Source organism: Mobula birostris, chromosome 11 (genome assembly GCF_030028105.1).
Source record: "Mobula birostris isolate sMobBir1 chromosome 11, sMobBir1.hap1, whole genome shotgun sequence".
NCBI lineage: Eukaryota > Metazoa > Chordata > Chondrichthyes > Myliobatiformes > Myliobatidae > Mobula > Mobula birostris.
Window position 1 is genome coordinate 116,145,330 of NC_092380.1, and position 144,179 is coordinate 116,289,508.

Below are 144,179 nucleotides of genomic sequence, written 5' to 3' on the forward strand. Positions count from 1 at the left end.
TACCTGCAAAGTATCAACCGGTGTTCCCCCCGCAACCTAAGTGTTGTGTCATCTGTGGATCCACATCCTGAGTGTGCAGTGACTCAGAACAGACACTTTGTCAATGACACCCATTAATGGCTGTCCTTCCCATTGATGACTGAATTGCCATTGATGGCTGAATTCCTATTGATGGCCATCCATCCCATTGATGAAGGAATTCCCATTGATGGCTGAATTCTCATTGACGACCGTCCTTCCCATTGACAACGGAATTCCCATTGATGGCTGAATTCCCATTGATGACAGAATCCTCATTGATGACTGCCCTTCTCATTGATGGCCATCCTTCCCATTGAAGACCGTCTTTTCCATTCCAGGTGCTTTTCTCTTTTGCTGGACACCATTTTTCGTGGTCCACGTAATGAGAGCGAGCTGTGAGACCTGCAACATCTCTCCTCAACTGATCAGTATAGTGACGTGGCTCGGATATGTGAATAGTGCACTCAATCCCATCATCTACACCATCTTCAATGAGGAATTTCGGAACTTCTTTCGAAGGATCTTGCACCCTTGCTGCTGAACTGAAGTGGCCAGAACTGAAACAATAAATCTGATTCCATTTTGTACAGAAAATTCAAGTTGCTTCGTGTGTGACTCCCTGACCTTGGAGAAAGGTGCAGTCAGATACAACCACACGTTTATGAGACATCTAGACAGGCACTTGTATAGGCAGAGAGGGATATGGTTCCAATACAGGCCAGCTGAATTGGTGTAGACAGAGATCACAGTTGGCATGGATGTGGATGACCATTTCTCTGTTATACATCTATGTGACTCTACATGGTAAAGGATGGGGCTTTGACCTCCTTGGGGATTAATAGGGCAAGTGAATCAGCCCAAATAGGTCAATTAGCCATAACAATCTACTGCCAGACTGTGGGTACCTGCGGTATTTCAGAGCAGGGGCCATCTACCAAAACATGTTCATGGGGGCAGAAATGGGCCATTTGGCCCTTCTAGCCTGTTACAACAGTATAAATCATGGACACAGGCCCTTTGGCCAACTTGTCTGTGTCAGCCAAGGTGGCTTCCTGAGGTGGTCCTATTTACCCACATTTGACTCGAATCCTCGGTGTACCTGTCCAAATGTCTTTTAAATGCTGCAAGTGTACCTGTCTCTACTAATTCCTCTGGCACTTTCTGCACTCCAAGTGAGGTCCTGGAGGACTGGCAAGTAGCTAATATTGTTCTTTTTTTCAAGAAGGAATAGGGATAATCCTGGGAATGATAGAGTGGTGAGGCTCACATTGGTAGTAGGGAGGTTACTGATTGTGCAGGGAAGCTCATGTCTTACAAACTTGATTGAGTTATTCAAGGAGGTGACAAAGGAGGGGCCATGGAAGAGTCACTGAGTACTACAGCACAGAAAAGGGCCCTTTGGCCATCTAGCCAATGCTGAATCCATCTGCCAGGTCACACCTACCTGCACCCAGACCAGGTTACAGTGCATTAGATGGGCTGAAGGGCCTGCTGCTGCACCTTAGTACTCTGTGGCTCTACAATTCCAACCGATATTTTATGCTCTCACTTAGGAAGAAAAACATGTCACGTGCCTTCTTCACCACCCAGTGTTGTCACTTTCAGGGGACCCCAGAGTTCAGTCCCCAAAGTCCCTCCGTGCATTCATATTCTTTTACAGTTTATGGCCCTCACCTGGCACTTGTTGTGTGCTGCTGTGGTTGTACTGGAGAGAGTGCAGCAGAGATTCACCACCATGTTCCTCGGATTGGTGGATTTCAATTACAGGAGCGATTGAACAAGTTAGGCTTGTTCTCTCTGGAGCAGAGAGGACTGAGGGGACACCTGACAGCGGGATTACGATCTTATAAAAATTATGACGGGCAGAAATAGGATAGATAGTTAAGAGTCTTTTATGGTAGCGCTCTAAAAAAGAAGAGGGCGGGTGTCGAAGATAAGAGCTCTTCAAACTGTCCCTTACAATGGATGCCATTTCTCCTTCACCCTTGGTCCTCAGCGGAGTGGGACCATGGTGTTCATCTCAGCCTCAACAACACTGTTCAGTCTGTACACTGCATTCATCAGCAAGTCAGTGGTACTCCGCTGTTCTTATTTATTTATTTAGAGATATAGAGGCCCTTCAAGCCACACCAGCCCGATTTAACCCTAACCTAATCACAAGACAATTTACAATTAACCTCCCTGTTATGTTTTTGGACTGTGGGAGGAAACTGGAGTATGCAGGGAACACTTACACATTCCATGGGAAAGATGTACAAAGACTCCTTACAGCGGACACCAGGATTGAAATCTGAACTCCGATGCCCAAAGCTGTATTAGCATTGCACCCTACACCCCATCTGCTCAAAGGCTTTCCCGTTGGATCTCAGCTTTCAGGTACCTACAGAAATTGGCCTTGCTTTTAGGCATTTGATGTTCTGATGAGTGCTTGATGGCCTGGGTCTATATGCACTGGAGTTTGGAAGGGGGTGGGGGGGGGGTAGCTCATTGAAAGGCCTTGGTAGAATGGAAGTGGAGAGGATGTTCCCTATAGTGGGTGAGTCAAGCACCAGAAGGCTTAGCCTCAGAAAACAAGAATTTCCTTTTAGAACAGAGGTGAGGAGGAACTTCTTCAGCCAGATGGTGGAATTCATTGCCACTTACAGCTATGGAGGCCAAGTCATTGGGTATATTTAAAGTGGAAGTTAATAGGTTCTTGATTAGTAAGTGTGTCTAAGGTTATGGGGAGAAGGCAGGAGAATGGGATTGAGAGGAATAATAAATCAGCCATGATGGAATGACAGAGCCTCATCCTGCTCCTGTGTCTAATGGTCTTATGTCATCGTGAGACTTTCAGTCCAAGAGCACTGAGCATGTGGCCAATTAGCTGCTGGATCTCCTGTTCAGCACATTGGTCAAGTGCTCACAGGTAAAGAGGCCGAATCTCACCACAAGCAGTCATTATGGTAGACGTTCAGCAGAGTTGATAATTTTATTTTGTACAGCACAGAACAAGCCCTTCCAGACCTTCGAGCCATGCTACCAGTAACCCCCCCCCCCCCGATTTAATCCTAGCATAATCACTGGACAATTTACAATGACCAACTGACCTACAAACTAGTACACCACTGGACTTTGGGAGAAAACCGAAGCACCTGCAATCACAGGGAGAAGGTATAAATTTCTATGAACAGCATTGAGAATTAAACCAGGCTCACTGGTACTGCAAAGTGTTGTGCCAACAACTACGCTACCATGCCACCCCAATAATGGGTCACTCTGCAGCTACCCTTGCTTACGAGTTTTCATGTTTTCTATTAGTCACTGATTTTGGAAGAAATAATCTTTGCCAATTCCTTGATCCAGTATTGAGTTTCTTGGATGAGGGTGGACCTACAGAATGTGTAACTAACCACTTCATTCGCAGTCCAATAAAAATCATCTCTCTTCCCTCGTCAATATAACCGATCTCTCTGGACAAGGGTGGACCTGCAGAATGTGTAACTGACCACCCCATTCACAGTCTAGTAAAACTGATCTCTCCCAGGTTGCTAATATAACTGACCTCTCTGGACCTGTGGAATATGTAACCGACCACCCCATTCACAGTCTAGAAAAACTGATCTCCCTCCATTCACCAATATACCAACTTCCCAGGTTATAGGACAATCAATTAAACTTGAATCTTGAGTAAATCTTGTAGACTTCACATCCATTTAATTAAGATTAACTGGTGAAAACTATAGAGCTCAACGAAGGAAGAGCAGTGAATGTGGTGTATGGGAATTTCAATGGATGTGGTGTTTCAGGATTTTAGTAAGGCATTAGACAAGGTTCCCCATAGTAGGCTCATTCAGAAAGTCAGGAGGCAAGGGATCCAGGGAAGTTTGTCTGTGTGGAAACAGAATTAGCTTACCCATAGAAGGGAAGAGGATGGTTGTAGATGGAGTGTGTTCTCCCTGGAGGTCAGTGACCAGTGGAGTTCTGCGAGAATCTGTTCTGGGACCCATGCTCAATTTTGTGGCTGTGCCATCTAATTCTGGATACCCCCACCAAAGGAAACATACTTTCCATATCCACCCTATCTAGTCTTCTCTAGACACACAACGAGTCTACATCAATGGGACATGAGACCACTAGGTCATGTGAGACCCTGTGCATCATGTCAGGGCAAAAACATGACAGTGGTCATGCTCCATTCCTAAACAGAATCACAGAGTTATAGAGTGCCAGAGCACAGACACAGGCCCTACAGCCCATCTAACAGATAGGTAAGTAGATACTTTATTGATCCCAAAGGAAATTACAGTGTCAAGTAGCATTACAAGTGCACAGATATAAATATTAGAAGAGAAGTAGAAAGAGTGAAAAATAAGTTACTGTACCTCAAACAGTCTAACAGGAGGGGGTCATCACTTCTCCAGCTGTAGATTGACTCATTCTAGAGCCTAATGGCCGAGAGTAAGAATGACCTCATTTTGTGGTCTTTGGAGCAGCGCAGTTGTCCTAGTCTACTACTGAAAATGCTCCTCTGTTCAGACAAGGTGGCATGCAGAGGGTGAGAAACGTTGTCCAGAATTGCCAGGATTTTCTGTGGTGTCGTTTGTTCTACCACAGCCTCCAGTGTGTCCATTTTGACTCCAATAACAGAGCCAGCCTTTCTAATCAGTTTACTGAGCCTGTTGGCATCACCCGTGTTGATGTCATTGTCCCAGCACACCACCACATAGAAGACTGTACTGGAAACAACAGACTAGCAGAACATGTGAGGGGGAGGCCTACATACTCCAAAGGACCTCAGTCTCCTCAGGAAGTAGAGGTGACTCTGGCCCTTCTTGTACACAGCCTCTGTGTTGGTGCTCCACTCAAGTCTGTCATCCAGCTGCATCCTCAAGTACTTGCAGGACCTCATCACATCCACATCCTCACCATCAATAGTAACAGGGAGCAGTGCAGGCTTAGTCTTTCTAAAGTCCATCACCATCTCCTTTGTCTGACTGACGTTGAGCTGCAGATGATTCAGCTTGCACCATTTGGCAAAGTCACCAAGATCCTGTATTCATCCTACCATCCTCCCTTTATAAACCCAACTATTACTGAGTCATTAGAGAATTTCTGCAGATGACATGCTCTACAGCAAATTAATAAACTGCTTAGTCCTATTGACCTGCACTCAGACCAGAGCTCTCCATACCCCTCTCATTCATGTACCTATCAAAATTTCTCTTAAATGTTGAAATCTGCAGGCAGCTTTTTCCACACTCCCACACCTGCTGAACGATGACTATCCCCCTCATGTTCCCCTTAAACATTCCACCTTTCACCCTAAGCCCATGACCTCTAGGCATAGTCTCACCCAACCTCAGTGGAAAAAAGGCTGCTTGCATTAACCCTCATAATTCTGTACACCTCTGTCAAATCTCCCCTCATTCTCCTGTGCTCCAGGGAATGAAGTCTGAACCTATTCAACAATTCCCCATAACTCAGGTCTTCAAGTCCCAGCAACATCCTTGTAAATTTTCTCTGCACTCTTTCAATCTTACTGACATTTTTCCTGTAGGTAGGTGATCAAAACTGCACACGATACTCCATACTGGGCCTCACTAATGTCTTGTACAGCTTCAACATAACATTCCAACTCCTATACTCAATACTTCGATTTATAAAGGCAGATATGCCAAAAGCTTTCTCTATGACCTTATCTACCTGTGACACTACTTTCAAGGAATTATGGTTCTGTATTCCTAGATCCTACTGCTCACAGAGTAAGACGCACCCTTGGTTTGTCCCCTCTGTATCACCCCACCAGCAGCTTGTGCTATGGTTTCCGTGCTCATGTCCTCAGATAAAAACATGTCGAATACACTAAACCTCAGCAAGTTCCACAATCCCTCCGTTCTCCTCAGCCACTTTGTGACCTTCTCCAGCTGGTTGTACAGGTGGCTTCTCTCTACAGTAGTCTTGTGAAAGATTCACACCTGGGGTGTAGGAGCAAGATCATTTGGTAACTCAATCTGTTAGACCACTGCTAGTCTGTGCTCCAGCTCCACTCTCCTGCCCTGGCTCTATAATGCTAAAACCTTTAGACAAAAATCCATCAATCTTCCTTCTTACCTCAGCTCGAACAACCGTCTGGAAGCAGTCAGAATACAAGGTTTTGAACCAAAACCTTAATACTTCCTTTTGCCTCGCAGAAACTGCTTGACCAGCTGAGTTTTTCCAGCAGATTATTTGTTTCACCAGATTCCCACTGCTGTGTGGGGATGTGCTGATGGTCAAATTTTAAACTGATGCCCCTCTTGTTTTTGTTTCTTTCCAAGTAGAGGAAACAGCCTCTTCTCCCCCAAATCATGTTAAACACCCAATGAACCTCCCCCTGTATGAATGGCAACTCAATCCCTGTTAGAGTGATAGGTTATCAAAGAGGCTTCTACAGAACAACTTCATTTGCTGATCAGCTCTGCAAGAAGAAAACACAGATAACTTAAATTCAAGAATATTTTGATAACAGTACAACAAGGAACTGTAAAAAGTTCTTCAAGAACCCTATTCTTATCAAAAGTAACAGTGATGGGAGGGGACATTACAACAGGCTGGGTTTAATTCAGGATTCACCCCCATCCCACCAAAAGTCACCCTTATTTACAAGTACAGGTACTGAGAAAAACAGCTCTGGTCTCCAGGAAAGGAGGAATTTTGTTCAATCTCTCAGAGATGCGCTACTCGAAGTGAAGTTCTCAGCTCCTCACACGAAGCATTAGAAAATCTTAAGTTTAAAAAAAAATCAATTCAAACTAATCCTGCTAAGCATAAAGATTTAATCGGTAGTGAGCAAATTCCCCTAAATCCGCTCCTGACAGAGTGAGTTTCGACTCATTCAGAAACACTGCGTTCCTCCGCTCCTGGTAGAGAGTCTCAACCCATTCAGAAACACTGCGTTCCTCCGCTCCTGACAGAGTGAGTCTCGACCATTCAGAAACACTGCGTTCCTCCGCTCCTGATTTGTTTTCCACAAGCAGCTTTTTGAATTTAAATGTAATTTGCTACAGGATTCAATTTCTTCCAATAAATACAAAAATGGAGAATTTAGATTATAATGCGTTTGAAAATCACAGCTCTTCAGCTTGACTTTGGGCTTGGACACTCAGCTAGTCTGGAAGACACCATGTACCTGCTGGCAGTGTGCTCTCACCTGCATGAGTCTGCTCACCATATCGGACACAGAACCTGCTTCACTCCACGTAATTTTTGAGCTCAATCACAAAACACACACAACAACGTGGTCTAACTGTGCCTCTTGCCTCCTCTCCATGGCTCCCACCCAGCAACAATCCCCTCACCCCAATACCAGTGATCAGAACAGACCCTGTCCTTTGCACAAACACACCCTCCCCACCATCTGTCCAAGTTTAATGTGTGCAGCTGTAAGTCAATGCAGGCTCCATGCGGAGCCCACACGTGCTGGTGTCTATTAGCGAGCAGCAACATGTCCTTTTCAAGACCAGGGCCTGGATTAAGATAGGGAAACAGGGCTCCGGGCTCACATCTCTCCCAGAGCATTTTCTGCCTTTTAAGTGTGTTTTTCCGACGTTGAAGCTAATCTGCACCACATAGTTCACAGACGTTTTCCGATTCCAGAGCTTGGTCCAAGCACCCTGGATCAACTTCACCAACGGATAAACTTGTGGGTGCTCAAACTTTCACCTTGTCCACATCCACTTCCGCCACCTGCACATCTTCTGCCTGCCCACACACATGCTGGTGGTCCTTCCAATCCTGAAACAAGAATCATTTAATCAGATACAAACCAATCTCTAACCAGCAGAAGCTTGAAAATCATGTAATTCAGTCATATTCAAATGGAAATAAATGCCTCTGATCAAGTGGACAGTCAGGAACTTTTTTCCTAGGGCAGAAATGGCTGATACAAGAGGGCATCATCAAGTTCAAATTCACTTTATTGTCATTCAACCGTACACATGTACACTGCCAAAAGAAACAACATTCTTCCAGACCAAGATGCACAACACTGTACATATAACTCATACACAAAACACAAAGTAATATTGCCACAAATACATTAACAAATATTAAGATGCATTTTTGACACAAGTTAAAAAGTAAATTTAAGTTATCTTAAGTAAAGATAAGTTACCTTAAACAGTATAATGCTACTGACGCTTCATATGGGATAACACCTGGGTGGTGGCAGGGAGTTCAGTAGTCTCACGGCCTGAGGAAAGGAGTTGTTTCCCATCCTAGCAGCCATTGTCCTAATGGTAGGGGTTCAAAGAGATTGTTGGATGGATGGGAGGGATCACTTACGATGCCAAAGGCCCTGCAAACACAGCGCTCCTGATAAATATCTCCGATGGGTAGAAGAGAGACCTTGATGACTACAATGAATTTTAAGGGATTGGACAAAAGTATACAGGGGATATCAGAGTTTTTTTTTACACAGAAGGAAGATGAGATGCTGTGCCTTAAACTTAAGTTGACCATCACTGAAGCAATGTAGTGAGGGCAGAGTGGGAGTGGAGAGGAGAGTTGAAGTGAATGGAGGTTCCAGGTTGTATTGTGGATTGAATTTGGGAGCTGTGCAAAGCAGTTACTCAATCTGCATTTAGTTTCTGTAATGCAGAGGAACTCAGGTCATGCCAGTGCCAGGCAATTGCTACTGCCCGGGAAGGCCTGTATGGCTTGCTGGACAATGGAGAGTGAAGATGTAAGAGGAAAGTGGAGTCTCTCACATTGCAAGGGATGGTGCCACGAGAAGAGGAGTAGATGTTAAAGAATGGACCTGCGGATCATAGAGTGAACAGTCTACGCAGGAACACTGAGAGGGAAGGGATATCCTAAAGGAAGTGGAAATTATGGAGGAAGATCTGTTGAAGGAGAAGGGTGGTCAAGTAAAGGGGAAGGGAAGGGGAAAACCTTGTTCCGCTTGTGATTAGAAAATTGAGTCTATGTGGAAGAGAAGCCACAGTTAGGAAAAAGGAAGGCATCTTAAAGGCAATCTGTGGAAAATTTCTTCATGACAGCAGATATTGTGGAGACTGAGATGCAGAGAAATGGAACATTTTTTTTACAGGAAGCAGTATAACAGGAAGTGTAATCACAATAACTATGGGAGGGTAGTCAATGATCTCATAATGGGCTTCAGTCACTGAAATGGAGGCAGAGATGCCAAGAAAGCAGAAAGGCAAATAGTTTCCATGTGTAAGTGAGAGCAGGGTGTAAGGGGGTAACAAAGTGAGAGTTCTGGGTGATTGCAGGAAGCAGCAATAATGCTGCCCTAAAGTAAAGGAGACAGAAGGGAGAGTCATGAATAGGAGTGAAACAGGGAATGCTCCACACATCCATTGAAGGGGGCAGGCAGAACGTGGGTCCATGCGTGATATGAAGTCACCAGACTGAGTGGTACGGAGTATAGCTGAAGGCAAGTTGTTCAATGTAAGAACAAGCTGAACCCAGGCAGGAGAGAGACGCTCTGGCCTGTTCAAGACAGAGGAGATAAGCTTCCAGATCATAAATACAAGAGATTCTGCCGATGACAGAAATCCAGAACAACACATACAAAATGCAGGAGGAACTCAGCAGGTCAGGCAGCATCTATGGAAATGAATAAACAGTCAATGCTTCGGGCCAAGACTCTTCACCAGGACTGGAAAGGAATGGTGAAGATGCCAGAACAAAAAGCTGGGAGGGGAATGGAAGAGCAGAAGCTAGGAGGGGGTGGGTGAAGCCAGGTGTGTGTGGGTGGGGTTGGGGGGGGTGAAGTAAGAAGCTGGGAGGATAAGTGAAAATGTAAAGGGCTAGAGAAGAAAGAATCTGATAGGAGGGGAGAGTGGACCATGGGAGTTACGGAAGGTGCAGGCCACTAGAGGTGCTAGGAGAAGAGCTAAGGGGGTTGCCAGAGTGGGTAATTGTATATGGAAGGGGGCGGGGGGGAATTACTAGAAGCTGGAGAAGCAATGTTTATGCCATCAGGGTGGAGGCTACCTGGACAGAATATGAGCTGTTGTTCCTCCAATCTGTGGGGCTCCCGGATTACTAATGTGGATAGAGCTACAAAAACTGGACATCCGGAGTAAATGATGGGGCGAAGATACTTTCAGAGCAAGTCAAAGGTACCAGGTATGTCAGTGGAAACGGACAGGCCGAGAGGAGGCTCAGTGGGTCTGCCAGCCTGTGGATCAGGGGAGGAGGTAGAACTAGGCTGTTTTGGGTTGCCCATCCATGAGAATGGGCGTCTGTGGAGGGAAGATTTCCCCAAAAAATGTCCAAGATAACAGCCAGGTGTAAGGTTCAGAACGAAGCACCAGGAAATGCCTGAGCAGATATTCAGATCGATTTTGCCAAACCACAATGGTTAACATTGGCATTGGCCCTCATTGGGTGGGTGTTACACCCTCAAAGGGGGTGCAGTTTCCAATGGTCATTGTTGGCGTTGGTCCACACTGGGCAGGGTGCTACACCCTCAGAGGGGGAGCAGTATCCAGTGGTCAATGTTGGCCCTCACTGGGCAGGGTGCTACACCCTCAGAGGAGTGCTTTCTTGTCAGGCACAGCAGTGGGAAACTGAAACACCTGAGGAAACTGTTGGTAATTCTGGTGAACTGTGAGCAGTTTCAAACTCACACACAAATTCTCATGGTCACACACAAGCTCTCATGGTCCCAGGCATATCCTACACAGTTAAAAAAGCTCACCAATGCCTCTATTTTCTGAGGAGGCTGAAGGGAGCTAGGCTTTGTACATCTGTACTCGTGTCATTCTACAGATGTACAGTACAGAGCATCCCAACAAGCCACATCACTGCATGGTACGGAAACTGCATTGCGACAGACGGGCTCTACAACGGGTAGTCAAAACTGCCCAAAGCATCATTGGCACCAGCCTACCTACCATCAGGGACATATATACAGAAAGGTGCCAGAAAAGGGCCAGTAACATCATGAAGGATCCCACCCACTCTGCTCATGGACTGTTTGTCCCACTCCCATCAGGGAGAAAGCCACTTAGCACCACACCAGGACCACCAGACTCAAAAATAGTTCCTTTCCCCAAGCAGTAAGGCTGATCAATACCTCCACCCATTAACTTCACCACTAGCAACATACACAAAATGCTGGAGGAACTCAACAGACCAGTCAGCATCTGTGGTAAAAAGCACAGTCAACGTTTCAAGCTGAAACCCTTCAGCAGGACTGGTGAGAAAAAGCTGAGGAGAAGATTTGAAAGGTGGGGGGAGGGGGGAGGAGAGAGAGAGGCACCAGGCGATAGGTGAAACTTGGAGGGGCAGGGATGAAGCAAAGAACTGGGAAGTTGATTGGTAAAAGAAGGCCATGGGGGGGTGGGGGGGGAGGTGGAGAAGCGCCAGAGGGAGGTGATGGGCGGGCAAGGAGATAACATGACAGAGAGACAAGGCGATGGGAAATGGTGAAGCGGGGTGGGGCATTAGCGGAAGTTAGAGAAGTCGATGTTCATGCCATCAGGTTGGAGGCTACCCAAACGGAATATAAGGTGTTGTTCTTCCAACCTAAGTGTGGCCTTATCCCAACAGTGGAGGAGGCCATGGATGAACATATTGGAATGAGAATGGGAAGTGGAATTAAAATGGGTGACCACTGGGAGATCCAGCTTGTTCTGGCGGATGGAGCGTAGATGTTCAGCGAAGCGGTCTCGCAATCTACTTCGCGTTTCACCGATATACAGGAGACCACACTGGGAGCACCGAACACAGTATATGACCCCAACAGACTCACAGGTGAAGTGTCGCCTCACTACTTTATTATTTCCCGTCAGTCACCTTATGTACAGCCCAGTGTCACTTTATGGACACACAATCAATCTATGTATATAAGCCATCTTATGTATTTGTATTTATGTGTGCTGTATTATTATTATTATTGCATTCTTTATCTTTTGCCAGGTTTTTTTGTTACATCAGATCCGGAGCCTGTGTCTGTTCCCTGAGCTCAGGGCCATCATCCCCATTCCCTGGCCCTTTCCCCAGAACAATGCAAAGCATTCCCTCTTTGAACGGCTATGGCAGGGAGAGGCTCTGGAGTCTTCTGGCTCACCTTTCGCTGGCAGAACGTTGAGCAGTAATGGACCTTGTGACATCCGGTACATTCATTCATTGCTTCACGGCCACAGTTCACACATGTTCGCTGTAAATAACCCACAGGGAAAATGACAGGTTACACACACTCCTGGGAAACTTCTGCTTTCTACGTTTGGTCCAAATTGATATATTTCAAAACTATTTATGTTATCAAGGATATAAATAGGCAGAGAGTAAGACCATAAGATACAGGAGCAGAATTAGGCCGTCTGGCCCACTGAGTTTACTCCGCCATTTCATCAAGGTTGATCAAATTTTCCTCTTAACCCCAATCTCCTGCCTTCTCCCTGTGTCCCTGCATGTCCTGACCAATCAAGAACCTGTCAACTTCTACATTGAATATACATAAAGACTTGGCCTACACAGCTGCCTGTGGCAAAGAATTCCACAGATTCACCACCCCCTGGCTGAAGAATTTCCTCCTCACCTCTGTTCTAAATGGACCTCTGAGGCTGCAAACTCTGGTCTTAGACTCTCCTACTATTGGAAACATCCTTTCCACAGCCACTCGATCAAGGCCTTTCAACATTAAACAGGTTTCAATTAGGTCACCCCTCATTCTTCTAAATTCTAGCGAACATAGGCCCAGAGCCATCAGATACGCTTCATATGACAAGCCATTCAATCCTGGAATCATTTTCGTGAATGTCCTTTGAATCCTCTTTAGTTTCAGTACATCCTTTCTAAGATAAGGGGCCAAACCTGCTCACAATACTCCAAGTGAGGCCTCACCTGTGCTTTATAAATTTTCAACATTCCATCCTTACTTTTATATTCTAGTCCTCTTGAAATGAATGCTAACATTGCACTTGCTTTCCTCACCAAAGATTCAACCTGCAAATTAATCTTTAGGGAATCTGCACAAGGACTCCCAAGTCCCTTTGTACCACAGTTTATTGTATTTTCTCCCTATTTAGAAAATAGTCAACCCTTTCATTTTTCTACCAAAGTGCATGACCATACACTGTATTCCATCTGCCATTTCTTTGCCAATTCTCCTAATCAGTCTAAGTTCTTCTGTAGCCTCTCTACTTCCTCAAAACGACCTGCCCCTCCACTGATCTTCATATTGTTTGCAAACTTTGTAACAAAGCCATCAATTCCATCATCCAAATCATTGAGATATAATGTAAAATAAATCAGTCCCAACACAGACCCCTGTGGAACACCACTAGTCATTGGCAGCCAGAATAAAATGGCTCGCTTTACTCTCGCTCTTTGCCTCCTGCCAATCAGCCACAGCTTTATCCACGCTACAATCTTTCCTGTAATAACATGAGCTTGCAGCTTGTTAAGCAGCCAGCCTTATGTGTGGCACCTTGTCAAAGGCCTTCCAAAAATCCAAATATACAACATCAATCGATTCTCCTTTCTCTATCCTGCTTGTTATTTCTTCAAAGAATTCCAGCAGATTTGTCAGGTAACTACACTGAATACAGTCTGTCTTATCATGTGTCTCCAAGTACCCTGACACCTCACCTTTAATAACTGACTCCAATATCTGCCCAATTACTCAGGTCAGACTAACTGGCCTATAGTTTTCCTTCTTCTGCTTTTCTCCCATCTTGAAGAATTTCTCCCTGTTTAGAAAAGAGTCTGTACATTTATTTATACTACTAAAATGCATAATTATGTATTCTCCAACATTATATTTCATTTGCCATTTTCTTGCCCATTCTCCGAATCTAAGTCCTTCCGCAGCCTACCTGTTTCCTCAACACTACCTGCCCCTCCACCAATCTTCGTATCATCTGCAAACTTGGCAACAAAGCAATCTATTCCATCATCTAAATCATTGATATACAGCATAAAAAGAAACGGTACTAACACCGACCCCTGTGGAACTCCACTACTCACTGGCAGCCAACCAGAAAAGGATCCTTATATTCCCACTCGCTGCCTCCTACCAATCAGCCAATGCTCTAACTATGCCAGTAACTTTCTTGCAATACCATGGGCTCTTAACTTGGTAAGCAGCCTCATGCGTGGCACCTTGTCAAAGGCCTTCTGAAAGTCCAAACATACAACATCCACCGCATCCCCTTTGTCTATCCTACTTGTAATCTCTTCAAAGAATTCCAACAGGTTCGTCAGGCAAGATTTTCCCAGATTGAAACCATGCCAACTTTGTCCTATCTTGTCCTGTGTCTCCAAGTACTCAATAATCTCATCCTTAACAACTGATTCCCAACATCTCCCCAACCACTGAGGTCAGGCTAACTGGTCTATAATTTATTTTCTGCTGCCTCCCTCCTTTCTTAAAGAGTGGAGCGACATTTGCAATTTTCCAGTCCTCTGGCGCCATGCCAGAGTCCAATGATTCTTGGAAGTTCATTACTCTACTGCTACCTCTTTCAGAACCCTAGGTGCAGTTCATCTGGTCTGAGTGACTTATGTACCCTTAGGTCTTTCAGCTTTTGAGCACCTTCTCCCTTGTAATAGTAACTGCACTCACTTCTCTTCCCTCACACCCTTCAACATCTGGCACACTGCTAGTGTCTTTCACAGTGAAAACTGATGCAAAATACTCATTTAGCTCATCTGCCATCTCCTTGGCCCGTGTAATTATTTCTCTGGTATTTTCTAGCATTCCTATATTCACTCTCATCTCTCTTTTATTTTTTACATACTTGAAAAAGCTTTATTACCCACTTTGATATTGTTTGCTAGCTTACTTTCATATTTCTTCTTTTCCCTCCTAATGATTCTTTTAGTTGCTCTCTATAGGGTTTTAAAACCTTCCCAGTCCTCTATCTTCCCACTAATTTTTGCTTTGTTATATGCCCTCTCTTTTGCTTTTACATTAGGTTTGACTTCGCTTAACGGCCGTGGTTGTGCTATTTTGGCATTTGAGTATTTCTTCATTTTTGGATTACTTTTATCCTGCACTTTACTCATTTTTCCCAGAAAATCACACTATTGCTGCTCTGCTGTCATCCCTGCCAGTATCTCCTTCCAATATACTTCGGCCAACTCCTCTCTCATACCACTGTAATTTCCTTTACTCCACTGAAATACTGCTACATCAGACTTTACTCTCTCCCTATCAAATTTAAAGTTGAACTCAATCATATTGTGATCACTGGCTCCTAAGGGTTCTCTTACCTTAAGCTCCCAAATCACCCCCGGTTCATTATATAACACCCAATCCAGCATAGCTGATGCCCTAGAAAGCACAATGACAAACTGCTCTAAGAAGCAACCTCTTAGGCATTCAACAAACTCACTTTCTTGAGATCCATTTCCAGCCTCATTTTTCCAGTCAACCTGCATGTTGAAATCTCCCATGACAATCATAACATTGCTCTTTTGACATGCCTTTTCTATTTTCTCTTGTAATCTGTAGTCCACATCCCAACTACTGTTGGGAGACCTGTATATAACTGCCATCAGGGTCCTTTTACCCTTGCAGTTTTTTAATTCAACCCACAAGGATTCAACATCTTCCGATCCTATGTCACATCTATCTATTGATTTGATTCCATTCTTTACCAGCAGAGCTACACAACCCCCTCTGCCTACTGTCCTATCCCTCCGATAGAATGTGTAACCCTGGACATATTGCTCCCAATCACAACCATCCTGCAGCCACGATTCAGTGATGGCTACAACATCATACCTGGCAATCTGTAATATTGCAACAAGATCATCCACCTTATTTCTTATGCTCCATGCATTGAGACATGACTCTTTGAGTACTGTATTTGCTACCCTTTTTGATTCTGCATCCCTAATGCACTGATACTCACCCTGCTGGCTGCAATGATGTCCTATCATCTGCCTGCCCTTCCTGACAGTCTGACTGTATGCTATCTTTGTTTTTCCACTATCTGTCTATCCTCTCCCTTCACTCTGTTTCCCACCCCCCTACCAAATTAGCTTAAACACTCTCCAACAGCTCTAACAAACCTGCCTGTGAGAATATTGGTCCCCTTCGGGTTCAGGTTCAACCCGTCACTTTTGAACAGGTCATACCTCCCCCAGAAGAGATCCCAATGATCCAAGAACCTGAAGCCCTGCCCCCTGCACCAGCTTCTCAGCCACACATTTATCTGCCAAATCATCCTGTTTCTACCCTCACTGACACATGGCACTGGCAGCAATCCAGAAATTACTGCCCAGGAGGTCCTGCTTCTCAGCTTTCTACCCAGCTCTCTAAATTCTCCTTTCAGGATCTCATTGCTTTTCCTTCCTATGTAATTTGTACCAATATGTACCAAGACATCTGGCTGCTCTCTCTCCCTCTCCAAAATGTTGTGGATGCGATCTGAGACGTCCATGACCCTGGGAAGTAACATACCATTCGGGTGTCCTGTTGGCATCTACAGAATCTCCTGTCTGTTCCTCTGACTATTAAGCCCCTATCACTACCACTCCCCTCTTCTCCCTCTTTCCCTTCTGCATCACGGACCCACGCTCAGTGCCAGTACACCGGTCTCCGTGGTATTCCCTGGGAGATCATCCTCCCACAGCAGTATCCAAAACGGTATACTTATTTTTGAGGGGAATGGCCACAGGGGTGCTCTGCACTACCTGCCTATTCACATTTCCATTTCTCCTGACAGCCACCCAGCTACTCGTCTCCTGCAGCTTCGGGGTGACTAGTTCCCTGCAACTCTGATCAATTACCTCCTCACTCTCCAGATCCCTAACATGGTTTTCATGGAGTTGCAGCCGGATGCACTTCATGCAGATGTAGTTCCCTGGTTCTCCCAGCACTCCAACCTCCAGCATGAAGAACACACAACTGCCATTTGCTGCATTACGTACGTTAACAGAAAAAAAAAGAACCTTAACAGAAGCCTACCCAGAGCCAATGCCCCCTTTGAGCCAAAGTCTAACACTCTACTCTCACCACTGGCCTACTCCCTACAATGGCTGCCCTGCCTCTCCCTCCTGTACTTTTAAACAAGCATCACTGACCTGCGAGAAACGTCATTGCTGTGGCCTGCTCCCGCCGATTGGGTCATCGGAATCCTTTTAGTATCCTCTTTAATATTATTGGCTAGCTTACTTTCATATGCCATCTTTACTTTCTTAATGACGTTTCTGGTTGCCTTCTATTGGCTTTTAAAAGCTTCCCAATCCTCTAAATTCCCACTAATCTCTGCTCTATTATATGCCCTCTCTTTGGCTTTTATGTTGGCTCTGACTTCTCTTGTTAGCAACAGTTGTGTCGTCTTTCCTTTAGAATACTTCTTCCTCTTTGGGATGTACAGTGGCATGCAAAAGTTTGGGCACCCCTAGTCAAAATTTCTGTTACTGTGAATAGCTAAGCAAATAAAAGATGACCTGATTTCCAAAAGGCATAAAGATAAAGATGACACATTTCTTTAATATTTTAAGCAAGATTACTTTTATATTTCCATCTTTTACAGTTTCAAAATAACAAACAAGGAAAAGAGCCTGAAGCAAAAGTTTGGGCACCCTGCATGGTCAGTACTTAGTAACACCCCCTTTGGCAAGTATCACAGCTTGTAAACGCTTTCTGTAGCCAGCTAAGAGTCTTTCAATTCTTGTTTGGAGGATTTTCGCCCATTCTTCCTTGCAAAAAGCTTCTCGTCCTGTGAGGTTCTTGGGCCGTCTTGCATGCACTGCTCTTTTGAGGTCTATCCACAGATTTTCGATGATGTTTAGGTCGGGAGACTGTGAGGGCCATGGTAAAACCTTCAGCTTGTGCCTCATGAGGTAGTCCATTGTGGATTTTGAGGTGTGTTTAGGATCATTATCCTGTTGTAGAAGCCATCTTCTTTTCATCTTCGGCTTTTTTACAGATGGTGTGATGTTTGCTTCCAGAATTTGCTGGTATTTAATTGAACTCATTCTTCCATCTATCAGTGAAGTGTTCCCCGTGCTGCTGGCTGCAACACAAGCCCAAAGCATGATCGATCCACCCCCGTGCTTAACAGTTGGAGAGGTGTTCTTTTCATGAAATTCTGCATCCTTTTTTCTCCAAACAGACCTTTGCTTATTGCGATCAAAAAGTTCTATTTTAACTTCATCAGTCCACAGGACTTGTTTCCAAAATGCATCAGGCTTGTTTAGATGTTCCTCTGCAAACTTCTGACGCTGAATTTTGTGGTGAGGACGCAAGAAGGTTTCCTTCTGATGACTCTTCCATGAAGGTCATATTTGTGCAGGTGTCGCTGCACAGTAGAACAGTGCACCACTACTCCAGAGTCTACTAAATCTTCATGAAGGTCTTCTGCAGTCAAACGGGGATCTTGATTTGCCTTTCTAGCAATCCTATGAGCAGTTCTCTTGAAAAGTTTTCTTAGTCTTCTAGACCTCAACTTGACCTCCACCGTTCCTGTTAACTGCCATTTCATAATTTTTAGATTATGAGGACACTCAGTCCTCGTTTATTGTCATTTAGAAATGCATGCATGCATGCATTAAGAAATGATACAATGTTCCTCCAGAGTGATATCACAAAAAAAAAGGACAAACCAAAGACTAACACTGACAAGACCACATAATTATAACATATAGTTACAGCAGTGCAAAGCAATACCATAATTTGATAAAGAACAGACCATGGGAACGGTTAAAAAGAAGTCTCAAAGTTCCGATCGACTCCCGATAGTCCCCGATAGCAAGCGGCAGAAGGGAGAAACTCTCTCTGCCATAAACCTCCAGGCACCGACAACTGTCGATGCATTGGAAGCATCCAACCCCAGCCAACTCTGAGTCCATCCGTCCAGGTCGAGCCTCCGACCAGCCCTTCGACACCGAGCACCGAGCACCATCTCTGCCCAGCGCTTCGACCCCATCCCGGCCACCGAGCAACAAGCAAAGTCAAGGATTCGGGGCCTTCAGGATCACACAGTAACAGGGGCAGCGAAAAAGGCATTTCAGAAGTTTCTCCAGATGTTCCTCCGTTCTCTCACGTCTGTCTCAGTCAAATCAGAATTGTGCACAGCACCCTACTTGAAAGATTACAGATATCTTTCACCGGCGTGGCCGTGCAAACTGCGTCGTGCCGCCATCTTCTCTAATTACATTACCAACTGAGGAAACGGCTACCTGAAAACGCTTTGCTATCTTCTTACAGCCTTCTCCTGCTTTGTGGGCATCAATTATTTTAATTTTCAGAGTGCTAGGCAGCTGCTTAGAGGAGCCCATGGCTGCTGATTGTTGGAACAATGTTTGAGGAGTCAGGGTATTTATAAAGCTTTGAAATTTGCATATCCTGGCCTTTCCTAATGATGACTGTGAACAAGCCATAGCCCTAACAAGCCAATTAAGGTCTGAGACCTTGGTAAAAGTTATCTGAGAGCTCAAATCTCTTCGGGTGCCCAAACTTTTCCATGGTGCTCCTTTCCTTTTTTTCACTGTAAAATTGTACAAAACAAAAATAATACACTAATCTTGCTTAAAAATGTTGAAAAGAATGTTTCATCTTTAACTTTATAACTTTTGCAGATCATTTCATCTTCTACTCACTTAACTATGCACAGTAACAGAAATTTTGACCAGGGTGCTCAAACCTTTGCATGCACTGTAAATATCCTGTGCCTTCGGAATTGCCTCCAGAAATTCTAGCCATTGCTACTCTACCATCATCTCTGCCAGTGTTATTTTCTGATTAATTCTGGCCAACTTTTCTCTCATGTCTCTGTAATTCCCTTTACTCTGACTTTAGCTTCTCCTTCTCAAATTTCAGGGTGAATTTGACCATTTTATAATCACTTTCCCCTCAGAGTTCTTTTACCTTAAACTCTCTAATCAATTCTGGTTCATTGCACAACACCCAATCCAGAATAGCTGATCCTCTAGTGGGCTCAACCACGAGCTGCTCTAAAAAGCTATCTTGTAGGCAATCTAGAATTTCCCCCTCCTTTAATCCAGCACCAACCCAATTTTCCCATCTACCTGCATATTGAAGTACCCCATGACTGCTGTAACATGCACTTTTGTCATGCATTTTCTATCTCCTGTTGCAATTTGTAGGCCACATCCTTACTACTGCTTGAGGGTCTGTACACTACTACCATCAAGATCTCTTTATCCTTGTAGTTCCTTAGCTCTATCCATAATGACTCAACCTCTTCCAACCCTATGTCACCTCTTTCTGATGATTTGATTTCATATTTTACCAACAGAGAAACCTGGCCCCGTCTGCCTTCCTCCCTGTCCTTTCAATACAATGAGAGCAGGCGTCGGAGGAGCAGGCGACAGAGTAGGAAGGCTTTGGCTCAATGGGGCTTCAGCAATAATGGGTCGACGAGAGGTACGTTGCCTATGTGGAATACACACAAGAAGAATGCATGTGAGGCCAGTGTTCTGTGCTCAGTGTCAGATGTGGGACATCTGGGAGACTCCCAGCCTCCCAGACAGCCACATCTGCGCCAGGTGCCTCCAGCTGCAGCTCTCTAGGGAGCACGTTAGGGAACTGGAGATGCAGCTCGATGACCTTCATCTAGTCAGGGAAAGTGAGGAGGTAACGGAGAAGAGCTACAGGCAAGTAGACACACCGGGGCCTGGGGAGACAGAGAAGTGGGTAACAGTCAGGAGAGGGAAGGGCAGGAGTCAGATACTACAGAGTACTCCTGTGGCTGTCCCCCTGAACAATAAGTACTCCTGACTGAGTACTGTTGGGGGGGGGGGGGGGGGGAAATGGCCTACCTGGGGGAAGCAACAGTGGCTGTGCCTCCAGCACAGAGTCTGGCCCTGTGGCTCAGAAGGGTAGGGATAGGAAGAGGATGGCAGCAGTAATAGGGGACTCTAGAGTTAGGGGGGTCAGACAGGCGATTCTGTGGACACAGGAAAGAAGCACAGATGGTAGTTTGCCTCCCAGGTGCCAGGGTCCGGGATGTTTTTGATCGTGTCCACAATATCCTGAAGTGGGAAGCAGAACAGCCAGAGGTCGTGGTACATATTGGTACCAACAACACAGGTAGGAAAAGGGAGGAGGTCCTGAAAGCAGACTACAGGGAGTTAGGAAGGAAGTTGAGAAGCAGGACCACAAAGGTAGTCACCTTGGGATTACTGCCTGTGCCACGTGACAGTGAGTCTAGGAATAGAATGAGGTGGGGGATAAATACGTGGCTGAGGGATTGGAGCAGGGGTCAGGGGTTCAGATTTGTGGATCATTGGGACCTCTTTTGGGGCAGAAGTGCCCTATACAAAAAGGACGGGTTGCACTTGAATCCCAAAAGGACCAATATCCTGGCGGGAAGGTTGGGGAGAGTTTAAACTAGGATTGCTGGGGGGGGGGGGGGGGGAGCAAACTGAAGAGACAGAGGAAAGGCAGGTGATAGAGAAGGGATACGCTTAGACTTCTGGCTGTTCACCCTCCCACCTAAGAATGCTGAAGACTCTATCTGAGATATCCCAGACTCTGGCACCCAGGAGGCAACATGCAGGAATCTCATTCTCACTCACAGAACTTCCTGTCCGTTCCCCTAACTAATGAATCCCCTATCACCACAGCATGTTCCTTCTCTTCCTTTCCCTTCTGAGTCACAGCGGCAGACTCAGTGCCAGGGACCTGACCACTGTAACTCCTCCCAAGATTTCTGGGAGCGGTGGGCACCCCCCAGGAAATTGATTGTCTTATAGAAACATAGAAAATAGGTGCAGGAGTAGGCCATTCAGCCCTTCAAGCCTGCACCGCCATTCAGTATGATCATGGTTGATCATCCAACTCAGAACCCTGTACCAGCCTTCCCTCCATACCCCCTGATCCCTTTAGCCACAAGGGCCATATCTAACTCCCTCTTAAATATAGCCAATGAACTGGCCTCAACTGTTTCCTGTGGCAGAGAATTCCACAGATTCACCACTCTCTGTGTGAAGAAGTTTTTCCTAATCTCGGTCTTAAAAGGCTTCCTCTTTATCCTCAAACTGTGACCCCTCATTCTGGACTTCCCCAACATAGGGAACAATCTTCCTGCATCTAGCCTGTCCAATCACTTTAGGATTTTATACGTTTCAATAAGATCTCCCCTCAATCTTCTAAATTCCAATGAGTATAAGCCCAGTTCATCCAGTCTTTCATCATATGAAAGTCCTGCCATCCCAGGAATCAATCTGGTGAACCTTCTTTGTACTCCCTCTATGGCAAGGATGTCTTTCCTCAGATTAGGGGACCAAAACCGCACACAATTCTCTAGCTGTGGTCTCACCGAGGCCTTATAGACTGTAGTAATCATATTTTAATTTGAATTTATTCACTGTCTTGTAAATACTATATGTTTGTACTTTGTGCAGGAAGAGGATTTCTTGGAATGTATGCGGGATGGTTTTCTGAACCAACATGTCGAGGAACCAACTGGAGACCAGGCCATTCTAGACTGGGTATTGAGCAATGAGGAAGGGTTAGTTAGCAATCTTGTCATGCGAGGCCCCTTGGGTAAGAGTGACCATAATATGGTGGAATTCTTCATTAAGATGGAGAGTGACATAGTTAATTCAGAAACAAAGGTTCTGAACTTAAAGGGGGGTAACTTTGAAGGTATGAGACGTGAATTAGCTAAGATAGACTGGCAAATGACACTTAAAGGATTGACGGTGGATATGCAATGGCAAGCATTTAAAGATCGCATGGATGAACTACAACAATTGTTCATCCCAGTTTGGCAAAAGAATAAACCAGGGAAGGTAGTGCACCCGTGGCTGACAAGGGAAATTAGGGATGGTATCAATTCCAAAGAAGAAGCATACAAATTAGCCAGAAAAAGCAGCACACCTGAGGACTGGGAGAAATTCAGAGTCCAGCAGAGGAGGACAAAGGGCTTAATTAGGAAAGGGAAAAAAGATTATGAGAGAAAGCTGGCAGGGAACATAAAAACTGATTGTAAAAATTTTTACAGATATGTGGAAAGAAAAAGATTGGTTAAGACAAATGTAGGTCCCTTACAGTCAGAAACAGGTGAATTGATCATGGGGAACAAGGACACGGCAGACCGATTGAATAACTACTTTGGTTCTGTCTTCACTAAGGAGGACATAAATAATCTTCCGGAAATAGTAGGGGACAGAGGGTCCAGTGAGATGGAGGAACTGAGGGAAATACATATTAGTAGGGAAGTGGTGTTAGGTAAATTAGAGGGATTAAAGGCAGTTAAATCCCCAGGGCCAGATGGTCTGCATCCCAGGGTGCTTAAGGAAGTAGCCCAAGAAATAGTGGATGCATTAGTGATAATTTTTCAAAACTCGTTAGATTCTGGACTAGTTCCTGAGGATTGGAGGGTGGCTAATGTAACTCCACTTTTTAAAAAAGGAGGGAGAGAGAAACCGGGGAATTATAGACCGGTTAGCCTAACGTCGGTGGTGGGGAAACTGCTGGAGTCAGTTATCAAGGATGTGATAACAGCACATTTGGAAAGCGGTGAAATGATCGGACAAAGTCAGCATGGATTTGTGAAAGGAAAATCATGTCTGACGAATCTCACAGAATTTTTTGAGGATGTAACTAGTAGAGTGGATAGGGGATAACCAGTGGATGTGGTATATTTGGATTTTCAAAAGGCTTCTGACAAGGTCCCACACAGGAGATTAGTTTGCAAACTTAAAGCACACGGTACTGGGGTATGGTATTGATGTGGATAAATAATTGGTTGGCAGACAGGAAGCAAAGAGTGGGAATAAACGGGACCTTTTCAGAATGGCAGGCAGTGACTAGTGGGGTACCGCAAGGCTCAGTGCTGGGACCCCAGTTGTTTACAATATATATTAATGACTTAGACAAGGGAATTAAATGCAGCATCTCCAAGTTTGCGGATGACACGAAGCTGGGCGGCAGTGTCAGCTGTGAGGAGGATGCTAAGAGGATGCAGGGTGACTTGGATAGGTTAGGTGAGTGGGCAAATACATGGCAGATGCAATTTAATGTGGATAAATTTGAGGTTATCCACTTTGGTGGCAAAAACAGGAAAACAGATTATTATCTGAATGGTGGCCGATTAGGAAAAGGGGAGGTGCAATGAGACCTGGGTGTCATTGTACACCAGTCATTGAAAGTGGGCATGCAGGTACAGCAGGCGGTGAAAAAGGCAAATGGTATGCTGGCATTTATAGCAAGAGGATTCGAGTACAGGAGCAGGGAGGTACTATTGCAGTCATACAAAGCCCTGGTGAGACCACACCTGGAGTATTGTGTGCAGTTTTGGTCCCCTACTCCGAGGAAAGACATCTTTGCCATAGAGGGAGTACAAAGAAGGTTCACCAGATTGATTCCTGGGATGGCAGGACTTTCATATAATGAAAGACTGGATCGACTAGGCTTATACTCATTGGAATTTAGAAGATTGAGGGGGGATCTTATTGAAACGTATAAAATCCTAAAGGGATTGGACAGGCTAGATGCAGGAAGATTGCTCCCGATGTTGGGGAAGTCCAGAATGAGGGGTCATAGTTTAAGGATAAAGGGGAACCCTTTTAGGGCCGAGATGAGGAAAAACTTCTTCACACAGAGAGTGGTGAATCTGTGGAATTCTCTGCCACAGGAAACAGTTGAGGCCAGTTCATTGGCTATATTTAAGAGGGAGTTAGATATGATCCTTGTGGCTAAAGGGATCGGGGGTACGGAGAGAAGGCAGGTACAAGGTTCTGAGTTGGATGATCAGCCATGATCATACTGAATGGCGGTGCAGGCTCGAAGGGCCGAATGGCCTACTCCTGCACCTATTTTCTATGTTTCTATGTGTATTTGTTGTGTAAATAAACTTTTATAGTTTTGTTAAAAATAAACATTCTCCAAAGTGATATACCTGTTGTTGAGGGGGATGGCCTCAGGTACTCTGCACTGGCTCCCTAACCCCTTTCCCCTTCTTGACTATCACCCAGTTTCCTGTGTCCTGCACCCTGGTGTAACTACCCCTCTGTATGTCCTATCTGTCACCCCCTCAGCCTCCTGACTGATCCGGAGTTCATCCAGGTCCAGCTCCCACTCCTTAACCTGGTTTGTTAGAAGCTGCAGCTGGATGCACTTCTCGCGTTGTAATGGTCAGGTGGCAAACACGAAGAGCAGCACAGCCTCTTGAAAATGACGAAGCAGTCAGTTTGAGATTTTTACACATTGGGCATGGCTAGGGGCTCACACAGGTCAAAGTACCAACCTTTGATTACTTTGATTTGGTCATTTGGTTACTAATTTAATTGGTTCAGCACAACATTGTGAGCCAAAGGACCCATGCCTGTGCTGTGCTTTTCTATGTTCTATGTTCTTTGCAGGTCACTGGACTCACAGAAAGATGCCTTCAGCCTAGGTTCGGCATTAGTGATTTGCAGGAGAATGGATAGTTCTCCTCAGTTTTATCCAACTACACGGACGTAAGCAAAGATTATTTTATCATTGAACTCATCACATCTGTGTCTTACACATTTCAACAGAGATTAGCTGTGAAACCATCTGGGAACAGCTGGGGTAAGTGAAACTCTGTAAAAACATACATTTTTGCTTTCTGCCTGATGGATAAGCTCAGAAATAAATATCAGCCTTTGCGTGTTGACAGTAGGCATGTGCCAGATTACTGTTTGTGGCTAATTTTAATTCTGGTTTCAAGGTACACCAGTGAATGAGGGGAACAGGGCGGTTGGCAGCAAACAAGTTAATAGACAGCCAGAGGGTTCCAGTTCCAAACAGCCAATGGAGGCTCAACACTTGATCAAACTGCTCTCCCAGACACTTACAGCACATTGGACTTAACTCTATCATTGTCATGTAATAGATTCAGAGAATTTCATAGTTACTGTGTCACTGATAAAGTAACATGTTCACATCAGACCGTATAGCAGCACAATTAGGCCATTCAGCCTATAAGGTCTGCTAAGTCATTCCAACATGGCTGATTTATTTTCCCATTCTTCTGCCTTCTCCATGTAACCTTTGACGCCCTGACTAATCAAGAACTTATCAACCTCTACTTTAAGCATGGCCTCTACAACCATCTGAGGTAATGAATTCCATAGATTCACCAACTTCTGGCTAAATAAATTCCTTCTCATCTCTGTTCTATATGGAGTCCCTCTATTCTGAAGTTGTGCCCTCTGATCCTAAACTCCCCCACTATTGGAAACAACCTCTCTACATCCACTCAAGGGCTTTCACCAGGTTTCAGTGAGACCCCCCTTCATTCTTCTGAACCTCAGTGAGTACAGGCCCAGAGCCATCAAACACTCCTCAAATATTAACTCTTAAGTTCTTGGGAACATTCTCTGGACCCTCTCCAAAACCAGCACACCATTTTCTTAGAAAAGGGGACCAAAACTGCTCATAATACTCCAAAGGCAGTCTAACAATAACGTCACAATCCTTGATAGGAAATATACTGATGTTAGAACCACATAAAGGTCATTCGGCCCAGCTGGTCCATGCCCACCTATCCATATTAATTCCATCTCCCTAATCTTGGTCTATAACCTTCTTCACCTCAGTGATTTAAGTGTTTGTCCAGGCACCTCCAGCCTGCTGTCACTGACTCTGCCTGTACCACTCCCTCAGGCAGTGTGTTTCACTGATTCAGTACTCTCTGAGGAAGACGTTCCTCTAAATCTTACCCTAAATCTGTGTCCTCCTGTTTCATCTACTGTATCTCTGATATGGGTAAAAGTTTTCTGCAGTTGACCCTAAAATTATATCCCCCAGTTTTATGTACCACGGCCTCTGCAACCACAGATGTCATGACCACCAGGCACAGGACATCACTACCTCCTGCAGACTCCCCTCCAAGTCGCCTGGACATATATTTTGGTCTGTTATTGTGGTTGATTCTGAATCCTGGACCTCCCTCTTCAGCAGCACTGTGTGAGCGCCTTGACACAAACGACACCGGTCTCCAGGACCTTCTCAAGGGATACTGGCATCGGGATTGATGCCAACACCTATGCAGAATCACACTTGTTCTGTTTGGAGTTATGTGTCACATTAGTTAGCTTCCGCTCACTCACCTTGATGATCAGCTCAGCTTTCCCATCCACGTCGTCAGCTGAGTGGAATGGTATCTGGTTCTGGTACTGCGTCAGGGTCTACAGGACACAAGAAACAAAAAAAAGGAAACATTCAACTTCCTCAACTCTCATTCTATTCCTGTGAAATGATTAAAACAAACACAACTTTTGCCTCATTGTTTATATATGGTCTTGAGGATTACGTGACATGCACACTCCTTGTGACAGTACAATCCTCATTACCACCAGGCTCAAGGACAGCTTCTATTCCACTGTTATGGGACTCGTGAATGGACCCCTGAGATTAACTCTTGAGCTCACAACCCATCTTATTTTGATCTCCCATGGTCCACTCTTCTCCATCAGATTCCATCTTCTCCAGCCCTTTGCCTTTTCCCTCGACCACTTCCCAGTTTATTGCTTCATCACCCTTCCCCACCAACCTGACTACACCTATCACCTTCTAGCATGTCTTCCTTCCCCTCCCCAACCTTCTTATTGTGGCTTCCTCCCCGTCCTTTCCGGTGCTGATAAAGGGTCTTGGCCCGAAACATAAATTGTTCATTTCCGTAGATGCAGACTGACATGCTAAGTTCCTTCAGCATTTTGTGTATGTGTTGCTCTGGATTTCCAGCATCTGCAGAATCTCTTGTGTTTATGATTTCGTTAAGATCTTGCACTTTATCATTTATCTGCACTGCACTTTATCTGTAATTGTAGCACTTTATTCTGTATTCTGTCATTGTTTTCCCTTGCTCTACCTCAATACACTATGTAATGGCCTGATCTGTGTGACAGTATGCAAGACAAGCTTTTCACTGATCAACACATAAGCACACATCCTCCATTTCAATTGCACCTTCACTAATCTCAGCCTTATCCCTTGTAGTCAGCCAGCCAGAGAGAAAGGCAGTCAGAGATATGCCTGTGGAAGGTTTTAACTCAGCTTGGGTTACAGCACAAACTGGGTCAATGCTTTGGCTGGGCTTGGAGATGGATTGGGATTTGCTGGATCAAGTTGAGATCCAGGCCTCCTCTTTCCTAGGTTCATCATTCACACAAATTAACACTACAATCAGCGCTCACTGAGATTAACAATCCAAAGTGTACCTGGTCTGAGTTCCACTCACCCCTTTCCTCTCAGTGTCTGCCTGCAGCTTGGCCTGAGCAATGGCACCGTCCTTCGAAGCGATGCTAGCTTGTTTTGCCTGCTCAATCAGCGTCTTCAGCTGCTGAGCTGTAGCCAGCAGCGAATTGACCATCTCCTCCAAGTAGAGCCAGCTACGCTGCTCAGCAACCTCCAGGCCGTTCAGGGCAGTGGGCGAGATCACTTTGCTCGGCGTGGGAGGAGTCGGTACAGCGAGCGCAGGGAGCGAGGCCAATACTATGGAAAGAAACGAAGATGGAGGTGGCTACAACAAACTGCTCACAGACACTGTTATGTAGAAATACTCTCTCAAGGAGAGTTACATTGTGAATGCCACATTGCAGCTTCAAATTGGTAATCACTGAAATTCATCATATTTGAAGAGTTTTTGGCTCAATTCCCTCCTTACTTGTCCCAGAATTGCAGGTCGTTCTGGGATATGCTCCATCGTTGATACAGCCCTCATTGCTGGGGGAAAATCTCCATTCAATGCAGGTTGGCACTTCCATTTTGTCCTTAATAATGGACTGCCTGACTGGCAGACCACAGTATGTGCGGCTTCAGAGCCGTGTGTCTGACATGGCTATAAGCAGCACTGGGGCCCCACAGGGGACTGTATCGGTTCCCTTCCTGTTTACCCTGTATACCTCGGACTTTAGATACAAAACTGAGTCATGTCATCTGCAGAAATTCTCTGATGACTCAGCAATAGTTGGGTGTATAAAGGGAGGACGGGAGGATGAATACAGGGTCCTAGTGGAGAACTTTGCCAAATGGTGCAAGCTGAATCATCTGCAGCTCAACATCAGTAAGGCAAAGGAGATGGTGATGCACTTTAGGCAGACTAAGCCTGCACTGCTCACTGTTACCTCTGATGGTGAGGATGTGGATGTGGTGAGATCCTACAAGTACCTGGGGTGCACTTGGATGACAGACTTGAGTGGAGCACCAACGTAGAGCTGTGTACAAGAAGGGCCAGAGCCGCCTCTACTTCCTGAGGAAACTGAGGTCCTTTGCAATATGTAGGCCTCTCCTTCACATGTTCTGCTAGTCTGTTGTTTCCAGTACAATTTTCTATGCAGTGGTGTCCTGGGACAATGACATCAATACAGGTGGTGTTAACAGGCTTAATAAACTGATTAGAAAGGCAGGCTCTGTTATAGGAGTCAAATTGGACACACTGGAGGCTGTAGTAGAACAAAGGACCCCACAGAAAATTCTAGCAATTCTGGACAATATTTCTCACCCTCTGCATGACACCTTGGCTGAACAGAGGAGCACTTTGAGTAATAGACTAAGACAACTGCGCTGCTCCAAAAAGACGCTATACAAGGTAATTCTTACCCTCGGCCATTAGGCTTTATAATGAACCAACTTATAGCCGGGGAAGTGATGACCCCCTCCTGTTAGACTGTTTGAGGTAACTTACTTTTTATTCTTTCTATTTCTCTTCTAATATTTACATCTGTGCATTTGTAATGATACTGTGACATTGTAATTTCCTTTGGGATCAATAAAGTATCAATCTATCCATGCAATTAGTCTCAATACACCCTATTAATGAACTCCATATTAGGCAAACTTATGGAGAGAAGTCAAGGCATTGAGCCAAGTATATAAATGATGAGGTACACCCTGGCAGCGACTAGCAATGGCCCTCAATAGGTCTGGTGTAATTAGATCTACAGCCCACAATGAAATATCGTCCGCGTGGTCCACTGTCTAACCAGAGTTACAGGTCACAATGACCAAGGTGCCAGGGTGAGAATGATCCTGGGACCTGGGACCTGGGGCCTGACATCACGGTTTTGTCCTGGAGTCACTGAGAACCATCAGATTGCTTGCAAGATCGGGGCAGCATGGTAGAATGGAGGTTAGTGTAACACCAGTACTGCGCCAACGACCCAGGTTCAATTCCGCCATTGTTGGTAAGGAGTTTGTGCGTTCTCCCCATGACTGCCTGGGTTTCCTCTTGCTCTTTGGTTTCCTCCCACATTCCAAAGACATACGGATCAGTAGGTTAGTAGGTCACATGAGAAGAAGCTGGGTGGCACTGGGTGTTGGTTATTGTGATGTATCTCTGAACAAAAATGACCACTGACTGCCCTGGCTGAGACCAATGCAAACAAGGGATTACTCCATACACCTAGAGCTGCAATGCCATATGGTGTACATTGTCCACGGTCAAACCAGGGCTACAGCCCACAAAGCCACATGGTCCACAGTCTAATCAGATCTACAGTCCACAATGACACACTGTCCACAGTCTAATCAGATCTACAGTCCACAATGACACACTGTCCACAGTCTAATCAGATCTACAGCCCACAATGACACACTGTCCACGGTCTAACCAGATCTACAGCCCACAATGACACACTGTCCACAGTCTAACCAGGGCTACAGCCCACAATGACACACTGTCCACAGTCTAACCAGAGCTACAGCCCACAATGACACACTGTCCACAGTCTAACCAGATCTACAGCCCACAATGACACACTGTCCACAGTCTAACCAGGGCTACAGCCCACAATGCCATGTGGTCCAGTTGGTCAGTTGGTCAGAGCAGTGGAAATGGAAAGCCCCATTCACCGTAGTACTGAGAACCTCATTCCTTCACCCATCGCCTCTGCCCCTCTCTCACCCTGACTCACCCTGTGTTCCCTCCTCAAACTCACTGATACTCTTCGACGTGTGCGTGTCGGGACTGGCACCGGCTCCCAGTGACGCTGGTGAAGCAGAGTGTGGAGGTGAGCGGGAGGGAGCTGATGTGACACCTTCCACCTGGTCCTGCGGCCGTCCTGTCAACAAAAGGCACAGTTTTGAGCATGTTCGTTACATTAGCCTTGCCACTGAGCGTGTAAAACAGCAGCACACCCAGACTGATGTATACTTTGAACATATCAACACAGACAGTGGTCACACTATGTCTGTGGGTGCATTTCACTGTGATTTTGTGTTGGTCCAAAGCCAATGAGTACACCAATAATCGCTGTACTTACCCTGAGTGGCATCATCTCCACAGACATGAGGAACCCCGAGGCCTGCGCGGCTGCCTTGTCTGTGACCCTCATGCCCCTGTAGAGGGTACGGGGTTTTATTTGCTGTATCCCACCACCAGTCGCGACAGGTCTGACCCTGGTGGATGCCATCCTCTGCGGGAAAGAGCATGAGAAAAATGAGTGTGTTTTCTGAGTAAGCTCAACATGAACACGCTGGAGGAACTCCTGGATCCAGATTTCTGCTCCCTCTCAGCTGGCGGTCAAAAGGGTCGCCGCTCCTGAAAATACAAAATTCTACAGAGGCTAGAAACCCAATGGCAACAATTAGCAGTTTAGTCAGCATTGACTTACTAGCTCAAAACCCGGAACATTACAGCAAAGTACAGGCCCTTCAGCCCATGATTCTGTGCCAGCTTTTGACCCTCCCTAAGATCAATCTAACCCTTGTACTCTACATATTTCTATCATCCATATGCCTATCTAAGATTTTCTTAAATGCCCTTAATGTACCTGCCTCTACTACCACCCCTGACAATGTGTTCCACACTCTCACCACTCTCCGCGTAAAGAACTTACCCCAGACACCCCCCACTCACCTTAAAATTATGCCGCTTGTATTAGCCATTTCTGTGCTGGGTAAAAGTCTCTGGCTGTCTAACCCCCAGTGCCCATAGAGGAAAAACAAAAAACGCAAAACTAATCACGTGAACAATGGAAGCCAGGAACAACACCATCCCGAACCAAATTGAGTCCTTAAATCCAAATTTCCAGAGTAGGCCCATAGCCTCGACATTCGGTTCATATTAGTCAGGCAAATTGCTGCAAAGTTCGCAGATACCACACACAACAGCTGGGGGCAGTCTCAGAGTCTCAGCATTGCAGAGAGAAGCGCCCCCCAGACTTTCTGGGTCATCTCATCTTCTCAATACTTATTGCATATTTATTATTATTATTATTTTGCTTGTTAATGTTTTTGTTTCTTTGTATTTACTGTGAATGTCCACAAGAAAATAAATCTCAAGGTTGCATATGGTGACATATATGTACTTCGATAATAAATTTACTTTGAACTTTGAGATTGGCAGCGTTGGATCCAAAGCATCATTGAGCAGATGGGAGGCTGGAAATTGCAACAGAATTCAATGATAGTAAGGTCCATAGACAGGACAGGTAGCAGGGTGGCAGGGAGTGCAGGAGAATGAGGGGTGAGTTATCAGAGGCGTATGATATCTGGAGTGTAGGAGAAGGAGGGGCAAGATATCAGTGGTGTATGATATCTGGAGTGTAGGAAGAATGAGGGGTGAAATATCAGAGGTGTATGATATCTGGAGTGCAGGAGAAGGAGGGGCAAGATATCAGAGGTGTATGATATCTGGAGTGTCGGAAGAATGAGGGGTGAGATATCAGAGGTGTATGATAGCTGGAGGGTTGATGCACTCACTTGTTTTCCCAGGATTAGGAAAGCAAGAACTAGAGGGCACAGATTTGAGTGAGAGATGAGAGATTTAAAAGGAACCTGAGGGGCAACTTTTTCATCCAAAGGGTGGTGAGTATATGGAATGGGCTGCTACAGGAAGTGGTTGAGGCAGGTAAAAGACTAACTGGGGTTTAGACCCAAGTTATCTAAATAAACCAGCAGTGAATAAGTCTGTACTGGAGAATGGGCAGGGTACCAGAGGACAGGAAGGGTAACGTATGAGAAAAGTTGGATGGCTCTGGACCTGTACTTGCTGAAGTTTAGAAGAATGATGGGGAATCTGATTGAAACCTATCGAATAATGAAAGGCCTATACAGAGTGGATGTAGAGAGGATATTTCCTATAGTGGGGGAGTCTAAGTCCAGAGGTCACAGCCTCAGAATAGAGAGACATCCATTTAGAATAGAGACGAGAAGAAATTCCTTTAGCCAGAGGGTAGTGAATCTGTGGAATTCATTGCCACAGACTGCTGCGGAGGCTAAGTCATTGGGTATATTTAAAGTGGAATTGATTAGTCAGGGCATAAAGGTAATGGGGAGGAGGCAGGAGAATGGGGTTGAGAGGGCTAGTAAATCAGCTATGATAGAAAGGTGGAATATACCTGATGGGCTGAACGGCCTGATTCGGCACCTATGTCTTATGGTACTGGGGAACTGGCAGAGTATTGGAGAATTTAGCATTTGGGCTCTCACAGACTTAGCACAGTGTGACAGACAACACAAGCGAGTTTACACACTGCAAAGACTCTTCACTGGTTTATTTATAGATCAACTAGATCTGGAAACACATTGAGTTTTGTTGCTATCAAGTTGATGGAAGCATGTGAAGGAACTGTTTGTTCTCAAATTTATGTTCTCAGCGATGATGTGCTTTGGAGCCTCTGAGATCTTACACAGATACCTCAGGTATAACGTGATCCTCGATAACCTATTCCTAATCTAACTCACCATTATCATTTCCAAAGCTTCCTCTGTTGAGAAAGTATCTTCTTCCCTTTTGGATTTGTAGATGTGTGAAAGGGTGTGTTTTAGTGACCCTGAATGTAAGCTACGTTTCAGAGAGCTGAAGGAGAGTACAAGCTAAAACACACAGCTCTGTCTTTATCTAACATAAGTGAGTTCATTTACAATGTTTGTACTAGATGGAGTTTCTCTCTTGACACTTGGAGTTATTTATTTTAAACCAGTAACGGCTGCATACATGGTGAACAGTATTTCCAGATAAATTTACACAATTAATACTGCCGTCACCCCTCCTATACCCCTCTGCCCCCAATCTCTTCAACCTCTCTCCAATTATATCATTCAGCTACTTTACTGCTGCCTATTAACTGACATTTCTATTTTCTACATGGAGAGAAAATTTTAAAATCTGAGGTGCAAAGGGACTTGGGAGTCCTTGTGCAGAATTCCCTAAAGCTTAACTTGCAGGTCGAGTTTGTGTTGGGAAGGCAAATACAACGCTAGCATTAATTTCAAGAGGACCAGAATATAAAAGCAAGGATGAAATGTATAGGCTTTATAAGGCATTGGTCAGTCCGCAGTTGGAGTACTATAAGCCAGCGGTCCCCAACCACCAGGCCACAAAGCATGTGCTACCGGGCCACGAGGAAACGATATGATTTGGCGATATGAGTCAGCTGCACCTTTCCTCATTCCCTGTCACGCACTGTTGAGCTTGAACGCACGCGAGGTCATTACACATGCGTCATCCACGTCAGCACGAGAGGAAGATCAACTCCTCGAGCTTGCAAATGACGGCGGGCTGAAAAGTATGTTTGACATAACATCTCTGCCGGCATTCTGGATCAAAGTCAAGGCTGCATATCCTGAGATAGACACGAAAGCACTGAAAACGTTGCTTCCATTTCCAACATATCTCTGCAATGAATACAGAAAACTAAATTGCGGAATAGACTGGACATAAGGAACCCCCTTCGAGTATCGCTGTCTCCCATCAGCCCGTGATAGGACCGTGTTGTTGCAGGGAAACAAGCCCAGGACTCCCACTGATTCAGCGATATTGGTGCGTTACAATGATTTTATATGTTCATACGGGGAAAATATGTGCTGAGTGTTTAATATCCAAACGTTACTTAAAATGTTATGATGCTATTGACTTATAAGTGACTTATATAATATAACAATTACAGCACAGAAACAGGCCATCTCTGCCCTTCTAGTCCATGCCGAACGCTACTCTCACCTCGTCCCACCGACCTACACTCAACCCATAACCCTCCATTCCTTTCCTGTCCATATAGCTATCCAATTTTTCTTTAAATGGTAATATCGAACCTGCCTCTACCACCTCAGCTGGAAGTTCGTTCAACACGTACTTCAAGCTCCCCTGATAATTGACTTGTCACTATATTCATGCGAGGAAAATATGCCCTGTGTGTTTAATATTAAATTTGTTAGATAAACCCTTTTGGAAACGAAATTGAGCGTATTAACCACTTATCACCGATATTCCGGTTGTGATAAACACCACCCCCCCCCCGCCGAACAGAATCGCCAAAAACGATTTGTAGTAAAAAATCGGCACATACATGCATGCGCAACGCTTCATGGTCATTGTAGTCTTTCTTGGGGTAAACACAACATATTTGACTGCTACTCTTCTCTGTTGGCAACCCTACACCCCCCCCCCCCGGGTTGGCCAGCCCGCAAGAATATTGTCAATAATAAACCGGTCCACGGTGCAAAAAAGGTTGGGGACCCCTGCTTAAGCAATATTGGGCCTCTTATCGAAGAAAAGATGTACTGGCATTAGAGATGCTCCAAAGAAGGTTCACAAGAGTGATTCTGGAAATGAAAAGGTTAACATATGAGGAGCATTTGATCACTCTGGAGTTTATAAGAATGAGGGGGAATCTCAGTGAAACCTATTTCAATATATTTAATTCAGAAATTTAAAGTTTCTTGATTACTCAGGGCATTTAATTTGATTGGATGGGTTGCACCTGAACTCGAGGGGGAGCAATATCCTTGCAGGTAGGCTTGCTAGCGTGGTTTGGGAGGGTTTAAACTAATTTTCAAGGTGGATGGGACCCGGAGCAATAGAGCAGTGGAAGAAGTGCATGGAGTAAAGCCAGATCTAACATATAGAGAGGCTTTGAGGAAAGAGAAGCAGAATAAAGGGTGTAAGGGTAGAAAGGTAGAAGAGCTGAAGTGTGTGTACTTCAATGCAGGAAGCATCAAGAACAAAGGTGATGAACTGAGAGCTTGGATACATACATGGAATTATGATGTAGCGGCCATTACAGAGACTTGGCTGGCACCAGGGCAGGAATGGATTCTCAATATTCCTGGATTTCAGTGCTTTAAAAGGGATAGAGAGGGGGGAAAAGGGGAGGGGGGGTGGCATTACTGGTCAGGGATACTAATAAAGCTACAGAAAGGGTGGGTAATGTAGCAGGATCCTCTTTTGAGTCAGTATGGGTGGAAGTCAGGAACAGGAAGGGAGCAGTTACTCTACTGGGGGTATTCTATAGGCCCCCTAGTAGCAGCAGAGATACAGAGGAGCAGATTGGGAGGCAGATTTTGGAAAGGTGCAAAAATAACAGGTTTGTTATCATGGGTGACTTTAACTTCCCTAATATTGATGGCACCTGATTAGTTCCAAGGGTTTAGATGGGGCAGAGTTTGTTAAGTGTGTCTAGGACAGACTCCTGTCACAGTATGTTGACAGGCCGACCAGGGGGAATGCCATACTAGATCTAGTACTAGGTAATGAACTGGGTCAGGTCACAGATCTCTCAGTGGGTGAGCATCTGGGGGACAGTGACCACCACTCCCTGGCCTTTAGCATTATCATGGAAAAGGATAGAATCAGAAAGGACAGGAAAATTTTTAATTGGGGAAGGGCAAATTATGAGGCTATAAGGCTAGAACTTGCGGGTGTAAATTGGGATGATGTTTTTGCAGGAAAATATACTATGGACATGTGGTTGATGTTTAGAGATCTCTTGCAGGATGTTAGGAATAAATTTGTCCCGGTGAGGAAGATAAAGAATAGTAGGGTGAAGGAACCATGGGTGACAAGTGAGGTGGAAAATCTAGTCAGGTGGAAGAAGGCAGCATACATGAGGTTTAGGAAGCAAGGATCAGATGGGGCTATTGAGGAATACAGGGAAGCAAGAAGGGAGCTTAAGAAGGGGCTGAGAAGAGCAAGAAGAGGGCATGAGAAGGCCTTGGTGAGTAAGGTAAAGGAAAACCCCAAGGCATTCTTCAATTATGTGAAGAACAAAAGGATGACAGGAGTGAAGGTAGGACCGATTAGAGATAAAGGTGGGAAGATGTGCCTGGAGGCTGTGGAAGTGAGTGAGGTCCTCAATGAATACTTTTCTTCAGTATTCACCAATGAGAGGGAACTTGATGACAGTGAGGACAATGAGTGAGGTTGATGTTCTGGAGCATGTTGATATTAAGGGAGAGGAGGTGTTGGAATTGTTAAAATACATTAGGACAGATAAGTCCCCAGGCTGCTCCACGAGGCGAGGGAAGAGATTGCTGAGCCTCTGGCTAGGATCTTTATGTCCCCGTTATCCACTGGAATGGTACCAGAGGACTGGAGGGAGGCGAATGTTGTCCCCTTGTTCAAAAAAGGTAGTAGGGATAGTCCGGGTAATTATAGACCAGTGAGCCTTACATCTGTGGTGGGAAAGCTGTTGGAAAAGATTCTTAGAGATAGGATCTATGGGCATTTAGAGAATCATGGTCTGATCAGGGACAGTCAGCATGGCTTTGTGAAGGGCAGATCGTATCTTTCAAGCCTGATAGAGTTCTTTCAAGAGGTGACCAGGCATATAGATGAGGGTAGTGCAGTGGATGTGATCTACATGGATTTTAGTAAGGCATTTGACAAGGTTCCACACGGTAGGCTTATTCAGAAAGTCAGAAGGCTTGTGATCCAGGGAAGTTTGGCCAGGTGGATTCAGAATTGGCTTGCCTGCAGAAGGCAGAGGGTGGTGGTGGAGGGAGTACATTCAGATTGGAGGGTTGTGACTAGTGGTGTCCCACAAGGTTCTGTTCTGGGACCTCTACTTTTCATGATTTTTATTAACGACCTGGATGTCGGGGTAGAAGGGTGGGTTAGCAAGTTTGCAGATGACACAAAGGTTGGTGGTGTTGTAGATAGTGTAGAGGATTGTCGAAGACTGCAGACAGACATTGATAGGATGCAGAAGTGGGCTGAGAAGTGGCAGATGGAGTTCAACCCGGAGAAGTGTGAGGTGGTACAGTTTGGAAGGACAAACTTCAAGGCAGAGTACAAAGTAAATGACAGGATACTTGGTAGTGTGGAGGAGCAGAGGGATCTGGGGGTACATGTCCACAGATCCCTGAAAGTTGCCTCACAAGTAGATAGGGTAGTTAAGAAAGCTTAATGGGTGTTAGCTTTCATAAGTCGAGGGATAGAGTTTAAGAGTCGCGATGTAATGATGTAGCTCTATAAAACTGTGGTTAGGCCACACTTGGGAGTACTGTGTCCAGTTCTGGTCGCCTCAGTATAGGAAGGATGTGGAAGCATTGGAAAGGGTACAGAGGAGATTTACCAGGATGCTGCCTGGTTTAGAAAGTATGCATTATGATCAGAGATTAAGGGAGCTAGGGCTTTACTCTTTGGAGAGTAGGAGGATGAGAGGAGATGTGATTGAGGTGTATAAGATATTAAGAGGAATAGATAGAGTGGATAGCCAGCGCCTCTTCTCCAGGGCACCACTGCTCAATACAAGAGGACATGGCTTTAAGGTAAGGAGTGGGAAGTTCAAGGGGGATATTAGAGGAAGGTTTTTTTTTACTCAGAGAGTGGTTGGTGCATGGAATGCACTGCCTGAGTCAGTGGTGGAGGCAGATACACTAGTGAAGTTTAAGAGACTACTAGACAGGTATATGGAGGAATTTAAGGTGGGGTGTTATATGGGAGGCAGGGTTTGAGGGTCGGCACAACATTGTGGGCCAAAGGGCCTGTAATGTGCTGTACTATTCTATGTTCAATATTCTATTTAAGGTTATGAGGAGAAGGCAGAAAAATGGGGTTGAGAGAGATAATAAATCAGCCAGGAGAGAATGGTGACTGAGTGGGGTCACTCTCCGCACTGGAGGAAGGGTGTGACTGAGTGGTCACACACTACACTGGAGGAAAGGTTTGACTGAGTTAGAAAGTTGCTGGAAAGATTCACCAGGGTGTCGTCAGGACCTGTGGACTTGAATTACAAAAAGAGATTGGATAAGCTGGAATTGCTTTACCCAGGGTGACGGACGCTAAGGAGAGGGGAGACCATATAGAGGTTTATTAACTCATGGGGTACATAGGCAGTGGAGTTTAAAGCTCGAGGGTTTCAGTTGAAAGGGGAAAGAATATTTAAAGGTGAGCTGTTCACACAGTGTGTGGGGGTGATGTAGAATAAGCTGCCATTGGAAGTGGTGGAGATGGGTTCAATTACATTTAAATTGTTTGTACGGATACATGGGTAGGAAAGGTTTAGAACAGCCTTTCTCAACTTTTTTGCCCTGGAGGAAACCTTGAAATAATCTTCAGGTCTCAGAGAACCACTGCATAAAAATTATTATATATACAGCCCATGCTACATTAGCGTGATCAGTAAGTTGTAGATATAATAATCCATAAATAATTGTCAATGCTCTTTTGAATACAGAATTAATTTTTAGCTTACCTTTCTTGAAATTAATCTCTTTCTTTCTCTTTCAAAATTTTTAAAACTCATAAGGCAAACATAATACATTTCCCAATTCTGGGTTGAACTTGAGATAAGCACACAAGGATTTCACCTTCAACTGAAATGGGACGAGTTTTATCATTGCTCTTGATGCTTGTTAAACAATAAAAAGCTTGCTCACACATGTCAGAGGTTGAAATCTGCAGCAAAATGTTCATTGCTTTCTTATGAATGGCAGGATACTCTTCTTTCACAGAAATCCAGAACTTGTCCAGGCACAGGTCAGTAAATCTCATCCTGAGTGCATGATCAATCAGAGTGCAGCTCACAAAGTTCTTCCTCTTCCCTCAAAGTCAAGTTATCAGGCTAAGCAAAAGATTCAGAGCAAGGTTCCCTCACTCAGTCATACACTTGTGTTGAAAAGGAAGAAAAATAAGACAATAAGACCATAAGACATAGGAGCAGAATTAGGCCATTTGGCCCATCGAGTCTGCTCCACCATTCAATCATGGCTGATCCTTTTTCCCTTCCTCAGTTTTCTCCCCATAATCTTTGATGCTGTGTCCAATCAATAACCTATCAAGCTCTGCCCTAAGTACACCCAATAACCTGGCCTCCACAGCTGCCTGTGGTAATCAATTCCACAAAGTCACTACACTCTGGCTAAAGAAATTTCTCCGCATCTCTGTTGTAAATGATGTGAGAAGATGGCGGCGTGACACAGCTTGCGCGGCCACTCCGGTGATGATGTCTGTTATCTGTCAAGTAGGGTGCCGTGCACAATCCTGATTTGATGGAGACAGACATAAGAGCTCGGAGGAACATCTGGTGAAACTTCTGAAACACCTGTTTCGCTGCTGCTGCTACTGTGTGATCCGGAACCTCCGGAGGAGAAGGCCCCGAGTCCTCGGCTTTGCTTGTTGCTCAGTGGCCGGGGCGGGGTCGAAGCGCTTGGCAGAGATGGTGTTCGGTGTCAGAGGGCTGGTCGGAGGCTCGAAGTTTTCGGACGGACTCAGAGTCGGCTGTGGTTGGGTACTTCCAGGGTGCTGCATCGGCAAGTTTGCAGGACTGGAGGTTCATGGCAGGGAGAGTTTCTCCCTTCTACCGTCTGCGTGAGATGATGGGGCTATCGGGACTTGAGACTTTTTTTTACCGTGCCCATGGTCTGCTCGTCATCAAATTACAGTATTGCTTTGCACTGTTGTAACTATATGTTATAATTATGTGGTTTTTGTCAGTTTTAGTCTTGGTCTGTCCTGTGTTTTTGTGATATCATACTGGAGGAACATTGTATCATTTCTTAATGCATGCATTACTAAATGACAATAAACGAGGACTGAGTGTCCTCATAATCTAATCTAAAATGGAAGCCCCTCTATCCTGAGGCTATGCCCTCTTGTCTTAGACTCCCCCACCATGGGAAACATCCTTCCACATCTACTCTGTCTTGGCTTTTCAACATTCGGAAATTTTCAATGGGATTTCCCCCCCCCATCCTTCTAAATTCCAGTGAGTGCAGACCCAGAGCCATCAAACATTCCTCTTAAGATAACCCTTTCATTCCTGGAATTATCCTTGTGAACCTCCTCTGGACCCTCTCTCCAATGCCAGCACATCTTTTCTAAGATGAGGGGCCCAAAACTGTTCACAATACTCAAGGTGAGGCCTCACTGGTGCCTTATAAAGTCTCAACATCACATCCCTGCTCTTGTATTCTAGACCTCTTGAAATGAATGCTAACATTGCATTTGCCTTCCTCACCACTGACTTAACCTGCAAGTTAATCTTCAAGGTGTTCTGCATTTTCTCCCCGTTTAGAAAATAGTCTGCACATTTATTTCTTCTACCAAAGTGCATGACTGCATTTTCCAACATTGTATTCCATTTGCTAGTCTCATGCCCATTCTCTTAATCTGTCTGCCCTTCTGCAGCCTACCTGTTTCCTCAACACTACCTGCCCCTCCACCAACTTCATATCATCTGCAAACTTGGCAACAAAGCCATCTATTCCATCATCTAAATCATTGACATACAGCATAAAAACAAGCAGCCCCAACACCAACACCTGCTGAACACCACTAGTCACCGGCAGCCAACCAGAAAGGGATCCTTTTATAGCCACACGCTGCCTCCTACCAATCAGCCAATGCTCTAACCATGTCAGTAACTTTTCTGTAACACCATAGTCTCTTAACTAGATAAGCAGCCTCATGTGTGTCACCTTATCAAAGGCCTTCTGAAAGTCCAAATATACAACATCCACTGTATCCACTTTATCTGTCCTACATGTGATCTCAAAGACTTCCAACAGGCTCGGCAGGCAAGATTTTCCCTTAAGGAAACCATGCTGATTTTGTCCTAACTTGGCCTGTGTCTCCTGGTACTCTGTAACCTCTTCTTTAACAATTGACTCCAACATCTCCCCAAACACACAGGTCAGGCTAACTGATCTATAATTTCCTTTCTGCTGCCTTCCTCCTTTCTTAAAGAGCCGAGCAACATTTGCAATTTTCCAGTTCTCTGGCACCATGCCAGAGTCCAATGATTTTTGAAAGACCATTACTAATGCCTCCACAATTTCTAACCCTGCCTCTTTCAGAACCCTAGGGTGCAGTTCATTTGGTCTGGGTGACTTAGGTCTTTCAGCTTTGGAGCACCTTCTCCCTTGTAATAGTAACTGCACTCACACCCTTCAACATCTGGCACACTGCTAGTGTCTTCCTCAGTGAAGACTGATACAAAGTACTCAGTTAGCTCATCTGCCATCTCCTTGTCCCCCATTATTATTTCTCCGGCTTCATTTTCTAGCGGTCCTATATCCACTTTCATCTCTCTCTTATTTTTCACATACTTGAAAAAGTTTTTACTATCCACCTCGATATTGTTTGCTAGCCTACTTTCATATTTCATTTTTTCCCTCCTAATGATTCTTTTAGTTGGTTTCTGTAGGGTTTTGAAAGCTTCCCAATCCTCCATCTTCCCACTAATTTTTGCTTTGTTGTATGCCCGTTCTTTTGCTTTTACATTAGCTTTAACTTCCCTTGTCAGCCATGGTTGTACTATTTTGCCATTTGAGTATTTCTTTGCTTTTGGAATATACTTATCCTGCACCTTCCTCATATTTCCCATTGCTGCTCTGCTGCCATCCCTGCCAGCATCTCCTTCCAATTTACTTTGGCCAATTCCTCTCTCATACCACTGTAATTTCCTTTACTCCACTGAAATACTACTACATCACACTTTACTTTCTCCCTACCAAATTTCAAGTTGAACTCAATCATACTGTGATCACTGCCTTCTCAGTATTCTTTTACTTTCAGCTCCCTAATCACCTCCAGTTCATTACATAGCACACAAGCCAGTATAGCTGATCCCCTAGCAGTCTCAAAGACAAACTGCTCTAAAAAACCATCTCGTAGGCATTCAACAATACTGTTCAATTTTGTTCTGCAGTTCTTCCAGGGGCTTTTCAAAAAGATTCAAGACTTTCTAATATCCTTCCTCACTCTCAAGCCCAAATAGCAGTGAAAACATTTCAAGATTTCCTTTTGCAACACGATTTTTTTCCAAAGATTCAGTTTCCTTTCAAATCCAAGAATCTTCTCACTTGAAGTCAAAACATTTTTTTCCAGGGCCGTGCAGAAACTTGTTCAACAATCATGAGTAGGCTAGTTTCTTCACCTTCAAAGCACTCAACAAAATCTGGCCTACTACTTTCTTGAAAGTACTCCTGCAATTCACCTTTTATCTCAAACACCCTGTTGAGAACTCTTCTTCTACTAAGCCACCAAGATTTCGGTATGTAGCAGGAGATTTGTGTGCTGTTTGTCCACATTGTCACAGTTTTTTAAACATTCTCTAGTGAACTGGTCTTAAAGCTACTAAATAACTTGTTTCCTGATTCTTTTTACTTACCCCCATAATGTAGACTAGAAGGGCCGAGATGGCCTGTTTCTGTGCTGTAATTTTTATATGGTTATATGATTATATTAGCATAGCTAATGTTATTTAAACTAGCTGGCTGGCTGCTAAAGAGCTATGCTATTGATGTCTTATGTGATAAGGTCAAACTCCCTGTAGACTTGCATAAAGTTGTAATAGAATAAACATGATAATATAAGCACATATTTTAATGTCACATTTTCTGCATTAACCAACTTGGTTTACAGATTAGATAAAATCACTAAACAAAGTATTACATACACCCTTGGAGGTCGACGGGGGTGGGTGAGATTTGGGGTTGTGGGGGTCGGGGATGCTACCTCCCTGAAATGAGTTTTTGCAGGCTGGGATGTCTGTATAATGTAGAGAATTGGTCCCGACACCAACTCCTGCGGTACACCACTAGTCACCCGCAGCCAACCAGAAAAGGCTCCTTTATTTCCACTCTGCTTGCTACCAATCAGCAATCTTCTATCCATGCTAGTGTCTGTCCTGTAATACCATGGGCTCTTATCTCGTTATCCACTCACACATTGTGATTTGCTTTCTAAAACCAGATGTGCAGCATCAGCTCTTCCAATTACCAACTTTAGAAAGAACATTAGCAACGATAAGAATAATTAACACCACAGATGGTGCTAGCAAATGGTTTAGACATATTCAGTGTACTACTTCAGGGACAGATTTTGCAGGATTTCTGGAAAGATTATATTCTTTATAACTCTGCGTAACTGCTGATATTATCTCATTTCTCACCAGAAAGGAGAGTCAAGGTCAATGATCAAAGATTGTCAAGGAAACACTGGTGAAATTGACCATTAGTTCAGTTCAGCTCCAGTCGTTTCAGTGAAGTAAGGATGTGGAAGCTTTAGAGAGGGTCGTGAGGAGCCTTAACAGGATGTTGCCTGGATTAGGGAGCATGTCTTATGAGGAAAAGTAGAGTGATTTAGAGCTTTTCTCTTTAGAGTGAATGAGAATAAGAGGCAACTTGATAGAGGTGTATAAGATTATAAAAGACATACATAGTGTTTACAGCCAGTGCCATATTCCCATTGTGGAACGGCCAGTTCCAGAGTATATCCTTTTGAGGTAAGTGGAGGAACGTATAGGGAGGTTTTTTACACTGGGAGCACTGGGTGCATGGAACACCCTACCAAGGGTGGTGGTAGATAGAGGCTGATATAATGCGGAGATTTAAGAGACTCTTAGATAGGCACATGGATGATACAGAAATGGAGGGTTATGTACGGTATTGGAGAGAAGGTTTATTTGGTCAATACAACATCATAAGCTGAAAGGTCCATACAGTGCTGTGTTCCATAAACTGAAACTTCACCACGTAACGAGCAATTGTAAGCAGCAGCTTCCTCGGTCCAGGAAACATAGCCACTTATTTCAATCCAACAGATGTAAAGTATCACACACAAAAAATGCTGGTGAACGCAGCAGGCCAGGCAGCATCCATACGAAGAGATACAGTCGACGTTTCGGGCCAAGACCCTTCGTTAGGACTAACTGAAAGAAGAGATAGTAAGAGATTTGAAAGTGGGAGGGGGAGGAGAGAGCTGAAAAGATAGGAGAAGACAGGAGGGGAAGGGATGGAGCCAAGAGCTGGAAAGTTGATTGGCAAAAGGGATATGAGGCTGGAGAAGGGAGAGGATCATGGGATGGGAGGCCTAGGGAGAAAGAAAGGGGGAGGGAAGCACAGAGGATGGAGAGCAGGCAAGGAGTTATAGTGAGAGGGACAGAGAGAGAGAGACAGAGAGAGACAGAGAGAGAGAGAGATAAATAAATAAGGGATGGGGTGTGAAGGGGAGGAGGGGCATTAACGGAAGTTAGAAAAGTCAATGTTCATGCCATCAGGTTGGAGGCTACCCAGATGGAATATAAGGTGTTGTTCCTCCAACCTGAGTGTGGCTTCATCTTGACAGTAGAGGAGGCCATGGATAGACATATCAGAATGGGAATGGGTGGTGACCATTCAGGGCCCTAGACAGTCCTTCCAAGTGAGGTGACACTTCACCTGTGAGTCGGCTGGGGTGACATACTGCATCCCGTGCTCCCGGTGCGACCTTCTATATATTGGCGAGACCCGACGCAGGTTGGGAAACCATTTCGCTGAACACCTACATGCTATCCGCCAGAGAAAGCAGGATCTCCCAGTGGCCACACATTTTAATTCCACATCCCATTCCCATTCTGACATGTCTATCCACGGCCTCCTCTACTGTAAAGATGAAGCCACACTCAGGTTGGAGGAACAACACCTTCTATTCCGTCTGGGTAGTCTCCAACCTGATGGCATGAACATTGACTTCTCTCATTTCCGCTAATGCCCCACCTCCCCGTTGTACCCCATCCGTTATTTATTTATGTATTTATCTCTCTTTCCCCCTCCCCTTTTTCTCTCTCTCTTTTTTCTCCCTCTGTCCCTCTCACTATAACCCCTTGCCTCTTCTCCATCCTCTGGGCTCCCCTCCCCTTCTCCTTTCTCCCTGGGCCTCCTGTCCCATGATCCTCTCATATCCCCTTTGCCAATCACCTGTCCAGTTCTTGGCTCCATCCCTCCCCCTCCTGTCTTCTCCTATCGTTTCAGATCTCCCCCTCCCACTCCCACTTTCAAATCTCTTTCTATCTCTTCTTTCAGTTAGTCCTGACGAAGGGTCTCGGCCCGAAACGTCAACGGTACCTCTTCCTATAGATGCTGCCTAGCCTGCTGTGTTCACCAGCATTTTTTGTGTGTTGCTTAAATTTCCAGCATCTGCACATTTCCTCATGTTTGCAGATGTAAAGTATAATTTCATCGTGATTATTATTTTGAGTATATTTAAATGTTGAAGTGTTTTGAATGTTTCAGGGTCTATCTGTTTCTGGTCTTGGGTACTCCCTGTCACACTGGGGCATGAGCTAGCTGTCTGTCATAGCTACGCCTTTTTCTGGGAGTGAGCTTACTCTGAACTGACATAACTCCAATATAGGGCCACTGAGCATTTCAGGAGAAATCAAGCAGCTCTCCTGCAAAGACTGGCTTTGTTCAGATCGTGGATAGTTGTGGCTAACCACCAACTCCATCCTAACAGCCCTGGCTTTCCCTTGAACAATTTTTGACCTGCATTACAGCTCAGGTCAAGAGTGTCACAGCGGGTCACAACTTCATTCAGTATGCTACAGCTAGGATGAACCTTCCTTGTCTGATGTACCCAGTCTGCTGGAAATGACATGGGGATTCTCTTTGGTCAATGAACCCAGTCTGTTGGAAATGACATGGGGATGACAATCTCTATCAGGCAGATCACTACATGAGTCTGTGACTTCACTACCAAGTTAGTGAATGAGACCATCACCAAGAACATGCTAGTGAGACAGGAAAAAAAAGCAAAGCAGACCGGGACAGACATATGGTATTAACACCCACAAGCATCCACGCAATAGGTGATGAACAATCTGCTGATCCCAAGAAAAATGGCAAATATTGGGCTTTACCAACCCCACTGCCCCTGCGATGTATTTTACATTGCCATTGTAACCCATACCCACAGAACACATGGGAAGTATAAACACAAGAAATTCTGCAGATGCTGGAAATTCTGAGTGTAACACCCTAGTAAAGATTTTACTGCTAGGGTATCTATGTAATGGGTTTTGTGTAGAAGTAGTGTGTTCTGCTGGCAGTGTTTGGGTTACCGTTAAAGATAAGGGGTGCTTAGGAATGTATGTGACATCCAGTCAGGAGAGTGGAACTTAGAGAACACTGGGGGGGTTAGCAGTTTTTGTGAAGGACACCGGTGTGAGTCGAGGTCTTTTTCAGTAGGAGATGGAGAGAGAAAGGACTGAAGAGAATCAGATGTAGGATTCGATCAGGTGGGAATGTGTGGTCTAATGGAGTCCAAGACTGGAACTTCTACTGGGGAGCAGTGAATAGAAGTTGGTGCAGTGAGTACGTCGAAACCAACGGCTTCTGGAAGATTTGAGCTCCACCTGTGTACATGTGACTGTTTAATTATAATGGGCCTTTTTGTTTTTTTTCTTTCTTTTCTTTAATAACTGTTTGGTTAAGTTAACATTCTTAAATATAATTTCTTTATAACAGTATGCAGTGTACAATCTATTATTTCTTGCCGAGGGCAATTGCAGGGGGCAGTAAATCACACAAACCCGGGTTTGGGAGGACGAAACATCCCAACCTCACAGATTTGGCGGAACAAAAGTCCTAGACACCCTAGACGTAAGGAGCCTGAGAAAGGTGGTTTCCTTGCCACGGAGTCCAGAGGCTGTTGGCAAGAGGGTAACAAGCCGAATTCCCAGAGAGGGGGTTTCATGAGTGACACATCCAAAATGCTGGAGGAAATCAGCAGGTCAGGTAACATCTATGGGCAGGAATAAAGAGTCAGTGTTTCAGGCCAAGACCCTTCATCAGGAAAGGAAGGGAGCTGAAACCTGAAACATTGACAGTTTATTCCTGTCTATAGATGATGCCTGACTTGGCGAGTTCCTCCAGCACTTTGTGAGTGTGAATACGTAAGAGGCTTCAGGTTACAGTTGTGCCTCAAACAGCTGAGTGTGAGGATGGAGGCCTGGTGTGGGTAAGGAAGTCAAGGTACCACGCCTTTGCTCTCTAAACCACATCTGTGTGAAACAGCGGTGTGATTTACCTGTGCTACCAGTGAAGACATCTCCCTGTGTCGTACCATCTGATATAATGGCTGTGGCATCCGCCGTGGGTGTTCGCTCAAAGGCCAATGTTCCAGATGGAGTGATCTGACCAGCTGGAGTCATTGTAACTGAAATAAATCATCGACTAGTTTAAACCTTCACTGCAGACCACTGGCATTCACTACTTTCATCATCAGTTTCGGCTATCTTATTTATGTACCTATTTATCTATTAATTTCTTTCAAAATGATGTAAAAAGCTGAGAGGTCCGGATGAAGAGTCTTGGCCTGAAACATCAACTGTTTATTCCCCCCCATAGATATTGCCTGATCTGCTGAGTTCCTCCAGCATTTTGTGTGTGTTGTTCCAGATTGATTTATTTATTTTTATTTGAAGATATCGCGCAGAACAGGCATTCCATCCCAATGAGCTACACTGTCCAACAACCCACAGTATCTAATAGTATTTAACACCAGCCTAATCACAGGACAATTTACAATGACCAATAAGCCTACTAACCGGTACGTATTTGGACTGCAGGAGGAAACCGGAACACCAGGAGGTCATGGGGAGCATGTGCAATCTCCTTACAGACAGGTGCCAGAATTGAACTCCAAATTCCAGAACATCTCGAGCTGCAGTAGCGTCATGCTAACTGTTACACTACCATGGTGTGCTTATCAACCCTTGCAAGGCTCATCAAATCAAACAGCTGGTATAAACTCCCCCTGCCCCTTCAGCAATTCTTCCTGGTAAAGGCATATCCTATCTATTGGCACACCTCAACAGCTCTCGAATATGCCTTTTTGTTTGGTTAAGGGTTAGCTAAAACAGGAGATGGCCCAGTACCAAGAGAGGAACAGCAAAGTGTCTACAGAGAGGTTGTTTCGCAGTTAGACATTTGGGAAATAGGAAGATTAATGCAGTCCACTCATCAGGGTGTGAGATCAGGCCACTAACCAATTGGGAATTCACATGGCTCAGTGAGTGAGGGCCGATGTTAGAATGTGCATTGTCTGGGGTATTGTGTGCACAGCTTGGGAAATGGTACAACACTGCTTTCTCAGCAGAACCTGGAGCTGAGCTACAAGGAACATGCACATCACAGGCCACACCATTGGAAAACAGAGCAGAGAGCACAAAGGAGCACTGCAGTAAAACACTTGTCGATGTGTTCTGAAAAAACGTTCTTTTTTATCTCTACAGAATATTTCACATCACTATCTATAAATCGAGCTCAATCCAAAACCACAAGCTATAGCTCATCGGGAGTGGGTACTGTAGGTCATCCTACAGATAGTGCCACTTCACAAATCTCTACAGACCGTTGAGATCATTCTGAAGAGTCTGGCAAGGCCATTGCACAGGATCAGAAAAAGCTGCAGAGAATTCTAAACTCAGCCTGCTCCATCAATGCCCTCCCTCGCCCCCAGCATCCAAGACATCTTCAAAGAGCGATGCCTCAAAAAGGTGGCATCCATCATTAGGGACCCCCACCACCCAGGACATGCCTTCTTCTCATTGCTACCATCGGGGAAGAGGTACAGGAGCCTGAAGACTCACATACAATAGCTTCTTCTCCTCCACCATCAGATTTCTGAATGTATAATGAATCCATGTACAGTACCTCAATATTTTTTGCACACTTTTTGCACTACTTGTTTAATTAAAGGTTTTAAAATATATCTCTTATTGTAATTTTTAGTTTTTTATGATTATATATTGCAATGTACTACTACCAAAAGACAACAAATTTCACGATCTATGTCGGTGATATAAAACATGATTCTGATTCTCCTTGCAACGGTCACTCTGCATTGCACCATAGTCAATGGCCTTGCCAGACTCTTCAGAATGCTCTCCACGGTCTGTAGAGATTTGTGAAGTGGCACTATCTGTAGGATGTCCTACAGTACCCACTCCCGATGACCTATAGCTTGTGGTTTCGGATTGAGTCAAGCTATAGCTGTCTCTTCTTCATCAGTTAGTCAGACACACCCCACATTCACCACCTCACCCAATGAGTGACAGGAAGATACATACAGGCTGTCCCAGTTGCTGCAGGCAGTAAAGTGATGTTCTTGGAAGATTCCTTCTTAACTGGGGCAGTAGTTGGTTCATTTTCCTTTTTGCGTCTTTTGTAGGGAACGAACAGCCTGACCGGGCCAGTCTGTGAGCAAGGAACAAGAATTATTGTCACCAGTCACCTCTCTGGCATAACCCACACATACTCTTCATAGCACAGCAAGTTCCAACCCTTCCACAAGCATTAACTGGTCACCGTCATCGTCGGGTGGTCATGTACACCATTGCCCATCAACAAGGAACCCCATCATCCTGGCCATGCTCTCATCAGGAAGAAGGTACAGGAACTCACACCACCAGGTTCAGGAACAGTGGTTACCCCTCAGCCATAAGACTCTTGAACCAGAGGAGATAACTTCACTTACCCCACACTGAACTGTTCCCACAATATACACTCACTTTCAAGGAATCCTCATCCCATGTTCTTGATACTTATTCCTTATTTATTTATTATGATGATAATCTGGAGATTCTGCAGATGTTGGAAATCCAGAGCAACGCACACAAAATGCTGAAGGAACTCAGCAGGTATATATGTAATTGATAGAGTATAATACCATAAGACCATAAAGTATAGGAGCAGAAGTAGGCCATTCAGCCCATTGAGTCTGCTCCACCATTCAATCATAGACTGATCCAATTCTTCCAGTCATCTCCACTCCCGTTCTTTCACCCCATACCCTTTGATGCCCTGGCTAATCAAGAACCTATCTATCTCTGCTTTAAATACACCCAATGACTTGGCCCCACAGCCACTTGTAGCAACAAATCCCACAGATTTACCACCCTCTGACTAAAGTAATTTCTCCGCATCTCTGTTCTAAATGGACGTCCTTCAATCCTGAAGTCATGCCCTCTTGTCCTAGACTCCCCTACCATACGAAATAACTTTGCCATATCTAATCTGTCCAGGCCTTTTAACAGTCCGAATGTTTCTATGAGATCTCCCTTCATTCTCCTGAACTCCAGGGAATACTGCCCTAGAGCTGCCAGACGGTCCTCATACAGTAACCCTTTCATTCCTGGAATCATTCTCATGAATCTTCTCTGAATGCTCTCCAATGTCAGTATGTCCTTTCTAAAATAAGGAGCCCAAAACTGCACACAAGTATATTCTCACGAGTGCCTTATAGAGCCTCAACATCACATTCCTCCTCTTATATTCTATACCTCTAGAAATGAATGCCAACATTGCATTTGCCTTCTTCACCACTGACTCAGCCTGGAGGTTAACCTTTAGGGTATCTTGCACAAGGACTCCCAAGTCCCTTTGCATCTCTGTGTCTTGAAGTCTCTACCCATCTAAATACAGGTGGCCCCCGTTTTCCGAACGTTTGCTTTACGACACCTCGCTGTTACGAAAATCCTACATTAGTTACCTATTTTCGCTAACAGAAGGTGTTTTCACTGTTATGAGAAAAGGCAGCGTGTGAAAAAAGACAGCACGTGAAAAAAAGCAGTGCGCGGTAAAAGGCAGCACGCGTCCAAACAGCCAGGCTCCTCCCCTGGAAATGCACTCTAGCCGGCATTGCTTTATCTCGATTTATTTTGTGCATCTGTTAGCAAGGTGAGTTCTGAGGTATCAGAAAAGCCTAAAAGGGCTCGTAAGGGCGTTACACTTAGCGTAAAACTAGACATAATTAAGCGTTTCAATCGTGGTGAATGAAGTAAGGACACTGTCCACACGTTGAGCTTGCCTGCGTCCACCGTTCAAACTATTTATACGCAGAGAGAAAGAATTTTGAAAGCTGCCGATGTTACTGCTGGTTTTGCTCGTAGCAAAGTGGTCTCTCTTAGCCCGCATCCAATAATGGATAAAATAGAAAGTCCATTGCTTGAGTGGATTGATGGGCGTAAAAAGCGTGGTGTTCCGTTAAGTTTTCTTATACTTAAGGAAAAATCAATCAGTCTTTTTGATAAGCTGAAACAGAAAGCACTGGACTCTGGTGATGAAAGTGGAATTTAAAGGTAGTCGTGGGTGGTTTGATCGGTTTCTGAGGTGAGGGCAGCTTCATAGTTTAAGCAATGGTCCCCAACCTCCGGGCCGCCGACCGATACCGGGCCACGAAGGACGCAGTGGTGCAGCGGTAGTCGGGACGCACCCAGCACATCTTTATGAAAAAAGCCAAATTAAACAAGCTAATTAATTAGGTACCGCCCGGCACGTAAATGTCGGCCCAGATCAGAGGCAATTGCCGATTGCGTCAGGTGGTTATTCATATAAGCAAGTGTTTAACTGTGACAAAACTGCAATTTATTGGAGCCTTCCCAATTCCGGTAAGTGAAACTACACTGCACGTACATTATTTCTACTTTATATAGGCTGTGTATTTTTATGTGTTATTTGGTATGATTTGGCAGCTTCATAGCTTAAAGGTTACTGAAGAGAGTGTTTCTGCCGAGAGCGCTTGCGCCGTGTTTTTGCCGAGAGCGCTTCCGTGGGATTTTCGCTGCACTGGACAGTGCTGCAGAAAAGTATTTCTACTTTATATAGGCTGTGTATTTAACATATCATTCCTGCTTTTACTATATGTACTGTTATTTTAGGTTTTATGTGTTATTTGGCATGATTTTGTGGGGGTTTTTTTGGGTCTGGGAACGCTCAAAAATTTTTCCCATATTAATAAATGGTAATTGCTTATTCACTTTACGACATTCCGGCTTACGAATCCTTTCATAGGAACGTTCTACCTTCGGATAGTGGGGGAAACCTGTAATAGTCTACCCGTTTATTTCTTCCAGCAAAGTGCATGACCATACACTTTCCAACATTGTATTTCATTTGTCACTTCTTTGCCAATTACCCTTAACTATCCAAGTCTCTCTGCGGGCTCTCTGTTCCCTCAACACCAGCTGCTCCTCCGTAAGTATGATGTTGTGGGAATAACAGAGACATGGCTTCAAGTGGACAGGGCCTGGGAAATGAATATTCAAGGTATACGTCCTATCGAAAGGACAGACTGATGGGCACAGGGGGTGGGGTGGCTCTATTGGTGAGAAGTGATATTCAGTCCCTTGCGAGGGGGGACATAGAATCAGGAGATGTAGAGTCAGTATGGATAGAACTGAGAAATTCTAAGGGTAGTAAGACCCTAATGGGAGTTATCTACAGGCCCCCAAACAATAGTCTGGATGGAGGGTGTAAGTTGAATCAAGAGTTAAAATTGGCATGTCGCAAAGGTAATGCTACAGTTGTTATGGGGGACTTCAACATGCAGGTAGACTGGAGCAATGGTTGGTACTGGACCCCAAGAAAGGGAGTTTGTGGAGTCCCTCCGAGATGGATTCTTAGAACAGTTTGTACTGGAGCCTACCGGAGAGAACACAATTCTAGATTTAGTGTTGTGCAATGAATTGGATTTGATCAGGGACCTCGAGGTAAAGGAGCCATTAGGAGGTAGTGACCATAATATGACAAGTTTTAATCTACAATTTGAGAGGGAGAAGGGAAACTCGGAAATGTCAGTATTACAGTTGAACAAAGGGAACTATGGTGCTATGAGGGAGGAGCTGGCCAAAGTTCAATGGAACAATACCCTAGCAGGGATGACAGTGGAACAGCAATGGCAAGTGTTTCTGGGAATAATGCGGAAGGTGCAGGATCAGTTCGTTCCAAAGAGGAAGAAGGATCCTAAGGGGAGTAAGGGGAGGCCGTGGCTGACAAGGGAAGTAATCGACAGTATAAAAATAAAAGAGAAGAAGTATAACATAACAAAGATGAGTGGGAAGCCGGAGGATTGGGAAACTTTTAAAGAGCAACAGAAGGTAACTAAAAAGGCAATACGTGGAGAAAAAATGAGGTACGAAGGTAAACTAGCCAAGAATATAAAGGAAGATAGTAAAAGCTTCTTTAGGTATGTGAAAAAGAAAAAAATAGTTAAGACCAAAATTGGGCCCTTGAAGACAGAAGCGGGTGAATTTATTATGGGCAACAAGGAAATGGCAGACGAGTTGAACAGGTACTTTGGATCTGTCTTCACTAGGGAAGACACAAACAATCTCCCAGATGTAATAGTGGCCAAAGGACCTAGGGTAATGGATGAATTGAAGGAAATTTATATTAGGCAGGAAATGGTGTTGGATAGGCTGTTGGGTCTGAAGGCTGATAAGTCCCCGGGACCTGATGGTCTGCATGCCAGGGTACTTAAGGAGGTGGCTTTAGAAATCGTGGACGCATTGGTAATCATTTTCCAATGTTCTATAGATTCAGGATCAGTTCCTGTGGATTGGAGGGTGGCTAATGTTGTCCCTCTCTTCAAGAAGGGAGAAAGAGAGAAAACAGGGAATTATAGACCAGTTAGCCTGACGTCGGTGGTGAGAAAGATGCTGGAGTCAATTATAAAAGATGAAATTACGACACATGGGGATAGTAGTAACAGGATTGGTCCGAGTCAGCATGGATTTATGAAGGGGAAATCGTGCTTGACTAATCTTCTGGAACTTTTTGAGGATGTAACTATGAAAATGGACAAGGGAGAGCCAGTGGATATAGTGTACCTGGACTTTCAGAAAGCCTTTGATAAAGTCCCACATAGGAGATTAGTGGGCAAAATTAGGGCACATGGTATTGGGGGCAGAGTACTAACATGGATTGAAAATTGGCTGGCTGACAGAAAACAAAGAGTAGCAATTAACGGGTTCCTTTCGGAATGGCAGGCAGTGACCAGTGGGGTACCGCAGGGTTCGGTGCTGGGACCGCAGCTGTTTACAATATATATTAATGATTTACATGTGGGAATTAAAAGTAACATTAGCAAATTTGCCAATGACACAAAGCTGGGTGGCAGTGTGAAATGTGAGGAGGATGTTATGAGAATGCAGGGTGACTTGGACAGGCTGGGTGAGTGGGCAGATGCATGGCAGATGCAGGTTAAAGTGGATAAATGTGAGGTTATCCACTTTGGTGGTAAGAATGAGAAGGCAGATTATTATCTAAATGGAGTCAAGTTAGGAAAAGGGGAAGCACAACGAGATCTAGGTGTTCTTGTACATCAGTCACTGAAAGCAAGCATGCAAGTACAGCAGGCAGTGAAGAAAGCTAACGGCATGCTGGCCTTCATAACAGGGGGAATTGAGTATCAGAGCAAAGAGGTCCTTCTGCAGCTGTACAGGGCCCTGGTGAAACCACACCTGGAGTACTGTGTTTAAACGCAAACAACAGGAATTCTGCAGATGCTGGAAATTCAAGCAACACACATCAAAGTTGCTGGTGAACGCAGCAGGCCAGGCAGCATCCTGATGAAGGGTCTCGGCCTGAAACGTCGACTGCACCTCTTCCTAGAGATGCTGCCTGGCCTGCTGCGTTCACCAGCAACTTTGATGTGTGTTGCTGGAGTACTGTTTGCAGTTTTGGTCTCCAAATTCGAGGAAGGACATTCTTGCTATTGAGGGAGTGCAGCGTAGGTTCACAAGGTTAATTCCCGGGATGGTGGGACTGTCATATGTCGAAAGATTGGAGCGACTGGGCTTGTATACTCTGGAATTTAGAAGGCTGAGAGGGGATCTTATTGAAACATATAAGATTATTAAGGGATTGGACACGCTGCAGGCAGGAAGCATGTTCCCGCTGATGGGTGAGTCCAGAACCAGAAGCCACAGTTTAAGAATTAGGGGTAGGCCACTTAGAACGGAGTTGAGGAAAACCTTTCTCACCCAGAGAGTGGTGGATATATGGAATGCTCTGCCCCAGAAGGCTGTGGAGGCCAAGTCTCTGGATGCTTTCAAAAAAGAGATGGATAGAGATCTTAAAGATAGTGGAATCAAAGGTTAAGGGGATAAGGCAGGAACTGGATACTGATAATGGATACTCCTGCACCTATTGTCTATTGTATATCTTTGTATCACTGGAAAATTTAGCCACAAATCCATTAATCCCATATTCCAAATCATTGACATGCATCGTAAAAAGCAGCGGTCCCAACACCAACCCCTGTGGAACTCCACTGGTAACCAGCAGCCAGCCAGAATAGGATACTTTTATTCCCACTCTCTGCTTTCTGCTGATCAACCAATGCTCCACCCATGCTAGTAACTTCCCTGTAATTCCCTGGGCTCTTATCTTGCTAAGCAGCCTCTTGTGTGGCACCTTATCAAAGGCCTTCTGAAAATCCAAGTACATCATGTCTACTGCATCTCCTTGAAACTGCAGTAGGTTAGTCAGGCAGAATTCTCCTTTAAGAAAACCATGCTGGCTTTGGCCTATCTTGTCATGTGCCTCCAGGTACTCCGTAATCTCATCCCTAACTATCGATTCCAACAACTTTCCAACCACTGACGTCAGGCTAATAGGTTTATAGTTTCCTTTCTGCTGCTGCCACCCACCCTTCTTAAATAGAGGAGTAACATTTGTGATTTTCCAATCATCCAGTACAATGCTAGAATCTAGCAATTCTTGAAAGGTCATCGTTAATGCCTCTGCAATCTCTCCAGCTACTTCCTTCAGAACCTGAGGGTGCATTCCATCAGGTCCAGGAGATTTATCCACCCTCAGACCATTAATCTTCCTGAGCACCTTCTCAGTTGTAATTTTCACTGCACAAACTTCACTTCCCTGACACTCTTAAATGTCTGGTATACTCCACTGTGAAGACTGATGCAAAATAAGCATTCAGTTCCTCTGCCATCTCTGCGCCTCTCATTACAATATTTCCAGTGTAATTTTCTATTGGTCCTATATCTACACTCAACTCTCTTTTACCCCTTATATACTTAAAAAAGCTTTGAGTATCTTCTTTGATATTAGTCGCCAGCTTCCTTTCACAATTCATCTTTTCCTTCCTAACGAGATTCCTAGTTTCCTTCTGCAAGTTTTTAAAAGCTTCCCAATCCCCTGTCTTCCCACTAGCTCTGGCTTCTTTGTATGCCCACTCCTTTGCTTTTACGTTGGCTCTGAATTCATTTGCCAGCCATGGTAATGTCCTTCCATTCGAAAATGTCTTCTTATTTGGAATATATGTGTCTTGCACTTCCCTCATTTCTCGCAGAAACTCCAGCCATTTCTACTCTGTTGTCCTTCCTGCTAGTGTCCCTTTCCAGTCAACCTTGGTCAGTTCCCCTCTCATGCCATTGTAATTTCCTTTATTCCACTGAAATACCGACACATTGGAATTTAGCTTCTCCCTCTCAAATTTCAAAGTGAACTCGATCATATGGTGATCACTGTTCCCTGAGGGTTCCTTAACCTTAAGCTCTCTTATCACCTCCGGATCATTGCACAACACCCAATCCAGCACAGCCAATCCCCTAGTGGGCTCAACAACAAGCTGTTCTAAAAAGCCATCCCATAGACATTCTACAAATTCTCTCTCTTGAGGTCCTTAGACGTTCAGCTCCCAATGGCAGCCATCGTTTAGCCAAGTTTGTCATACTTTATCATACCAAGACAATGTCATACTTGCTAATCTGTAGCTGAATTTCAAGATCATCCGTATTTCTATGCTGTGTACATTCAAATATAACACTTTCAGTCCAGTATTTGTTGCTTTCTGTTTTAACTGCACCATTTCTCTATTGCCCTGTAACTCATCCCACTGGCTGTGATTATGCCTCATCTCCTGCCTGTCTTTTCTATCATCTCTGTTGCACGCTATCTTTGATTTATTTCTGTTTTCCCCTTCCTCAGCCCTATCACTCCAGTTCCCATCCCCCTGCCATATATATTTTATGCTTTGCACTGTACTGCTGCCCCAAAACAACATATGTCAGTGATAATAAACCTGATTCTGGTTCTATACACTTTTGAGTCTCACTGGGAAGCATCTACTCAGACTGACTGGGTGGGAACTGTGGAGAGGAGTGCCAGGCTGTCCAGTGAGGGAACCCCACCCCACTTTAAAACCGTCCCAACCAGCATCTTACCAGAGACATATCATCACAGCAGGCAGCGCAGGTGCAAGAGGCTGCATGGGGATTTAGGATGCCATCCTGGAAAACAGAAGCAGAGAAATCACAGAGTTACAGCTGATTCTGAGCACAGCAGAGAGCAGCAGCTGGCTACCCATCTCATCACCGAATGGAATATCTAACCCATCATACAAAGAGAGCTGGGAATCCTCAACAGGTCAGCAAACAGCTGTGACCTTCTCACTATTTCACTACCAGGTCACGTAAGATTAGATTATTTATTACATGTACAACCAAATGCATCATTTGTATTGAATCAAATCAGAGGATTGTGCTGGCTGGACAGTCACCGCACTTCTGAGCACACGTTGTATGCCCACAACTCATCAACCCTCTTTGTAATAAACTTTGATCAAATTATATTACTCTTGCTTTTCTGCCTTGGTGTTCTATTTTGTTAAAACTCTGGTTAAACACGCTCAGATTTTTCTGATGTGAAACTAACATCGGTAAATTAGTTTATTGTTGATCCATGTGTGAAAATACAGTGAAAAACATCTTGTATATCGTTCATACACCTTTTTATTTAGTTATTTTATTAGAGATACAGCACAGAACAGGCCCTTCTGGCCCAACAAGCCAGCAACAAACCGATTTAACTCCTGGCCTAATCACAGGACAATTTATAATGACAATTAACCTACTAACCAGTACGTTTTTGTCTGCAGGAGGAAATTCATGCACGCACAGGAAGAAAGTACAAACTTACTTAAAGAGGATGCCGGATTTGAACTCTGAACATCAACGCCCTGAGTTGCTACACTACCATGGTTCCCGATGACCTTTCATTGAGGTAGAGTCATAGAAAACTACAGCACAGAAACATAGAAAACCTACAGCACAATACAGGCCCTTCGGCCCACAAAGCTGTGCTGAACATGTCCCTACCTTAGAAATTACCTAGGGTTACCCATAGCCCTCTATTTTTCTGAGCTCCATGTACCTGTCTAGGAGTCTCTTTAAAGACCCTATGGTATCCACCTCCACCACCGTCGCCGGCAGCCCATTCCACGCACTCACCACTCTCTGCGTAAAAAACTTACCCCTGGCATCTCCTCTGTACCTACTAGAAACAGAACCTTTGGCCAATCTAGTCCATTCCAAAACCATTTAATCTGCCTACGCCCATCAACTTACCCTGCCATCCCTATACATATCCAAACCTCTCTAACACTGGAATGCAGCTTACATGCTCTTGTGCTGGCAGCTCATTCCACACTCTCATCACCGTCAGAGTGAAGAAGTTTCTCCTCATGTTCCCCTTAAACTTTTCATCTCTCACCCTCAAGCCATGGTTGTAGTCCCACCCAACCTCAGTGGAAAAAGCTTGCATTTACCCTACCAATACCTCTCATATTTTATACAGCTCCATCAAATCCCCTCTCAATCTTCTACCTTCTAACCTATTCAATCTTTCCTTACAACTCAGGTCCAATCCCAGCAACATACTTGTAAATTTTCTCTGTACACTTTCGACCCTAGCTGTAGGTAGGTGACCAAAACTACACATAATACTCCAAATTAGGCCTCGCCAATAAGACCGTAAGACACAGGAGCAGAATTAGGCCATTCAGCACATCAAGTCTGCTCCGCCATTCCATCATGGCTGATCCCAGATCCCACTCATCCCCATTCACCTGCCGTCTCACCACATCCTTTAATGCCAGGACTCATCAGGAAACTCTCAACTTCAGCCTTAAATATACCCACGGACTTCGCCTCCACCGCAGTCTGTGGCTGAGCATTCCACAGATTCACCACTCTCTGGCTAAAAAAAATTCTTCCTTATTTCCACTCTAAAAGGTCACCCTTCAATTTTGAGGCTGTGTTCTCTAGTTCTGGATATGCCCACCATAGGAAACATCCTCTGCAGATCCCCCTACCCAGTCCTTCAACATTCAGTAGGTTCCAATGAGATCCCCATGCACTCATCTAAATTCCAGAGAGTACAGGCCCAAAGCTACCGAACGCTCCTCATATGTTAATCCCTTCATTCCCAAATCATCCTCATGAAACTCCTATGGACTCTCTCCAATAACAACACATCCTTTCTGAGAAATGGGGCCCAAAACTGTTGACAATACTCCAAGTGCAGCCTGACTAGTGTCTTATAAAGGCTCAGCATTATCTCCTTGTCTTTATATTCTATTCTCTTCTTTCTTTCCTCTGTTTGATGAACTTTAATAAAAAATAAATTACAAAAAAAAAAAGAAAGAAATGCCAACCTTGCATTTGGCTTCTTTACCACAGACTCAACCTGTAAATTAATCTTCTGGGAGTCTTGCACGAGGACTCCAAGTCCCTCTGCACAAATTATGGAGACATATTCCCAGACTCCTTTGTTCTACCACACCCCTCAGTGCCCTGCTGTTCACTGTGTTAGACCTACCCTGGATGGTCCCACCAAAGTGCAACATCTCACAACCGTCTACATTAAATTCCATCTGCCATTTTACAGCTCATTTTCCAGCTGATCCAGATCCCTCTGCAAATCATGACAGCCTTCCTCGCTGCACATGACACCTCCGATCTTGGAGTCATCTGCAAATTTGCTGATCCAGTTAACCACATTATCATCCAGATCACTGATATAGATGACAAATAACAATGGACCCAGCACAGATTCCTGCAGCACACCACTAGTCACAGGACTCCAGTCAGAGAGGCAACCATTTACTACACTCTCTGGCTTCTCCCACAAAGCCAATGCCTAATCCAATTTACTAACTCATCTTAAATGCTGAGTGACTGAACCTTGACCAGCCTCCCATGTGGGACCTTGTCAGATTCCTTGCTAAACACCATGCAGACAACGTCCACTGCCTTGCCTTTATCCACTTTCCTGGTAAATTCCTTGAAAACGCCATAAGATTAGTTGGACATGATCTACCATGCATGAAGCCACACTGACTATCCTTAAACAATCTGTGTCTACCCAAATACTTATATATCTGGTCCCTGCCCTATCTCTAAGGATGTTCTAAATATCTCTGCTAGGGCCCTGGCAATTTCTGCACTTGCCTCCTGTGGGGTCTGAGGGAACACCTTGTCGGGCTCTGGGGATTTATCTACCCTAATTTGCCTCAGGACAGCAAACACCTCCTCCTCTGTAATAAGACCATAAGATATAGGAGCAGAATTAACATTTTGCCCAATGAGTCTGCTCCAATATTTCATCGTGGCTGATCCAATTTTCCTCTCAACTCCAATCTCCTGCCTTCTCCCCGTATCCCTTCATGCCCTGACCAATCAAGAATCTATCAACCTCTGCCTTAAACAGACATAAAGACTTGGCATCCCCAGCTGCCTATGGCAAAGAATTCCACAGATTCACAACTCTCTGGCTAAAGAAATTCCTCCTCATCTCTGTTCTGAAAGGACGCCCACTTTTCTGAAGCTGTGAACTCTGGTCTTAGACTCTCCCACCATTGAAAACATCCTCTCCACATCCACTCTATCAAGGCCTTTCTCCATTCAATACATTTCAATGAAGTCACCCCTCATGTGTTGGGCACGTGGCCAAGTGGTTAAGACGTTCGTCAGTGATCTGCAGGTCGCTAGTTCAAGCCTCAGCTGTGGCAGCGTGTTTGTGCCCTTGAGCAAGGTGCTTAATCACACATTGCTCTAGTGTCTGTGTGAGGAGTGGCGCCCCACACAGACCTCCAATCTGCGCCTTGTAAGGCATGAAAATGTCCAACGCAGGCCTCTCATGGTCTGAGTCAACGTTCCCTCCCTCCCACCCCTCATTCTTCTGAATTCTAGTAAATATGGGCCCAGAGCCATCAAACGCTCTTCAAAGAATTCCAACAAATTTGTCAGGTAAGATTTTCCCCTGAGGGAACCACGCTGACTATGGCCTATTTTATCATGTGCCTCCGAGTAGTACCCTGAGACCTCATCCTTAACAAATCAACTCCAACATCTTCCCAACCACTGAGATCAGACTAACTGAGCCTATAGTTTCCTTTCCCCTGCTTCTCTCCCTTCTTGAAAAGTGGAATTACATTTGCAATTTTCCAGTCTTCTGGAACCATTCCAGAATGTAGTGATTCTTGAAAGATCATTACTAACTCAGAACTCTTGGGTGTACACCATCCGGTCCAGGCGACTTATCTACCTTCAGATTTTTCAGTTTCCCAAGAACCTTCTCTCTAGTCATGGTAACTTCACACACTTCATGCCCCCAGACACCTGGAACCTCCACCATATTGCTAGTGTCTTCCACAGTGAAGACTGATGCAAAGTACATTTTCAGTTCATCTACCATTTTGTTGTCCCCTATTACTGCCTCTCCAGCATTGTTTTCCAGCAGTCCAATATTCACTCTCACGTCTCTTTTACACTTTATGTATCTGGAGAAACTTTTAGTATAGAAACTTCATTAATATTATTGGCTAGCTTACCTTTGTATTCCAACTTTACCTTTTTAATGACATTTTAGTTGCCATGGTTGCACCATCTTTCCTTTAGATTACTTCTTCCCCTTTGGGATGTGTATATCCTGCATCTTCCAAATTGCTTCCAAAAATTCCAGCCATTGCTGCTTTGCTGTCATCCCTACCAGTGTTCTTTTCCAATCAATTCTGTACTCCTTTCTCATGCCTCTGAAATTCCCTTTTCTCCACTGTAATACTGATACACCTGACTTTAGTTTCTCCTTCTCAGATTTCAGGGTGAATTTGATCATATTATAATCACTTTCCCTTAGAGTTCTTTCACCATACGCTCTCTAATCATTTCCGGTTCATGGCACACATCCAATCTTAGTGGGCTCAACCACAAGCTGCTATAAAAGCCAGCAATATGCAGGCAATCTAGTAATTCCACCTCCTGGAATCCAGCACCAACCTGATTTTCCCAATCTACCTGCATATTGGTCCCCCATGACTATTATAACATTACCCTTTTGGCATGCATTTTCTATCTCCCTTTGTAATTTGTAGACCACACCCTTACTACAATTTAGGGGTCTATATTGTAACGGGATCCTGAATTATCCCTATAAACTGTGCTTTTAAAAGAAAGAGAGAGAGAGAGAGAGAGAGAGAGAGGTGAAGACTGCTCACAGTTTGGAATTTCTGCAGAGACACTGGCAGCTTCTGAGTTCCTATGGAGAGAGAAGGGAGGAGCTACTTGATGGACAGCTGGTGTTCAGCACGACAGTATTTAAATCAGCGCAATTGCCTGTTTCACAGGACACAGGACACAGGACACGCAGACGCACAAGGGTGTGGTGAAGTTACCACTATCCTATTTAGGTGCCCATGAGTGTGGGACTGTGGATCGATCACCAAGTATCGATCTGTGATTATTAGTGCGTGAAAGAGCAATGTTGTAGAGTCTACTAGTGTGTCTAACCCTTGCCGGGGTTGGTAGACTATCGCTCGAAGACGGTGCTCTTAAGTTGGTCAAGTTTGGCTAACTTGGAAGTTTCGGAGGACAACGGGAAGATCGACAGCATCAGCTCACCTGAAGAACTAAACACCTCTCTCTGTCCGTCACTATTCAACTCAATACCATGAACTGAACTGAACCTTACTCATCTCCGTAAGACTGTATCCATTTACCCCTAGACTTGAAGAAGCTTGGTTCTATATTTCCGCACTTATATATATATATTATCATTGCTAACCTGTTTGATATAACTGATATTACATTACTGTATTGCGTACTTACTAATAAATACCATTAGTTAATAGCAATACTGGACTCCAAAGGTGTCTCCCATTTCTGCTGGTTCTTTAACCCGTCACGGGGTACGTGACAGTATACAACTCCCATCTGGGTCTTTTTGCCCTTGCAGTTCCTTAGCTCTATCCACAACAATTCAACACCTTCCGACCCTATGTCACCTCTTTCTAATGACTTGATTTCATTTTTTACCAACGGAGCCACACCACCCCCTCTGCCTTCTTGCCTATCCTTTTGATAAAATGTGTATCCTTGGACATTAAGCTCTGAGCTATAATCTTTCAGTCATCATTCAATGATGCCTACATCATACCTGTAAACCTGCAACTATGCTTCATGTTCATCTACCTTATTTCGTATACTACATGTCTTCAAATACAACACCTTCAGTCCTGTGTTCACCCTTTTCAATTTTGTACGCCATTTACGTTGCAACTCATCCTTCTGGCTGCAATTTTGCCCTCTCCTCACTGCACATTGCCTCTGTTTGTAAACCAGCTAACTCATCTTCAGCACTACTTCTTGCATTGAAATATAGGCAGCTCAGAACACTAGTAATACCATGCTCAACCTTTGATTCCTAATTTTGTCTGAGACACAAAATCCAGCCTGTCATTCCACCAATCGAACACTGGAGGGCAGCACTGACAGAAAAGGCCAAGCCCCAGCCGAGCACAAATGCCACACTGCACCACCTGTGACGTTTCCTCTGCTGAGATGCAGCAGCAGGCAAGCCCGCAGCTTGAGGCCTAGTCCTCACTACAACCTACGCAGCTTCCCCAACGTCAGTCATGTCACCAAACAAGGGAACAGAATCTTACATAATCACATCCAACAGGGTCTTGCAATCGCAAGAGGAACGTCCAAGACAATCACCGCCTTTGCATACCAACTCTGATGCCTTCAAGTAGCAGGCAGCAACATGCTCCGCACACAGACCAACTACTCCAAACCCAGTCCAGCTCCTCCACCATGCTAACAACAGGAATTCTGCAGATGCTGGAAATTCAAGCAACACAGAGACTCTCGGCCTGAAACGTCGACTGCACCTCTTCCTACAAATGCTGCCTGGCCTGCTGCGTTCACCAGCAACTTTGATGTGTGTTCCTCCACCATGCTGCCTGCTTCCACCAAAACACGAGCAACATCCCAACCGGCTTCTTTGACACCCCAGCCAAATCCACCGACACCCAGCCTAGCAACACCGATCAATGAGCAGCTCACTGATGGGGTAGAAATGCAGTATCCGAAATCTTGGAGTCCAGCATTTTTTTTGCAATCATAAAAAACATATTTAACAAAGGAAAATAAGTATTTGCACTGCTCTGCATTCACAGGGAATCCAGTCAATTCCAGCCGATCTAAGTGCCAGGTCAGCTTTGACGAGCTTCCTTACGAGTTTGTGGATGGTATTAATCCGGTATTTCTTCAGGATCCTGGCGATCCTTCCAGAAACAGTGGAAATATAGGGAAGACAGGCAGTAGTGACTTCAACCCAGGTAAGTGTGTGGTGGTTCAATTTGGTCGGTCAAATATAGTATTAATGGTAAGACTCTTGGCACTGTAGAGGATCAGAGGGATCTTGGGGTCCGAGTCCATAGGATGCTCAAAGCTGCTGCGCAGGTTGACTCTGTGGTTAAGAAGGCGTACGGTGCATTGGCCTTCATCAATCGTAGGATTGAGTTTAGGATCTGAGAGGTAATGTAGGAGAAGATGGCAGCGCGACGCGGCGCGCGCAGCTCTCCGGTGAAATAATATCGTATTTGTAAGTAGGATGCCGTGCACAATTCTGATTTGATAGAGACGGATGTGAGAAGCACGGAGGAACATCTGGAGAAACTTCTGAAATGCCCAGTTTGCTGTCGCTGCTACTGTGCAATCGAGAATCTCCGGAGGGGAAGGCCCCGAGTCCTCAGCTTTGCTTGTTGCTCGGCGGCTGGGGCGGGGTCGAAGCGCTCAGCAGAGATGGTGCTCGGTGCTCGGTGTCGGAAGGCTGATTGGAGGCTTGAAGTTTTCGGACGGACTCAGAGTCGGACTGTGGTTGGGCATGGCAGGGAGAGTTTTCTTCCTTCTCCCGTCTGCATGAGATGTGGGACTTTCAAAAGACTTCGAACTTTTTTTACCATGCCCACAGCCTGTTCTTCATCAAGGTATGGTACTCCTTGCACTGTTGTAACTATATGTTATAATTAAGTGGCTTTAGTCAGTTTTTCAGTCTTGGTCTGTCCTGTGTTTCTGTGATATCACACCGGAGGAATATTGTATCATTTCTTAATGCATGCATTACTAAATGATAATAAAAGAGGACTGCGTGTCCTCATAATCTAATCTAATCTAATATCGGACTCTGGTCAGACCCCACTTGGAGTACTGTGCTCAGTTCTGGTCGCCTCACTACAGGAAGGATGTGGAAACCATAGAAAGGGTGCAAAGGAGACTTACAAGGATGTTGCCTGGATTAGGGAGCATGCCTTATGAGAATAGGCTGAGCGAACTTGGCCTTTTCTCCTTGGAGCAACGGAGGATGAGAGGTGACCTGATAGAGGTGTATAAGATGATGAGAGGCATTGATCATGTGGATAGTCAGAGGCTTTTTCCCAGGGCTGAAATGGCTAACACGAGAGGGCACAGTTTTGAAGTGCTTGGAAGCAGGTACAGAGGAAATGTCAGGGGTAAGTTTTTTTACGCAGAGAGTCGTAAGTGTGTGGAATGGGCTGCCGGCAATGGTGGTGGAGGCGGATATGATAGGGTCTTTTAAGAAACTCCTGGATAGGTACATGGAGCTTAGAAAAGTAGAGGGCTATGGGTAACCCTAGGTAATTTCTCAGGTAAGGGCATGTTCGGCATAGCTTTGTGGGCCGAAGGGCCTGTATTGTGCTGTAGGTTTTCGATGCTTCTATCCTTGGACATTGAGCTCCCAGCTATAATTTTTCAGAATGGCTTTGAGAGAGATAATAAATCAGCAATGATGGAATAGCAGAGCAGACTCCATGGGTCATATGGCTTAATTCTGCTCCAATGTCTTATAGTCTCCCACAGTGGTGTTACAGGCCAGATGGCCTCAAACCCTGCTCTAAGATTCTTCGCTTCCAGGGAAAAGCATTCTAAACAAGCCACCCTGATGTCATTCTGAAGCTGTGTGTTTGAACCTCTCAACTCTTACATTATGTTTATACATTCTTCCCTCCCCTGAATGGTTAGCAAAAGTGAGAATAATCTGGAATATTATGATCTCCCCAAGCTGTTTATTTAGACAGAAGAAAAGTGCACATGGTAGTTGATCTGTCAATGAGGACTGTCTCCTACCTGTATCAGGCACTGCAGGGAGCGACCAGCATATCGGATGCTCCTTTTCCAGTCTTTGCTGCTAGCGCGACCCGCCAACCCTTCAAATTCAGTGGGAGTGAACCAGTTCTCTCCATGTTTAATGCAACGCCCACGGCCTCCTAAAAATAAGTCTGCAGGTCACTCATGTTTCCTTCTAACTCCATTCATGTGTCATACAAGAATCATACATAAGACATAAATTTATTCAGTAGCAACACTCCTTTATATTGAACCAAACTGATTAACACTCTTTGACCTCCAGGATGAAACACTTAATTCAGCTATCTACCTTTAACACAATAAAAAGTTCTATGATAGGTGTACATTGTTGGATTAGACTGTTTAATTGTTATCTTAACAACTAACTGTCTGTTATTTAAGTACATATGTACATGTAACTGTTACATATGTTTCCTAGTGGTCACAATGTACATATACAGTGGTTCAAACAAAATGCAGGAGGGACTCAGCAGGCCATGCAGCAGCTATGGAAAACAGTAAACAGTCAAATCCCTTACTCACTCTTCCTTCAGTTAGTCCTGACGAAGGGTCTCGGCCTGAAACGTCGACTCCACCTCTTCCTACAGATGCTGCCTGGCCTGCTGTGTTCTACCAGCAACTTTTATGTGTGTTGCTTGAATTTCCAGCATCTGCAGAATTCCTGTTGTTTGCGTTTAAAAACAGTCAAAGGGTGTCAGCCTGAAACGTTGACTGTTACTCTTTTCCATAGGTGCTGCCTGGCCTGCTGAGTTCCTCCAGAATTTTGAGTGTGTTGCTTGGATTTCCAGCATCTGAAGATTTTCTCTTGCTTGTGATGCAGTTCTTCAGTGTGTCCCCTAGCGGTCACGGTGTGTATATGCAGTTGTTCAGTGTGTCCCCTAGTGGTGACAGTGTGTATATGCAGTTAACAGGAATTCTGCAGATGCTGGAATTTCAAGCAACACACATAAAAGTTGCTGGTGAACGCAGCAGGCCAGGCAGCATCTCTAGGAAGAGGTGCAGTCGACGTTTCAGGCCGAGACCCTTCGTCAGGACTAACTGAAGGAAGAGTGAGTAAGGGATTTGAAAGTTGGAGGGGGAGGGGGAGATCCAAAATGATAGGAGAAGACAGGAGGGGGAGGGATGGAGCCAAGAGCTGGACAGGTGATAGGCAAAAGGGATACGAGAGGATCATGGGACAGGAGGTCTGGGAAGAAAGACAGGGGGGGGGCCCAGAGGATGGGCAAGAGGTATATTCAGAGGGACAGAGGGAGAAAAAGGAGAGTGAGAGAAAGAATGCCCCTTTCTTTAAAAAAGGAAGACATCTCCCTCGTCCTAGAATGAAAAGCCTCATCCTGAGGGCAGATGTGGCAGAGACGGAGGAATTGCAAAAAGGGGATGGCGTTTTTGCAAGAGACAGGGTGAGAAGAGGAATAGTCCAGATAGCTGTGAGGGTCAGTAGACTTATAGTAGACATCAGTGGATAAGCTGTCTCCAGAGACAGAGACAGAAAGATCTAGAAAGGGGAGGGAGGTGTTGGAAATGGACCAGGTAAACTTGATGGCAGGGTGAAAGTTGGATCCGCAGGGATCGCTCCCTACGCGACTCTCTTGTCCATTCGTCCCCCCCATCCCTCCCCACTGATCTCCTTCCTGGCACTTATCCGTGTAAGCGGAACAAGTGCTACACATGCCCTTACACTTCCTCCCTTACCACCATTCAGGGCCCCAAACAGTCCTTCCAGGTGAGGCAACACTTCACCTGTGAGTCGGCTGGGGTGATATACTGCCTCCGGTGCTCCCGATGTGGCCTTTTATATATTGGCGAGACCCGACACAGACTGGGAGACCGCTTTGCTGAACACCTACGCTCTGTCCGCCAGAGAAAGCAGGATCTCCCAGTGGCCACACATTTTAATTCCACATCCCATTCCCATTCTGACATGTCTATCCACGGCCTTCTCTACTGTAAAGATGAAGCCACACTCAGGTTGGAGGAACCACACCTTATATTCCGTCTGGGTAGCCTCCAACCTGATGGCATGAACATCGACTTCTCTAACTTCCGCTAATGCCCCACCTCCCCCTCGTACCCCATCTGTTACTTATTTTTATACACACATTCTTCCTCTCACTCTCCTTTTTCTCCCTCTGTCCCTCTGAATATACCCCTTGCCCAACCTGTGTCCCCCCCCCGCTTGTCTTTCTTCCCAGACCTCCTGTCCCATGATCCTCTTGTATCCCCTTTTGCCAATCACCTGTCCAGCTCTTGGCTCCATCCCTCCCCCTCCTGTCTTCTCCTACTATTTTGGATCTCCCCCTCCCCCTCCAACTTTCAAATCCCTTACTCACTCTTCCTTCAGTTAGTCCTGACGAAGGGTCTCGGCCTGAAATGTCAACTGCACCTCTTCCTAGAGATGCTGCCTGGCCTGCTGCGTTCACCAGCAACTTTTATGTGTGTTGCTTGTATATGCAGTTGATCAGTCTGTCCCCTAGTGGTGACAGTGTGTATATGCAGTTGTTCAGTCTGTCCCCTAGTGGTCACAGTGTGTATATGCAATTGTTCAGTGTGTCCCCTAGTGGTGACAGTGTGTATATGCAATTGTTCAGTCTGTCCCCTAGTGGTCACACTGTGTATATGCAATTGTACATAGTCATAGTCATACTTTATTGATCCTGGGGGAAATTGGTTCTTGTTACAGTTGCACCACAAATAATAAATAGTAATAAAACCATAAATAGTTAAATAGTAATATGTAAATTATGCCAGTAAATTATGAAATAAGTCCAGGACCAGCCTATTGGCTCAGGGTGTCTGACCCTCCAAGGGAGGAGTTGTAAAGTTTGATGGCCACAGGCAGGAATGACTTCCTATGACGCTTTGTGCTGCATCTCGGTGGAATGAGTCTCTGGCTGAATGTACTCCTGTGTCCACCTTGTACATTATGTAGTGGATGGAAGACACTGTCCAAGATGGCATGCAACTTAGACAGCATCTTCTTTTCAGACACCACCGTGAGAGAGTCCAGTTTCATCCCCACAATATCACTGGCCTAACAAATGAGTGTGTCCCCTAGTGGTCACAGTGTGTACATGCAATTGTTCAGTGTGTCCCCTAGTGGTCACAGTGTGTATATGTAATTGTTCAGTGCGTCGCCTAGTGGTCACAGTGTGTATATGCAGTTGTTCAGTGTGTCCCCTAGTGGTCACAGTGTGTATATGTAATTGTTCAGTGTGTCCCCTAGTGGTCACAGTGTGTATATGCAATAAAATCATGAGCAAGAGAAAATCTGTAGATACTGGAAATCCAAGCAGCACACACAAAATGCAGGAGGAACTCTGCAGGCCAGGTAGCATCTATGGAAAAGAGTAGAGTCACCATTTCAGGGCAAGACCCTTCAGCAGGACTGGAGAAAAAAAGATGAGTAGATTTAAACGGTAGAGGTGGGGAGCTGAAACCGGGAGGGGGAGGGATGAAGTTAAAAGCTAGAAAGTTGATTGGTGAAAGAGGTACAGGGCTGGAGAAGAGGGGTCTGATAGGTGGGGATAGCAGACCATAGAAGAAAGAAAAGGGGGGAAGAACAGCAGAGGGAGGCGATGAGTGGGCAAGGAGATAAGATGAGAAGGGGAAAAGGGGATGGGCAATGGTGAAGGAGAGGGCAGGGGACCATTACTGGTAATTCAAGAAATCAATGTTCCTCTCAGATACCTCCTCTTACTTATCCCTCAAACAGAATCCCAGTAAGGAGCACCAGGCAATTGTGTCCCACACCATCATTGACCTTATTAGCTCTGGGTATCTCCCATCCACTACCACCAAATTCATAGTTCCTGCACCCCGTACATCTCTTTTCTACCTCCTTAGCAAGACCTACAAACCCGCTTCTCCAGGAAGACATAGAAACATAGAAAACCTACAGCACAATACAGGCCCTCAGCCCACAAAGCTGTGCTAAACATGTCCTTACTTTAGAAATTACCTATGGATACCCATAGCCCTCTATTTTTCTGAGCTCCATGTATCTATCCAGGAGTTTCTTAAAAGACCCTATCGTATCTGCCTCCACCAGCATCACCGGCAGCCCATTCCACGCACTCACCACTCTCTGCGTAAAAAATTTACCCCTGACATCTCCTCTGTACCTACTTCCAAGCACCTTAAAACTATGCCCTCTCGTGCTAGCCATTTCAGCTCTGGGAAAAAGCCTCTGACTATCCACACGATCAATGCCTCTCATCCATTGTTTCAGCTTGTTCCTGCCCCACTGAACTCATATCTGCAAACCTCGACTCTGTCTTATTCCCCCCAAGTTCAGTCCCATCCTACCTACATCTGTGACACCTCACACACTCTGGATCTGTTCAATGATTTCAAGTTCCCTGGCCCATCGTCTTATTCTCACTATGAATGTCTAATCCCTATACATCTCCATCTCCCAGCAGGACACCAGACCCAACCAGTTCCTCTCCACCACCACAACTCTAATCCTTATACATCTCCATCTCCCAGCAGGACACCAGACCCAATCAGTTCCTCTCCACCACCACCACTCTAATCCCTATACATCTCCATCTCCCAGCAGGACACCAGACCCAATCAGTTCCTCTCCACCACCACCACTCTAATCCCTATACATCTAATTCCTATACATCTCCATCTCCCAGCAGGACACTAGACCCAACCAGTTCATCTCCACTACCACCACTCTTCTTTGTCTAGTGGAACGTCCTCACTCTTAATAATATCTCCTCTTAATAATTTCCAGCGATAGGGTGCCTCTTACCCTCACCTACCACCCACCAGCCTCTACATCCAGCACATAATTCTCCAGAACTTCTGCCATCTCCAACGGGATCCCACCATCAAAAACATCTTTCTCTACGCAACTCCCTTGTCCATTTGTCCCTCCCCACTGATATCCCTTCTGGCACTTACCCTTGCAGGCGTAACAAGTACCACACCTTCCCCTGCACCTACTCCCTCACTACCATTCAGGGCCCTAAACAGTCCTTCCAGGTGAGGTGATACTTCACCTGTGAGCCTGTTGGGGGTCATATACTGTGTCCAGTGCTCTCGGTGTGGCTTCCTGTATATTGGTGAGACCCAACATAGATTGGGAGACCACTTCACTGAGCACCTACACTCTGACCGCCAGGAAAGGCGGGGTGGCCCAGTGGCCACCCATTTTAATTCCACTTCCCATTCCCATTCTGATATGTCTATCCATGGCCTCCTCTACTATCACAATAAGGCTACACTCAGGTTGGAAGAACAACACCTTACATTCTATCTGGGTAGCTTCCAACCTGATGGCAGAACATCAATTTCTTGAACTTCCAGTAATGGCCCCACCCCACCATTGCCCATCCCCTTTCCCCTCTCGCACCTTATTTGCTTACCTGCCCATCGCCTCCCTATGGTGTTCCTCCCCACTTTTCTTTCTTCCATGGCCTTCTGTCCTCTCCTATCAAACTACCCTTCTCCAGCCTGTATCTCTTTCACCAATCAACTTCCCAGCTACTTATGTCATCTCTCCCCCTCCCGGTTTCACCGATCACCTGGTGTTTCTCCCTGCCCTCCCCAACCTTTTAAATCTACTCCTCATCTTTTTCTCTCCAGTCCTGCCGAAGGGTTTCATCCCGAAAAGTCAACTGTACTTTTTTTCCATAGATGCTGCCTGGCCTTCTGAGTTCCTCCAGCATTTTGTGTATATGCAGTTGTTCAGTGCGCCCCCTAGTTGTTACATTTGCATGATTCTGGAAAGTTCTGGAAGCTTTTGATGGAAAACACTGAACAACTGCAGATACATGGTATTTGAATAGGAGCTTCCTGGCTGGCTGACTCTTAACTGGAAATTTGAATGGGCTGTTTCTTTTCTATGAGTACACAGCACTGCCACATTTTTTGCTCTTCTCTCTCTTCACTTACTAGACCTCTATCACTATCTTTATTAGATGTTCTTTGTTCTATCAACACTTAACAAAATGATCACAAGCATCCTTACAAAGCAGCAAGGTTTGTTTCTCTTTCCTCACTTCTGAAAGAACCTTATGTTAAAAAACATCAGAATCCAAAAACAGAAAATATAGCCATAATAAGTCGGTGATTTTCATTTCACTGATTTCATCTGAGCCTGCCATAATGCTCAGGGAGTACGTGGGCCAGAGTTTGATAAGCATACCCAGGAAAGTTTTAGAGACATAGGAACATATGTAAACAAATACAAAAGTCAATTTCCTGTTCAAAACCAGTGCTGGACAAATAAGCAAAGTGTCAGTGAAGGAGCACTTGGGACCAGGACCAATGATTCTGATTTTCATTGTAACCATGGAAGAAGATAGGACTGTCAACATACTAATGTACTGTCATAGGAAAGCAGCATCCATTATTAGAGATCCCCTCTACCCAGGCCATGCTCTTTTCTCACTGCTGCCTTCAGGTAGAAGGTACAAGAGCCTCAGGACTCACACCACCAGGTTCAAGAACAGTTCCTACTCCACTGCCATCAGGCTCTTGAATAAAAGGGGATAACTAGACTCACTTGACCATCCATTGAGATGTTCACAGAACCAATGATCTCACTTTAGGGACCCTTTAATAACATCATTCCAAATAAACTAATTCCTAAGCTCTGGAACCTGGGCCTTAGCACTCAGATCTGTAGCTGGATCTTCAACTTCCTCACAGACAGGACTCAGGCTGTAAAAGTAAGGGACAAGCTCTCCTCTACAATCACTCTGAGCACCAGTGCCCCACAAGGCTGTGTACTCAGCCCCCTGCTATACTCACTGTACACCCATGATTGTGTAGCCAAGTTTCCATCAAACTCAATATATAAGTTTGCTGATGACACAACAATTGTAGGCCGTATCTCGGATAATGATGAGTTTGAGTACAGAGAGGAAATTAAGAACCTGGTGGCATGGTGCGAAGACAATAACCTATCCCTCAACGTCAGCAAGAGGAAGGAATTGGTTGTTGACTTCAGAAGGAGTAGCGGACCGCATGACCCAATTTACATCGGTGGTGCGCAAGTGGAACAGGTCAAAAGCTTTAAGTTCCTCGGGGTCAATATCACAAATGACCTGACTTGGTCCAACCAAGCAGAGTTCACTGCCAAGAAGGCCCACCAGCGCCTTTACTTCCTGAGAAAACTAAAGAAATTTGGCCTCTCCCCTAAAACCCTCACTAATTTTTATAGATGCACCGTAGAAAGCATTCTTCTAGGGTGCATCACAACCCGGTATGGAAGTTGTCCTGTCCAAGACCGAAAGAAGCTGCAGGAGATTGTGAACACGGTGCAGCACATCACACAAACCAATCTTCCGTCCGTGGACTCACTTTACACCGCACACTGTCGGAGCAGTGTTGCCAGGATAATCTAGGACACGACCCACCCAGCCAACACACTTTTCGTCCTTCTTCCCTCCGGGAGAAGGCTCAGGAGCTTGAAGACTCATGCGGACAGATTTGGCAACAGCTTCTTTCCAACTGTGATAAGACAGCTGAACGGATCCTGACCCGGATCTGGGCCGTACCCTCCAAATATGCGGACCTGCCTCTCGATTTTTTTGCACTACCTCACTTTCCATTTTTCTATTTTCTATTTATGATTTATAATTTAAATTTTTAATATTTACTATCGATTTGTAATCCAGGGAGCAGGAAGCGCTGAATCAAATATTGCTATGATGATTGTACATTCTAGTAGCAATTGTTTGGCGACAATAAAGTATAAAGTTACCTCATGTTATCGTTATTTATTGTTATTCATTTATATTTGCATTTGCACAGTTTGTTGATCCTGTTGTAGTTACTATTTTATAGGTTTGCTGAGTATACGGGCTGGAAAATGAATCTCAGGGTTATATAAGGTGATATATATGTACTTTGATGATAAAATTTACTTTGAACTTCTGAACTTTAAAACTGGGCAAGGCTAATATTTATGGCATTAGACAGGAAGCCACACAGGTTGGTGAGGAGTGGCTACTGAACATCCGACAAGTGGGAGGCTGTTAAATGTGAGATAAAGAGAATTCATGTTCCTGTTCAAGTGAAAGACAAAGTTATCAGGAACCCGAAAGATAGCACGTGTAGGGTAAAGGCACCTGGGATCAAATGAGTCCCTTGTGGAGTATAATGATTGAGCAGGCAATCAGGACAGCAAGTAGACATGAGATATGCTTGGCAGATGAAGCAAAGGAGAATGCTAACAGATTCTGAAAGTTCATGAAGAGTAAAAGGCCAATAGGGTGGAGAGGGTAGCCCCTAAGGGATCAGTGTGGAAACTATATGCGGAGCCGCAGCAGATGAGCAGGTTTCTCATTAGTATTTATAGTGGAGAAGCACGTGGGAATGAGTGAGTTCAGGGCAGAGAACAGCGATATCCTGAAATATATCAATATTACGGAGAAAGAGGTGTGGGAGCTCATGAAGTGCATAAGAGTCCATAAGACATAGGAGCAGAATTAGGCCAGTAGCCCATCAAGTCTGCTCTGGCATTCCATCCTGGTTGATTTTTTAACCCTCTCAACCCCATTCTTCCATAACCTTTGACGCCCTGTCTAATCAAGAACCTCCGCTTCAAATGTACTCAATGTCTTGACCTCCACAGCCGTTCTGAGCCTCTGCCATCTGGTCCTAGACACCTTCACTATTAGAAACATCCTCTTCACATCCACTTTGTCTAGGCCTTCCAATATTCGATAGGTTTCAATGAAGTTCACCCTCATTCTTCTAAACTCCAGAAAAGGCCCCCTTTATTCCTATTCTTTTGCCTCCTGCCGATCAGCAAGTCTTCTATCCATGCTACCATCTTTCCTATAATACCATGGGGTATTTTGTGTTAAGCAATCTCTTGTGAGACTTCTGAAAATTCAAGAAAACAACATCCACTGACTCTCCTTTGTCTGTCCTGCCTGTTATTTCTTCAAAGAATTCCAAGAGATTTGTCAGGCAAGATTTTCCCTTAAGGAAACCATGCTGACAGCCTATTTTACTACGTGCCTCCATGTACCCCAAAATCTCATCCTTGATAAGGGACTCCAACATATTCCCAACCACTGAACTCAGGCTAACTGACCTTTACTTTCGTTTCTTCTGCCTCCCTCCATTTTTAAAGAGCTGAGCGATATTTGCAATTTTCATTCCCCTGGTGGAAGTTTCCAGAGGTGTACAAATACTGGGGCCTGACCAGGTGTACCTCAAGACAACAAAAGAAGCAAGGTTGGATATTCCTGAAGCCCCAGCAGAGAGATTTATATCTTTGAAAATCATGGTTAATGCGCTTTTTTTTAAGAAAGGTCCAGAGGAGATTCACAAGAATGATCCCAGAAATGAAAGGATTAACATACGAGTGTTTGATGGCTCCAGGCTTGTACTTGCTGGAGTTTATAAGAATGAGGAGGAGACCTCATTGAAACTTGTCGAATACTGAAAGGACTAGATAGAATGGATATAGAAAAGATGTTTCCTTTCGTGAGGGAATCTAGAACCAGAGGGCATAGCCTCAGAATAGAGGGACGTCCACTTAGAACAGAGGTGAGGAGGGACTAGCCAGAGGGTGGTGAATCTGTGGAATCCATTGCCACGGTCTGCTGTGGATGTCAAGTCAGTGGAGGTTGATAGGTTCTTGACTAGTTGGGGCATCATGGAGAATGGGGTTAAGAGAGATAATAAATCAACCATGATGGAATGGTGGAGCAGACTCGATAGGCCGAATGCTCTAATTTTGCTCCTTTGTCTTATGAAATGTTTAAAAGGACAAGCCAAGAAGCTACAGCACACTGTGGCGTCATCGGTGGTGGAAGGGTTCCGGAAGGGATTTATTTCCATTTGGAAGGGCAGAGTACATGGGGTCCAGGTGTGACAGCAAATTAAATACACTGTTGTCTTGGTGAAAGGAGTCAGAGACTGGTAGGAGAGGATTGTTTTCAGGTTGGATGTCAGTGCACAGTGGTGTGCTACAGGGATCGATAAAAAAAAATCCTTTAGTTTATGTCATTTCTATTGACGGTTTGGAATAGAAAACAGATGGCATGATTAGCAAGTGTATAAATGATACAATAATTGTATAGTGGACAGTGAAGAAAGTTGTCCTGAGGCTCTCTGCCAGTCGGGGTCAACCATGGACGTTGCCTCTTAGCTGTCTACATGATACACAAGCCAAGGACAGTACAATATGGAGAGCAAGTTGTTGCCCATATAGCAGGCTTACCCTCTCCAAGGAGCTGATGATTCCAAAGGAATGGCAGTGACCGATACAGTTGGGCACCAGCAGCAGGAGTTGCCAGCCAGCACTGGACTCAACGTAGGGTCTTAGGGTCTCCAGCTCCGGATTTTTTCCTTGGAGATTACTCCCAAAGCCCATGAAGGGGTAGAACCACACAGCAGTGAAGGTTTGAGATCAGAGTTTTCCTTCTCTTCGATGAGCTGCCAACCACAGCTGATGAGCCCCATCCACCCGAAGTGAATAGTTTTAAGGCACCAGTAATTTGCCCCTTCTCCTGTCAGTAGAAACGGTTCCACTAGGCTTAGCAGCTAAGCCACTCATGAAGGCCGGACTTAGTTGTCAGAGGCTATTTGGGATGTGCACCATTGGGAGCACTTAATAGGCAGAGGGACATCATCCCCACCACCACACCCTACCAGCTATGACACCTTTAAGGAACAGAGAACTACTGAAGAATATAGTGGGTGTAGGGGTGTAGCAGATGCTATGAGGACTTACATCAATGTGAAACATCACACTTTCTTTCACCTTGGACAACACACAACATCATCAGGAGCCTCAGACAGGATCCCAAACAACAAAGGAGATGCTGGACCTGAAACATCCAAGCCACCTGAGTTCACCTACACCATCCCAAGAGCGGAAAGCTGCACCTATTATGTCGTGATTTATCTATCACAGAAAACAATTTCAACTCATCTGCAAAAGCCTTGGATGAGAAGCAGGAAGAAGAAATGCAACTTACCAGAACCCAACTTGTTTTTGAACAAAATGCCACTTGTATTTCGGCATCGGACTGGTAGTTCATTCTCATACACAGAAGGATCCCAGTTGTATTTTGTCCCATCTTTTTCAGGGCCTGATGTCAGAGGAGTGGATGGAGTCTGTGGACCTAGTGTCAAACCAAGATAAGGAATGTTAAGATCACAAGTATACTCTTTCCTCCAGTTTACACAAGGTGCAACTTTGTAGGTCAGCTATCGTGGATCGAGGATTTGGAGAGGTTCACTAGGATGCTCCCTGGATTAGAGGGCATGTGCTATAATGAGAGGTTGAACAAACTTCCATTGTTTTCTTCGGAGCGGCAGAGGGAGATCTGATAGAGGTTTATAAGATTACAAGAGGCAGAGATAGAGTAGACAGACTGTCTTTTTCCCAGGGTGAAAATGTCTCATACAAGAGGGCATGCGTTTAATGTGAGAGGGGTAATTTCAAAGGAGACGTGAGGGGCAAGTTTTTTTTACACAGAGAGTGATGGGTGCCTGGAATGTGTTCAACACACACACGGTGCTGGAGGAACTCAGCAGGTCAGGCAGCATCTATGGAAAAGAGTATAGTCAACATTTCAGGCAGAGACAATTCGGCAGGGCAGGAAAAAAAGATGAGGTGTCTGAGTTAGAAGGTGGGGGAGGGGAGGAAGAAACACAAGGTGAGAGGTGAAACTGGGAGGTGGGGGTGAAGTAGAGAGCTGTGAGGTTTATTGGTGAGAGAGATACAGGTCAGAAGGGGGAGTGTGACAGGAGAGGACAGAAGGCCATCGAAGAAAGAAAAGAGGGAGGTGAAAGGCAGGTAAGGAGATACGGTGAGAGACAGAAATGGGAATGGGGAATGGTGAAGGTGGGTGGGCATTACCGGAAGTTCGAGAAATCGATGTTCACAACTTCAGGTTGGAGGCTACCCAGATGGAATACGAGGTGTTGCTCTCCATCCTGAGAGGGGCCTCATTGTGACAGTAGAGGAGACCATGGACTGACGAGTCGGAATGGGAATGGGAATACACTGCCTGCGGTGATGGTAGGAGCCAGATACATGAGGGGCTTTACAGATGAGTGTAAATAGGCGCGAGAAGGTGAGGAAAATGGAAGGATATTGAAATTGTGTAGGCAGAGAGGATTAGCTCTTAGCTGGCCATTTAATTACTAATTTATTTGATTTGGCACAACGTTGTGGGTCAAAGGGCCCAATCCTGTGCCGTAATTTTCTATGTTCTGTGTTCAGAAAGTTTCAGCATAGGGACCATGGCTGTGTCAATCATGATGTCATTTTAAACATGACCCATCTGTTCATGTGTCGGTGTAAATGCCTTTTAAATACACTATCTTATCTGCTTCCACTATCTCCCCTGGCAGAATAACATCCCCCCACGAGTACCCTCCATCTTCTAAGGCCAAGCTGATTTTGAATCCAATCTACCAGGTTAGTTTGGATCCCATGTGCCTTAATCTTTTAGATTAGTCAGTGAGGGATCATGCCAAATGCTTCACTAAAACCCACTGCCCTATTCTCAGCAATCAACACTGTGATGCTCTCCCCGATCAGTAGCACAACCCCCCCCCCCCCTTTACACTCCTCTCTTTTGGGGTCAATCATATCTGAATCCTGGAATGATGAGGTGCCCTTTTCCCCTTCTCTCAATCTCTGTAATAGCTACTGCATCATAGCTTCATGTATTAATGCAGGCATATTTTTCACACAGAGGCTGGTGGATATGTGGAATGAACTGCTGGAGGAAGTGGTAAGGATAGGTGTAGACAGCATTCAAACAGGCATGTAGGGGGTAGAGGTTTAGAGAGGGATATGAACCAAATACAGACAAATACAACTTGCTCTATAAGAAACTTGGTTGGCATGGATGAGTTGGGCCGAAGGACCTGTGCACATGCTGTGTAGTCGTGTGATTCTCTAACTGTAGGAGGGGAATTTCACTGGTAAACATGACAGCCCATGTGATAAAGCAGTTACAGAACCCTGTCCCAGCAGCAATGTACTCTTTATCTTATGTAATAAGTTCAAGAGCCGGGAGGTAATTAATTAGACCCCACTTGGAGTACTGTGTTCAGTTCTGATCACATCACTACAGGAAGCATGTGGATTCTACAGAGAGAGTGCAGAGCAGATTTTCAAGGATGTTGCCTGGATTGTAGAGCATGTCTTATGAGAATAGGTTGAGTGAACTTGGCCTTTTCTCCTTGGAGCGACAGATGATCAGAGGTGACCTGATAGAGGTGTATAAGATGATGAGAAACATTGATCGTGTGGATAGTCAGAGGCTTTATCCCAGGGCTGAAATGGCTAACACCAGGGGGCATAGTTTTAAGGTGCTTAGAAGTAGGTACAGAGGGGATGTCAAAGCTAAGTTTTTCACACAGAGACTGGTGGGGGCGTGGAATGGGCTGCCAGCAAAGGTGGTAGAGACAGATGCAATAGGGTCTTTTAGGAGCCTGTGAGATAGGTACATGGAGCTTAGAAAAACAGAGGGCTATGCGGTAGGGAAATTCTAGGCAGTTTCTAGAGAAGGTTACAAGGTCGGCACAACATGGTGGGCCGAAGGGCCTGTAATGTGCTGTAGATTTTTATCTTTCTCTAAAGTACCTTTGAGTTCTTAGCACCAAAGAGAAATTATTGTCCTTATTGGTTTTCCACTTATCTCACCAGCAACACATTGCACCACAAAAGCCACTATCTTAAGCCCAAGTTTCCTAAACACAGCTCGAATTCTGAACCTTCATGCAAAGACAGGCAGCACTTTCACCCAGCTCCACAGTAGAAAGTGACAGAGAGAGCACAGTGTGGTCACTCACTCACCACCCCCTTCCCAATCTCAGTCAATCAACCCCCTGACTTCACAGTACAGACAGCGCGATATGGTCACTGACGCATCAACCAACCCCACCCCCACCCCCGATCTCACAATACAGAAAGCAGAGTACAATTCACTCAATCCCTCACCTACTGAATCTCACCACCGAGAGCTGACTCAAACCTCTCCCCACAGTCCCACACCACCACCACAATCACAGAGCTGTCTTGTCACAGGATCCACGAGGAGCCTGTAACACAGGTTGAGTATGGGTCAGTACCTTGGGTTATAGGTGTACTAGACGACTTCAATCCTGTTGTTTCGACAATACTGCCGTCGGTGTGAACCACTATCAGTGTGGCTTTGTCCGTGGGTAGTCCTTCTCCGATCTGCAGTGTGGTTCTTCCTGACTACAAAAGACCAAGAGATCCTCAATACTGTCTGCATCAAACAGTCAGCAACAGCAATACCTGAAATACACAGTTCAACTACACACAATCACAGATGGAAACAAAGAAAATGCTGGGATACACAACAAACTGATCACTGCGTGGACAGTAATGTCAATTACACTGTACAGCTATCCATGTGTGGACAGTGATATGTGGATCACTTTCTTAACCGGAGTTAACGTGTGCATCATTCTCTTTACCAGGGTTAACGTGTGGATCACTCCCTTCACAGGGGTTAATCTGTATCACTCTCTTTACCGGGGTTAATGTGGATAACTCTCGTTACCGGGGTTAATGTGGATCACTCTCTTTACCGGAGTTAATCTGTATCACTCTCTTTACCGGGGTTAATGTGGATCACTCTCTTTACCGGGGTTAATATCGATCACTCTCTTTACCGGGTTTTATGTGGATCACTCTCTTTACCAGGGTTAATATCGATCACTCTCTTTACCGGTTTTAATGTGGATCACTCTCTTTACCGAGGTTAATATGGATCACTCTCTTTACCGGGTTTAATGTGGATCACTCTCTTTACCGGGGTTAATATGGATCACTCTCTTTACCGGGTTTAATGTGGATCACTCTCTTTACCGGGGTTAATATCGATCACTCTCTTTACCGGGGTTAATATCGATCACTCTCTTTACCGGTTTTAATGTGGATCACTCTCTTTACCGGGGTTAATATGGATCACTCTCTTTACCGGGTTTAATGTGGATCACTCTCTTTACCGGGGTTAATATCGATCACTCTCTTTACCGGTTTTAATGTGGATCACTCTCTTTACCGGGGTTAATATCGATCACTCTCTTTACCGGTTTTAATGTGGATCACTCTCTTTACCGGGGTTAATATGGATCACTCTCTTTACCAGGGTTAATATCGATCACTCTCTTTACCGGGTTTAATGTGATCACTCTCTTTACCGGGGTTAATATGGATCACTCTCTTTACCGGGTTTAATGTGGATCACTCTCTTTACCGGGGTTAATATCGATCACTCTCTTTACCGGGTTTAATGTGGATCACTCTCTTTACCGGGGTTAATATCGATCACTCTCTTTACCGGGTTTAATGTGGATCACTCTCTTTACCGGGATTAATATGGATCACTCTCTTTACCGGGTTTAATGTGGATCACTCTCTTTACCGGGGTTAATATGGATCACTCTCTTTACCGGGTTTAATGTGGATCACTCTCTTTACTGGGGTTATCGGTCACTCTCTTTACCGGGTTTAATATGGATCACTCTCTTTACCGGGGTTAATATGGATCACTTTCTTTACTGGGTTTAATGTGGATCACTCTCTTTACCGGGGTTAATATCGATCACTCTCTTTACCGGGTTTAATGTGGATCACTCTCTTTACCGGGGTTAATATCGATCACTCTCTTTACCGGGTTTAATGTGGATCACTCTCTTTACCGGGGTTAATATCGATCACTCTCTTTACCGGGTTTAATGTGGATCACACTCTTTACCGGGTTTAATGTGGATCGCTCTCTTTACCGGGGTTAATATCGATCACTCTCTTTACCGGGTTTAATATGGATCACTCCCTTTACCGGGTTTAATGTGGATCACTCTCTTTACTGGGGTTAATATGGATCACTCTCTTTACTGGGGTTAATATCGATCACTCTCTTTACCGGGTTTAACGTGTGCATCACTCTCTTTACCGGGGTTAATATGGATCACTCTCTTTACCGGGGTTAATATGGATCACTCTCTTTACCAGGGTTAATATCGATCACTCTCTTTACCGGGGTTAATATCGATCACTCTCTTTACCGGGTTTAATGTGGATCACTCTCTTTACCGGGGTTAATATCGATCACTCTCTTTACCGGGTTTAATGTGGATCACTCTCTTTACCGGGGTTAATATCGATCACTCTCTTTACCGGGTTTTATGTGGATCACTCTCTTTACCAGGGTTAATATCGATCACTCTCTTTACCGGTTTTAATGTGGATCACTCTCTTTACCGGGGTTAATATGGATCACTCTCTTTACCGGGTTTAATGTGGATCACTCTCTTTACCGGGGTTAATATCGATCACTCTCTTTACCGGTTTTAATGTGGATCACTCTCTTTACTGGGGTTAATATCGATCACTCTGTTTACCGGGTTTAATGTGGATCACTCTCTTTACCAGGGTTAATATCGATCACTCTCTTTACCGGGGTTAATATCGATCACTCTCTTTACCGGTTTTAATGTGGATCACTCTCTTTACCGGGGTTAATATGGATCACTCTCTTTACCAGGGTTAATATCGATCACTCTCTTTACCGGGTTTAATGTGATCACTCTCTTTACCGGGGTTAATATGGATCACTCTCTTTACCGGGTTTAATGTGGATCACTCTCTTTACCGGGGTTAATATCGATCACTCTCTTTACCGGGGTTAATATCGATCACTCTCTTTACCGGTTTTAATGTGGATCACTCTCTTTACCGGGGTTAATATGGATCACTCTCTTTACCGGGTTTAATGTGGATCACTCTCTTTACCGGGGTTAATATCGATCACTCTCTTTACCGGTTTTAATGTGGATCACTCTCTTTACCGGGGTTAATATCGATCACTCTCTTTACCGGTTTTAATGTGGATCACTCTCTTTACCGGGGTTAATATGGATCACTCTCTTTACCAGGGTTAATATCGATCACTCTCTTTACCGGGTTTAATGTGATCACTCTCTTTACCGGGGTTAATATGGATCACTCTCTTTACCGGGTTTAATGTGGATCACTCTCTTTACCGGGGTTAATATTGATCACTCTCTTTACCGGGTTTAATGTGGATCACTCTCTTTACCGGGGTTAATATCGATCACTCTCTTTACCGGGTTTAATGTGGATCACTCTCTTTACCGGGATTAATATGGATCACTCTCTTTACCGGGTTTAATGTGGATCACTCTCTTTACCGGGGTTAATATGGATCACTCTCTTTACCGGGTTTAATGTGGATCACTCTCTTTACTGGGGTTATCGGTCACTCTCTTTACCGGGTTTAATATGGATCACTCTCTTTACCGGGGTTAATATGGATCACTTTCTTTACTGGGTTTAACGTGTGCATCACTCTCTTTACCGGTTGTATTCCCTGCCCAGAACTGACAGAGCTTTACCTTACAAAGATGAGGAGGAGTTTCCTAGCCAGAGAGTAATGAATCTGTGGAATTCATTCCCACAGACAGCAGTGGTGGCCATGTCACTGGGTATATTTAAAGTGGAGGTTGATGGGTTCTTGATTAGTCAGCGTGTCAAAGATTACAGGGAAAAGGCAAGAGAATAAATCAGCCACCCTGCTTGGCTGAATGGCCTAATTCTGCTCCTAAGTTTGGATGGTTTTATGTTGAAAATTCTTTCCCCAGCTTTTTACAACTTTCATACAGTTATGAAATGCTACCCTGTCACCTGGTTCCCAGAGTATAAACCACATCATTTTCAGACTGTAGACCTATCTTACTCCTTAGCTCTAAAATATTTCTAACTTTGTAAATATAACCCCTTTGTAGTTCTAGGGTCTTTGCTCCATATCACTAAACCCTAATGGATTTAATACAAGTGAAACTCTGGTATATTTAACAACTCTCCTCACTGGGGGACATTAAGAAGAAGGATTAGATAGGCTGGCAACACACACAACATGCTGGTGAACGCAGCAGGCCAGGCATCATCTCTAGGAAGAAGTACAGTCGACGTTTCGGGTCGAGGCCCTTCGTCCCGACTAACTGAAAGAAGAGATAGTAAGAGATTTGAAAGTGGGAAGGGCAGGGGAGAGACCCAGAATGATAGGAGAAGACAGGAGGGGGAGGGATGAAGCTAAGAGCTGGACAGGTGATTGGCAAAAGGGATGCAAGGCTGGAGAAGGGGGAGGATCATGGGGTGGGAGGCCTTGGAAGAAAGAAAGGGGGACGGGAGCACCAGAGAAAGATGGAGAACAGGCAAGGAGTTATAGTGAGAGGGAAAGAGAGAAAAAAATATATAATAAAAATAAAAATTAGGGATGGGGTAAGAAGGGGAGGAGGGGCATTAATGGAAGTTAGAGAAATCAATGTTCATGCCATCAGGTTGGAGGCTAGTCAGACGGAATATAAGGTGTTGTTCCTCCAACCTGAGTGTGACTTCATCTCGATAGTAGAGGAGGCCATGGATTGACATTTCGGAATGGGAATGGGACGTGGAATTAAAATGTGTGGCCACTGGGAGATACTGCTTCCACTGGTGGACAGAGCGTAGGTGTTCAGCGAAGCGGTCTCCCAATCTGCGTCAGGTCTCACCAATATATAGAAGGCCACACCGAGAGTACCAGACACAGTATATCACCCTAGCAGACTCACAGGTGAAGTGTTGCCTCACCTGGAAGGACAGTCTGGGGCCCTGAATGGTGGTGAGGGAGGAAGTGTAAGGGCAGGCGTAGCACTTGTTCCACTTACAAGGATAAGTGTCAGGAGGGAGATCGGTGGGAAGGGATGGGGGGGGCAAATGGACAAGGGAGTCGTGTAGGGAGCGATTCCTGCAGAAAGCAGAAAGTGGGAGGGAGAGAAAGATGTGCTTGGTGGTGGGATCCCGTTGGAGATGATCGCTCCCTACGCAACTCCCTTGTCCACTCGCTCCTCCACCCCTTCCCACCAATCTCCCTGAGGCTGAAGTACTCAGGTGTTTCCACTGAGTGAACAGCCACAGGGCTGCCATCCGAATGGCATCCCAGGATGGGTACTCAAGAGTATGCGTGGCACAACTGGCTGGTGTGTTTAATCTCGCCCTCTCCCAGTGTAAGGTGCCCACCTGCTTCAAAACAGAGAAGAGGGCTTGGAGGTTGATGTTCTGTTGTGTTCTGTTAGATTTTTTCTGAGGGGAGGCATTGTTTTTGGGGTCAAAGGTTTCAAAGGTACATTTAATGTCAGAAATTTGTATACAATATACATCCTGAAATACTTTGTCTTCACAACCATCCACAAAAAACAGAGGAGTGCCCCAAAGAATGAATGACAGTTAAATGTTAGAAACTCAAAGCCCCTCCCAGCTATAGAAGTCAAGGGTCACACTGAAAAGCTCCAACTTCAGGAGAAATTCATTGGCCTGGTCTACCATGGTAACTTCATTCTTAAACACAAGTTGCCCACGAAAAATAGGCATTAATTGATTTAATTTCTGGCCTCTAGCAGCAACATCAGGCACTCTCAAGGTAGAACAAAGTTCTCCTCTGAGATTCTGTGTTTCTACATTTGTAATTTGGTCAAACTCATCTGGAGAGAGTAGTCCTGATTCTAAACTCAACTGGTATAGGAAAGACACACTTGACAACTATTCATGGATGAAAGAAAAATGGAAGGCCACGTGGAAGGTTCGAAGGTCCATTTACTATCAAAGCATGTATCCATATACAACCTGAAATTTGTGCTCCCTGGATAGCCAGGAAAACAAGAACAGATATGAAAGTTGTTCAGAGAGAAACATCAAACCCCTACACCTGTACAAAAATAAACAGCATCCCGATCATTAACCCCTACACCTGTACAAAAATAAACAGCATCCCGATCACTAACCCCTACACCTGTACAAAAATAAACAGCATCCCGATCACTAACCCCTACACCTGTACAAAAATAAACAGCATCCCGATCACTAACCCCTACACCTGTACAAAAATAAACAGCATCCGGATCATTAACCCCTACACCTGTACAAAAATAAACAGCATCCCGATCACTAACCCCTACACCTGTACAAAAATAAACAGCATCCCGATCACTAACCCCTACACCTGTACAAAAATAAACAGCATCCGGATCATTAACCCCTACACCTGTACAAAAATAAACAGCATCCCGATCACTAACCCCTACACCTGTACAAAAATAAACAGCATCCCGATCACTAACCCCTACACCTGTACAAAAATAAACAGCATCCCGATCACTAACCCCTACACCTGTACAAAAATAAACAGCATCCCGATCACTAACCCCTACACCTGTACAAAAACAAACAGCATCCCGATCACTAACCCCTACACCTGTACAAAAATAAACAGCATCCGGATCATTAACCCCTACACCTGTACAAAAATAAACAGCATCCCGATCACTAACCCCTACACCTGTACAAAAATAAACAGCATCCCGATCACTAACCCCTACACCTGTACAAAAATAAACAGCATCCCGATCACTAACCCCTACACCTGTACAAAAATAAACAGCATCCCGATCACTAACCCCGACACCTGTACAAAAATAAACAGCAACCCGATCACTAACCCCTACACCTGTACAAAAATAAACAGCATCCCGATCACTAACCCCTACACCTGTACAAAAATAAACAGCAACCCGATCATTAACCCCTACACCTGTACAAAAATAAACAGCATCCCGATCACTAACCCCTACACCTGTACAAAAATAAACAGCATCCCGATCACTAACCCCTACACCTGTACAAAAATAAACAGCAACCCGATCATTAACCCCTACACCTGTACAAAAATAAACAGCATCCCGATCACTAACCCCTACACCTGTACAAAAACAAACAGCATCCCGATCACTAACCCCTACACCTGTACAAAAATAAACAGCATCCCGATCACTAACCCCTACACCTGTACAAAAATAAACGACAACCCGATCATTAACACCCCTCCCCAAAAAATCCCTCCTCCTGTACAAAACGGGACAGGAGGAGGAGCTTAGAAGGAGACAATTGTGAGAGGTGATTGTGAGAGACAATATAAGATCTACGGACCAGAATGTCGAGTCCATCTGGGTAGAGATTTAGAATTTTAAAAAATCACTGGTGGGAGTTGTCTATAGGCCATCTATTAACAGTATAGCAGTGGCAGAGGCGATTAACCAAGAAGTAACTGAAAGAACAGAACGACAGTTGTCAAGGGGGATTTTAACTTCTACATAGATTGGGTGAATCTGGTTGGTCAAGGAAGTCTTAAGGAGGACTTCATAGAATGCATCCGTGAAGGCTTTCTTGAGCAGCATGTTAGTGAACCTACAAGGGAAAATGGTATCTTAGATCTAGTCCTGTGCAATGAGGCAGGCAAGATTAACAATCTTGTACTCAGGGATCCTCTTAGATAGAGTGTACATAGTATGATTGAATTTCATACACAGATGGGAGGATGAAATAGTTAGATCTAAAACTAGTGTATTACAACAGGATGAGGGAGGAGTTGGCTAACGTGGATTGGGAGCACAGGCTATTTGGTAGGACAGTTGAGGAACAGTGGAATACTTTCAAAGAGATTTTTCACAGTGCTCAACGAAAGTATATTCCAGTCAAAAGTAAGGACAGTAAGTGTGGGGAGAGCCAGCCTTGAATAACTAAGGAAATAAAATATAGTATCAAATTAAAAGCTCGTGTACAAAGTTGCAAAGAGTAGTGGGAGACTGGAGGATTGGGAAAACTTTAAAAAGCAACAAAGAACAACTAAACAAAAAATAAGGAAAAGGAAGACAAGAGTATGAAAGTAAGTTAGCACAAAATATAAAAACAGATAGCAAAAGTTTTTATAAAAATATAAAGCGGAAGAGGGTGGCTAAAGTCAACGTAGGTCCCTTGGAAGACAAGAAGGGGAAATTAATATTGGATGATAGGGAAATGGCTGAGGCGTTGAACAACTATTTTGTGTCAGTCTTCACGGTGGAGGACATGTCTAATATGCCAAAGAATGATGTTATGGACGAAATGGGAGGTGAGGACCTCGAAAAAATCACTGTCACTAAAGAGATAGAGATGAGCAAACTAGAGGGCCTGAAGGTAGATAAGTCCCCTGGTCCTGATGGGATGCATCCCAGGGTGCTGAGGGAATTGGCAGAGGTTATAGCAGACGCATTGGTAATCATTTACCAAAACTCTCTAGACTCTGGGCAGGTCCCGGTGGACTGGAAGACAGCAAATGCCATGCTATTTTTTAAAAAAGGATGTAGGCAAAAGGCAGGCAACTGAAGGCCAGTTACCTTAACATCTGTAGTCAGGAAAATGCTTGAAGCTGTCATTAAGGAAGAAATAGCGAAACATTTAGAAAGGAGTGGTTCAATTAAACAGACGCAGCATGGATTCAGAAAGGGAAGGTCCTGTTTGACAAACTTACTGGAGTTCTTTGAGGACATAATAAGTGCAGTGGATAGTGGGGAACAGGTGGATGTCATATACTTGGATTTCCAAAAAGCGTGCCACACAAGAGACTTATAAATAAGATACAGGTCTAGATGTGGATCAATGGTGAACCAAGTGCAGCGCACGGACTTAGTGCCTGGTGAGACGAAGGAGAACTCCAGCCAGCAAGCACCCCACAGAGCTGAAGATCTCTCCGCACTTGAGTCGCCTCAGCACCGAACAACAGACCTAGTGAGTTCCTCTTCGGCCACCCCAATCCATTCGTCAAGGAAAGACAGATCGTCAGACAACGTCGCCTGGATGCAGTTCGATGATGATCTAGGCGGCATCCTGGAAGTTGCCTTAGCAGGTCCAGTACACAGAAAGATCAACTCACTCACGGCCATAGCGTACAAACTAGCTAAGGAACGATTTGGCCCAATGGAGCAGAAAAGCCAGCCGGAGTTACCGCAGCAACCAAATGGGAGGGAAACAGAGATTCGTCGCTTGAGAGGCGAATTAAAGGCGCTCAACAAGAGGTTTAAAACCAGCTCACCGGCTGAAAAAGAAGGTATCAAGGACTTAACCAGCATGCTGCGGGAAAAGCTGTGCAGACTCCAGAGGGCAGAACGTCTGCGACAGCAAAGAAGGAAGAAAGAGAAAAGGTGAGCGCAGGTTGTGAGAGATCCATTCAGCTTCACCAGGACTCTTCTCGGCCAACAAAAATCTGGTATACTTATATTTAATACTTTATTGTCGCCAAACAATTGATACTAGAACATACAATCATCACAGCGATTTTTGATTCTGCGCTCCCGCTCCCTGGATTACAAATATTAAATATTAAAAATAGTAAAAATCAGTAAATATTAAAAATTTAAATTATAAATCATAAACAGAAAATAGAAAAATGGAAAGTAAGGTAGTGCAAAAAAACAGAGAGGCAGGTCCGGATATTTGGAGGGTACGGCCCAGATCCAGGTCAGGATCCGTTCACCCAGCCTTATCACAGTTGGAAAGAAGCTGTTCCCAAATCTGGCCATACGAGTCTTCAAGCTCCTGAGCCTTCTCCAGCTCGAAGCCAGAGGTAGAGGAGTTCCTGTGGGAGGCACACAGCGACCCACGGAGGGGTCAGGGACTAGGAACCAATCGGGCTGTGCGTAGACCGGAAAATCCATCAATTGAGCTGAACGTGAAGAAGCCTACATGGCAGGAAATCCAGGACATCATCCGGAAAGCTAAAGCATCAGCTGCCCCAGGCCTAAGCGGCATAACTTATAAGGTGTATATAAAATGCCCAAAACTTCTTCGGAGGCTGTGGAAGGTCACGAAAAAGATCTGGGCCAAAGGTACTATTCCATCAAGTTGGAAATTGGCAGAAGGATGCTTTATTCCAAAGGAAGAGGTTTCTTCCACAATTGCCCAGTTTAGGACAATTTCTCTCCTGGATGTGGAATGTAAGATTCTCTTTTCTGTGCTGGGAAGAAGGCTGACTTCTTACGTGACGCAGAGACACTATATCAACACATCCATCCAGAAAGGCGGTATTCCAGGCTTTTCAGAGTGTCTGGAACACACCTCAATGATTAGCCATTTGATCCGTGAGGCCAAGCAGAAAAAAGGTGACCTAACAGTTGTCTGGTTAGACCTCGTGAACGCCTATGGGGCTATTCCACATGACCTTATCCCAGAAGGGCTTGACCACTTCTATATCCCAGTGGTTATTCGAGACATGATCACCAGCCCATTTCACAACTAGTTGGCAGGACCTCCAGAAGAGGATTCCAACAGGGTGTACCATCTCCCCCAACCTATTCATTATGGGAATGAACCTCCTATTATCAGCAGCAGAAGATGTAACCCGTGGCCCAATGCTGGAGTCAGGCATTGTTCAGCCGGCTCTACGAGGGTTCATGGACGACATCACTATAATAACTGTGTCACATGTCCAAGCAAGGTGGGTATTGGAAACCCTGGGTAATGTAGCCACTTGGGCGAGGATGTCCTTTAAGGCCAAGAGGTCCAGGTGCATGGTGATCAGGAAGGGCAAAGTTACTAGCAAGTTTAGCCTCCAGGTTCAGGGCGAGGTCATCCCTTCCATCGAAGATAACCCGATAAAATGCTTGGGGAAGTGGTTTAATGTGTCACTGTCAGATGGGGCCAATGTCACCAATGCTGTGAAGCAGACAGACGAATGGCTGAAGAAGATCGACAAATCCAGACTTCCGGGTAAATTCAAGACCTGGCTGTACCAATATGGCATTCTGCCCAGGCTTCTCTGGCTCTTCACACTTTGAGTTCCCCATGACTGCCGTAGAGGGCATCGAGAGGAAAACCGACAAGCACCTGTGGAGATGGTTGGGAGTTCCCCCAAGCTTCTCTTCAGTGGGCCTCTACATTCATTCTGGGCAACTGCAGCTTCCCCTGTCATCTGTTGTGGAGGAATTCAAGGTGGCAAAATGCAGAGCCTTATTAACCTTGAGAGATTCCAATGACGTTTTGGTAAAGCAAGCAGACGTTACAACCAGAGCTGGGCCTAAGTGGGTAGCCAACGCAGCTGTGGAGGAGGCAGTGTGTTCTCCGAGATATCATCTGCAACCCCTGCGTCGGGCGGCAAGGCCTCGGCTCAGTTCACTTCCAGAAGTTGGGAAACGCAAGCATAAGGAACAGGCGAGACATGATACAGGCAGAAGTACGGATCCGTGAGGAAGAGCAGTGGATTTCAAAGGCAGTGGAACAAGGGTCCCAGGGTGCCTGGACAAGATGAGATCTGCCTAAGCGCAAGATCTCATGGGCAGAGTTATGGAGACTGGAGCCCTTCAGTATTTCCTTCCTCTTGCGATCTGTGTATGACACCCTTCCTTCACCATTACATCTGTACACATGGGGGATGAGAGAGAACTCGAACTGTAAGCTCTGTGGTCAAAAGGGGACACTGGCTCATATACTGTCCGGGTGTAAAACAGCTCTAACTCAAGTACGGTGTAGGTGGCGCCATGATAAGGTGCTTCTGGCTCTTGCTGACATACGAGAGCGGGAGAGATGCAAGAAGAGGACGGCTGGCACAGATTTGAGGAAGGCCATCACCTTCATCAAAGAGGGAGCTAGGCCTTTCATAAGCAAACAACCAAAGCCCAATCTGCTACTAACAGCCAGGTACTGGGAAATAAGGGTTGATGTGGGAAGGAGGTTGCAGTTCCCGGATGTGGTGCACACAACCCTACGCCCGGACACTGTACTGTGGTCAACCAAAGACAAGAAAATAATTCTGGTTGAGCTGACTGTGCCGTAGGAGGAGGGATGGGAAGAGGCCCATGAGAGAAAGGCCTTGAAATAGACTAAGGAGCTGGTGGTAGACCTGAGGAGAGCTAAGGTACTGGTGACCCCTGTTTCCATCCAGGGGGTCAGTGTGGACATGGTGGAGGATTACAAATACCTGGAGATATGAATTGACAATAAACTGGACTGGTCTAAGAACACTGAGGCTGTCTACAAGAAGGGTCAGAGCCGTCTCTATTTCCTGAGGAGACTGAGGTCCCTTAACATCTGCCCGACGATGCTGAGGATGTTCTATGAGTCTGTGGTGGCCAGTGCTATCATGTTTGCTGTTGTGTGCTGAGGCAGCAGGCTGAGGGTAGCAGACACCAACAGAATCAACAAACTCATTCGTAAGGTCAGTGATGTTGTGGTGATGGAACTGGACTCTCTCACGGTGGTGTCTGAAAGAGGAAGCTGTCTAAGTTGCATGCTATCTTGGTCAATGTCTCCCATCCACTACATAATGTACTGGTTGGGCACAGGAGTACATTCAGCCAGAGACTCATTCCACCGAGATGCAGCACAGAGCGTCATAGGAAGTCATTCCTGCCTGTGGCCATCAAACTTTACAACTCCTCCCTTGGGGGGTCAGACACCCTGAGCCAATAGGCTGGTCCTGGACATTTCATAATTTACTGGCATAATTTACATATTATTATTTAATTATTTATGGTTTTATAACTATTTAATTATTTATGGTGCAACAAAAACCAATTTCCCTCGGAATCAATAAAGTATGACTATGACTATGACTATGAATGAGGGGCGACTTCCTAATGAAGGGTCTGGGCCCAAAACGTCAACTCTTTATTAATCTCCATTGATGCTGCCTCACCCGCTGAGTCTCTCTGGCATTTTGTGTGTGCTTCTCTGGACTTCTAGCATCTACAGAATCTCCTGTGAACGCAGCAGACCAGGCAGCACCTATAGGAAGAGGTACAGTCGACGTTTCGGGCCGAGACCCTTCGTCAGGACTAACTAAAGGAAGAGATAGTAAGAGATTTGAAAGTGGGGTGGGGGGGGGGGGAGATCCGAAATGATAGAAGACAGGAGGGGGAGGGATGGAGCCAAGAGCTGGACAGATGATTGACAAAAGGGATACGAGAGGATCATGGGACAGGAGGCCCAGGGAGAAGGAAAGGGGGAGGGGGGAGCACAGAGGATGGGCAAGGAGTATAGTGAGAGGGACAGAGGGAGAAAAAGGAGAGAGAGAAAGAAAGAAAGAAAGAAAAAATTAATAATAATAAACAAATAAATAAATAAATAACAGATGGGGTACGAAGGGGAGGTGGGGCATTAACGGAAGTTAGAGAAGTCAATGTTCATGCCATCAGGTTGGAGGCTACCCAGACGGAATATAAGGTGTTGTTCCTCCAACCTGAGTGTGGCTTCATCTTGACAGTAGAGGAGGCCGTGGATAGACATATCAGAATGGGAATGAGACGTGGAATTAAAATGTGTGGCCACTGGGAGATCCTGCTTCCTCTGGCGGACAGAGCGTAGGTGTTCAGCGAAACGGTCTCCCAGTCTGCGACGGGTCTCGCCAATATATAGAAGGCTGCATCAGGAGCACCGGACACAGTATATCACCCCAGCCGACTCACAGGTGAAGTGTCACCTCACCTGGAAGGACTGTCTGGGGCCCTGAATGGTGGTGAGGGAGGAATAGTGGTAAGCAGAATGGTGTGTAGCCCTTGTTCTGCTTACAAGGATAAGTGCTGGGAGGGAGATCGGTGGGAAGGGATGGGGGGGGGGACGAACGGACAAGGGAGTCGCGTAGGAAGTGATTCCTGTGGAAAGCGGGGGTGCAGGGGAAGGGAAAGATGTGCTTAGTGGTGGGATCCCGTTGGAGGTGGCAGAAGTTACAGAGAATTATATGTTGGACCCGGAGGCTGGTGGGGTGGCAGGTGAGGACAAGGGGAACCCTATTCCTAGTGGGGTGGCAGGAGGATGGGGTGAGAGCAGATTTGCGTGAAATGGGAGAGGTGCGTTTGAGAGCAGAGTTGATGGTGGAGGAAGGGAAGCCCCTTTCTTTAAAAAAGGAGGACATCTCCCTCGTCCTGCAATGAAAAGCCTCATCCTGAGAGCAGATGCGGTGGAGACGGAAGAATTGCGAGAAGGGGATGGCGTTTTTGCAAGAGGCAGGGTGAGAAGAGGAATAGTCCAGATAGCTGTGAGAGTCAGCAGGCTTATAGTAGACATCAGTGGATAAGCTGTCTCCAGAGATAGAGACAGAAAGATCTAGAAAGGGGAGGGAAGTGTCAGAAATGGACCAGAGGGCAGGGTGAAAGTTGGAGGCAAAGTTAATGAAGTCAATGAGCTCAGCATGCGTGCAGGAAGCAGCGCCAATGCAGTCGTCGATGTAGCGAAGGAAAAGTGGGGATAGATACCAGTATAGGCTTGGAACATGGATTGTTCCAGAAAGCCAACAAAAAGGCAGGCATAGCTGGGACCCATACGGATGCCCATGGCTACACCTTTAGTTTGGAGAAAGTGGGAGGAGCCAAAGGAGAAATTATTAAGAGTAAGGACTAATTCCGCTAGACGGAGCAGAGTGGTGGTAGAGGGGAACTGATTAGGTCTGGAATCCGAAAAGAAGCGGAGTCTCACTTTAAGGACTCTCTATCTTGTTATTTATTGTTATTTATTTCTATCTGCATTTGTACAGTTTGTTGTTCATTGATCCTGTTTACAGTTACTGTTCTATAGATTTGCTATGTATGCCCACAGCAAAAGAGTCTCAGGCTTGTATGTATGTACTCTGATCATAAATTTTACTTTGAATGTTTGAGTCCCAAATAGGGGTCTTGGGCTGAAATATCAAACTGCTCATTCATTTCCATAGATGCTGTCTGACTTGCTGAGTTCCTCCAGCATTTTATGTGTTAATCCTACTTATTCTTGCTTAAGTCATATCTTAACCTAGCTATCAATCTCGTGTAACTATGTTTCACTGTCTCCAAGGCAATAAATCCCTCCTTAGGGATAAGATCAAATATGAACATGGTACTCCAGGTGTGGTCTTGCCAGTGTCGTGAAGGCCACCACGTCACATTCCTTCCTAATAAATTACTAATCATGCAGATGTAAAACATTAAAATACCTCCGTACACCAACACTACACATTGCTCATTATTTTAAAACCACGATTACCTCTTAGAGTTACAGAAACTCAGATACAGACAGGCCCTTTGGCCCAACTGGTCCATGCCAAGCACAGTGCCCACCCAGCTAGTCCCAATTTCCTGCATTGGCTCATATCCCTCCCATCCCTGTACCCGTCCAAGGGCTGCTTAAATGCTACTGTTGTACCTGCCTCAACCACTTCCTCTGCAACACTCCCTCCAATTGTTTTTACAACTGCATGGACCATCCATTGCTGAGCAAGAAATTATTACACAGTGTGAAAACTGCACGGTACTTTGAATGATTTTTTTGTAATATGCACATCAAACACAAGTAAATGATGTCAGGTAGTCAAAATAACAGACAGGCACAACAGCAAAAGTAAAATGTTTTGACTAGATGGCATTGGTGTTCAGCGGGCTGGAGGTTTATTAAGAATGAGCTACTGAATGCCATTCTGTTTATTGTTACAATTTGTAACATTGTTGTAACTTGAAACACTGTTGATGTAAAATCATTTAAGTTCTAAAATGTTTCAAAGTAAAGGTTGTGCTATGTTTACTATTTAGAAAACTTATGGATTATATGCATTAACACATAATTAATTGCAGGGTACTTCACAATCATATTAACATAGATTTCAAAATTATATGAGCTTATAAAAGAAAACATCAGCTGTGCTCATCAAAGGTTATGACGTATGAGTATTTCAGGCACTGTGCAGATGTGAACCCATGCAGCTTAGAAGGAACAGTATTCCTCTGGCAGCTTGTTCCTTATTCTCTCAGGTTCCTTTTAAATCTTTCCTCCTCACCCTAAACTTATTTCCACTAGTCTTGGACTCCCCTACCCTGGAGAAAAGGCAGTTACCATTCACCATATTTATGTCCACTAGTCTTGGACTCCCCTACCCTGGGGAAAAGCCATCCACCATATCTGTGCATTTCATAATTGTACACACTTCTACTAAGTCATAAACACAGGAGGTTCTGTAGATGCTAGAAATCCAGAGAAGCACACACAAAATCCTACAGGGACTCAGCGGGTGAGGCAGCATCAATGGAGATTAATAAAGAGTCGACATTTTGGGCCCAGACCCTTCATTAGGAAGTCGCGCCTCATTCATAGTCATAGTCATACTTTATCGGTTCCGGGGGAAATTGGTTTTCATTGCACCATAAATAATTAAATAGTAATATGTAAATTATGCCAGTAAATTATGAAATAAGTCCAGGACCAGCCTATTGACTCAGGGTGTCTGACCCTCCAAGGGAGGAGTTGTAAAGTTTGATGGCCACAGGCAGGAATGACTTCCTATGACGCTCTGTGCTGCATCTCGGTGGAATGAGTCTCTGGCTGAATGTACTCCTGTGCCCAACCAGTACATTATGTAGTGGATGGGAGACATTGACCAAGATGGCCTGCAACTTAGACAGCATCCTCTTTTCAGACACCACCGTGAGAGAGTCCAGTTCCATCCCCACAACATCACTGGCCTTACGAATGAGTTTGTTGATTCTGTTGGTGTCTGCTACCATCAGCCTGCTGCCCCAGCACACAACAGCAAACATGACAGCACTGGCCACCACAGACTCGTAGAACATCCTCAGCATTGTCCGGCAGATGTTAAAGGACCTCAGTCTCCTCAGGAAATAGAGACGGCTCTGACCCTTCTTGTAGATAGCCTCAGTGTTCTTAGACCAGTCCAGTTTATTGTCAATTCGTATCCCCAGGTATTTGTAATCCTCCACCATGTCCACACTGACCCCCTGGATGGAAACAGGGGTCACCGGTACCTTTGCTCTCCTCAGGTCTACCACCAGCAACTTAGTCTATTTCCTGTGTTCCAGCCTGGCCAATATTTCCCTGTAACTCAGACCCCTGAATCTTAGCAACATCTCCATAAATCTTTTCTTGCTATCAAGTGATTTTCCTCAACATTCTCTCACATTACAAAGCAGTTCCCATCTTCCCAATCATTCACTTACCCTCCTTATCCCCCCTCTGGCACATCACTTGCTCAGCTTGTTTGCTCACAAACCTTACTGCATCCCCACACCTGAATGTCCAGTCCTCAGTACTGTAATCATGAATTGGTGCAGGCCAAGTACTGATGCTTGTGGCACCCCATCAACAAAAGGCTGACAACATGAAAATTAACCAGTTACCCTGCTCTTGTTCTCTACCCTTTAACTAAACCTTTCTCTGCACAATCACTCCCACAATCCAGAAGAGATTCACCAGGATGCTGACTGGATTAGAGGGCATGAACTACATTGAGAGGATGGACAAACTGGGCTTGTTTTCTCTGGAGTGGCAGAGAATGGGGGACATCTGATAGAGTTTTATAAGACATACAAGCAGAATTAGGCCGTTGAGCCCATCTGCTCTGCCATTCCATCATGGCTGATTTATTTTCCCCTTCAACCCCATTCTCCTGCCTCTTCTCCACAACCTCTGATAACCTGATTAATCAAGAACCTGTTAACCTGCACATTAAATATACCCAATCACTTGAACTCCACAGTAGAATTTATCACCCTCTGGCTAAAGAAATTCCTTCTGATCTCAGTTCTAGATGGACATCCCTCTATTCTGAGACTGTGGCCTCTAGTCCTAGACTTACCCATTATAGGAAACAAAGATTCCACATCCACTCTATCTAGGCCTTTCAATATTTGATAGGTTTCAATGAGATCCACACTCATTCTAAACACCAGAGATTATGGCCCCAGAACCATCAAACGCTCCTCATATGTTAACCCTTTCATTCACAGAATCATTCTCATGACCCTCCAGTGGACCCTCTCCAATACCAGTACATCTTTTCTTAAACAAAGGGCTCAAAACTGCTCACAATACACCAAGAGCAGTCTAACCATTGCCTTATAAAGCCCCAGTATTATATCATTCCCTTTATATTCTAGTCCTCTCAAAATAAACGCTAGCATTCTATTTGCCTTCTTTATCACCGACTTAACCTGCAAGTTAAACTTTACGGAATCCTGTACAAGGACTCCCAAAGTCCCTTTGTATCTCTGATTTTTCAAAGTAGATGTGTGAGGCGAGTTCTTTTTTTTTTACACAGAATAATGATGGCTGGAATACACTGACGTATACGATGGTGGAGGCTAATACAATAGAGATAATTACGAGATTCTTAAATAGACACATGGATGTATAGTAGTACACTGGTTTAAGACATTGCTTTAATGTTTTAATACAGTTCTGCTGTTGAGTATTTTATTTTACGCAGATTTTCTCAAATTAATTACATTATACAACTGAGTATTTCCTTTTCTTGCTGCTTAAAATAATAATTCCGTTGATTAGGTCAGGCACGTTATAATAGCCAAAAGGATTTGTCTTGTTAATATTTTGTAACATAAAATGCCTCAGAATATTCCAGAGGGATCAGGCGGTGGCCATTTTTTGGGGAGAGTGCAGGGAGTTTTGGAGGAAGGATGGAAACGGAAATGGAAATGGACACGGACACAGAAAACAAGCATAGCAAAAGGACAGAGACTGCAGTTGGAAAATCCTCATGCAGACAATGGTCTCACAGAGAATGTGCAAATAACTTTTAATCAGCTAGTTATAACACAACCTTAGAAACATAGAAAAACATAGAAAACTAACAGCACAATACAGGCCCTTCAGCCCACAAAGATGTGCCGAACATGTCCCTACCTTAGAAATTACGAGGCTTACCTATAGCCCTCTATTTTTCTAAGCTCCATATACCTATCCAAAACTCTCTTAAAACACCCTATCGTATCTGCCTCCATCACCATTGCTGGCAGCCCATTCCACGCACTCACCACTCTCTGAGTAAAAAACTTACCCCTGACATCTCCTCTGTACCTACTCCCCAGCACCTTAAACCTGTGTCCTCTTGTGGCAACCATTTCAGCCCTGGGAAAAAACCTCTGACTATCCACACGATCAATGCCTTTCATCATCTTATACACCTCTATCAGGTCATCTCTCATCCTCCATCGCTCCAAGGAGAATAGGCCAAGTTCACTCAACCTATTCTCATAAGGCATGCTCCCCAATCCAAGCAACATCCTTGTAAATCTCCTCTGCACCCTTTCTATGGTTTCCACGTCCTTCCTGTAGTGAGGCGACCAGAACTGAGCACAGTACTCCAAGTGGGGTCTGACCAGGGTCCTATATATCTGCAACATTACTTCTCGGCTCCTAAGTTCAATTCCACGATTGATGAGGGCCAATACACCGTACGCCTTCTTAACCACAGAGTCAACCTGCACAGCTGCTTTCAGCTACCCCAAGATCCTCCACACTGCCAAGAGTCTTACCATTAATACTATATTCTGCCATCATATTTGATCTACCAAAATGAACCACCTCACACTTATCTGGGTTGAACTCCATCTGCCACTTCTCAGCCCAGTTTTGCATGTTATCGATGTCCCGCTATAACCTCTGACAGCCCTCCACACTATCCACAACACCTCCAACCTTTGTGTCACCAGCAAACTTACTAACCCATCCCTCCACTTCCTCATTCAGGTCATTTATAAAAATCACAAAGATTAAGGGTCCCAGAACAGATCCCTGAGGCACACCACTGGTCACCGACCTCCATGCAGAATATGACCCGTCTGCAACCACTCTTTGCCTTCTGTGGGCAAGCCAGATCTGAATCTACAAAGCAATGTTCCCATGGATCCCATGCCTCCTAACTTTCTCATTAAGCCTTGCATGGGGTACCTTATCAAATGCCTTGCTGAAATCCATATACACTACATCTACTGCTCTTCCTTCATCAATATGTTTAGTCACATCCTCAAAAAATTCAATGAGGCTCATAAGGCATGACCTGCCTTTGACAAAGCCATGCTGACTATTGCTAATGATATTATACGTCTACAAATGTTCATAAATCCTGCCTCTCAGGATCTTTTCCATCAACTTACCAAACACTGAGGTAAGACTCACTGGTCTATAATTTCCTGAGCTATCTCTACTCCCTTTCTTGAATAAAGGAACAACATCTGCAACCCTCCAATCCTCCGGAACCTCTCCGGTCCTCATTGATGATGCAAAGATCATCGCCAGAGGCTCAGCAATCTCCTCCCTTGCCTCCCATAACAGCCTGGGGTACATCTCATCTGGTCCCGGAGACTTATCCAACTTGATACTTTCTTAAAGCTCCCGCACATCCTCTTCCTTAAAATCTACATGCTCAAGCTTTTCAGTCTGCTGCAAGTCATCACTACAATCACCAAGATCCTTTTCCACAGTGAATACTGAAGTAAAGTACGCATTTAAGTACCTCTGCTCTCTCCCCTGGTACCATACACACTTTTCCACTGTCACACTTGATTAGTCCTATTCTCTCACATCTTATCCTCTTGCTCTTCACATATTTATAGAATGCCTTGGTGTTTTCCTTAATCCTACTCACCAAGGCCTTCTCATGGCCCCTTCTGACTTTCCTAATTTCCTTCTTATGCTCCTTCCTATTAGCCTTATAATCTTCTAGATCTCTAACATTACCTAGCTCTCTGAACTTTTTGTAAGCTTTTCTTTTCTTCTTCTCTAGATTTATTACAGTCTTTGTACACCACGGTTCCTGTACCCTACCATAACTTCCCTGTCTCATTGGAACGTACCTATGCAAAACTCCACACAAATATCCCCTGAACATTTGCCACATTTCTTCCGTACTTTTCCCTGAGAACATCTGTTTCCAATTTAATCTTCCAAATTCCTGCCTGATAGCCTCATATTTCCCCTTACTCCAATTAAATGCTTTCTAACTTGTCTGTTCCTATCTCTCTCCAATGCTATTGTAAAGGAGATAGAATTATTATCACTACCTCCAAAATGCTCTCCCACTGAGAGATCTGACACCTGACCAGGTTCATTTCCCAATACCAGATGAAGTACAGCCTCTCCTCTTGTAGGCTTATCTGCATATTGTGTCAGGAAACCTTCCTGAACACACCTAACAAACTCCACCCCATCTAAACCCCTTGCTCTAGGGAGATGCCAATCGATATTTGGGAAATTAAAATCTCCCATCATGACAACTCTGTTATTGTTACACCTTTCCAGGATCTGTTTCCCTATCTGTTCCTTGATATACCTGTTACTATTGGACAGCCTATAAAAAACACCCAGTAAAGTTATTGACCCCTTCCTGTTCCTAACCTCCACCCACAGACACTCTGTAGACAATCCCTCTATAGCGTCCACCTTTCCTGCAGCCGTGACACTATCTCTGATCAACAGTGCCACGCCCCCACCTCTTTTGCCTCCCTCCCTGTCCTTTCTGAAACATCTAAAACCCGGCACTTGAAGTAACCATTCCTGTCTCTCAGCCATCCAAGTCTCTGTAATGGCCACCACATCACATCTCCAAGTACTGATCCACGCTCTAAGCTCATCCGCTTTGTTCACAACACTCCTTGCGTTAAAATAGACGCATCTCAAACCTTCAGTCTGAGCGCGTCCCTTCTCTATCACCTGTCTATCCTCCCTCTCGCACTGTCTGCAAGCTTTCTCTATTTGTGAGCCAATGGCCTTTTCCCCAGTCTCTTCAATTTGGTTCTCACCCCCCCAACAATTCTAGTTGAAACTCTCCTCAATAGCCTTAGCAAACCTCCCTGCCAGGATATTGGTCCCCCTGGGATTCAAGTGCAATCCGTCCTTTTTGTACAGGTCACACCTGCCCCAAAAGAGGTCCCAAAGATCCAGAAATCTGAATCCCTGCTCCCTGCTCTAATTCCTCAGCCACGCATTTATCCTCCACCTCATTCTGTTCCTATTCTCACTGTCATGTGGCACAGGCAGTAATCCTGAGATTACTACCTTTGCGGCCCTGCTTCTCAACTTCCTTCCTAACACCCAGTACACTTTTTTCAGGACCTCTTCCCTTTTCCTACCTATGTCATTGGTACCAATATGTACCACGACCTCTGGAAGTTCTCACTCCCACTGCAGGATATCTTGGATGTGATCTGAAACATCTCGGACCCTGGCACCTGGGAGGTAAACTACCAGCTGTGTTTCTTTCCTGCGTCCACAGAATCGCCTGTCTGACCCCCTAACTATAGAATCCCCTATCACTACTGCCTTCCTCTTCCTATCCCTACCCTTCTGAGCCACAGAGCCAGACTCTGTGCCAGAGGAACGGCCACTGTCGCCTACCCCAGGTAGGCTGTTCCCCCCAACAGTACCCAAACAAGAGTACTTATTGTCAAGGGGGACAGCCACAGGGGTACTTTGTGCACAGAAAACTGGCCTCACACACATACTTCCTCCTTTCTGCAAATGACACCGGTAAACCTACCTCACCTCGTCCCGTTATCGCCTAAGCCTGTTGAACCAAAGCCCTATCATTCTGCTGCCTCTCACTCTGCTGCCTGCTGGATATGGCAGTCTTCTTTTTAAACCTTTCGCGCTCTACTAGTTGACGTCACGCGCTTGCACAGTCTTGCCTCTCTTTTACCCCGAGTAGTAAAAACTGCCTTGGCTCTGAAAATCAGCCGTTCAACCTTGGAGACAGTTTGATGCTTTGTCCTTGGTTGTTACGTGGATATTTATTTTTGTTTTGCCTGGACTGTGTTTTCAGGCAGAATCGTTTGGTACCGTGGGTAAATGAAGTGAAGCAAACTGATTATGCAACAATGAGTTCCAATGATTATGTGCAGACTATAGGCTAAAATGTGTATTGTAAATGGGCCTTTTTCTTAAATCTGTTTGTTATGGTTTAAAATATTTTGTCTATATAATTTTAATCTAAGTTTATACTGGTGTGAGTTAAATTATTGCTTCCTGGCGAACAGTAAATTTGCATGTGTGTATCAGTATTCACACAAGCAACAATCCTACTTTTCCTTAAAGGAACATTCAGACTTTTATGTTTTGTGATCACCCAAATCACATTCAACCTAGACACGTTTATTCATTGGTAATAGTCATTTCATTGTTATTCCCAATGCACTATAGAATTAAGTTACCAAATGTTCATGTACATCCATTCCCTGTGCAATTGTAACCCTCTCACCATAGGCTTCTAATCAATTAGCTATTACTGTGAATGTAAACTAATGTAGGCAGAAGAGATTAGTTTAGTTCAACATTTAATTACTAGTTTAATTAGTTTGGAACAAAATCATGGGCTGAAGGGCCAGTTCCTGCAGGGTATTCTGTGAATCCTTTTTCAGTCTAACAACTGCCTTTTGAAGATCCAGATATTGTGCCTCCACCAGGATAACCATTAGCCAGGACACTTCCAGACATTGTCCCTTGCAATGTTTCACACCACCTGACAGAGCAGACAGGAATACGTTTTGTCTCCCCTGGAAGTCAGCCCTTTCACCAGTACAGAGGGCGGCTTTAGAGTATGGGGCTATAATGTCCAGAGTTGAACACAAAATCAGAAGGGCAGTACAGTAGCACAGCCACTAAAGCAACTCTTTACAGTGTCAGCTGTAAGAGCGAGGTTTGATTCTCACCACTGTCTGTAAGGGGTTTGTATGTTCTCCCGCGATCTCATGGGTTTCCTCGGGGTGCTCCAATTGCCTCTCACATTCCAAAGATGTAGCAGGTATGGATTAGGGTTAGTGAGTTGTGGACATGCTACACTGGTGTTGGAAGCATGGCGACAACTGCAGGCACTCAGCGCAATTCTCACTTTTATTTGATGCAAATGATGCATTGTACTGTATACTTCGATATTTCAATGCTCATGTGACAAATCTTTCTTTCTCTAAACCTATTCTCCAAAAAGAGAATGTTGCCTGCTGAAACACACTGGACAGAACAAAACTGATGGTATCACAAATATTATTATGTGCCTAGAACTGAACATATCACACATGGCCGAGGACAGCCTATAAGCAGAAAATGACAAAGAACATGGGATGTATGGACTGTGCTGAATGAACTGACTTACCAGTACATGCTCTGATATGGAAGCATTTGCAACAGACGTTGTGAAAACATTATCAGCAGTTCCAGTCATACTCGCCACTGTCACCGTTGTCACCTCTGCAACACAGGAACCAAGGGTGTCAAAAACTAGAGATGTGCTTGATTAAACATAGCAGACTGTGCAGGTGTCTCCATTGACTCTTATCAATTATTCTCATTATTCTATAGAAATGATCTATAAAGATGCATCTCAGCATGATACAGGAACTGCTCTGCACTTGACCGCAAGAAACTTGTGCTGAATTACTGAACTGTGTCTACAACTACGGAGAGTTGTGGACACACCTCAACACATCATGAAAACCCTCTATGGGCACAAGAGATTCTGCAGATACTGGAAATCCTGATGAATACACAGTAAGTGCTGGAGGAACTCAGCAGGTCGGGCAATATCATGGAAAGAAGTGTACAATCAATGTTGGAGGAACTCAGCAGGCCAGGCAACATGTACGGAAAAAAGTACAGTTGACGTCTCAGCCCGAAATGTTGACTGTACTCTTGTCCATAGATGCTGCTTGGCCTGCTGGGTTCCTCCAACATTTTGTGTGTGTTGCTTGGATTGTCAACATCTGCAGATTTTCTCTTGTTTGTGATACAATCAACATTTCTGGCCAGGACCCTTCATCAGGACTGGAAAGGAAGGGAAAGAGGCCAGAATAAGGTGGTGGGGAGGAAGGGGAAGGAGGACACACTAGAAGGTGATAGGTGAGACCAGGTGGATGGGGACAGAGTCCCTCCATGGACTCTGCCTACACTTCTTACTACCTCAGTAGAGCAGCCAACATAATCCAAACCCTGACCCTCGACATACTCTCTTCTCCTCCCTCCCATTGGCCAGACGATACAAAAGCCTGATACCACGTGTCACTAAGGTCAAGAATAGCTTCTACTCCACTGTTATCAGATTCTTACATGGTCCCCTGCTGCAATAAGATGGACTTCTGGCCTCGTAATCTACCTCATTATGACCTGTCACCATATGGTCTGCCTGCACTGCACCCTCTCTGTAACACTCTATTCTGCACTTAGTCATTGGTTTACCTTGTATGGGGTGTCAGGGAGGGGTAGCACCTCTGGTGGGGGAACATGTCATTTCCTTTTCAGGGCGGTTAGTCCACCTTTGCTCCCCACCTGGCACTCAGCTCTCACCTGTGGCTCCCCGTAGCTGTTTGCATGCGACAGCGGCCACACCCCGGGCAACGGCTTCGACAAGCCGGCTAAACCAGGTGAGGGTAGCCAATCGGTCTCAAACCCTCGGTGAGATCGGGGGTTGTCTATCCCAGCATGTGAAGACAGACTCCGGCGAATTGAGTGGACGAGACCAATGGGAGGTCCAACGGTCAAGAAGGCGGTCTCTGCAAGCGTCATGGAACGTGTAGAGCAGGACAAGACACAGAAGACGTCCTGGTCATCCACTGCGCCTAGTCCCATCTCCAGCCGTCTAGACTCTGTCTTGCCACTGGATCCAGATGGGAATTGGGAAGAGAGAGTGAGGCTGACACTGCGCAACTCTCTCTCACTTCAATCCAAATCACGCGCTAGTCTCAACACCATCATAATGGTGTCGAGGTCCTCATCGACGCCAATGATGGATGAACAACAAGAATCTCAATGCACTGACGTGATGATCTGATCTGTATGAACTTTATGGATCATTGGGATCTCTTCAGAGAAAGGCATAACCTGAGCCCAAAGGGGACCAATATCCTTGGGGCCGGTTCAACAGTGTTTAAGCTAACTTGGCAGGGGGATGAGAGCTGAAGAGAGAGTGCTGAGGCTGAGGCAACCGGTTTACAAACAGAGGCAATGTGCAGTGAGACTCCTAGCAAGGTGAGGCTGATGAGAGGGCAAAACTGCAGTCAACAGGATAAGTTGTAATGTAAAAGTCAGACAAAATTAAAAAGGGTGAATACAGGACTGAAGGTGTTATAAGAGGGAGGAGAAGATGGCGACACAACGCAGCTCGCAGCAGCCACTCCGGTGGTGATATCTGTTATTTGTCAAGTAGGGTGCCGTGCACAATCCTGATTTGATGGAGACAGACGTGAGAGCGCAGAGGAACATCTGGTGAAACTTCTGAAATACCTGCTTCAATGCTACTGCTACTGTGTGGTCCAGAATCTCCGGAGGGAAAGGCCCCAAGTCCTCAGCTTTGCTTGTTGCTCGGCGGCCGGGGAGGGGTCAAAGCGCACAGCAGAGGATGGTGCTTGGAGAGGCTGTATTGGGGGGGGCTGGTCGGAGGCTCGAAGTTTTCGGACTCAAAGTCTGCTGCAGTCAGGTGCTTCCAATGGTGCTGCATCGGCAAGTTTGCGGTGCTTAGAGGTTCATGGCAGGGAGAGTTTCTCCCTTCTGCTGCCTGTGTGAGATGATGAGTCTATCGGGACTTTGAGACTTTTTTTTACCGTGCCCATAGTCTGCTCTTTATCAAATTATGGTATTACTTTGCACTGTTGTAACTATATGTTATAATTATGTGGTTTTGTCAGTTTTAGCCTTGGTTTGTCCTGTGTTTTCTTGTGATATCATTCTGGAGGAACATTGTATCATTTTTAATGTATGCATTTCTAAATGACAATAAATGAGGACTGAGTGTCCTCATAATCTAATCTAATATTTGAATACACACAGTATACAGAATAAAGTAGCTTAACACAGCACGGTTACAGATTGGCATGTATGATGTTGAGGGCATCACTGAATCATTGCTGAAAGAAGTTTACAACTGGGAGCTTAGTGTCCAAGGATACACATTCTATCAAAAGGACAGACAGGCAGGCAGAGGGGGTGGAGTAGCACTTTTGTTAAAAAAAAATTAAATCATTAAAAAGAGGGTAGGGTTAAAAAATGTATGGTTAGAAGATGTTGAATCATTGTGGGTAGAGCTAAGGACGGCAAGGGTAAAAAGACTCTGACGGGAGTTATAAGATTTATAGATAATTGGGCAGTTTTCCAGGGAAGGTGGGACCTGTTCCAGCGGGACAGTTTACATCTGAACTGGAAGGGGACAAATATTCTTGCAGGTAGGTTTGCTAGAGAGGCTCTAGTGGATTTAAACTAGATACAAGGGGGGAGGGGAACCAGAGTGTAAGAACAGATGTAGGGGAGAAGGAAGAAAAAGAAAATAGTAAAGTTGTTTGCACCGTTAGTAAGAAACAGAGAGTAAGAGGTGAAAAATTTCTTAAATGCATTTATTTTAATGCTAGAAGCATTATAAGAAAGGTGGATGAGCTTAAAGCATGGATTGATAACCTGGAAGTATGATGTGGTAGCTATTTGTGAAACATGGTTGCAGGAGGGGTGTGATTGGCAACTAAATATTCCTGTATTTCATTGCTTCAGTGTGATAGAATTGGAGGGACAAGAGGGGGAGGTGTTGCATTGCTTGTTAGAGAAAATATTACAGCAGTGCTCTGGCAGGATAGGTTAGAGGGCTCGTCTAGGGAGGCTACTTGGGTGGAATTGAGGAATGGGAAAGGTGTAGTAACACTTATAGGGGCGTATTATAGACCACCTAATGGGGAGTGAGAAGTGGAGGAGCAAATTTGTAAGGAGATCGCAGATATTTGTAGTAAGCACAAGGTTGTGATTGTGGGAGATTTTAATTTTCCACACATAGACTGGGAAGCCCATACTATAAAAGGGCTGGATGGTTTGGAGTTTGTAAAATGTGTGCAGGATAGTTTTTTGCAGCAATACATAGAGGTACCAACTAGAGAAGGGGCAGCGTTGGATCTCCTGTTGGGGAATGAGATAGGTCAGGTGACGGAGGTATGTTTTGGGGAGCATTTTGGGTCCAGTGATCGCAATGCCATTAGTTTCAATATTATGGAGGATAGGTGTGGACCCAGGCTTGAGATTTTTTACCGGAGAAAGGCTAACTTTAAGGAGAAGTGAAAGGATTTAGAAGGAGTGGATTGGGACAATTTATTTTATGGGAAGGATGTAATAAAGAAATGGAGGTCATTTAAAGGTGAAATTTTGAGGGCACAGAATCTTATGTTCCTGTTAGGTTGAAAGGAAATGTTAAAAGTTTGAGAGAGCCATGGTTTTCAAGGGATATTGGAAACTTGGTTCGGAAAAAGAGAGATATCTACAATAAATATAGGCAGCATGGAGTAAATGAGGTACTTGAGGAATATAAAGAATGTAAAAAGAATCTTAAGAAAGAAATTAGAAAAGCTGAAAGATATGAGGTTGCTTTGGCAAGTAAGGTGAAAATAAATCCAAAGGGTTTCTACAGTTATATTAATAGCAAAAGGATAGTGAGGGATAAAATTGGTCCCTTAGAGAATCAGAGTGGACAGCTATGTGTGGAGCCAAAAGAGATGGGGGAGATTTTGAACAATTTCTTTTCTTCGGTATTCACTAAGGAGAAGGATATTGAATTGTGTAAGGTAAGGGAAACAGGTAGGGAAGTTATGGAAACTATGATGATTAAAGAAGAGGAAGAACTGGCGCTTTTAAGGAATATAAAAGTGGATAAGTATCTGGGTCCTGACAGGATATTCCCTGGGACCTTGAGGGAAATTAGTGTAGAAATAGCAGAGGCTCTGACAGAAATATTTCAAATGTCATTAGAAACGGGGATAGTGCTGTCAGGTTGACGTATTGATCATATGGTTCCATTGTTTAAAAAGGGTTCTAAGAGTAAACCTAGCAATTATCGGCTTGTGAGTTTGACGTCAGTGGTGGGTAAATTGATAGAAAGTATTCTTAGAGATGGTATATATAATTATCTGGATAGACAGGGTCTGATTAGGAACAGTCAACATGGACTTGTGCGTGGAAGGTCATGTTTGACAAATCTTATTGAATTTTTTGAAGAGGTTACTAGGAAAGTTGACGAGGGTAAAGCAGTGGATGTTGTCTATATGGACTTCAGTAAGGCCTTTAACAAGGTTCCACACGTTAGGTTAGTTAGGAAGGTTCAATCGTTAAGTATTAATATTGAAGTAGTAAAATGGATTCAGCAGTGGCTGGATGGGAGACGCCAGAGAGTAGTGGTGGATAACTGTTTGTCAGATTGGAGGCCGGCGACTAGTGGTGTGCCTCAGGGATCTATACTGGGTCCAATGCTGTTTGTCATATACATTAATGATCTGGATGATAGGGTGGTAAATTGAATTAGAAAGTATGCAGATGATACTAAAATAGGTGGCATTGTGGATAATGAAGCAGGTTTTCATAGCTTGCAGAGAGATTTAGGACAGTTAGAAGAGTGGGCTGAAAGATGGCAGATGGAGTTTAATGCTGATGAATGTGAGGTACTACATTTTGGTAGGACTAATCAAAATAGGACATACATGGTAAATGGCAGGGCATTGAAGAATGCAGTAGAACAGAGGGATCTAGGAATAATGGTGCATAGTTCCCTGAAGGTGGAATCTCATGTGGATAGGGTGGTGAAGAAAGCTTCTGGTATGCTGGCCTTTATAAATCAGAGCATTGAGTATAGGAGTTGGGATGTAATATTGAAATTGTACAAGGCATTGATAAGGCCAAATTTGGAGTATTGTGTACAGTTCTGGTCACCGAATCATAGGAAAGATGTCAACAAAATAGAGAGAGTACAGAGAAGATTTACCAGAATGTTACCTGGGTTTCATCACCTAAGTTACAGAGAAAGGTTGAACAAGTTGGGTCTTTATTCTCTGGAACGTAGAAGGTTGAGGGGGGACTTGATAGAGGTATTTAAAATTATGAGGGGGATAGATAGAGTTGACGTGGATAAGCTTTTTCCATTGAGAGTGGGTGAGATTCAAAGAAGAGGACATGAGTTGAGAGTTAAAGGGCAAAAGTTTAGGGGTAACATGAGGGGGAACTTCTTTACTCAGAGAGTGGTAGCTGTGTGGAATGAGCTTCTAGCAGAAGTGGTTGAGGCAGGTTCGATATTGTCATTTAAAGTTAAATTGGATAGCTCTATGGACAGGAAAGGAATGGAGGGTTATGGGCTGAGTGCAGGTCGGTGGTTCTAGGTGAGAGTAAGCGTTTGGCACGGACCAGAAGGGCTGAGTTGGCCTGTTTCCGTGCTGTAATTGTTATATGGTTATAATATGATACAATTTGCCCTGAAATTTGAGAAGGAGAAGCTAAAGTCAGATGTATCACTATTCTAGTGAAATAAAGATAATTACGGAGGAGCTGGCCAAAAGTAATTGGAAAAGAACACTGACAGGGATGACAACACAGCAACAATGACTGGAATTTCTGGAAGCAATTTGGAAGACGCAGGATATATACATCCCAAAGTGGAAGTATTCTAAAGGCAAGATAACACAATTGTGGCTAACAAGAGAAGTCAAAGCCAAAATAAACACCAAAGAAAGAGCATATAATAGAGAAAAAAAATAGTGGGAAGTTAGAGGAACGGGAAGCTTTTAAACAGAAGGCAACTAAAAAGGCATTAAAAACAAAAAGTTGGAATACAAAGGTAATGAATACAATATTAGAGGATACCAATGGTTTCTTCAGATACATGAAGTGTAAAAGAGAGGTGAGGGTGAATATTGGACGACTGGAAAATGATGCAGGAGAGGTAGCAATGGGGGACAAGGAAATGGCAAACAAACTGAATAAGTATTTTGCATTAATCTTCACTGTGGAAGACACTAGCAGCATGTCAGAAGATCAAGAGTGTCAGCGAGTGAATTTGCCATTACTTGAGAGAAGGTTCTTGGGAAACTGAAAGGTCTAAAGGTAGATAAATCACCTGGACAAGACGATATACAACCCAGGGTTCTGAAAGAGGTGACTCAAGGGATTGTGGGAGCATTAGTAATGATTGTTCATGAATCATTTGAATCTGGCATTGTTCTGGAGGAATGGAAATTGCAAATGCCACTCCAGTCTTCAAGGGAGAGGAGCAGAAGAAGGAAGCCATAGGCCAGTTAGTCTGACCTCAGTGATTGGGAAGACAGTGGATTTGCTTATTAAGGATGTGTTTTCATAGTACTTGGAGGCACAAGATAAAGTAGGCCATAGTCAGCATAGATTCTTTAAGGGAAATTCTTGCACTACAATTCTGTTGGAATTCTTTGAAGAAATAACAAGCAAGAAAGATAAAGGAGAATTAGTTGATGTTGTGTACTTGGATTTTCAGAAGGCATCTGACAAGGTGCCACACATGAGGCTGCTTAACAAGTTAAGAGCCCATGGTATTACAGGAAAGATACTAGCATAGAGAGTCCTGACGAAGGGTCTCGGCCCGAAACATCCACTGTACCTCTTCCTAGAGATGCTGCCTGGCCTGCTGCGTTCACCAGCAAATTTGATGTGTGTAGCATGGATAAAGCAGTGACTGACTGGCAGGAGACAAAGAGTGGGAATCAAGGGAGCCTATCTTGATTGGCTGCTGGTGACGAGTGGCGTTCCACGAGGGTCTGTGTTGGGACTGATTCTTTTTAAGGTAATTTTAAGGAAATAGAGAGGCTCCTGAAGGACTCAGACAGATTGGGAGAATGGGCAAAGAAGTGGTAGGTGGAATAGTGTCAGGAAGTGTACGGTCATACTTTGGCAGAAAAAATAAAAAGGTAAACTATTTTCTGAATGAAGAGTAAATTCAAAAATCTGAGGTGCAAAGCAACTGGAATCTTCTTACAGGATTCTCTAAGGGTTAATTTTCAGGTTGGGTCTGTGGTGAGGAAGGTAAATGCAATGTTAGCATTCATCTAAGATGACTAGAATATTAAAAACTAGGATGTAATGGTGAGACTTTATAAAGCACTAGAGATGCCTCACTTGGATATTGTGAGCAGTTTTGGGCCCCTTATCTTAGAAAGGATGTGCTGAAACTGGAAGGGTTCAAGAAAATAATTTTATGTTTTCACACTGTACTGTGGCTGTAAAAGAACTTTCATGACCATTAAGTCAGTGATAATAAACCCAATTCTGACTCATTAATCTAATGTGAGTGGGGTACGATTTAAATGAGATCCAGCGAGTGGTGGGCATATGGCACAGGTTGTCAAAGAAAGCAGTAGAGACAGGCACAAATAAAACATTTAAGACATTTATAGATTGGCAAGGTAAAGGGATATTGACAAATGTGGGGAAAAGGGATTAGCTCAAGTAGTCAGCATTGATGAGTTGGGCCAAAAGGCCTGTTTCCATGCAGTACAACTCTATAACTAGGTTATGAGTGGAACCAGAGACAGATGGCAGGCAGATGGAAGAGTGGAGTCAGGTGGGGAAACGGGGAGCAAGGGGATTGTGTGCTAATGATAAAGGAAGTAGGGGAGGAAAAGGAAGGGGGTGTCCTATTTTCCAATCGCTCTCCCCCTGCCTCATCGCCACCCACCTCCCTCGCCGACCGGGCCGCCATCCACCCGACCCCCGCCATCGCTCGGCGAGTAACGGCCCGAGCGCCGGGAGCTTCGGCCGAAGCGCTTCGGGCCGGCTCGGCTCGGCTCGGCTCCCGCTGGCGGCGCCGGACAATCTCAACATATTTTTATTTATTGTTTTGTGAGGAGTGGGCCTAACATCCCGGCCGCTGCGTGATTTTAAGCCGCCTCTGGCACTGCTCCCAACACCTCCCGGACACACTCGCCTGCGAAGCCAGCCTCGTCGGAGCTCGGCAGCTGCTCGGCCATGTCGATCTGCTCTTCCCCCATCACCGAAACCTCCGTCACTTCAGGCGACTCCATGCCGAGCCCCTTCGCTTCCATCGTCCCTTCGGCGAACGCCGCCGAATTCACTCGAGTGCTGCCGAATCCTCCCGCCGACCCGAGTTCCACCGAATTCACTCGAGTGCTGCGAATCCTCCCGCACACCCGAGCGCGGCCAAGTCCCACAGCCGAGCCGAACACTACCGAGTCCTCTCGCATACCCGAGCGCTGCCGAATTCAGCCGAGTCCTCCCACCGACCCGAGCATTGTCCAGTCCTCCCGTCGACCCGAGCGCTGCCGAGTCCTCCGGCCGACCCGAGCAGCGCCGAAGGCAAAGAAGAGAAAATCTGCAGATGTATGAAATCCTAACAAAACATACAAAACGCTGGGTGGAGCTTAATTCCCGTGTTCCGCAAACTTTTGTTCAACTTTTAGAACTACTGTATTACCTTTGATTCAGCAATCACTGGGGGTTTGTGCATGGCGCAGGGTGATTTGGGAGCAATCGGGAGGCTTCGTGTTTCGGTGGGATTTTATTCGCCTAGTTTTTTTAGATAAATTCCACCATGTTATGTCAACAGTTGTTGCAAAAAATCACTTTTGGTATTTACTGACAGAAGTTCCAGCATTTCCTTTGAAATCGTGCCATTTAAAGCGCCTGCCTCATGGGTCCTGTGATCAGCGAGCCTGCTATTTAGAGCAACACACGGAATCTTTCACCCAGGAGCCAAAGTTCCGCGCGCGGCGGGAATGCTCTTTCATACAAATGTTTTATGGAAGGGCTGCTCAGTTTTCAGACCATGTAAAAATTTCCTGCTCAGAAGAAATTTTACGCGCAGGTGTGTAAAAAAAAAATCAGCGGGTATATTGCGTGGAACCGATTCAGGATGAGCACAGAAACACTCAGCTCTGCGGAAGGAGAAACGGAGACAGTGATTCTGCTCCAGCATCTCACAAAAGGCAGGAATCGATTGATTCTCGGGAATGGAGGAAGGAAACTCGTGATGGATCAGATTGGCTTCGCTTTCCGTGCTCTATTTGCTGAGAGGAAGGAACAGGTGTACTTTATACTTTATTGTCGCCAAACAATTGATACTAGAATGTACAATCATCACAGCGATATTTGATTCTGCGCTTCCCACTCCCTGAATTACAAATCGACAGTAAATATTAAAAATTTAAATTATGAATCATAAATAGAAAAATGGAAAGTAAGGTCGTGCAAAAAACCGAGAGGCAGGTCCGGATATTTGGAGGGTACGGCCCAGATCCGGGTCAGGATCCGTTCACCAGTCTTATCACAGTTGGAAAGAAGCTGTTCCCAAATCTGGCCGTACGAGTCTTGCAAGGTTTCCAGATTTATCTATCAGTGCTGAAAATAAGATGGAAAGGCATGTTGTGAGGAAACTGTAAATCTGTAATGAGTTATAGAGAGGCTGAGTGGGCAAAGCCCGGTGAATGTGGGAGATATGTGACCGTACGTTTCAGTAAGAGAAATCAAAAGGTGGAGATTATCTAAATTAGGAATCTGAAAGTGGGTGAAACAGGGAGTCTCCCAGGACAGAATGTCGCTAATATACACTGAGGTGCCACCGGGGAGGAAATACAGAAGCCTGAAAGCACAGTATTAAAGACAGGTGTATGGATAGGAAAGGTTAAGGGTGAAATACAGACAAGCAGGGCAAGGAAATAGGTTGGGATGGATCACTGGGCTGACGAGCCTGTTTCTGTGTTGTATTACTCTGTGGCATTGTGTCCAGGATACAATATACTTTGCCAACGGACCAGACCTGCTCCTCGGTCATCTCTGATGCTGACATACATTCCAACGTGTCAACAGCCTCCAGGCAGCATCCCAGCTGTTTACAGACATTTTTAATCTCCCCCTCTCCCACGTAGATTACAGGAGGTAGAGCACTGGATGTAGTATATATGGATTTGATATGGTTCCCCATGTAAGGCTCATTCAGAAAGTAAGGAGGCATGGGATCCAAGGAGACCTTGCTTTTTGGATCCAGAACTGGCTTGCTCACAGAAGGCAAAGAGTGGTTGTAGAAGGTTCATATTCTGCATGGAGGTCAGTGACCAGTGGTGTGTCTCAGGGATCTGTTCTGGGACCCTTTCTCTCCGTGATATTTATAAATGACCTGGATGAGGAAGTGGAGGGATGGGTTAGTAAATTTGCTGATGACACAAAGCTTGGAGGTGTTGTGGATAGTATGGAGGGCTGTCAGAGGTTACAGCGGGACATTGATAGGATGCAAAACTGGGCTGAGGAGTGACAGATGGGGTTCAACCCAGATAAGTGTGAAGTGGTTCATTTTGGTAGGTCAAATATGATGGCAGAATATAGTATTAATGGTAAGACTCTTGGCAGTGTGGAGGATCAGAGGGATCTTGGGGCCTGTCTATAGAACACTCAAAGCTGCTACGCAGGTTGAGTCTGTGGTTAAGAAGGCATACGGTGCATTGGCCTTCATCAATCGTGGGATTGAGTCTAAGAGTCGAGAGGTAATGTTGCAGCTATATAGGACCCTGGTCAGACCCCACTTGGAGTACTGTGCTCAGTTCTGGTCACCTCACCACAGGAAGGATGTGGAAACCATAGGAAGGATGCAGAGGAGGTTTACAAGGATGTTGCCTGGATTGGGGAGCATGCCTTATGAGAATAGGTTGAATGAACTCGGCCTTTTCTCCTTGGAGCGACGGAGGATGAGAGGTGACCTGGTAGAGGTGTATAAGATGATGAGAGGCATTGATCACGTGGATAGTCAGAGGCTTTTTCCCAGGGCTGAAATGGCTAGAATGAGAGGGCACAGTTTTAAGGTGCTTGGAAGTAGGTATAGAGGAGATGTCAGGAGTAAGTTTTTTCCACAGAGAATGGTTGGTATGTGGAATGCACTGCCAGTGACGGTGGTGGAGGTAGATACAATAGGGCCTTTTAAGAGACTCTTAGGTACATGGAGCTTAGAAAAATAGAGGGCTATGCCGTGGGGAAATTCTAGGCAGTTTCTAGAGTAATGATGGTTGGCACATCATTATGGGCTGAAGGGCCTGTAATGCTCTGTAGATTTCTATGTTCTGTGTGTAGTGCCCTCCTGTTTTAAATCATCCATCATTGTCCCTGTACCGAAGAAAACCAAGGTAGCATGCCTGAACGGCTGGTGCCCTGTCGCACTCACCTCAATAATAAGCAAATGCTTTGAGAAGGGGGTTAAAGATTACATCTGCAGCTTGCTACCACCCACACTGGACCCCTACAATTCACCTACCAACAGAACCGGTTTTCCACAGCACTACACACTGTCCTCACTCACCTGGAGAAGAGGGATGCATATGTTAGAATGCTGTCCCTGGACTACAGTTCAGCATTCAACACCATAATTCCCTCCAGACTTCCCAGGAAGCTCAGAGACCTCGGCCTGCACCCCACCTTGTGCAGCTGGATCCTAGACTTCCTATCAGATCGCTGACAGGTGGTAAGGATGGGCTCCCTCACCTCTGCTCCTCTGACCCTCAACACAGTTGCCCCCAGGGTTGTGTCCTGAGTCGCCCCCCCCCACTCCCTTTACACCCATGACTGTGCTGCCACACACAGCTCCATCTGCTGATCAAATTCGCATATGACACGACTTTCATCGACCTTATTTCTAACAGTGATGAGACAGCCCACAGAGGAGAGGTTGACACCCTGACACAGTGGTGCCAAGATAACAACCTCTCCCTCAATGTCCAAAAACAAAAGAGCCGATCGTGAATCACAGGAAGAATGGAGACAGGCTCAGCCCGATCAACATCAACGGGACTGCAGTTGAGAGGGAGAGTAGTTTCAAGTTCCTCAGGACACACATCACCAGTGATCTCACCTGGACTGTACACACCGGCTTTGTGGCAAAAAAAACACCACAGCACCTCTTCCACCTTAGGTGACTGAAGATTTTCAGCATGGGCCCCCAGATGCTCAAGACCTTCTCCAGGAGCACCATTGAGAGCATCCTGACTGGCTGTATCACTGCCTGGTACGGGAACAGCACCAACCTTGATCGCTGAGCACTGCAGAGAGTGGTACGGACAGCCCAGTGCATCTGTGGATGTGAACTTCCCTCCATTGAGGACATTTACAGCAGCAGGTGCAGAAAGAAGGTCTGGAAGATCAGCAGGCACACCAGTCACCCCGACCATAAGCTGTTATAGCTGCTTCTGTCTGGCAAACAGTACCGCAGCATTAAAGCCAGGACCAACAGGCTACGGGACAGCTTCTTTCTACAACTCACATCTGTATATTGTGACAGAGTTATAATGCAAAGATTTTTACTCCCTCACATCATGGGATTGGTATAAGATTTAAATAAATTCAATTTGATTCAGTTCAGAGAGATGACTGCATCCACCGGTCATCAGAAAGAATCAATAGCCATTCCTCTTCTCATTACTGCCATCAGGGACGATACAGGAGCCTGAACATTCTCTTTCAATTCTTCAGGCACATCTTGAAGAAGGGTCTTGGCTGGAAATGTCATCTGTCTACTCTATTCCAGTAGAGCAGGGGCTTAGCACACATCCTTGCCATCCTCCTGTGCTGATGAAGATCGTGGAGGAGATGTTTTTGCCAGGAGCCAATTGCACAAAGGGGTATTGAGGCCCAGGTCTAGGAGTTTACTGATTAGTTTTGAGGGGATGATGGTGTTAAATGCTGAGCTGTAATCAATAAAGAGCATCATGATACATCTTTGCTGTCCTGAGGTTCCAATGTTGTGTGAAGAGCCAATGAGATAGCACCTCCTGTAGCTCTGTTGCTTTGGGAGGTGAATTGGAGTGGATCCAAGTCACCGCTCAGACAGGAGCTGATAGGCTTCAACACCAGCCTCTCAAAACACATCATCGCTCTGGATGTAAGTGCCACTGGGTGATAGTCATTTAGACAGGTTACCATGGTCTTCTTGGGCACTGGTACGATTGAAGCCTGCTTGAAGCAGATGGTTACCATACACTGCTGGAGCAAAAGTTTGAAGATTTCTGTGAACACATCTTCCAGTTGGTCAGCACAAGTCTTCAATACTCAGCCAGATACTCCGTCTGGACCGAATGCTTTCCTTGGACTCACTCTTGAAGGCAGCCTGCACATCAACTTCAGATACTGAGACCAAAGGATCATCAGGAAACATGGGGGTGCACGATGGCTCCTCCCTGTCCTGGTGGTCAAAGCAAGCATAGAAGGCATTGAGCTCATCTGGAAGTGAAGCTCTCTGTTCCCTATGTCACAAGATTTAGCTTTGTAGGCGGTTATGGCACTCAAACCCTGCCATAGCTGTCAAGCATCCCTCGTTGATTCCAGTCTTGTGCAGAATCTCCACTTCGTCCGTGAGATGGCTTTCTGGAGATCATATCTGCACCTCCAGACTTGAATGCCTCTGATCTGGCCATCAGCAGATGCTGGATTTCATTGTTCATGCAGGGCTTCTGACTGGGGAAAGACCTGAAGGATTTTGTGGGGATACACTCAGCCACAGCTGTTTAAATAAAGTCTGTAAAAACCCTGATGTAGTCACTCAGGTCCTCAGATGAGTTCTTGAACACGGCCCAGTCCACTGACTCAAGGCAATCCTGTAACCGTTTCTCAACCTCCTACGACCATCACTTGGTTGTCTTGATCTCTGGAGCCTTGCTCTTTAGGCACTGTCTGTATGCAGGTCGCAGGAGTACAACCAAATGATCCGACTGGCCAAAATGCAGTCTGGGGAAGAAACGGTACCAGCAGAGTTTAGAACGGTTCGTGAACCCATGGACATAGCTCAGCATTGCCCTGTTTATTTATCTGTGTAATTTAAAGTCTCTGTGCTGTACTGCTGCTTCAGAACGACAATTTTCACGACGTCAGTGATTCTGATTCAGCTTGTGTTGCGGACAGTGGGGTCGCAACACGTGGACAGTGTGGTTGCAACACGTGGTAGTGAATACAACAACCAGTGTAAAACAGCAGAATGTAGTGCAGTCTGAAGTCGTTTAACAGGAAATCCGAAGAGACAAAGGTTATAGGGAGAAGGCAAGAGAATGGGATTGAAAGGAAAAATAAATCAGCTTTGACAAATAGCAGAGCAGATTCATGGGCTGAATGGCCTACTTCTGCTCTGATTTCTTATAGACAAAACAGAGAGAGATAGAGTTCAAGTTCAGATTATTGTCATTCAACTGCATACATGTATATCATCAAATGAAACAATGTTCCTCTGGATCAAGGTGCACAACACAGTAGAATATAACTCACACACACAACACACAAAGACATATTTCCACAAATAAATTAACAAATAATAAGGTGCACTTACAACACAAGTTCAATAGTAAACAGTAAAATGCTACTGATGCTTCATATGTGATGAGACCGGGGTGGTGGCTGGGAGTTCAGCAGCCTCACAGCCTGGGGTAAGAAGTTGTTTGTCATCCTAACAGTTCTTGTCTGAATGCTATGGTACATCCTGACTGATGGTGGGGGGGTCAAAGAAATTGTTGGACGGATGGGCGGGATTATTAACAATGCCAAGGGCCTTGCGTACCCAGCGCTCCCGATACGTATCTCTGAGGGCTGGAAGAGAAACCCTGATGATCTCAGCAGTTCTCTCAGTCCTTTAAAAATGTAGGAGCAGAATTAGGCCATTTCGCCACCTGCAGTCAGACGCCTTGCAATTTTCGTACCAGTCAGAGATGCTGGTCAGGATTTTCTTAATGGTGCTTCTGTAGAACGTGGTGGCACTACTGGGGAGGGTGTGTTACAGAGGTAGGTTGTTCAGAATCTGACAGCAGTGAGGATTACGCTTGACGTTCTAGTCCAGGAAATACATAAAATACAGGGAGTTGAGAAGGCAAATTCCACTTTGGTGTTTATTACTCAAGGAGGGAAGTTTAACAGGGAAGTTGTACGTCTGGGATACTGCTCACAGCTGTATCCCATTACCTAAAGAATAGAGTATTACTGAAGTCAGTCCAGAGGGGATTCACCATGTCTTCTGAAGATGCACACTCAACATTTTAGGAATAGCTTCTTTCCTTCTGCCATCACAATTCTGAATGGACAATGACCTCAGTATTTTTCTCTCTCTTTCTGTACTACTTATATATGGAGGGGATCATAAACTTTAAATTCCCTGGTGGACCTGTCCTGGGCCCAGCGTGTATCTGCAATTACAAAGAAAGCACCATAGTGCCTCTACTTCCTCGGTAGTTTGTGTAGATTTGACATGACATCCAAAACCCTGACAAACTTCTGTAGATGTGTGGTAGAGAGTATATCAACTGGTTGCATAACAGCCTGGTATGGAAACACCAATGCCTTTGAATGGAAAATCCTACAAAAAGTAGTAGATGTGGTCCAGCCCATTGCCGTTAAACCCTCACCACTGAGCACAGCTACACGGAGTCCTGACACAGGAAAGCAGCATCCATCATCAGGGAGCCCACCACCCAGGCCATGCTCTCTTCTCACTGCTGCCATAGGGAAGAAGGTACAGGAGCCTCAGGACCCCCGACACAGACACTTAGAAGTCCAGGGAGGAGGAGGAAGTGTTTGGCCTCCTAATGAGTATAAGTCCCTAGGGCCCAATGTGATTTACCCCAGACTATTGAAGGAGACAAGAGATGAGGTTGCTGGGGCCTTGACCAGTATTTTCATGTCTTTTCTAGGCACAGGTGAGGCCCTGGCGGACTGGCGAGTGACTAATATTGTACCTCTGTTTGAGAAGGGAACATCCTGGGGACTATAAACCAGTGAGTCTCAGGTCAATTGTGGAAAACATTCTTCGGGATGGGATATATGAGTGTTTGGAAACCCATGGCCTAATTAGGGAGAGTCAGCATAGCTTTGTGTGGGGCAGGTAGTGTCTTACCACCTCGATTGAGTTTTTTGACAAAATGACGAGAGATTGATGAAGATAGAGCAGTGGATGTTGCCTACTTCAATTTAGTAAGGCGTTCATCTAAGTCCTCATGGGAGGCTAATCCAGAAGATTAAGATGCATGGGGTCCATCCCTCTTCACACAGCTGATGTGTCCACGGCAAATTTTTTTAGCCAGAGGGTGGTGAGTCTATGGAATTTGTTGCCACAGGCAGCAGTGGAGGCCAAGTCATTGGGTGTATTTAAGGCAGAGATTGATAGGTATCTGAGTGGCCAGGGCATCAAAGATTATGGTGAGAAGGCGGGGGAGTGGGACTAAATGGGAGAAAATGGATCAGCTCATGATAAAATGGCAGAGCAGACTCGATGAGCCAAATGGCCTTCTGCTCCTTTGTCTTATAGTCTTATGGACTTATGGTTAATGGGAGGGTTACAAGGCATAAAGAAGGTTGGAAACCTTTGTTCTAAACCTTTCCTTTTTATGTACCTGTCCAGGTGAAATGTTAATGCATCAAATTCTCTGGTAGCTCTCTTCATATACCCATCACCCTCTGGTGATATAAAAAACAGAATAGTTCAGCGATGATTGTATGGAAAGACGGAACAGAATTGAGAACCTAATTGTCCTCTTGTTGTTATGACCTTTCCAAGGGAGAGATGAAAGGGAACGTTAACCAGAGAGGTGGGAATTTGGGTTAGTTCGCATGTGAACAGTGGCCTGACCCACGGCCTTTAACCCAAACGTTGATCCTGTGTCTCCCTCCATTGACGTTGCCCGACCAGCTGAGGATTTCCAGCAATTTCAGTTTTTATTTTGAATTCCCGGCTACTCCCGGGAAAGGCGGGGATCCGGGGTGGATCCGAAGTTACTCCCTGACCGGCGGAAATCCGGAGCGGACTGGAAGTAATTCTTGGGGTCCGGCAGGCATCCGGAAAGACTCCCGGGTAGCCGGAGTGGATCCTGACTTAACCCTTGAGACCGGCGGAAATCCGGAATGACCGAAGCAGATCCGGAGAGACCCTATCGGACGGGAGCAGATCCGGAGAGAATCTGGAATCCGGAGTAACTCCCGGGGATCTGCCCTGACCCAGACGGGGCGGAGTTGGACGAAGACTGTGTACAATCTCCATGGAGACGCGAAGTTGCGGCTGCTGAGAGTTTGTGTTGGATTCCAGACGGGACACCGGCTTCGTGTCTGTTCCGTCACCCACAGCCGGCCTGTGATTCCCTGCGTCGCCCGCTGCTCTCCATCTGTGTGTCCCACCCGGCAGGCTGCTGTCGTCTGTCTGTCTCACTCTGTCCCCCAGCCTGTTCCTCTGGGGGTTGTTCAGTCCACAGGTGAACCGCGTGCCTGACCAGTTAGTCCGTGGGGGCCCTGAGTGTGCACAGTCCTGTTTAAGCGGGGATCCGGGTGCCTGCGAGTGTGGGGGGCTCCTGTTTGTGCGCGGTCCTGTTTTGCACAGTCCCGTGTGAGCGATGACCTGTGTTTGTGCGAGAACCTATGTTGCACAGTCCCGTGTGACCGATGACCTGTGTGCGAGATCCTGTGTTGCACAGTCCCGTGTGAGCGATGACCTGTGTTTCTGCGCGGTCCTGTTTTGCGCGATGTGTTTTTGCGCAGTCCTGTGTGAGCGATGACCTGTGTTTGTGCGAGATCCTATTTTGCACAGTCCCATGTGAGCGATGACCTGTGTTTGTGCGAGATCCTGTGTCGTACAGTCCCGTGTGAGCGATGACCTGTGTTTGTGCGAGAACCTATGTTGCACAGTCCCGTGTGACCGATGACCTGTGTGCGAGATCCTGTGTTGCACAGTCCCGTGTGAGCGATGACCTGTGTTTCTGCGCGGTCCTGTTTTGCGCGATGTGTTTTTGCGCAGTCCTGTGTGAGCGATGACCTGTGTTTGTGCGAGATCCTATTTTGCACAGTCCCATGTGAGCGATGACCTGTGTTTGTGCGAGATCCTGTGTCGTACAGTCCCGTGTGAGCGATGACCTGTGTTTGTGCGCGGTCTGGTGTGAGTGTGGGGGTCCCGTGTGTGTGATCCCCTGTATTTTTGAACGTCCTGTGTCCGCTGTCGCTGTCCGGTTGGCGAATCGGTTCAAATTGTGTGGCTTCTCCACAGCTCCAAACGCCGACGCTCCGGCCATGAGCACAGGCACCTGGGTGGGACCCTGGAGGCCGCACCGACCCAGAGGGCCGATCGCAGCCTATTACAGCAGCCCCGGACCCAAGTACAGGCTGCCGGGATCCACGGGTAGGTGGGCAGTGTCAGTGCGCTCGGGCGGGCGGTGAGCTGGGGAGCTCGGCACGGAGTGTTCAGCTGAGACCCAGAGACAGTGTGATAGAGCAGTGTGGGAGCGTGTGCAAGGCGCTTGGACAGGTACATGGATAGACGCCAGGGTGGTGGTGGTCAGGGCAGGTAGGGCTCGTCAGCTGTGTTTGGCAGCTCATCTCGAAGGCGAACCTCCACTGCCTTGCGGCTACGGGTATACCTTCTCATGGGGAAGGCTTCGGGGGTAAATCCTGAGGAAAAATCCGGAGCTGGAGTTCCTAAGGCGGTCCTACAGTGTCTTCAGCGCTGACTGACGACTCCTGTGATGCCGCTGGTTCCAAACTGTATCGGCGTCTGTTGTTCATCAGCTGTTTGAAGAGGGAGCCTGCTGTGTGGACATCAGCTTGCTCTCCATGTCGTACTGCCGCGGCTTGTGTGTTACATAGACAGCTCGGACGCAACGCCCATGTCGACCCTGACGAACGGAGGGCCTCGGCTAGAGAAGCGTTCGGCACGCAGGCCTTCATCAGTAAGGCCATTGAGTGCAGGAGTGGGGAAGTGAGGCTCTAGTTTTATAGGACGTTGGTGAAGCTGCCCTTGGAGCACTGTGTACAGATTTGGTCACCCGGTTACAGGAAAGGGGCAACATCGAAAAGGGTAGTGAAAACAGTGTTAGATTTGAATACCGAATAAGGCAGGTGTTTTTCTAGCGCAGTTAGAGACAGATATGATGTCGTAGGCATCACTGAGTCGTTGCTGAAAGAAAATTATAGTTGGGAGCTTAACATCCAAGGATACACATAGTATGGAAAGTACAGGCAGGTAGGCAGAGGGGTGGGTCTGTTGATAAAAAAAAGAAATCCAATCCTTGGAAAGGGGTGACAGTATCTGAAAATGTTTAGTCCTTATGGGTAGAATTAAGAAACTGCAAGGGTAAAAAGACCCTGATGGGAGTTATATATAGGCCAACAAACAGTAGCCAGGATGTGGGCGATGGTGCTGGAGGCGGATACAATAGGGTCTTTTAAGGGACTCCTGGACAGGTACATGGAGCTCAGAAAAATAGAGGGCTATGGGTAACCCTAGGTAATTTCTAAAGTAAGTACATGTTCAGCACAGCATTGTGGACCGAAGGGCCTGTATTCTGCTATAGATTTTCTATGTTTCTAGATTATAACAGGAGATAGAAAAGGCATGTTAAAAGGGCAATGTTAGGATAGTCATGGGGGAAATTTCAAAATGCTGGCAGATTGAGAAAATCAGATTGGTACTAGATCTAAAGAGAGTGAATTTGTAGAATGCCTGTGAGATGATTTTTTAAAACAGCTTGTAATTGAGCCCACAAGGGGAAAGGACATTTTGGATTGGGTGCTGGTGACTAGTGGTGTTCCATAGGGGTCAATATTGGAACCACTTCTTTTCACGTTATATGTCAACAATTTGATGAAATTGGTGGCTTTGTGGTCAAGTTTGCAGATGATGCAAAGGGGTGAAAGGGCAGGAAGTTCTGCAGAGGCAAAGAGGTTAAGAAGGACTTTGACATATTAGGAGAATGGGCAAAGAAGTGGCAGATTGGATGCAGTAGGGACAACTGGTTGAGGCCAGCAGGTTTAATGAGTGAGCAAGAATTGTGGATGAAAACTGGGTTTAAATAGGTTGCAGGCGATGAGTTGGAAACGAGTGGTAGATGAATCTTGTTGCTGGTGGAGACTGGGAGGAGCCTGCCTGTGCAGGTTTGACAGAAGAGGCATAGACAGGGTGAAAGCACATAGTCTGATTACCAGGGTGGTTGCTAAAACTACAAACAAGAGGGCTTATGTTTAAGATCCAAGGTGAGAGATTTAAAAGGAAGATCAGGGACAGCTTTTTCACATAAAGCATGGAGCATAGTAGGAATGAGCTGGCAAGAATAGTAGCTGAGTAGGCAAAATCATGATAACTGTCCCAGCACCACCATCTCCATGTGACTGTGTTACACAGTGAGGAATCCCCGGAAAACAGTCCCTACACCACCATCTCCGTGTGACTGTGTTACACAGTGAGTGACCCCCGGAAAACAGTCCTAACACCACCATCTCCATGTGACTGTGTTACACAGTGAGGGATCCCATTTGTCCATGTTTGGCCTACAGCCCTCTAATTTCCTCCATTCCGTGAATGAATGAATGCATCCCTTCATATTTGTTGAGGGAAAGGAGAGGGTGGATGCCTTGAACTCCCAGTCAGAAGGAGAGCTGGGACAGATCACCCAGTGTAGCAGATGCTCCTGAACTGCATGCGGGCAGATGGGATGAACATAGATGGGCAAAAACAGCACAATGGGCTGAAGGGCCTGTGTCTGTGACTGTGGCTCCCTCCTCAACACCTATCAAGCAAACTCCTCCCCTCCCACTCCCCCACTCCTTCTTTCACCATCCTTACCCTCCTCTCCTCCACTCCCCTTCTCTCTACCCACCATTGCTCCTGATTCTCCTTTCTCCTCCTTCTATCCTCCACTCCTGCTCACCTCTCTCCCCTTCCCGCACTCTCCAGTTCTGGAAGCCCCCCACCAACCCCACGGTCAGTGTGCCTCCCTGTTACGTTCCAGGTTTCGAACAGCACGACACGACCAAGTTCCGATCTCCGGCGTACAGTTTTGGTGTTCCTCATGCCCGCCTAACAGAGGACAGCTCCCCGGGGCCGGCGTACCTCATCCCCTCCTTGCTCACCAGGAGGGGCAGGGACGGCACCCCCGCCTACTCCCTCTACAGCCGCCCCAAGGAGATCCGCTCCTTCCAGACGCCGGGACCAGGTAACCAGACTGCAGGAAAAGGGGGAGTGCTGGCTCACTGGCTGTCACTGATACCACTGGGATTCACTTGGTCAGCTGATGACACTGGGTCAGTGGGGGTTCACTGGGTGTCACTGGGACAGTGAGGGTCACTTGGTGTCACTGGGTACTATGGGGTCAATGGGGGTCACTTTATCACCAGGTCAGTGGGGGTTACTGGGTTTTACTGGGTACCACTGGGTCCCAGTGGGGATTACTGAGTGTCATTGGGTACTGTTGCATCAGTAGGGGTCACTTTGTCCCGAGGTGTCACTGGGTCAGTGGGGGTTACTGGGTGTCACTGGGTCCCAGTGGGGTTACTGGGTGTCACTGGGTACCACTGGGTCAGTGGGGGTTACTGGGTTTCACTGGGTCAGTGGGGGTTACTGGGTGTCACTGGGTCCCAGTGGGGTTACTAGGTGTCACTGGGTCAGTGGGGGTTACTGGGTTTCACTGGGTACCACTGGGTCAGTGGGGGTTACTGGGTGTCACTGAGTCAGTGGGGGTTACTGGGTGTCACTGGGTCCCAGTGGGGTTACTGGGCGTCACTGGGTCAGTGGGGTTACTGGGTACCACTGGGTCAGTGGGGGTTACTGGGTTTCACTGGGTACCACTGGGTCAGTGGGGGTTACTGGGTGTCACTGAGTCAGTGGGGGTTACTGGGTGTCACTGGGTCCCAGTGGGGTTACTGGGTGTCACTGGGTCAGTGGGGGTTACTGGGTGTCACTGGGTCCCAGTGGGGTTACTGGGTACCACTGGGTCAGTGGGGGTTACTGGGTTTCACTGGGTACCACAGGGTCAGTGGGGGTTACTGGGTGTCACTGGATCAGTGGGGATTACTGGGTGTCACTGGGTCCCAGTGGGGTTACTGGGTATCACTGGGTCCAGTGGGGTTACTGGGTGTCACTAGGTCAGTGGGGTTACTGGGTGTTACTGGGTCCCAGTGGGGTTACCGGATGTCACTGGGTCCCAGTGGGGTTCCTGGGTATCACTGGATCCCAGTGGGGTTACTGGGTGTCACTGGGTCCCAGTGGGATTACTGGGTGTCACTGGGTACCAGTGGGGTTACTGGGTGTCACTGGGTACCAGTGGGGTTACTGGGTGTCACTGGGTCAGTGGGGTTACTGGGTGTCACTGGCTACCAATGGGTCAGTGGGGTTACTGGCTGTCACTGGGTACCACTGGGTCAGCCCCACTACCCACTTTGCCCAAAACTCACCCACGTTCAGCACACAACTGCTCACCCTCACAGACAGTCCCCTCACCTCGCACTCGCTCCATTCCCCCAGCTCTGACCACGTCCTCACCCCACATGTGTGTTCCTGTGCAGGAGCTTATGCCCCCGAGAGCTCAGGGCGTTTGGCCTACTCCGCAGCCCCCGCATTCTCCATCGCCGGGAGAACCAGAGGCTTCAGGACTGACCAGTCACCGGGTAGGTGCTCATTTCCTCTTGTGCAATAATCTTTTCAGATGTCTTCTGAAAATCCAAATACATCTCCTGGACACCATTCACACACTGGCTTGGTACTTTGTCAAAAACTAAAGAACTAGTCGAACCTGCTCCCTAGTCAGGGAACAATGTTTACTCAACATGACCACATTGTTTAAATGTCCTGTTCCACTTCTCTGGTGACGGACGGCACACACAATGGAATGCAGGTTGCGTTAATTAGCCCAAACGTGAATGGGGACGTTTCACCTGTGGTTTTCTATTCAGCCGTCTGAAGGAGCAGCCGCTGTGTACGCTGCCTCCGTGGCCACCAGCCCGTTATTGCCGCACGTTTTGAATCCTTATTCAGTAGGTGCCAGAGACTTGTCAGTCGTGGTCTAATTGGTTCTGGAACTTTTTACTTCTGTGACAGGGGTTTTCACAGATTTTCTCATTGTCTTTCACCTTGTTTACTTCCTGCTGTTACTGTGAACATAAGTACAAAGAGCTTGTTCAAACATTTTGCCACTTCCTCATCCTGTTCTCTGTTCGAGGGTTTGAAGATGCAACATTTGCCTCTTGCAACCTTCTTGCTCTCACTCAGATTCTACTTACCCTCTGATCAATGTTCCAATCCGATCTCTCCGCTTCGTAAGATTCTCCTGATCCTTTCACACTCACTTGCCAACAATGACAAGGCTGGTCTCTAGAATCTGGGGAATCTTTTCTCTCACTTTGCATTTTAACTCCCGGGAGTTTCCCACTATCTTCAATCGAATCTGCGCAGTGATTAGAAAGGGCATCAGAGGTTTGGTGGGGGGGGGGGGTGCTGGAGAATAGCAAGCAGACTCGATGGGCTGAATGGCCTAATTCTGCTATTATTCTTATGGTCCTTTGGGCTCCTTGCAGGCCCTGCAGCTTACCTCCTGCCTTCTGTGCTGGGCCCACACATTGTCACTAAAGTCTCTTCTGCCAACTTTTCCCTGAGTGGACGAAGCAAGACCGGCAGCTTCCACGAAGACTTACGGAAGGTAACATCTCTCACTCACACTTGGATAGCAGTTCCAACAGCTGGGAGTGTCGTGATTGTTACTGGTACAGAGACGTGGCTTCCAACCCCACCACATGGCTAGAGAATTTAATCTTACATAATTTATAAAGCCAGCAAGCTGCTTTTCAGTGCAGATCCCTGTAGACACTTTCCCAGTTCACAGATCCCTCTGTCTGGCTCCAGACCCCTATGGTCACCTCGTTAATTGTCTCCACCGATTAAGTTGGGCAGTGGGAAATAGGCCAGTCAGCCCACTGAGCCTATGCTAACCACTGATTCTCCCCACATTCCCAGCAATTCCCCAAATCCTATGGTCGATTCCAGAGACCAAAGAGTTAGCTCACCAGGAGAGATTGAGACACCTGGGACTATACTCAGTGGAATTTAATAGAATGAGACGGGTTCTTACAGACATGTAAAATTTAGGAAAGGGATAGATCGAGGCAGGAACAGTGTTTGCACTGGTAGGTGAGCCTAGAACTAGGGGGCATGGCCTCAAGATTTAGGGGAATAGATTCAGGACGATGAGGAGGAGAAACTGATTTCCCAGAGAGTAGTGAGTCTGTGGAATACCCTAACACGGAGAAATCTGCAGATGCTGGAATTTCAAGCAACACACATAAAAGTTGCTGGTGAATGCAGCAGGCCAGGCAGCATCTCTAGGAAGTGGTACAGTTGACATTTCGGGCCGAGACCCTTCGTCAGGACTAACTGAGGGAAAAGCTAGTAAGAGATTTGAAAGTGGGACAGGGAGGGGGAGATCCAAAATGATCCTAATGTGAGACCCGACGCAGACTGGGAGATCGTTTCGCTAAACACCTACGCTCTGTCCGCCAGAGAAAGCAGGATCTCCCAGTGGCCACACATTTTAATTCCACATCCCATTCCCATTCTGATATGTCCATCCACAGCCTCCTCTGCTGTAAAGATGAAGCCACACTCAGGTTGGAGGAACAACACCTTATATTCCGTCTGGGTAGCCTCCAACCTGACGGCATGAACATTGACTTCTCAAACTTCCCCTACCACCCCACCTCCCCCTCGTACCCCATCTGTTATTTATTTATTTATTATTATATTTTCTTTTTCTCTCTCTCCTTTTTCTCCCTCTGTCCCTCTGAATATACCCCTTGCCCATCCACTCGGTTTTCCCTCCCTCCCCCTTTCTTTCTCCCTGGGCCTCCTGTCCCATGATCCTCTCATATCCCTTTTGCCTATCACCTGTCCAGCCCTTGGCTCCATCGCTCCCACTCCTGTCTTCTCCTATCATTTCGGATCTCGCCCCCCCCCCCACCCCACTTACAAATCTCTTACTAACTCTTCCTTCAGTTAGTCCTGACGAAGGGTCTCAGCCGGAAACGTCGACTGTACCTCTTCCTAGAGATGCTGCCTGGCCTGCTGCGTTCACCAGCTGCTTTGATGTGTGTTGCTGTGGAATACCCTGCCCAGGGAAGCAGTAGAGGCTCCCTCATTAAATATATTAAAGTACAATTAGTTAGATATTTGCATCACAGAAGAATGAAGGGTTGTGGGGAAAAGGCGGGTGGATAGAGCTAAGTCCACGGCCAGATCAGCCGATTGAGTGGTGGAGTAGGCCACCACTTTCCTCGTAGTTCTATGTCCTGATGCTCAAGCAGAAAGCCAGTCACAGACAGCAGCAAAGGTTGCAGGAGCTGGGGAGAGCAGCACCACTCACTGCACTGCCCTGTGACAGTGATTTCTAGCAGGAGTGTGGGCACCAGGATAAATTCAGCCACAACATACGTACGCTAGGGCTGGGGGACACCAGCATTGCCTGCAGGAGGAGAGGGTAGATGCTGTGATCCACGGAGAGACTTCAGCTGCTTTCACCCAGTGAGACTTATAAAGACCTGAGGATTTATAAGTGTGGTCAGACCACACTTGGAATATTGTGAGCAGTCTTGGGCCATTTATGTAAGACACAGGAGCAGAATTAAGCCGTTCAATCCATCGAGTCTGCGCCACCTTCCATCTTGACTGATTTACTATCCCTCTCAACCCCATTCTTCTGCCATCTCCTCGTAACCTTTGACACCTCTGCCTTAAATATTCCAACGAAATCCACAAATTCACCACCAGTTAGCTAAAGAAGTTCCTCCTCATCTCCGTTCTAAACGGACGACCCTCTATTCTGAGGCTGTGCCCTCTGACCCAAAACTTCCCCACCACAAGAAACATTTTCTCCATATCCACTTTATCTAGGCATTTCAATATTCGATAAGTTTCACTGAGATCCCACCTCATTCTTCTGAACTCCAGTGTATACAGGCCCCAAGCCATCAATTGCTCCTCATACAATAAGTCTTTAAATCCTGGAATCACTCTCATGAACCTCCTCCAAACCCTCTCCAATGCCAGCACATCCTTTCTTAAATGATACTTCGAGTCCTCACCAGTGCTTTATAAAGCCTCGGCATGATATTGTGCTTTTATAAGACTATAAGACTGTAAGATATAGGAGCAGAACTAAGCCATTTGGTCCAGTGAGTCTGCTCCACCATTTCATCATGGCTGATCCAATTCTCCACTTAGCCCAATCTCCTGCCTTCTCCCCGTATCCCTTCATGCTGTGTCCAGTGAGGAATCTATCATCCACTGCCTTAAAGATACATAAAGTCGGCCTCCAAAGATTGTCGTGGCAAAGAATTCCACAGATTCACAACTCTCTGGCTAAAGAAATTCCACCCCTTTTCTATGGAAGACACTAGCAGTATGGTGGAAGTTCCAGATGTCAGGGGTCATGAAGAAGTTACCATTACTAGAGAGAAGGTTCTTGGGAAACTGGTAAGTCACTTGGATCTGAATTTCAATGAGTAAAAGCCCAGAGCCATCAAACGCTCTTCATACGACAAGCCATTCAATCCTGGAATCATTTTTGTGAACAGTTTCAGCACATCCTTTCTAAGGGGCCTAAATCTTCTCACAATACTCCAAGTGAGGCCTCACCAGTGCTTTATAAAGTCTCAACATTATATCTGTGCTTTTATATTCTTGTCTTCTTGAAACGGATGCTAACGTTGCATTTGGCTTCCTCACCACAGACCCAACCTGCAAATTAACCTTTAGAGAATCCTGCACAAGGACTTCCCTTTGCTCCTCAGTTCTTTGTATTTTCTCTCCATTTAAAAAATTGTCAACTCTTTCATTTCTTCTACCAAAATACGTGACCATACACTTCCCAAAACTTATTCCATCTGTCATTTCTTTACGCATTCTCCTAATCCGTTTAAGTCCATCTGTACTTCCTCAAAACTACCTGCCCCTCCACCTATCTTCATATCACCTGCCAACTTTGCAACAAAGCCATCAGTTCCATCATCCAAATCATTGACATACAACATAAAAAAGAATCGGTCCCAACACAGACCCCTGTGCAACACCACTAGTCACCAGCAGCCAACCAGAAAAGGTTCACTTTATTCTCACTCTTTGCCACCTACCAATCAGCATGCCAGAATCTTTCTTGTAATACCATGGGCTCGTAGCTTGTTAAGCAGCCTCTTATCTGGCACCTTGTCAAAGGCCTTCAGGACCTTTTTTCCAATCCTGAAGAAGGGCCTCAGCCCAAAAACATCGACTGTACTCTTTTCCATAGATGCTGCCTGGCCTGCTGAGTTCCTCCAGCATTTTCTGTTTGTTGTTCTTTTGTCTGTCCTTCTTGTTATTTCTTCAAAGAATTCCAAGAGATTTGTCAGGCAAGATTTTCCCTTCAGGAAACCATACTGACTATGGCCTATTTTATCATGTGCCTTCAAGTACCCTGAAACCACATCCTTAACAATTGATTCCAACATCTTCCCAACCACTGAGATCAGACTAACTGGCCTATATGTAACGGCCTTTGCCAAAAAACCCCCGTTGCCTAGGGTGAATAGCCGTCGACCCCGCCAAACAGTGCAAATGCTTTGGTGCGGACACGGTGTGAGGCACCCAGTGATCAGCCACGACACAAATATCGAACAATATACCAAGTGCGCGTAAAGAATTATCTTTATAGCAAATTTTGGTGATGGGTTAGAAGCAACAACCAAAAGAAAAGGTGCCACATAAGTAACTTCTCAGTCTTGTGCACATAATATTTTAGTACATTGGAACTGACGCCTACGGTTCCATCCACAACGTCTTTCCGAGACTCTGGCCACCCTCCGAACCCCCGAAGTCCGGTATCTGCCGCCCTGGAACCACTGTCCGTTCTCCATACGTCCGTCCTCTCTGCTCGCCTCCTGAAAAAGCCCATGCTCCTCAACTCAGCACACATATACAAGATAACATAACGTGACTTCCATTGGCTAGCAAAATGAATACAGTTTCCATTATCACATAATATAACCCAAACATTGCCGTTACAGAGAACCCCTTGCTCAGCAGTTAACAGTACGAGAAGCCATTTTAATATAACACTTCAGAGAAGCCATTTTGGTAATAAGCGATTAATAGTTAACAGTCCATCTAGTATTACTGAGAACCCTACATATAGTTTCCTTTCTTCTGCCTCTCTCCCTTCCTTAAGAGTGGAGTGACATTTGCAATTTTCCAGTCTTCTGGAACCATTCCAGAAACTAGTCATTCTTGAAAAGTCATTACTAATGCCTCCACAATCTCTTCAGCCACCTCTTTCAGAACCCTGGGGTGTACACCATCTGGTCCAGGTGACTAATCTACCTTCAGGCCTTTCAGTTTCCCAAGAACTTTTTTCCTGGTAATGGCAACTTCACATACTTCATCCCCCCAACACCTGGAACTTCTACCATGCTGCTAGTGTCTTCCACAGTGATGACTGATGCAAAATAATATTTCAGTTCATCCACCATTTTCTTGACCCCATTACTAGCTTTGCAGCATCATTTTTCAACGGTCCAATATCCACTCTTGCCTCTCTTTTACACTTTACGTAGCTGAAGAAACTTTTGCATCCTCTTTAATATTTATGGCATTCGGCCCTGGATCGGTGGCATTAGGCCCTGGGTTGACGGTCACTCTTTCTGGAAGGACTGAGTTTATGCGGCTGCTCTCCTCGTAGGCAGTGAAAAGATTTTTCTTCTGAGATTTATGTGATTATTTATATTGGTTTCCCTCCGTTTTCAGTGTTTTCTTTCTTGTGGTTGGTTGGTGGGTGGGTGGGTGATTTGTTAATTTTGTGTGTGTGGTGGGGGGTGGGTGATTTGTTAATTTTTTGTGTGTGTGGGGGGTGGGTGATTTGTTAATTTTTTGTGCGTGTGGTGGGTGGGTGATTTGTTAATTTTGTGTGTGTGGTGGGGGTGGGTGATTTATTAATTTTGTGTGTGTGTGGTGGGGGGTGGGTGATTTGTTAATTTTTTGTTTGTGTGGTGGGGGGTGGGTGATTTGTTAATTTTTTGTGCATGTGGTGGGTGGGTGATTTGTTAATTTTGTGTGTGTGGTGGGGGTGGGTGATTTATTAATTTTGTGTGTGTGTGGTGGGGGGTGGGTGATTTGTTAATTTTTTGTTTGTGTGGTGGTGGGTGGGTGATTTGTTAATTTTTTTGTGTGTGTGGTGGGGGGTGGGTGATTTGTTAATTTTTTGTGTGTGTGGTGGGTTGTGGGGGGGGGGGTTGGGGATTTGGTGCTGTTCTTCTCTGTGAGTGAGAGGGCCTGGGATTGTTATGTGTAGAGGATCGTTGATTGTTTTTGGGCTGTTTTTTGCTGGGGGGGTGGTTTGCGGTTTGCAAGTTTTGTTTCTTTTCTTTTACATGCCAGTGGGGGGGGGGGTGGTGATGTTTTTTCTTTCATCAACACCCAGGGTCTTTCTGTATTTAATTTAATTTATACATGCATACTTTGACAATGAAATGAACCTTTGAACATTCATATTCCATCTTTACCTTCTTAATGACTTTTTTAGTTGCCTATGTTCGTTTTTAAAGGCTTACCAATCCTCTAACTTTCTACTAATTTTTGCCCTATTATATGCCCTCTCTTTGGTAGTTATATTCTAATCCTTATGAAAAGAATGCTAATATTGCATTTGCCTTCCTCACCACCGACTCAATCTGCAAATTAACCTTTATCAAATCCTGCATGACTCTCAAGTCCCTTTGCACCTCAGATTTTTGAATTTTCTTCATTTAGCAAATTGTCTATGCTTTTATTCCTTAAACCAAAGTGCATGGCCATACACTTCCCGACACTATTCCATCTGCCACCTCTTTGCCCATTCTCCTAATCTGTCTAAGACCTTCTTTAGCCTCTTTGCTTCCTCAAAACTACTTGTCTCTTCAACTATCTTTGTATTATTTGCAAACTTGGCCACAAGTCCATTAAGCCATCAGAAGTTCCAGAGGAGGTTCACAAGAATTATTCTGGGAATGAAAGGGTTAACATATGAGTAGCATTTGATGGCTCTATGCCTGTACTCACTGGAGTTTAGAAGAATGATGGGGGAATTTCATTGAAACCTATTGAATATTGAAAGGCTTAAATAGGGTGGATGTGGAGAGGATGTTTCCTACAGCGGGCGAGTTTAGGACCAGAGGATGCAGCCTCAGAGCAGAGGGGCTTCCATTTAGTACAGGGATGAGGAGGAATTTCTTTAGCCAGAGACTGGTGAATCTGTGGAATTTATTATCACATCGCTGTGGAGACCAAGTTACTGGGTAAATTTAAAGTAGAGATTGATAGATTCTTGATCAGTCAAGGTGTCAAGATTACGGGGACCCACTAAGGGAATGGAAGTAAATCAGCCATGATGGAATGGCGGAGCAGACACAATGGTGTGAATGGCCTAATTCTGCCCCTGTGTCCTGTGGTGTTATGGATTATGTAACTGCATATACTCACTAATTTGTCACTTGCTGAGAGATAGTGTGCCAAGGATATACCACTGATTCCGCTGCCTTGTCCTGATGGCTGAGGAAGTGGGTCTGGAAGGTGCTGGGGGACTAAGCTGGGTAAGTAATTGCAGTGTACACTGTGTGCCAGTGTGGGGACGGGGAGGGGTGCTGATCCAGTGGGCTCATTGTTATCCAGGCAGGTGACCGTGGTGCCATTGAGTCTTTAGGGTAGCTAGTGAGAGCGTCTCTTGTTGGAGGTCGTCATGGGCAAGCCCTCAGAGGGGGTTTGAACAGGGCAGACGCTGGGAGTTTGGCTGCCGGCAGCTTTTTGCATTACCATGTGGTTTTGTTCCCTCAGACCCCAGGACCAGGAGCATACAGAGTCACGGACACCAGTGTGTACAAGCAGAAACCTCCCCAGTTCAGTATCTTCGGTCGGAACCAGCTGCCCGGTGATTCGACAAGAAAACCGGGACCTGGAAGTCACAGTCCGGAAAAGGTAATGGAAAACTCACAGGAGCTGAGTGGTGTTTGCACCTTCACCAGTGCCATGCTACCCAAATCAGAAACTACATGTCCTGTTCACCTCCAGCTCCAATGCTCCCTCACTAACTATCTCCCCTTGGCCAATATTCTTGACTCAAGTTGACATTTCGTTGTTGTTCAACTATACATAAATACAGACAAACACAGTTCCAGATGTCAGGGGGCATGACGTGTTTGTAGTTACCATAACTGGAGAGAAGGCTCTTGGGAAACTGAAAGGTCTGAAGGTAGATTAGTCACCTGGACCAGATGGTGTACCCTCCAGAATCCTGAAGGACATGGCTGAAGAGATTGTGGAGGTATTAGTAATGATCTTCCAAGAATCACCAGATTCTGAAATGGTTCTGGAAGACTGGAAAATTTCAAATTTAGAATGGAGATGAGGAGGAATTGATTTTCCCAAAGAGTAGTGAATCTGTGGAATACTCTGCCCAATGAAGCAGTGGAGGCTATCTCGGTAAATATATTTAAGATAAGGTTGATAGATTTTTTCATTGTGGGGAATTAAGGGTTATAGGGAAAAGGCAGGAAGGTGGAGATGAGTCCACGATCAGATCAGCCACGATCTTATTGAATGATAAAGCTGGCTTGACAGGCCAGATGGCCTACTCCTGCTCCTATTTCTTATATTCTTATGCTCTTGTGTGGCAGAAGGAAGGAAACTGTAGGCCAGTTAGTCTGACCTCAGTGGTTGGGAAGATGTTGGAGTCGATCATTAAGGATGAGGTCTTAGGGTACTTGGAGGCATATGATAAAGTTGGCCATAGTCAACGTGGTTTCCTCAAGGGAAAATCTTGTCTGACAAATCTATTGGAATTCTTTGAAGAGATAATAAGCAGGATAGACAAAGGACAACCGGTTGATGTTGTGTACTTGGATTTTCAGAAGGCCTTTGACAAGGTGCCACATAAGAAGCTGCTTAACAAGCTATGAGCCCATGGTATTACAAGAAAGATTCTAGCATGGATAAAGCAGTGGCTGATTGGCAGGAGACAAAGAGTGAGAATAAAGGGAGCTTATTCTGGTTGGTTGCCAGTGACTAGTGGTATTCCACAGGGGTCTATGTTGGGACCGATTCTTTTTTATGTTATATGTCAATGATTTGGACGATGGAATTGATGGCTTTGTTGCAAAGTTTGCAGACGATATGAAGACAGGTGGAGGGACAGGTTGTTTTGAGGAAGTAGAGAGGCTACAGAAGGACTTCGACAGATTTGGAGAATGGGCAAAGAAGTGACATAGAATACGGTGACGTGAAGTGTTATGATCATGCACTTTGGTAGAAGGAATGAAAGAGTTGACTATTTTCTAAATGGAGAGAAAAAAATGTGATGCAAAGGGACTTGGGAGTCATTGTGCAGGATTCCCTAAAGGTTAGTTTGCAGGCTGAGTTGGTGGTGAGGAAGGCAAATGCAACATTAGCATTCATTTCAAGAGGACGAGAATATAATGCAAGGATGTAATGTTGAAACTATAAAGCACTGGTGAGGCCTCACTTGGAGTATTGTGAGCAGGTTTGAGCCCCTTTTCTTCTATAGGATGTGCTGAAACTGGAAAGGGTTTAAAGGAAGTTCATGAAAATAATTCCAGGATTGTCATATGAAGAGCGTCTGATGGCTTTGGGCATTTTTTCACTAAAATTCGGAAAGATAAGGAGTGATTTCATTGAAATCTATCGCATTGTGAAAGACCTCGGTAGAGTGGATGTGGAGAGGATGTTTCCTATGGTGGCAGAGTCTAAGACCAGAGGACACAGCCTCAGAATAGAGGGGCATCATGTTAGAACAGAGATGAGGAAGAATTATTTTCTAGCCAGGGGTGGTGAATCTGTGGGATTCTTTGCCACTGGCAGCTGTGGATGCCAAGTCTATGTACCTTTAAGGCAGAGGGTGATAGGTTCTTCATTGGTCAGCGCATGAAGGAATATGGGGAGAAAGTAAGAAATTGGGGCTGAGAGGAAAGTTGGATCAGCCATGATGAAATGGTGGAGCAGACTCAATGGGCCAAATGGCCTAATTATGCTCCTATATCTCATTGTATAAATGAAACAATTTTCCTCTGGAGCCAAGGTGTAAATCACAGCATCAATGACCACATAGAGCACAAGGCATATATAAGATAGAGTAAATATATAATCACACAAAAATGAGATATTAATATAGCTCAAGTCTCTGATTGTCAATATTCTGCAGGTTTATGGTGCATGGGATGAGGGTGGCAAAAGCAAGCCCACGGCAGTCTGATCATCACACGCTAGTACAGCCCAATATGATGTTGTGGGCATCACTGAGTCATGGATGAAAATTGGTTAGAGTTGGGAGCTCAACATCCAAGGGTGCACATTGTATCGAAAGGACAGGCAGGTAGGCTGAGGGGATGGCATGGCTCTGTTGGCAAAAAATGAAATCAAATCCTTAGAAAGGGATGATACAGGATCCAAAGAATTCACCTGTCAATTTGAGAGGGAGAAGCCAAATTTGGATGTATCTATAAAGGAAATTACAGAGGCATGGGAGAGGAGCTGGCCAAATTTGATTAAAAGGGGACACTAGCAGGGATGACAACAGATCATCAATGGCTGGAGTTTCTGGGATCTATGCGGAAGGCAGAGGATAGATATATAAGACTATAAGAGCATAAGACATTGGAGCTGAATTACGCCATTTGAGCCATTGAGTCTGTTCCACCATTCAATCATGACCGGTCCTTCCCCACCGCCCCCCCCCCCACCTCAGTCCCACTCCCCAGCTTTTGCCCCAAAATCTTTGATGCCATGCCCAATCAAAAACCTATCAAGCTCTGTCTTAAATACATCCAACGACCTGGTCTTCACAGATGCCCATGGTAATGAATTCCGTAAATTCACTACCCTCTGGCTAAAAAAATTTCTCCGCATTTCTGTTTTAAATGGACACCCCTCTATCCTGAGGCTGTGCCCTCTTGTCCTACACTCCTCCACTATGGGAAACATCCTTTCCACATCTACTCTGACTAGGCCTGTTTACATTTGAAAAGTTTCAATGAGATCCCCCCTCATCCTTTTAAATTCCAGCGAGTACAGACCCAGAGCCATCAAATATTCCTCGTATGATAACCCTTTCATTCCTGGAATCATCCTTGTGAACCTCCCCTCAACCCTCTCCAAAGCCAGCGCATCTTTTCTGAGATGAGGAGCCCAAAACTGTTCACGATACTCAAAGTGAGGCCTCACCAGTGCCTTATAAAGCCTCAGCATCACATCGCTGCTCTTGTATTTTAGACCTCTTGAAATGAATGCTAACATTGTGTTTGCCTTCCTCACCACTGACTCTACCTGGAAGTTAACCTTTAGGTTTCCTGCACAAGGGCTTTGCATCTCAGATATTTGGATTTTCTCCCCATTTAAAAAATACCCTGCACATTTATTTCTACCAAAATGCATGACCATGCATTTGCCAACATGGTATTTCATCTGCCACTTTCTTGCCCATTCTCCTCATCTGTCTAAGTCCTTCTGCAGCCTACCTGTTTCCTCAACACTACCTACCCCTCCACCAATCTTCGTATCATCTGCAAACTTGGCAACAAAGCAATCTATTCCATCATCTAAATCTTTGATATACAGCATAAAAAGAAGCGGTCCTAACACCAACCCTGCGGGACACCATTAGTCACTGATAGCCATACAGAAAGTGATCCTCTTATTCCCACTCACTGTCTCCTACCAACCAGCCAATGCTCTTACAAGGTCAGTAACTTTCCTGTAATACCATGGGCTCTTAACCTGGTAAGCAGCCTCATTGTGGCACCTTGTCAAATGACTTCAGCACGGTTTTTTAAGGGAAAATCTTTCCTGACAAATCTCTTAAATTCTTTGAAGAAGTAACAAGCAGGATAGACAAAGGAGAATCAGTGGAAGTTGTATATTTGGATTTTCAGAAGGCCTTTGACAAGGTGTCGCACACGAGGATGGTAAGAGCCGTGGTATTACAGGAAAGATACAAGCATGGATAAAGCTTTGGCTGATTGGCAGGTGACAAAGAGTCAGAGTAAAGGGAGCCTTTTGTGATTGTCTGCCAGTAACTAGTGGTGTTCTGCAGTGGTCAGTGTTGGGGTCTTTTTTTTCACGCTGTATGTCAATGATGCGGATGACAAATTTATGGATTTGTGGCCAGGTTTGTGGATGATATGAAGATCGGTGGAGGGGTAGGTCATGTTGAGGAAGCAGAGAGGACTAGGACAGATTAGGAGAATGGGCAAAGAAGTAGCAAATGGAATACAGTGTTGGGAAATGTATGGTCATGCACTCTGGTAGATGGAAAAAAAAGTGCAGACTATTTTCTAAACGGAGAGAAAATTTAAAAATCTGAGGTGCAAAGGGACTTGGGAATCTTCATGCAGGATTTTCTGAAGGTTAATTTTCAGGCTGAGTCACTGGTGAGGAAGGCAAATGCAATGATAGCATTCATTACAACAGGACTAGAATGTAAAAGCAGGGATGTAATATTGAGGTATAAAGCACTGGTGAAGCTTCATTTGGAGTGTTGTGAGCAGTTTTGGGCCCCTTATCTTAAAAAGGATGTGCTGAAACTGGAGAGGTTTCAAAGGAGGTTCATGGAAATTATTCCAGGATGGAAAGGCTGATCATATAAGCAGTGTATGATGGCTCTGGGCTTGTACTCACTGGAATTTAAAAGAATATTGAGGAGGATTTCATTGAAACCATCAAATGTTGAAAGGCCTAGATGCTTCCTATAGTTGGGCAGACTAGGGCCAGAGGGCACAACCTCAGATTAGGAAGACGTCCAGTTAGAATGGAGTTAAAAAGGATTTATTTAGCCAGAGGGTGATGAATCTGTGGAATATGTTGCTACAGGTGGTTGGCTGTATTTAAGGTGGAGGTTGATAGATTCTTGATGTCAGGATGTGAAAGGTTCTGGGGAGAAAGCAGGAGAATGGGGATAATTGGGAAGTGACTCAGCGATGATTAAATGGTGGAGCAGACTCAATGGGCTGCAATGGCTTAATTCTGCTCATTTGTCTTATGGTCTTAAAGATTAGTTTTAATTATCACATGTCCATTGAAACATCCAGTGAAATGCTGTGTTTGCATCAATGACCAGTAAAGTCCAAGGATTTGCTGGGGGCAGTCTGCAAGTGTCGCTACACTTATGGCATCAACATCACATGCGCACAACTTACTAGCCTTGACCCGTATGTCTTTGGAACGTGGGAGAAGACTGGAGCACCCGGTCACGGGGAAAATGTACAAACGACTTTCATTAGCAGCAATTGGATCTTGATTTTCCAATCATGGCACTATAGCACATTACAGTAACTGCTGAATTACTATGCCATCCTCTCTATCTTCCAGGATCAATTCCAATTGTGATACAAACTGAGAGTATTCAGTTCATTGTTCCATAACAATGTTTCACGCAGTATCAATTCAGAAGGGCAGGTCCTGTTTGACAAACTTCCTGGAGTTCTTTGAGGACTGAGAGACTGGTGTAGGGGGCAGGGCTTCAGATTCTTGGATAATTGGGATTTCTTCTGGGGAAAGTATGACCTGTTCAAAAAGGACAGGTTACACCTGAACCCGAAGGGGACCAATATCCTGGCGGGAAAGTTTAATAAAGCTGTTAGGGAGGGTTTAAACTAATTTGGCAGGGAGATGGGAACCGGAATGATAGAGCGGAGGAAGGGGAAAACAGAAATAAATCTAAGATAGTGAGCAGTAAAGATGTCAGAAAAGACAGGCAGGTGATGGGGCAAATGTGTAGCCATTGGGATGAGTTGCAGTGCAATAAAGTTGCAGTGCAATCAAAGCAAAAAGTACCAAATACTGGACTTAAGGTGTTATACTTAAATGCACGCAGCATAAGGAATAAGGTGGATGATCTTGTTGTACAGCTACAGATTGGCAGGTATGATATTGTGGCCATCACTGAGACCTGGCTAAAGGATGCATGTCTTTGGGAGCTGAACGTCCAAGGATACACAGTGTATCGGAAGGATAGGAAGGTAGGCAGGGGGGAGGCGTGGCTTTATTGGTAAGAAATGATATTAAATCATTAGAAAGAGGTGATATAGGATCGGAAGGTGCAGAATCTTTATGGGTTGAGCTAAGGAATAGCAGGGGTAAAAGGACCCTGATGGCAGTTATTTATAGGCCTCCAAACAGCTGCAGGGATGTGGACTACAAATTACAACTGGAAATAGAAAAGGCTTGTCAGAAGGGCAGTGTTATGATAATTGTGGGGGATTTTAACATGGGAGTAGATTGGAAAAATCAGGTCGGCACTGGATCTCAAGAGAGAGAATTTGTAGAATGTCTGCGAGATGGCTTTTTAGAACAGCTTGTTGTTGAGCCCACTAGGGGATCAGCTGTACTGGATTGGGTATTGTGTAATGAACTGGAGGTGATTGGAGAGATTGAGGTGAAGGAACCCTTAGGAGGCAGTGATCATAACATGATTGAGTTCACTGTGAAATTAGAAAAAGAGAAGCCGAAATCTGATGTGTCGGTGTTTCAGTGGAGTAAAGGAAATTACAGTGGCATGAGAGAGGAACTGGCCAGGGTTGACTGGAAAGAGACACAGGCAGGAAAGACGGCAGAGCAGCAGTGGCTAGAGTTTATGCGAGAAATGAGGAATGTGCAAGACAGGTATATTCCAAAAAAGAAGAAATTTTCGAGTGGAAAAAGGATGCAACCGTGGTTGACAAGAGAAGTCAAAGCCAAGGTTAAAGCAAAGGAGAGGGCATACAAAGAAGCAAAAATTAGTGAGAAGACAGAGGATTGGGAAGTTTTTAAAACCTTACAAAAGGAAACCAAGAAGGTCATTAAGAAAGAAAAGATTAACTATGAAAGGAAACTAGCAAATAATATCAAAGAGGATACTAAAAGCTTTTTCAAGTATATAAAGAGTTAAAGACAGGTGAGAGTAGATATAGAACCAATAGAAAATGATACTGGAGAAATTGTAATGGGAGATGAGGAGATGGCAGAGGAACTGAACAAGTATTTTGCATCAGTCTTCACTGAGGAAGACAGCAGGATACCGGACACTCAAGGGTGGCAGGGAAGAGAAGTGTGCGCAGTCGCAATTACGACAGAGAAAGTACTCAGGAAGCTGAATAGGCTAAAGGTCGATAAATCTCCTGGACCAGATGGGATGTACCCTCGTGTTCTGAAGGAAGTAGCTGTGGAGATTGCGGAGGCATTAGCGATGATCTTTCAAAAGTCGATAGATTCTGGCATGGTTCCGGAAGACTGGAAGATTGCAAATGTCACTCCGCTATTTAAGAAGGGGGCAAGGAAGCAAAAAGGAAATTATAGACCTGTTAGCTTGACGTCGGTGGTTGGGAAGTTGTTGGAGTCGATTGTCAAGGATGAGGTTACAGAGTACCTGGAGGCATATGACAAGATAGGCAGAACTCAGCATGGATTCCTTAAAGGAAAATCCTGCCTGATGAACCTATTACAATTTTTTGAAGAAATTACCAGTAGGCTAGACAAGGGAGATGCAGTGGATGTTGTATATTTGGATTTTCAGAAGGCCTTTGACAAGGTACCACACATGAGGCTACTTAACAAGATAAGAGCCCATGGAATTACGGGAAAGTTACATACGTGGATAGAGCGTTGGCTGATTGGCAGGAAACAGAGAGTGGGAATAAAGGGATCCTATTCTGGTTGGCTGCCGGTTACCAGTGGTGTTCCGCAGGGATCAGTGTTGGGGCCGCTTCTTTTTACATTGTACATCAACGATTTGGATTATGGAATAGATGGCTTTGTGGCTAAGTTTGCTGACGATACGAAGATAGGTGGAGGGGCCGGTAGTGCTGAGGAAACGGAGAGTCTGCAGAGAGACTTGAATAGATTGATAGAATGGGCAGAGAAGTGGCAAATGAAGTACAATGTTGGAAAGTGTATGGTTATGCACTTTGGCAGAAAAAATAAATGGGCAGACTATTATTTAAATAGGGAAAGAATTCAAAGTTCTGAGATGCAATGGGACTTGGGAGTCCTCGTACAGGATTCCCTTAAAGTTAACCT

General features: G+C 45.3%; 3 protein-coding genes across 4 annotated transcripts in view; 2 read left to right on the top strand and 1 right to left on the bottom strand.

The window, feature by feature from the left end:
• LOC140205583 (D(4) dopamine receptor-like) overlaps positions 1 to 562 on the top strand; it is a 22,405-nt gene extending 21,843 nt beyond the window's left edge. The window contains exon 4 of the mRNA XM_072273224.1: positions 360 to 562. Coding sequence (XP_072129325.1) covers positions 360 to 562 — 203 coding nt within the window. The remainder of the gene's footprint in view (positions 1 to 359) is intronic.
• Positions 563 to 3,113: 2,551 nt separating this feature from the next.
• LOC140205336 (deformed epidermal autoregulatory factor 1 homolog) lies at positions 3,114 to 113,556 on the bottom strand. Of its 2 annotated transcripts, none has more exons than XM_072272924.1 (14): positions 113,277 to 113,556; positions 104,694 to 104,788; positions 81,010 to 81,139; positions 77,895 to 78,041; positions 66,916 to 67,055; positions 57,874 to 57,939; positions 49,975 to 50,101; positions 47,931 to 48,059; positions 31,177 to 31,329; positions 30,829 to 30,975; positions 28,155 to 28,408; positions 27,025 to 27,102; positions 12,086 to 12,175; positions 3,114 to 7,776 (listed from the first exon to the last, which is right to left on the bottom strand). In XM_072272924.1, exons 1-14 carry the CDS (start codon positions 113,551 to 113,553, stop codon positions 7,693 to 7,695), a joined length of 1,917 nt encoding a protein of 638 aa, XP_072129025.1. In that variant the 5' UTR covers positions 113,554 to 113,556; the 3' UTR covers positions 3,114 to 7,692. The 2 variants fall into 2 exon arrangements, with proteins under 2 accessions (XP_072129025.1, XP_072129026.1); XM_072272925.1 differs by lacking the exon at positions 113,277 to 113,556 and adding an exon at positions 105,773 to 105,806.
• Positions 113,557 to 122,103: 8,547 nt separating this feature from the next.
• Positions 122,104 to 144,179, top strand: part of LOC140205339 (ciliary microtubule associated protein 1A-like) — a 27,684-nt gene continuing 5,608 nt past the window's right edge. The window contains exons 1-6 of the mRNA XM_072272928.1: positions 122,104 to 122,562; positions 123,348 to 123,479; positions 126,085 to 126,288; positions 127,637 to 127,738; positions 128,645 to 128,766; positions 135,954 to 136,094. Of these exons, the coding sequence (XP_072129029.1) occupies positions 123,371 to 123,479; positions 126,085 to 126,288; positions 127,637 to 127,738; positions 128,645 to 128,766; positions 135,954 to 136,094 (678 nt within the window). The 5' untranslated portion in view covers positions 122,104 to 122,562; positions 123,348 to 123,370. The remainder of the gene's footprint in view (positions 122,563 to 123,347; positions 123,480 to 126,084; positions 126,289 to 127,636; positions 127,739 to 128,644; positions 128,767 to 135,953; positions 136,095 to 144,179) is intronic.

Excerpts from the sequence above, each read along its gene's own strand:
- LOC140205336 (XM_072272924.1), bottom strand. The coding sequence starts at position 113,553 with ATGCGAGAGGACTCGGTAGTGTTCGGCTCGGCTGTGGGACTTGGCCGC. Across the intron at positions 50,102-57,873 it reads GCTGTGATGATATGTCTCTG|ACTGGCCCGGTCAGGCTGTT; the intron begins GTAAGATGCTGG and ends CCTTGCTCACAG. Across the intron at positions 27,103-28,154 it reads CAGACACTGAGAGGAAAGGG|ACCCTGACGCAGTACCAGAA; the intron begins GTGAGTGGAACT and ends TGTGTCCTGTAG.